This window comes from Corvus moneduloides, chromosome 23 (genome assembly GCF_009650955.1).
Source record: "Corvus moneduloides isolate bCorMon1 chromosome 23, bCorMon1.pri, whole genome shotgun sequence".
NCBI lineage: Eukaryota > Metazoa > Chordata > Aves > Passeriformes > Corvidae > Corvus > Corvus moneduloides.
In genome coordinates, this window is record NC_045498.1 from 7106941 (window position 1) to 7243452 (window position 136512).

At 51.7% G+C, this 136512-nt stretch overlaps 7 protein-coding genes, 1 long non-coding RNA gene and 1 other non-coding gene across 29 annotated transcripts in view; 6 read left to right on the plus strand and 3 right to left on the minus strand.

Moving 5' to 3' along the window:
• The window catches only part of FGR (FGR proto-oncogene, Src family tyrosine kinase), a 10435-nt gene extending 7346 nt beyond the window's left edge, over positions 1 to 3089 (minus strand). For 3 of the 8 annotated variants that reach the window (XM_032132454.1, XM_032132452.1, XM_032132449.1), the window contains exon 1: positions 2099 to 2291. The gene's annotated coding sequence lies outside the window, so the exon portion shown is untranslated. Of the gene's footprint in view, positions 1 to 592; positions 749 to 2098; positions 2292 to 3065 lie in introns of those variants that run through there. The other 5 variants (XM_032132455.1, XM_032132450.1, XM_032132456.1 and 2 more) reach the window with 4 other exon arrangements.
• A 126-nt stretch (positions 3090 to 3215) lies between these two features.
• On the plus strand, positions 3216 to 9018 carry LOC116455070 (digestive cysteine proteinase 1-like). The gene is made up of 11 exons (XM_032132457.1): positions 3216 to 3395; positions 4451 to 4510; positions 4756 to 4848; positions 4937 to 5109; positions 5828 to 6071; positions 6143 to 6335; positions 6434 to 6627; positions 7238 to 7329; positions 7414 to 7575; positions 8152 to 8341; positions 8651 to 9018. Exons 1-11 carry the CDS (start codon positions 3344 to 3346, stop codon positions 8836 to 8838), a joined length of 1641 nt encoding a protein of 546 aa, XP_031988348.1. The 5' UTR covers positions 3216 to 3343; the 3' UTR covers positions 8839 to 9018.
• Positions 9019 to 15945: 6927 nt separating this feature from the next.
• On the plus strand, positions 15946 to 30237 carry FAM76A (family with sequence similarity 76 member A). 2 transcript variants are annotated; one of them, XM_032132471.1, is made up of 10 exons: positions 15946 to 16063; positions 17181 to 17245; positions 18051 to 18105; positions 18672 to 18824; positions 19740 to 19897; positions 20299 to 20385; positions 21142 to 21273; positions 26326 to 26461; positions 26918 to 27019; positions 28353 to 30237. In XM_032132471.1, the coding sequence occupies exons 1-10, from the start codon at positions 15983 to 15985 to the stop codon at positions 28437 to 28439; spliced, it is 1056 nt and encodes a 351-aa protein (XP_031988362.1). In that variant the 5' UTR covers positions 15946 to 15982; the 3' UTR covers positions 28440 to 30237. The 2 variants fall into 2 exon arrangements, with proteins under 2 accessions (XP_031988362.1, XP_031988363.1); XM_032132472.1 differs by lacking the exon at positions 21142 to 21273.
• Positions 30238 to 34111: 3874 nt separating this feature from the next.
• Positions 34112 to 43101, plus strand: SESN2 (sestrin 2). Of its 2 annotated transcripts, none has more exons than XM_032132573.1 (10): positions 34112 to 34285; positions 37193 to 37258; positions 38056 to 38250; positions 38618 to 38800; positions 39078 to 39287; positions 40034 to 40184; positions 40354 to 40469; positions 41231 to 41421; positions 41837 to 41981; positions 42060 to 43101. In XM_032132573.1, the coding sequence occupies exons 1-10, from the start codon at positions 34208 to 34210 to the stop codon at positions 42144 to 42146; spliced, it is 1422 nt and encodes a 473-aa protein (XP_031988464.1). In that variant the 5' UTR covers positions 34112 to 34207; the 3' UTR covers positions 42147 to 43101. The 2 variants fall into 2 exon arrangements, with proteins under 2 accessions (XP_031988464.1, XP_031988465.1); XM_032132574.1 differs by lacking the exon at positions 34112 to 34285 and adding an exon at positions 35779 to 36593.
• A 3184-nt stretch (positions 43102 to 46285) lies between these two features.
• Positions 46286 to 111532, plus strand: PHACTR4 (phosphatase and actin regulator 4). Of its 8 annotated transcripts, none has more exons than XM_032131994.1 (14): positions 46286 to 46304; positions 69955 to 70001; positions 97400 to 97576; positions 97996 to 98076; positions 101015 to 101179; positions 101308 to 101667; positions 104826 to 105396; positions 106007 to 106230; positions 106646 to 106796; positions 107370 to 107425; positions 108335 to 108396; positions 109177 to 109314; positions 110226 to 110302; positions 110892 to 111532. In XM_032131994.1, the coding sequence occupies exons 2-14, from the start codon at positions 69986 to 69988 to the stop codon at positions 110905 to 110907; spliced, it is 2094 nt and encodes a 697-aa protein (XP_031987885.1). In that variant the 5' UTR covers positions 46286 to 46304; positions 69955 to 69985; the 3' UTR covers positions 110908 to 111532. The 8 variants fall into 8 exon arrangements, with proteins under 8 accessions (XP_031987885.1, XP_031987888.1, XP_031987887.1 ...); XM_032131997.1 differs by lacking the exon at positions 46286 to 46304 and adding an exon at positions 46547 to 46734; XM_032131996.1 differs by lacking the exon at positions 46286 to 46304 and adding an exon at positions 46918 to 46936.
• Positions 77137 to 83461, minus strand: LOC116454896. Its single transcript, XR_004244232.1, has 3 exons — positions 83451 to 83461; positions 78005 to 78010; positions 77137 to 77677 (listed from the first exon to the last, which is right to left on the minus strand). It is a non-coding gene; the product is annotated as an uncharacterized LOC116454896 (long non-coding RNA).
• Positions 111533 to 112527: 995 nt separating the features above from the next.
• RCC1 (regulator of chromosome condensation 1) lies at positions 112528 to 121235 on the plus strand. 5 transcript variants are annotated; one of them, XM_032132003.1, is made up of 12 exons: positions 112528 to 112775; positions 113181 to 113220; positions 113522 to 113580; positions 117008 to 117085; positions 117188 to 117375; positions 117927 to 118106; positions 118188 to 118284; positions 118865 to 118987; positions 119177 to 119332; positions 119580 to 119699; positions 120094 to 120246; positions 120803 to 121235. In XM_032132003.1, the coding sequence occupies exons 3-12, from the start codon at positions 113547 to 113549 to the stop codon at positions 120976 to 120978; spliced, it is 1305 nt and encodes a 434-aa protein (XP_031987894.1). In that variant the 5' UTR covers positions 112528 to 112775; positions 113181 to 113220; positions 113522 to 113546; the 3' UTR covers positions 120979 to 121235. The 5 variants fall into 5 exon arrangements, with proteins under 5 accessions (XP_031987894.1, XP_031987893.1, XP_031987896.1 ...); XM_032132002.1 differs by having other exon boundaries at positions 112528 to 113220; XM_032132005.1 differs by lacking the exons at positions 112528 to 112775; positions 113181 to 113220; positions 113522 to 113580 and adding an exon at positions 116371 to 116423.
• On the plus strand, positions 112873 to 113077 carry LOC116455190. The gene has a single exon (XR_004244327.1). It is a non-coding gene; the product is annotated as a small nucleolar RNA SNORA73 family (small nucleolar RNA).
• A 4681-nt stretch (positions 121236 to 125916) lies between the features above and the next one.
• Positions 125917 to 136512, minus strand: part of OPRD1 (opioid receptor delta 1) — a 12770-nt gene continuing 2174 nt past the window's right edge. Inside the window, exons 2-3 of the mRNA XM_032132006.1 lie at positions 130771 to 131120; positions 125917 to 130051 (exon numbers count right to left, since the gene is read on the minus strand). Of these exons, the coding sequence (XP_031987897.1) occupies positions 129519 to 130051; positions 130771 to 131120 (883 nt within the window). The 3' untranslated portion in view covers positions 125917 to 129518. The remainder of the gene's footprint in view (positions 130052 to 130770; positions 131121 to 136512) is intronic.

Sequence of the window (136512 nt, forward strand, 5' to 3'; positions counted from 1 at the left end):
TGGGCACGGAGCAGCCACATCCCTGACTGCCCATCCATCTGCTCCCCAGACCCCTGGGACACGGGGCAGTTCAGCCTCAGCCCCGTCCCCAGCTCCTAGGCAGGGCACAATGTCCCCTGCACACACCATTGTCACCCCGCATGTCATCTACAGCGCTGAGGTACCCCTGGGGTCACCTCCATGCCCTGCCTTCATTCCCCTCACGGGAACAATAGCAGTGGAGAACTCAGGCTCTGGGGGGATGCAGCCACACAGAGCAATATGGGGGTGCTGGGAATGTCACACCCTGTGCCGTGGAGACAAGCCACGGTGGCATTTGCCAGGCTGAGGGGGCCATGACCCCCTGGGCAGGAGGCAGCTACCAGAGGAACTCACATGGCACCTACGCAGTGGGAAGAGGAAACAGCAGGAGCACGGTGCGGGGCAAGAGGGGGAGGAAGAGGATGGTGCTGTGGCCACCAAGGGGCGACAGGACTGACAGGACCTCAAGCCCTGGGGATAGTGGCAGCTGGGAAGGTCAGGCAGGGATCACAGCAGGGCTGCAGCCCCCTGGCCATTCTGAATCCCCCCATGCCTTGTCCCACACCCTCACCCTGCACTCCCCCGTGGTGATCTGGCTCCCACTCCCTCGGAAGAGGAACTGAGAGGGCTGCACAGCACAGCCCAGCCTGGTGCCGCCGAGGTTCCTCTGTCACCCTGTGGCTCTGGAGCTCCCTGGTCCCAGCAGGAAAACCGAGGCATGAGGCAGCTGCAGCGCAGAAGGGGAAGGTGGCTCGCTAGGGGACAGGACCTGGAGCTTGTGTCCCCATCCCATGCCCAGGACCCCACAGACCTGGGGAGGGGATAAGAGGCCACATCTGTCTCCCCTGTCTGCTCCTTGTTCCAGCACGGTGGCAGATGGTGGCATGTACCTGCCCCTTCCCCACTGCCGCCAGCCCCAAGCCCACCCAGAGGATACCTGGAGATGGAGCCCTGCTCGAGCTCCAGTCCTCCCAGCTCACCCAGGGCCTGGTGAGTCCCCTGTGGCTCCCAGTGGGAGCAGGTTCCTTGAGAACAAGGGGTGCAAGGAGGGATGACACCCATACCCTGCATGCCCACAAGCAGGGCTATTCCCTGGGGTGAAAAATGAAGAACCTGACACCCCCAAAAGTGATCTTCTCCACAAGCCCACTGGTCAGCCACCAGGCCCATGACAGGGGGGTCCCCTCGCCCCCATCCCTGGCAGGAGATGCTCAGGAGAGAGGAAGCCCCCCTTCCCCAGCTTTCCAGCCCCATCGCTGGTTGGGAAAGCAGGATTTCCGCTGGAAGAAGAGCAATTCCCGGATCCAAGGGGCTGCAGGGGCGGAGGGAGGGAGCCAGCCAGGGCTCCAAATACAATGTCCCGGGAGGAGCGGGGTGGGGAGGGAATTGTGCAGGGCAGGAAGCAGCGAGTTCCTGTCCCTCCTTGGGACACACCAAGGATCAGGGACGAAGCAGAGCTGCAGGGAGTGGGGGGAGCATCTGCTCCGGCCAGGGCCTGAGCCCCCCACAGCTCCCCCCAGCCCCAGCCACGGAGAGCTGAGCCTCCAACATTGCCCCGGAGCGCTGGCTGGGCTGGCACCCCATGGGCACCTGCAGGGACGGAGGGCACAGGTGTGTGTGTGTCCCCCAGGGTGCCGTGGCCTGTCCCCTCCCCAGCGTGTGGGTCCGGCACGGGTGAGGGCACCGCATGCTCCGCAGGGTCCCCGACATGGTGTCACCCCGATCAGTGCCGGGATGGTGAGCTGCGGCCGGTGGGTGCCCCCAGATCTTCACACACACGGCAGCCCCCCGCTAACCTGCTGCCCCCAGGATGGCGAGGACGGGGGTCTGCTCCCACCCCCAGGCATTTCCCAGGGAAGCAGTGAGGGTGCAGTGAGGGCAGGCCCCCCAACAGACCCCACCAGTGTCACGGGACCCTCTGTCCCCACAGCTCAGTGCCCATCCCATCTGAGACCCAGAGCCACCCCAGACATGGAGGGGGCATCTCTCGGCAGACCACGGCAAAGGGATTAAGAGACCCCCTCGCTATTACAGGGGTGAGTCCCCCACCACCCTACACCACACACCGCACACGTACCTCCTACCGTCACCCTCCTGCTCCGGCTGGCATGGACCCCCCGCTCCACGGGGCTCCCGGCGGGACCACCGGCTGGGCAGCCACGGCAGCCCCCGCTTCGCCCAGCGCCGGGGGTGTCGGGGCGGGAGCCGTGGGAGAGCGGGAGCGCCCGGCCGTGAGCTTCCCCTGTCTCTTCGGCGGCTCTGGCAGCCGAGCAAGAGCTTCCCCTCCCCTCGCCCCCCCTTCCTCCCCGCGCTCGCAGCAACGCTTCATTGTACCAGCCAGCCCAGCCGGGGTGGCTGCTGGATCACCCTCCGGACCAGCCTCGGATCACCTCGGCACGCTCGCTGGGGACCACAGCCTGCCCGTGGAGGTGGTACAGAGGGGAACAGGCATCAGGGGGCCTCTGGTCCCCAGTAACACAAGGGGACACTGGCGTGGATTCCCAGGCTCTGCCCGCTGGGATTTACGGGGCGTGTGCGGATCCAGCCTGTGCCACGGTGGGGGCTGCCTGCACCCGTCCCCAAAGCCTGACAGTGCCTCCCTGAGCTCCCCGAGGGAGAGTCCCGGGCAGGGGACAGCAAAGGGACATCAAATTGGGCACAGAGCGCTGTGGTCCTGTAAGGGACAGGAGCAAGTTGCCCATCTGGTGGCAGGACACACACAGCCGTCCCCCCGTGCCCCAGGGCTGGCTCAGACCCCCAGCAAAGAGTTCCCAGTGCTCCCAGTCTCAGGATCTGGCTCGATAATGCCACCCTGTAGACCCTCTGCTGCCTCCTGCCCATCACCCCGGCATCGGGGCTGCTTGAAAAGACCTCAAGGAGCTCTGCCCTCCCACCCCAGGAGGAGAGACACAGCCCCGAACGCCCCACTGCCCATTTCTCCCTTCCAGGTGCAGACCAGGTGTGACAACCCATCCTTAAAGGGAAGGAAGTCTGGCTGACCCCAGCTTGGGGGGGTCCCCCACAGATCCATCTGGTGCACCCACCCAAATGCTGCTTGAGGCGTTTTGGGGCTCATCCTGCACCTCCCATCCCCCGCAGCACCCGGCATTGCTCCATCTCCCTGCACGGGGGCCCTGCCGAGACTCGCTCTCCCAGCCGAGCACCCCGGGGTGCCCGTTCCCCCGCCAGGCACCACATGATGCCGGTTCTTTCCCTCCTCCAGGGAGGGCCCGAACTTCTGCATTGGCTCCGCCGGGTTTCGCCGCCGCTGGCTCCGGCTTAAAGTTGAGCAGCCGGTGCCGGGCTAGCCGGGGCGGCCGGGATGGGTGTTCTCCGCTGGCTCGTGGCCTCTGCACTCTGCATCGCCGTCCGGGGTGAGTCTGACCCCCACCCTTGCACTGTCCCTGCTGGGGACACCCCGGGCATGGGAGAGAGATGGCGGCACCCCACCAGATCTCCTCCCGCTGCACTGCAGGGCAGGTTGGAGACTGGGGAAGTGGTTTTATTGCTTGTCGGGTCCCAAAATTTACAGTTCCTCCACGACACAGCTGGGGTGGGTGGGCAGGGGGGATGTGCCTTGAGGGCTTGGTGGGGCTGGGGACGTGAAAATAAGACTAAATTGAGGCTTTAACTCAAGGGGTTTAACCCAAGCAGGCAGGGCAGCCAAGCGGGAGGGGACAGGGGTGGCAGGGCGACCATGCCCCCGTGGGACCCCCTTTCTGGGCGCTCATAAAACCGAGCAGGGTTGGGAGGTGGCTGGACCCGTTGCTGGACCCTGACACCGTCTGAGGGTGCCCAGAGACGGCGTGTGATGGGTACCCCTGGCACAGCCTGGGGTGCAGGGGGGGTCTGCTCGTCCCTGCCTCCCCGAGGGTTGGGGGGCAGGTCTGCTCCCGGCTGTCCCGGGCTGGGCAGGTGCTGTCTGGGGCCGGGCACGTGCTGCCAGTCGTTCCGGGCAAGGAGGAAGATGCTGAGAGAGGGAAGGGCTCGTTCTCAGCAGTTGTGTTGGCGTGAGGTTGCATAAGCTGGGAGCCCGGAGGGAGGTTGGGGAGGTCACTGAAAGAAGCCAGGCGGAACCAGTCAGGTCCCTGGCACCCCTCAACCGTGGCCTGTGTGTTGGGGACAGCTTGGCTGAGTCCCACGTTGGAAATACCATCCAAGGCCAGTGCTTGGGGTGACACTGGACCATTACCCCAACAGTCACCCGGGAACTGAGGCTCCCTGGGGGTGCAACAGTGCTGACCCTGGGAGGGTGTCAGTGCCTCGGTGTCCCTTGGATGTGCCTTTGGATGAGCTCAGGAAGATCTTTTGGCCAAGCAGGGAAGCCCCCAGCTGCAAGGAAGGGGAGCACTGGCCCAGCAGCCTCCCATCCCCATCTCAGCTGGGGGGACACACAGCCCCCCTCACCCTGCCCCTCTCTGCCTTTCAGGACAGGACTATGGGCTCTCCCGCCCACCCCCTCAGTTCGGCTCCATCTACCACGTCCGAGGTAATGGGATCCCGCAGCCCCCTGTGCTGGGGGAGAGGAGAGGATGCTCAGCACCGGGCAGGACCAGGCTGTCCCAGTGCCAAGTTGGGGCAAGTTCCAACAGCCGAGTGCCTCTTCCTGACCCTTCACCCATGGGGGCAATGGCTTGCTTGGCTGTGGGTCCGCAAACTCTGGGGGGCTCAGGAAGGGATGTTGGGGTGCTGAGGTTTTGGGGCTGACCTGTGTCCTGTGCCGGGGGCTCACAGGGGTCATTAAGCTGCCCTACGCCGAGATCGAGGAGCCCTTTGAAGCCTGGTACAACCTGACAGGGAACAAGAGCCGGATCCAGTACTACGGAGGTAGGAGGTGGGCACCCAGCTGCTTCAGCTGCGTCCATCCCTGCACCAGCAGGACTCCTGTGCCTCAGTTTCCCTTTCCCTGGCACAGGGCAGGTGATAACCTTCCAGCTGGCAGCAGTGAAGCCCTATGGGATGAGGTACAAGATCACACCAGAGACGACCGAGAAGGAGGTGAACACCAGGAAGTGCTTCCAGCTGCCTGGCTCCAAGGAGGATGTGGTCATGGCTCAGAGCGTCTTCCCCAGCATGAGGGGCTTTAAGGTGGGAAGCATCAGAGCCTGGAAGTGACTTGCCCCCCGAAGCATCTCCAGGCTGTGGGACAGGGTGCTGGGAGATGCTCCTCTCTGTCCGAGGGCTGCAGGGTGCTGGGACAGGCCAGGACACGTGCCCACACCCCAGGGCGCAGGGAGGGTCACTTCCCCACCCGGCTTGGGGCCAGACTCCTGGCTCCTTTCCCAACCCCAGCAGCCGTGTTGGGACGTGTCACATCCCACACAAACGCTGGCGTTTCGGCATGGATTGGGCAAGTCCCTGCATGGCGGCTCAGCTCCCGCCGGCCCCAGCCTGCGTCAGGGCTGGGCACAGCACGTGAGCAGTGGGGACAGCAGGTTGTCACTGAGCTGGACACATGCCTGCATGGCAAGAGCTTGGAAACACGCAGGAAAAACCTGGAATCGTTTGAGGTTTTTGGAGAAAATTAGTGCAGCCAGAACCCCTGCTATGGGTGCACAGAGTGCTGTGCACAGTGGAGTGTCCCCAGGGCACTGCTGAGCCAGACAGGGGGGTCTGCCCTGTGTTGCACCCCAAATCCTTGCCCCCGTTTCCATCCCATGCATGGCTGTGTGCTAATGGCCATGGAGCCCCTGGATGCAGCCAGAGAGCCTGGTGTGTGCACTGGGCTGTGCAAAGGGGCTGGATGGGCAGCAGGGTGCCTGGGGGAGGTTGGGGTCCCCTCCCTGAGGCCCTGTCCCCCCCCCAGTTCCTGCGGGAGGAGTACTACGAGGGCCGGTACTGCGCTGTGTGGCAGAATGTCACCCGCTGGGCACAGAAGAAGAATGTCTACACCCTGTGGGTGACCAACTCCAGCTGTGGGGTGGCCCCCGTGCACTATGAAATGCGGGGGTACAACAGCTTGCTGGGCTCCCACTACGACAAATACGAAATTGCCTACACTGACTTCGACAACAGCTACCCCCCCTCCGTCTTCGACCTCCCCATCAATGGTGAGCCGGGGAGGGTCCCCCCGTCCTGCCCGCGGGGCTTGGGCTGACGGTGTCCTCTCTTCGGTCCCCAGAGACCAAGTGTGGGGTGCTGCCAGGGAACGTGGCAGAGCATCGTGTGCTGGCAAACCCCATGGAGGACCTGGTGGGACAGCACCAGCCCTGGGCACACCAGGTTTTCCATGACTACCGCCGGCAGATGGGGCGGCGCTACAGCTCCGTGCGGGAGCTGGAGCACAGGCAGAGCATCTTCGTGCACAACATGAGGTACAGGCAGGCGGGGGGATGACGACCCTCTGGGGGTGCTGCTCACACCGAGGAGGTGGTGGCAGTGCCAGCTGGGGCTGTCCCCACTGTGGTGGCAGGTTTGTGCACTCGCGGAACCGCGCCGCACTCTCCTACACGCTGTCCCTGAACCACCTGGCCGACCGCACGCCCCAGGAGCTGGCAGCCCTGCGGGGCCGCCGTCACAGCGGGATCCCCAACAATGGGCTGCCCTTCCCCACGGAGCTCTACACTGGCATCATCCTGCCCGAGAGCCTCGACTGGCGCATGTACGGTACGTGCGGGGTCAGAGGGACACCGGGGGGCTTTGGGAGTGAGTGCTCCTCACCAGGGCCAGCGCTGAGTCCCACAGAGCTCCCCTGCTCTCCATCACTACACGGAGGAGCCTGTGGGGCTGTGCTGTCCCTGCACATCTATGAGGTTGGTGAGACATTGGAACAGGCTGTATGGAGAATCTGGGGCTGTCCAAGGCCAGGATGGATGGGGCTTGGAGCAACCTGGTCTAGTGGAAGGTGTCACCTGCCCATGGCAGGGGGTGGAATGAGAAGGTATTGGAGCTCCCTTCCAACCCAAACCATTCTGCGTTTCTATGATTAAAGGCAGCTGAGTCAGCACTTGGCCCTGAATTCACTCTGGTGCCCCAGGGACAGATGTGATATCTGAAGCAACATCTGGCTTCCCCCATGTCTCCATCAGCTGGGAGTGAAACCCCCAGAGCTTGCCCCTAGCCAAGGGCAGGGGTCCCAGGTTTGCTGGTGCATTCCCCCACTTCAAGACCTGGCTGTGCTGCCTCTGGAACTCAACTCCTGCCTCAGTTTCCCTTCCACCTGCCACCATCCCTCGGTGTCAACCCGGTTTCTCATCCCCTGCCCCATTGTCCTCAGGTGCTGTCACCCCCGTGAAGGATCAGGCCGTCTGCGGGTCGTGCTGGAGCTTCGCTACAACAGGAGCCATGGAAGGTGCCCTCTTCCTCAAGGTGGGAGCAGGGCTGTGCCCCACGGCATGGATGGGGCGTCTGGAGGGTGCCCATTCCCATCCCTTCACCATGTCCCCCCTGCAGACCGGCGTGCTGACCCCCCTGTCCCAACAAGTCCTCATTGACTGCTCCTGGGGCTTTGGGAACTACGCCTGCGACGGGGGCGAGGAGTGGAGAGCGTACGAGTGGATCAAAAAGCACGGGGGCATCGCCAGCACTGAGTCCTATGGCACCTACAAGGGACAGGTGAGGGTGGCCCCTTGTCCCTGATGGCCTTCCCAACATCTTGTGGCTTTAAGACATAGTGAGACCCACCTGGATGTGTCAGAGGCACAAAGAGGCTCTGGAGATGAGGATGTCACCTCGTCCCCAAGGCACCAGGCTTCCGTGGTTCAAAGTACCATCAAAGTCAAGCCCCAGGGCTCGGCCAGGTGGTTTTGTCACCGCGTCCCTCAGTTTCTCTTCTTGCAAAACAGGGACAAGACTCCTCCACCCATGCGTGGTGCCATGGGTCACTCCATACCCCGGGCTACCCAGGGATGGAGCAAAGCCGCCTGGGGACAGGGATGTGACAGCAAGATGCAGGCAACAGCCCTCCAGGGCTTTGGGTGCAGAGCCAGCTCTCCGCATTGTGTCCTTGAGCAACTGGGAAAACATGCCCACCACCCCGGGCTTGGGAGGACAGCGGGGTCAGAGCCAGGATGCTCTCACAGCCCAAATTCCAGATCACTCCCTGCATCCACAGGGTCAGGCAGAGTGGGCGGGGTCCCAGCGAGGGATCCTAGGGGTCCTGGTGACAGTGTGTGTCCCCTGGCTCTGTAGAATGGCTTGTGCCACTACAACCAGTCTGAGATGCTGGCCAAGATCACGGGCTACGTCAATGTCACCTCGGGCAACATCACAGCGGTCAAAGCTGCCATCTACAAGCACGGCCCCGTGGCCGTCAGCATCGACGCCTCGCACAAGACCTTCTCCTTCTACTCCAACGGCATCTACTACGAGCCCAAATGCGGTGAGACAAGCAGCACGCGGGGCACGGGAGGACCTGGGTGCCCAAGGAAATGTCAGAGCACCCAGGTCCCATCCTTGTGGTCAAGGGAGGGGTGGAGGGGATGAGCCCTGAAGTCCTCTGCAGCACTGAGAGTAGCCCTGGGAACAGGGATGCTGTCCAGACTGGGATGTTCTCTGGACAGGGATCTTCTCCAGACAGGGGTGGTCTCCAGAAAGGAATGGTCTCTGGACAAGGATGCTCACCAGACAGGGATAGTCTCCAGACAGGGATGGTCTTCAAGTGAACCCTCTCCCATGTCATTCCCTGCAGACAACACGCCGGGATCGCTGGACCACGCAGTGCTGGCTGTGGGCTACGGAGTCCTGCAGGGAGAGACCTATTGGCTCATCAAGAACTCCTGGTCCACGTATTGGGGCAATGATGGCTACATCCTCATGGCCATGAAGGACAACAATTGTGGTGTGGCCACTGAGGCCACCTACCCCATCCTGGCCTGAGCCACCCTGTCTCTGCAGGGAAGGCTCTGGGCGACACTCTCGGTACTCAGCCCTGGATCAGCCCCTTCAGTGGAACTGTCAGGAAGCCAGGGACACAATGGGACAGGCCCATTCAGTGCTGGACATGGGGCAGGACAGGGACACAGCACTGGGCTTGCCAATAAAGACGTTGGAAAAATACTGGATGGCTTCTACAGGAGGGATTCAATTGCTGCCCACACAGCTGTGCCCCTGTGCCCCAGTGACACATCCTGTACAGGTCCCTGCTCCCAGGCTGGTTTTCTTGGTCCCGTGGGATCCTAGTCTGCCAGTCCCAGACACTCGGGGCGAGGGGAGCAGCTTTTCCAGCTCTGAGGTGGAGCACAAACAACCCCAGGGATTTCTGCTGAGATGAGAAATTCCTGACGTGGAGTGTTGGGGAGGGGGAAGGCCTCCACCCTCTGCCCCACAGCCAAAGTGCCTGTTGTGGCTGCAGGTGGGGACGTCATCATCAGGGTGTTTGCCAGTGCCACCAGCCAGGCACCTTCACTCTCTGGGGGTGCTCCCCTTTCACACCGTGGCCGTGGCTCAGCTGTGTGCTCTTAGTTTGGGCTCAAGCCATCCTGGAGAGCAGGATCAGTGCATGAGGATACTAAAACAGGGTGGGAAGGGAAACCTAGAAGAGGGGAAAAGTCATCCCTGACTTGTAGCTGCATCTGCACAGGCTCTACCTTCCCCCAAAATGGGGTTTTGATAGTTGAGAAGTGACATTCCCCATGACTACACCCCAATTTTGTACACCAGACCACTGGCAGCACTTAGGGAGCTGCACTTCCCTCCAGGTGACACAACTGCTCTCATCAGTGGTGGCAGGTCATCATATTCCCTTGTTTTCTTTCTCTTGTTCACCTGCTTATTTGACAATTTGCTGATTGCTGAAGGGGTCTTTAATCATTCCCGGCAGGGAGGCTGGCTGGAATTCACGTCTGGGAGAGGAATGATCACCGCACAGGAATAATGTGGTTTATTCCGTGGGAGTCCAGGTCTCTTTGATTCTCTTGACTGCAGTCAATAAAACATGCTTTGACTTTCAGGGAACCGTGACTTTCAGGCTCCCTTTGGATAGGTGATGTCCTGAATTTGCTGCTGAACACGAAGGTGGCTTTGAGAGTTGGAGGTTTTGCATCCCCAGGAAGCATTTACTGAAATTTTGCATTCATGGCATTAGGGATATTGCGGTCCTGAGTGTGGGTAGTTTGGATGGCTGGGAACTTAAAAAAAAATATCTGTTTATTATATTTGAAAGAGGAAAAAATAAGAAAGGACATACCTGAAGGGAGGTTTGCTGTTTGCAGAGCCAGATGTAGGCTCTGGCTCCCAGCCCGGCTGAGCTGTGACCTCCAGACTTCCCTGGACACCCATACCTCAGAGTGGCTCCAAGTTTTGCAGAGCACAGCAAAGCACAGCCACTCTGAACCCTGCTATTTATTGGAAGCAAAGCTGGCCTGAAGCTCTGCATTTAAGGTTTCCTTTGGAAGAGACACCTTGCAGAAAATCCCCCCAAATTTGATACCTTGGTGGTGAAACATCAGCTGAGGTTGGTGTTTAAGGAAATGAGCACTGTTCAGGGTGGAAGCTGAGAGGATTTGGGACCCACCTTCCATATCCCACCTTGAGAACCCCATCTCCCTCTTAGTCTATGGGGTGGACTGGTGGTAGCCCTCAGTGGTCAGCTTCCAGTCCTGCCCCCATCCTCTGTTAGGTGTTTGTCATGGTCTCCTCTCCTTCAGGGCCTCCTCCTTGTTCAGCTGCCCCTTTTTGGCATCTGCCAACCAAGAGCTTGGTGCTCGGGCACTTAGGCTGGGCATAGGTGATGTCTGCCTGCACACTGACCCCTTTCGAGGCTGTCCAAGCCAGTGGTGGCTCATGCTGGAGGTGGGAGCCTGCTTGGCCACCTCCCAGGATTTCCTGAGCCTCCAAACAGCTTGTTAGTCCAGCCTGATGCTCTCCTGATGCTTCTTTAGGAATTGATCCATGAAGATGCTCACCAAATGGTTGTCAGTCATCACCACCCAGGTGAGTGACTGGAATTGTGGCTTCTACCTCAACAATATCCCGGTTTATGACGAGATGGAGGTGCTGATGCTCCTCATGACCCAAGTTAAAGGTAAGGACACTGCTCTCCATCAGGGTTGTGGAGGCTGTAGGACAGGGCTGTGACGTCTCATTCTTCATTGAAAGGGTGGTCAGGCATTGGAAGAGGCTGTCCAGGGATGTGGTGGAGACCCCATCCCTGGAGGAGTCCAAGGAATGACTGGACATGGCACTGGTCTGTGTGACAAGGTGGGGATCAGTCAAAGGGTGGACTCAATGATCTCAGAGGTCTTTTCCAACCTCAGTGATTCTGAGATTCTGTGACTGGAGCCCCTCAGCACAGCGATGCCAGCAAGTACCCTGAGTTTGGGAGCTGCCGAGATAAGCTGGCACAGGGATGACCCTTCCTCCTCCTGCCCTGCATCAACTCAACCCCGGGATAGGGATGGCAACCTTGGGGCAATCTTAGGTCCATGCTGGGCTCCAACCCACCCACCCAAGGCCAGGCAGGACATGGGGAGTGAGATGAAGCTCACCACCACAAACAGCTCCTGGGAGGAATTCTGTTTCCAGTGAAACAGCTCCTCTGTGGGTGAGAGCATCCAGATCTGTGGGATCAATCTGTCCACACATCCAGAAACCCAGGGTGGGCTGAGTTTGCCAAGCTAAATTATTCTCCGAGGAAGGGCGGCTGGGATTTCATCTGGGTTTGGGTTTTCGCCCTGCCCTCGGCTGTCCTGGATACAGCATTTCCCTCCGGAGGCAGCTGCGCTCCGGCACAGACCTCTGTGCAGCAATGCCAGGTGGCCAGAAAATGTGCTCCAGCCCAAAATCTGGCTGCCTTTCCCTGCTGGATGAATTATCTGTGAAAACCTCTCATGGCTCACACAAAACAAGGTAATTATTCAGCGAGCAGGGGACACGCAGAGCCAGAATATGAAATTATTATCTGTTAGTGATTTACAGAGAACCACAGACGGTGTCAAGGAACAGCAGCTGAATCAAACTTGCTTTGGCAACCTCGTGGCTCCCAAATGCTCCAGGCGACCCAGAGGGGCTGATGGAGAGCTCACAGTAGTACTCCTATGCCAGGGGGAAGGGGCTCCTGGGGGTCTCGGTCTCCCCAGGACAGAGCCAGGTGGTCCATGAAGGGGAAGGACATGCTTTACATAAAACCCTGAGATTTTAGGATGATGAAGACCATGATCCAGGGGAGGCTTTTGCTGTCTTACACAGTAACCAGAGGTTTTTGCGGCACAAAAAGATGTCCCTGCCCATGGCAGGGCATTAGGGCGAGACAACCTTTACGATTCCTTCCAACCCAAACCATTCCATAGTGAAAGGGTGCATCTGATATAGCTGAACAGCCTTCTAAACTCTGAAGGCTTGAAACTGCTTTGCTGCCAATGCGTCTCTGCTGGAAAATCACCGAGGCAGTGGCTTTCCAAGCGTTTCTTCTCACACTTCCTTCAGTAGCAGCTTTACAAATGCTCTTCCTCAGCCAAATGTTTCTCCCTTGGCGCCCGTGACTGCTCTGGCAGGTTTGTTGCTCATGTTCTCAAACGGAACCATTCCTTTTCCTTCAGCCCCAGGTATTTGCCACTCCGTACGCCCCACACCCTGACTTGTAGATTTTAATTGATAGGATAAAGGGGAATGGATTCAAACTAAAAGAGGGCAGGGTTAGATTTTATGTTAGGAAGAAATTCTTCCCTGTGAGGGTGGTTATGCCCTGGCACAGGGTGCCCAGAGAAGCTGTGGCTGCCCCATCCCTGCAAGTGTCCAAGGCCAGCTTGGACGGGGCTTGGAGCAACCTGGTCTAGCGGAAGGTGTCCCTGCCCATGGCAGGAGGTGGGACAAGAGGAGCTTTAAGGTCCCTTCCAACTCAAACCATTTCAGGATTCCATGATTTACTGTAACAGATTGCAGGCAGCGTTTCCCTTCTCCAGGTGCGCTGTCAAGCCCCAAAATCTGAGCATCCCCAGTCTTCCACCTCCTCATCCCGCAAAACCCTCCCCTGGAGCACTGCAGCCCCTGAACGGCGAGGAGGGGTTTGTTCCCAGCCATCCGCCGCCTCTGCCAAGCTCTGCCTCCTGCTTCCCACCGACGGACATTTCCCAATCACAACCCAGCATCCAGCACAATGCAACTAATGTCATGAAATTAAGTATTTCTCCTACACACAGCACATTTGCCCGGTGATTAGAACGAGTCCCCGAGGTAGCCAAGCACAGCAGAATTCCGGTTCATTATGCACACCCACGCAGCCAAGCTAAAAACCCAAGACACTCCCCCGGTCCTTCTTGGGAAAGCCTGAGCAGCTCAGATTTCAGCTTCACCACTTGCACCAGCCAGGAGTGGGAATACTCTGTCATCTGGTGTAGCAAAAAAGGTAAGGATAGAAGTTTCCCAAAGATTTCAAGGTATCCCTTAAGGTCTGAGAAAGAGGGAAGGGTGCAGGAGCACGGGAATGTCAAGCAAACGGAGCAGATCACACAACTGTGAGCAGTTACTGCCTTTTGCTCATTCCATCTTGGATTTACAGTGAACTTTTAACACCAAAATGCCTTAATTTCCCCCATTTCTCAAAGCACCTGTTCTGTGTCACGTTGTACAAAATGACAACTAATTGATGAAAAAAGGAGCAATTAGTGCACGTGTACAGTGTATGATCTGTCCCTGCTGCAGCAACTTGAGTCCAACCTCATTCCCAAAATGAAACGGGGCCAAATCTTTCCTGTGTTCCCACCTGGAGCTGCTCCCAGGCTGCAGTGTAAGCACAGGGAGCTGCAGTTTGCTCTGACCCTGCTCCCCATTAGAGGTCGATCCACCCGTGAAACCAGCCATGGCTGTGTCTGGGACTTGTGGATGAGCAGCTGCTGGAGTCAGAGCAAAGGGGAAGCAGGTTCACGTGAAGGTTTTCCTTTCCCTGCAGACACAACCTCCTGCCTCATTTTCCCTTCCTCTTCCTCCTATTCTCTTTCTCTCAAGCCTCCAGCCACAATACTCCCACTGCCCCTGCCCTGCTGGTGTCTCCAGCCCTCCCCAGAGCAGGTGGCTCTGTTCCTCCTCACCTCCATTCTCAAGGCGGACACACCTCCTCCTCCTCCCCACACTCCTCTGCTCTCTTCCTTCCTTTCCCCAGTCCTGACCCTCCTTCACCCACCTCCGCAGAGACCTTCCCTCCCTGCAGCAGCTCATCTCCCCAGCCCAGCCCTAATCCAGCCTCCCATCCTCCTCCTCCCCAGCCCTAATCCAACTCCCCTCCCCTAACATAGGCCAGCCATGGATCTCCTGTTCACCTTGTCCTGGTTCAGCCCTGCCACCACCCCCTTCAACCTCCCCTCAGCTCTTTCCTCGACCCAGCTCAGCCTCCTTCCGGCCCTGTCCTGTCCTGTCCTGCCCTGTCCGTTCCCCCAGTCCTGTCCTGTCCGTTCCCCGGCCCTGTCCTGTCCTGTCCGGCCCTGCCCAGTCCTGCCCTGTCCTGTCCGTTCCCCCGGCCCTGTCCTGTCCTGTCCGGCCCTGTCCTGTCCTGTCCGTTCCCCCGGCCCTGTCCTGTCCTGTCCGGCCCTGTCCGGCCCGGCCCTGTCCTGTCCGGTCCTGTCCTGTCCGGCCCTGTCCTGTCCTGTCCGGTCCTGTCCGGCCCTGTCCTGTCCTGTCCGGCCCTGTCCTGTCCGGTCCTGTCCTGTCCGGCCCTGTCCTGTCCGGCCCTGTCCTGTCCTGTCCGGTCCTGTCCTGTCCGGTCCTGTCCGGCCCTGTCCTGTCCTGTCCGTTCCCCTGGCCCTGTCCTGTCCTGTCCGGCCCTGTCCGGCCCGGCCCTGTCCTGTCCGGTCCTGTCCTGTCCGGCCCTGTCCTGTCCTGTCCGGTCCTGTCCGGCCCTGTCCTGTCCTGTCCTGTCCGGCCCTGTCCTGTCCGGCCCTGTCCTGTCCGGTCCTGTCCTGTCCGGTCCTGTCCTGTCCTGTCCTGCCCTGTCCTGTCCTGCCCTGTCCGTTCCCCCAGTCCTGTCCTGTCCGGTCCGGTCCGGCCCTGTCCTGTCCTGTCCGTTCCCCCGGCCCTGTCCTGTCCTGTCCTGTCCGGCCCTGTCCTGTCCGGCCCTGTCCTGTCCGGCCCTGTCCTGTCCTGTCCTGTCCTGCCCTGTCCGTTCCCCCAGTCCTGTCCTGTCCGGTCCGGTCCGGCCCTGTCCTGTCCTGTCCGTTCCCCCGGCCCTGTCCTGTCCTGTCCTGTCCGGCCCTGTCCTGTCCGGCCCGGTGCGGTCCGGTCCGGTCCGGCCCTGTCCTGTCCTGTCCGGCCCTGCCCTGTCCTGTCCTGTCCAGTCCTGTCCGGCCCTGTCCAGTCCTGTCCTGTCTGTTCCCCCGGCCCTGTCCTGTCCAGTCCCGTCCGGCCCTGTCCAGTCCTGTCCTGTCTGTTCCCCCGGCCCTGTCCTGTCCAGTCCCGTCCGGCTCTGTCCAGTCCTGCCCTGTCCAGTCCTGTCCTGTCTGTTCCCCCGGCCCTGTCCTGTCCAGTCCCGTCCGGCCCTGTCCAGTCCTGTCCTGTCTGTTCCCCCGGCCCTGCCCAGTCCTGCCCTGTCCAGTCCCGTCCGGCCCTGTCCAGTCCTGTCCTGTCTGTTCCCCCGGCCCTGTCCTGTCCAGTCCCGTCCGGCCCTGTCCAGTCCTGTCCTGTCTGTTCCCCCGGCCCTGCCCAGTCCTGCCCTGTCCAGTCCCGTCCGGCCCTGTCCAGTCCTGCCCTGTCTGTTCCCCCGGCCCTGCCCAGTCCTGCCCTGTCCAGTCCAGCCCCGCCCCTTTTCCCAGTCCCCGCCCCCTCCCCCCCACCGTCTCCACGCGCGATCTCGCGCGACCTCCCCCGCGCGCCGCGTCACGCGGGGCCGAGCGGCTGCGTCACCGCGGCCCTCCCGTGACGTTCACGCTTCCCCGGCGCGCCCCGCCCCGCCGCTGTGAGTGACGGCCCGCTCGCCAATAAGAAGCGGCCGAGGCGTGACTGATGCGGCGCGCCGCCAATGGACGGCGGGAGGGGGCGGGGCCGCGCGGGCCGGGCGGGCGGGCCGGCGGGCCGCGCCTGTCAGCGGGGCGGCGGGATGGCGGCGCTGTACGCCTGCACCAAGTGCCACCAGCGCTTCCCCTTCGAGGCGCTCAGCCAGGGCCAGCAGCTCTGCAAGGTCCAGGAGAGGGGCTGGGAGCGGGTTGTGAGGGGGCGAGGAGGGAAGGTCTGTGAAGGATCTTATGGGGGGCAGTTTGGGAGGAGACTGATGGGAGAGGAGTCTGAGGGGGGCTGTGAGGGAAATGGGGGGTGATCTATGAGGAGATTTGAGGGCGTGGGCTGTGAGGGGATTTGGGGGGTGTCTGAGGGGTAAAGGGCCTCCTGGAGCATTGTTTGTGAGGGAGGGCAAGCAAGGGACTGTTTTAGGGGCTCTGGGGGCTCCTAGGACTGAAGATAATTGAGGGGCTGTTTGTGGGGAGATCCTGGGAGTATTTATGAAGACTGGGGCCTTGAGGTGTCTATTTGGGGTCTGTGGGTGGGCAGTGGGAGGGTGTGGATGAGGGCCTGGGAGCTTTGGGGGGGTTTTGAGAGGCTGAGGCACGGGGATAAAGCCTGGGGGCTGTTAGGGGAGTGTGTTGAAGGGCTTCTCAGGGAAGCTGTTTGTCAGGAGTACCTGAGGCACTGGAGGCAGTTTGGAGGTGCTGGGGGTGTTTGGAGGGTGTTGGAGTGGAAGTCATGGGGTTGTTGTGGGGAATGGAGGGGAGGTGGGAGCTGTTCCTGAGCAAAGGCCTGGGAGGATCTGGGCATATTTATGGGAGGTCTGATGGTATCTTGAAGGAGTAAGGTGGGTTTTGGGGACAGGCTGAGGGGACGGGGAAGAACAAGATCAGGGATGAAATAAGAAACAAGGGGCAGGAACTGGAGTAGCCTGGGATCACTGAAGCTGGGACAAAGCAGGTGAATGTTGGCAAAGCTGGGATGGGAGTGCGACGAGAGGTACAGGAAACTGGTGAATACCTGAGGCAAAGCTGTGTGTTCCTGCCCCGGGAGCTGGGGCCACCCCTTGACCCTGCTCTGTGGGTGTGAAGCACAAATGAGCCCTGGTGATGGATCTCAGTTCATGCCTGGCTCACCTGTGACACATGCCATCCCCATCACCCTTCCTCTTCTCTCAGCATGACTGTACAGGGAGGAAGTGTTTGCATGTATGTGGATGTGGTGGGAGTGGAGGACAACAGGAGATCTGGGATTTGGGGAGCAGCACTGCACCTCATGGAACACTTCTGTTGTTGCAGGAGTGCCGGATTGCTCATCCCATTGTTAAATGCACTTACTGCAGGACTGAATTCCAACAGGAAAGGTAAATGCTTGCTGAAATGGGGAGATCCATGTTTCGTGTAGAACAGTCACACCTGGGGAACCATAATGCTTCCACACCATCAGTGACTGAGCCTTAACCTGTAGATTGTTGCTGTGGAAGACTTGGGGGGACCTTTGGCCGCCTCCAAAGGTCTGCTGGGCGAGTTGGAGTATCTGCAGTGCACTTGGATTACACCTTTTGCTTGGGGTTTTTTTTCAGTCAGAGCTCAGATTCATCTTCCAGGGAAGGATCTGGGTTCATCTTCCCATGAGTTTTCCTCTTACCCGGTGTCTGGTATCCAACATTTATTTCCTGCTGTGTGTCCTTTAGCTGGGCTCTTGTCTTTTTGCATTTTGACAAGTTGTGTAACTGTCAGAGGGAGGATTGCTAATCCCAGAGCTGTATGTGGCCGTTGTGTGGGGTGTTCCTTCCTGTGTTTGTTGGACAAATATACTTCTGTCCTCTCCTGCCTTGACCTCCAGAATGGAGCCTGCCCTGATGCTGAATCACTCGTGCTGCCAGTTAGTCAGTGATCAAATCCTGTGTATGTACGGACAAAAAACTGGTGTCATCTGGGCATGCTGTTTTTTGGCCATTTATTCTCAGTCAGATGGGGATAGGAAAAGCACTTTGGTATCTGAGTCCCTAGGGAGGTTGAATCCAGCCTCATCACCAGAGACAGAGCCGAGGGGAGGCTGGGATCCTAACCAGGGATCCTGGGATCTGAACCAGGCATCCTAAACAAAGGTTTCATTTGTTTCATCTGTTGAAATGCGTTAATAAAATGATGTGTCCTTCTTAACAGCAAAACCAACACGATATGCAAGAAGTGTGCTCAGAATGTGAAGCTCTATGGCACAGTAAGTGAGCGGGGCTCAGCCTCTCCACCCTCTTTTCCTTTCATCTCTCTTGTCTTTATCCTGCTGAAATCCAAGAGCAGTTTATGGACTGGCTTGGCTGTAAGAGCATGACTGGTCAATAATATGGGTCACTCAAGCGTGAAGCTTTGACTTTCTCTCCTTCTTTTAGCACAAAATAGAGCTTTGCATCGTTTGAGGCCAGGAAATGATCTGTTCGATACCCAGTAGACACAAGAGTGTGCTTACACAGACTGAGATTGCTGCAGGAAGCAGTGATAAATCTTTATTTCCTGCTTGCCTGAAATCTGAAATAGAGATTTTGATTGGTTCTATTTTGGTATTAGACATTTTTCTAAAGATTTCACAGCACCTGATAAATGGTCTGAGTGCCATGGCTAAATACAGTTAGCTGGAGACCAGGGATCCAAATGGAGTTTTGTGTCCTGGATCAGCATTATACTCTGCTTAGAATAAGGAAATAGAAGTTTGAAATTATGGGGAGAATGGGAAGGAGCGGTGTACTATTGTAGTTAGAAGGCTGTAGCAGTTGTTCTTGTTTTTTATAGCCAAAACCCTGCCAGTACTGCAACATCATAGCAGCATTTATTGGAAACAAGTGCCAGCGTTGCACCAACTCAGAGAAGAAGTATGGCCCTCCTCACTCGTGTGAGCAGTGCAAGCAGCAGTGTGCATTTGACCGGAAGGATGACAGGAAGAAGGTCAGTATTTGTGTAAAAGAAGGCTGAAAAGTTAAAAGGGCTGGTCACTGTGATCCTCTGTTCATCTTCTTTACATCTTCTGCAGCATTTCTGATAGGACAAGGGGGAATGGCTTCCTGCTGCCAGATGGCAAGGGTTAGATGGGATATTGGGAAGAAATTCTTCCCTGTGAGGGTGGTGAGGCCCTGGCACAGGGTGCCCAGAGAAGCTGTGGCTGCCTTATCCCTGCAAGTGTTCAGGGCCAGGCTGGAAGGGGCTTGGAGCATCCTGGGATAGTGGAAGGTGTCCCTGCCCATGGCAGGGGGTGGGACTAAGTGAGCTTTAAGGTCCTTTTCAACCCAAACCATTCCATGATCCATGTCTCTTGGTTATGAAGTGTTTTTCTAGAGTTGAGCTTTGCCCTGGTTTAGAGCTGTTTGGTCTTTGAACCCCTGTGTGCCTCTGCCAGACCTTCTGAGAAAGATCTCTTGACTTTGGCCCAAGAGCTGGCAGAGGAGCAGAGACCTCTGAATGAAGTGTGAGGTGCTATTTGGGGAGAGGGATGGGGAGTGATATTTGTTCCATAGCCTGAGGAGCTACAAGTGTCATACCTCCACCAGGAAACACCTTCTGTGGCTTCTGTACACCCTTTGCTTAAACACCCTGAGTGCTCTGTAGGAGGTGTGTCTTTCCCAGGCAAAGTGTAAAGATCTGTTGTTCGGGATGCTACACTGATAATCCCTGCCCTGCTGAGCCTCCTGGAGCAGACACCCTTGCTGTTTTGGTCTCCAGTGGCTGCCTGTCCATTCAGAAGATTCTTTTTGAGTCCCTGCTTGTTCATATGTGACCCTAACCTTGAAACTGCTTCTTGTCTTTTCTGTATTTGCTTTGTGGGCAGGAAGAAAGACCAAAACTTCTTTCTGTCTCCCCTTCCAGGTGGATGGAAAGCTGCTGTGCTGGTTGTGCACGTTGTCCTATAAACGGGTCCTGCAGAAGACCAAAGAACAGTGCAAACACCTGAGCAGTTCTTCCCGAGCCAGCCTGCAGGAGAAGGAGCAGTTCAGTAGGCTCAGCAGTGGCAGCCACTATAACAGGTAACCTTGGGGAGGGCTTTGGACAGGGTCTGAGTTCAGGAGGATCTGGCTAAGTCACGCTTTGCTTGTTTGCAAACCTCACTGTGCTTGGTGCAGCCTTGCGCTTCTTAGTGATCCAACTTACTGAACTTGTACACAATGAAAGCAGAGTTGCATTTGTAAAATTTAATGATTAAAATGCAGATTTTAAGCAGGAGTTCTTCACCTACGTGCTGCTCTGACTCATTGTTTTCTGTTTATTTTTAGTCTCCAGCTACTCTTCAAGGAATGATTTTTTTATCATTTTAGCCCTGGGAAATACTGTTTTAATAGGATCAAAGTGGGTGGGAATATTTATCTGCCTCTCTGTCTTAGACTGAAAGTCATTCAGGTTCTGACATACAATTTCCTCATTTTTCTAGCCAGAAAACCTTATCCACGTCTTCCATTCAGAACGAAATCCCAAAGAAGAAAGCCAAGTTTGATGCCATATCTGCCAATGGTGACAGGTGAGCCTGTTACATGGGGAAATTGTGGGCGGGTGGCTTTGTTTGCTGAGTTTATATAAGACAGAGTTGTGTGTGAATACCTTATGCTAGAGCAGGGGCCTTGGGCTTTGAGACCTCAAGGGGCTGCCCTAGAACCTGACAGCCCAGTGCTACCTGGAATCTAGACATAGGTTTGAAGAGGAAAAGAGTACTGAGCACCTGTACCTGCTCAAATGGAAACTGATGTTTGGCTGAACTCCCCAACAGTCAGGAGAACTGCAGCCAGACCAATTTTATCCTCTCTCTGCAGTCACAGGGAGAGAGGGGCTGGTGAGGTCTGCAGGTTTTGTGCTTTGAGGTCTGTCAGACTGATCTGCAGGGAGAGGGAGAACCTCAGAGGACAGGAGAAGAGAGACAAGCAATCAAACAGCTTTGCTTGAAAGGCTGTGGACTCCCCATCCTGGAGGTGTCCAAGGCCAGGTTGGATGGGGCATGGAGCAACTTGGTTTAGTGGAAGGTGTCCCCTCCCATGGCAGGGGGATGGAACAAGATGGTCTTTAAGATTCGTTCCAGCCCAAACCGTTCCACGATTCTCTGATTTTAGGAAAGCATCCGACCCCATTCTGCTGTCACACTTGATGCTGAATCATGTTGATGCCAGCCGCCTGTGCAGCAGAATGGGAGTCACTAGCAGAAACAGGAGATAGAGATGGATTTGTATTTTTATGGTCTTGTACATGCATATTTTCATTCCTGCCTTTCCTCTCTGATTCTCAGCGTTCCTTCCTCTCCCGAGATGCTTTGCCCCCTTATCCAGAGGGCCCCGTCCACGTTGGCGCAGTGGGCTGCTTCCCAACAGACTCTCGGGGCCCACCATTGTCCTGTTGCTCAAGGCATTGACATCCTGAAGTGAGATCACCTGTTGTTTTCTCCCCTCCCTCCCTGGGAACTGCCTCATACACGGGCACTCTCCCTCTCAATGGATCTCTTTCTAGACAGCAGGGATTTGGGAGCATGGACCAGAGCATAGTTAGTGCCAAAGGGTTCATTAAAGCCACTGGTAATTAATTATTCACTACCTGCCTTGAATGTCTCTGAGATCACAGATCTCTCCTACAGATACTGTTGACACCTTGTCACTGTGAAGTGCTCCCATGGGAAATGCCCCATCCCTGGAAGTGTTCTTGGCCAGGTTGGATGGGGCTGGGGGCAGCCTGGTCTAGTGGAAGGTGACCCTGCCCATGGCAGGGGGCGGAACAACATGAGCTTTAAGGTCCCTTCCAACCCAAACCACTCTGGGATTCTATGATTCTATGAAATAGAACTTTAATAATTTTATAGGGCAGTGGCTCCCACAGAGTGGTCTGAAAGACCTTTTATCATCTGAACAGCATTTTCAATTAAAAGCTGGAAAAATTTAAGGACTAATTGTGACTTAGGAGCTGTGGCTGAGTGCAGAGGGGTTAGAATTCAGCTGCCTTGAGTGCTGGTGGATCCGGAGGAGAGGATGGAAACAGGGCCCTGGTAGAACTGGTGCAGCCCATCAGTACCTGGTGCAGCTTTCCCTCTAGAGAAGCGGCTGCTCTGGGCTGTAGGACAGTACCAGGTGTTTTTATCTCCTCAGTAAATCCTGGGCTGAGATCGCACACCTCATTGTAACAGCCCTGCTGGCTTGAAAATACCCAAAAAGCAAAATGTCCTGTTCTCTGGGTTGGTCAGCCATTTGTTTGGAAAACAGGAGCATGTAGTGAAGGAATCAAGGGCTTTCCTTTTGCTCTCATGTCAGATGTTGCCAGTCTGGCTCCTGACAAGGCTGTAGGCCTTGCCACAGGCTTTTTTTGATGAGTTCCGTAACAAACCAAGTGTAAATTTAGCAACTAAAGAGCTTCAGCAACGTGCAGCAGAAAAGGCAAGCTCCAGCTGCCTTAAACAGACGCATGACTGCGTGTCTTGAGTGGAATAATAATGGGGGTTCCTTAAGTGTGGGTTTGGAGTTGCTGAGGGTTCTTTTATGAGGGTGAACCCCCCAAACCCTCCCCTTTTGTACAACTACCAGATTGTCCCTCCCAGAGTCACCTTGGTGTCTGGGGCACAGCCTGAGCGTGGAGTTAAGGTCTGCTGCAGCACAAGGGTGTTTGCAGCAGCAGCAGAGTCTGGAGTAAAAGTGACGCAACCAGCACCTCCTCTCTGCTGAGATCAACCCCAACTTCCTGTACTCTGTCTCCTGGCTTCAGCCAAAACCTCTGGTGTAGCCCTCAGCTGGGCAAAATTTGGGCATGTCTGAGCTCAGTTACTTCGGCAACACCTTCAGTCAGGGTCCAGCTTATCTGAAATGATTGCTTCTTCTTGGATATGGTAGAAATTCCTTTACTGTGTCGTACTGAATTCCCTCTGTGTGTTTTTGTTTATGTATTTCAGAGTGGTTGTTGCTCACAATGGCTATGATATGTGGACAGGATGATTTCCAACAGTCATTTAAAGGGTGGTGTTGAATGGTTTGTTCTGGATGAGTTCTGGGAGGAGGAAACAGCTCTGGTGCTGCTGCACTGGGAGTCGTTTTCCCTCCCAGTGACTCGCAGCACATCTTGCAGCAGACCTGGCCTTATTAATCCTGCTGTGCTGCCAGTGCCCCTCGGTCCTGTGCTGCCCAGCATGCTGGCTTCACCTCCAGTCCCTGGAGCTGGGCTGGTCCTGATTTGGGCAGTCTTGGTGTCCCCATCCTCTTGTGCCAATGCTGGCGAAGTGTTCTGACTCTGCAGACAAGCGCACTGCGGTCCCTTCTCCTGTCACTGCAGACAAGGTGCTAAATTGTGCTTGTAACACCAGGCAGCGACAGCACTGCTGGCAGGGGGAGAGCAGCGGTGCCTCAGGATGCTCAGCAGCAAAGTTCATTTGTAAAAAGATTCTCATTTGCATAGGAAAGTCTTGGCACAATTTAAAGCTCTGTGACTTGGGCTGTACTGCACTGTGTGGAGGATGTTTTTCATAGAATTTCAGAATGGTTTGGATTGGAAGGGACCTTAAAGCTCATCACATTCCACCCCCTCCAATAGGCAGGGACACCTTCCACTATCCCAGGTTGCTCCAAGCCCTGTCTGACCTGGCCTTGAACAATTCCAGGGATGGGGCAGCTACAGCTGCTCTGGGCACCCTGTGCCAGAGCCTCACCACCCTCACAGGAAAGAATTTCTTCCCAGTATCCCATCTAACCCTGCCCTCTGGCAGTGGGAAGCCACCCCACCTTGTCCTGGCACTTCAGGCCCTTGTTACAGGTCCGTCTCCAGCTCTCTTGGAGCCCCTTTAGGCACTGGAACAGGCTCTACGGTTTCCCCAGAGCCTTCTCTTCTCCAGGCTGAACATTCTCAGCTCTCCCAGCCTGGCTTCAGAGCAGAGGGGTTCCAGCTCTTCGGAGCATCTCTGTGGCCTCCTCTGGGGTCGCTCCAGCAGCTCCGTATCCTTCTGACGTTGGTGGCCCAGAGCTGGAGGCAGCTCTGCAGGTGGTTTTTGTCTAAGGTAAAATGTGGATGGTCATTCAGTGCCTGGTCTGTGCCTCTTCACACCAGCCTGACTTGAACAGCAGAATCTTTAAGCTTGGCATTTGCTTTGCCTAATTTCAGCCATTTAACAGGTGTGGAGTTTAAGGCAGTCCATTTGGTTTCTGTTCCAGTCAATAGAGAGAGGCAGGTGCCTTGGGAGCAGCTCCATTTTTGTCCTCTGTCTCTGCTGAAAACAACGGGAGCTCATAATTTCCTTTAATTAGCGGTGTGCATTTCAGGCTGTTCAAACATGGAGAGCTCATGTCCCCCTGACCTATCCCAAGGGGCTGGATCTTGAGTTTATTTGTAGAGGAAATGGCTTTTTTTTTTTTTTTTGGTTGGTTGTTTAATTCTTGATCTGTTTGTTAAAGGAAAGCAATGACTTCCATTTGGCAGTTTTCCTTCGAATTTTGGAGTCTTAGGCTGCTTCTGTAACATGGGGTTAAAGACAGAGGAACCTTTCATTGCTGATTTGTCAGTCTTTTTAAAAATACAAAAGAAGAAAAAAAAAATCTGCTTCTTTAATGCACCTTAATACATTTGAGGGGGCATTTTGCAGCAACTGAACAGGAAAATACCTGCCTGGTATTTTATACCCCCAGGAGGAGATCTCAAGCCGGCTGTTCCCCGCTGGCAGATGCAGAACCCTCGGAGCCCTGCGGACGGGTGCTCTGTGCAAGGCTGGTGACCATCCTGTCCCTTCCTTCTCCCCACTGGGTGGCAGGGCTGGCTCTCACCTTCCTGGCTTTGCAATGTGCTGGGCAGCAGGAGCTGCCAGGCAGGGAATTTTTCCTGCTGGAGCTGCTCTGGGAAATGGGGACATCTCCTGGCACTCTTTATCACCCCAGGGCATGGCAGGAGGGAAGCGTGCCTGGGCAAAGGAATGGTGTGTCAAGGGATTGTTTTCAGCCAGAGGGAATCAGTGAGGAAGCCTTTTTTTCTCTGTGGAGGCTGTTGGCTGTTTGTTTTTTTTTTTTTAATTTCTTTCTCTCCTCCCCGGCATATTTGCACTGAGTGGGAAATTAAAGCTGCTGTTAGTAATGTGCTTGCACACAGGAAGGTGCTGGAGCACCCACCATCATCTTGCACAGCCTCCACTTGGGAAAACTATTTGGGAAAGTTTTAAAATGGAGTTGTTCTGTGCTTGTGTGTGGGTATGAACCTCTCTGCCTAGCACAGAGCTGGATCCAGTGTGCCCAGAGAGCTGCCACATCTTACTGTGGGCTCTGCTGTCAGCATGTTTTAGCCATGCAGGGCTCTCCTGCTGCGGTCTCCTGCAGACCCTCAGTTCTGAGTTTTCCTTTGCCGGGTTTTCTCTCCCAGTGCCTCAGGGCCATCCTCTGACTCTCAGATCTGGGAAGCTGCCTCTGCTTAGTTTCCCTCTGTAGATCCCCAGCACAGTGGGGGAAAGAGCCTTTTCTCCTGCCACATCCTTACTAATGAGTCCCCTCAAAGCAGACTGTGGTGCTTTTAATTAGAAAATGGATCATTTCCAGGTGCTAGAGGAGACCCCATGTGAAGTGAGCAGCAAGTACTTTCTGCCTTAGGGTACAGGTGGGGGACTCGGAAGTTCAGAGGTAGAAACATCCTCGAGAGAAGCAGAATTTTGGGTTCAGACTTCTTCTAGGTGAAGCTTTGTTGTCTTATTACTGTTCGGTTTTTATACAGCAGTTGCAGGTGTGTGTGGCTGGGAGGTGCTGCCCACTTAGCATGAGGAGATAAAAATCAGTTTTAGGGATGGAACAGAAGGCAGGGAAAAATCGGGTGGGCTCCCTGGGCCTGTAGCTTGTTGTATCTTATGATCTGGCATATTCCTGTAGCGCAGGACTGCACGTGCCTGCCTGGGTCACTGGGTGTCTCGTAGGGAGGTTTGTGATTTACCAGTGCAGCAGTGACTCATGCACAGGTAACTCTGCAGATGTTTGCTTAGATTTAGAATACCTGGTGGTGTACAGGTGATGTGCTCAGCTATTTCTCTGTTTTCCTGGAGAGTTTTTCCTACTCTGAAATAATGAAGCTTCTACCTAAATTGCTTTATCGTGGCAGAATCAAATTATTACAAGGTCCAGTATGTTTTTTACCCCTTTTCCCTGCTCAGGACAATTTATCTGGTTTTTGCTCTGTTTGTTGAACTTGGAAGTTATTTGTTTCTCTTTCATGTCCCCTCCTTGCCAGAATGCTTGTTTACATTCAGTGGGAAGTTTTGCAGTGCATCCAAGGACTGCTTGTGAGCAAAGAGATTTCCAAAGGGATGCGTAAAGTTTAATTATCTCTCTGATTGCTGTCTTCAGCTCTTTGGTTTGAAAAAGGATCATGAATGATCATGAAATGATTCCCATTCTCCTTTGAGTGCATCCGTGGGAGTTTCCCTGCCTCAGTGAAGAGGAGGGTTTTGTTGAGAGCCTCTCCCTGTTCTTTGCTGCAGTTTTTCTCCAGACCTCGCCCTGGACTCCCCTGGCACTGACCACTTTGTCATCATTGCCCAGCTGAAGGAGGAAGTGGCTACTTTAAAAAAGATGCTTCACCAGAAGGATCAGATGATTTTGGAGAAGGAGAAGAAGGTACAGTCCTTGGCTTGCTTCCCCCCAGCAGGCTGACATGTTCTCACAGATCACACTCTGACACAGCCTGGCTTTTCATCTTGGAGTTAACATGTCTGGGTGTTTCCAGGCTGCCTCCTTTCCAAAGCCAAAGAGGTTCTCTGGACCCACCCAGGAGATCTCATTTCATAAGGGGTCATTTCCTGACCACTCTCTTGGAGACCTCTGTGTGTGGGGAAGACTGGGAATAAACATGCTGTTGCTTGGAGAAAATACAGTGCTGGCCCTTCCTGTTGCTCTGTGCTCTCAGTGACACAGTTCTGGTCTCGTTGCGGTCCCCCAGCACCCCCAGCATGTCTGTGACCTCAGCCAGCGGTCACAACCTTCTTTAGAGGCATTTTCCATGGCAGGGGGGTCTGTGGTGAGGGAAGTCATTTCCTCTTCAAGCTCACTTGCTCCTTCCTGGTTTCTGCACAGATCACAGAGCTGAAAGCCGACCTGCAGTACCAGGAATCACAGATGAGGGCAAAGATGAACCAAATGGAGAAGACACACAAGGAGGTCATGGAACAGTTACAGGTGACAGCATTTTTGGTTTAATTTGCTGAGCTGTGCTGTATCCAGGAGTGACCAAGGACATTCCTGAGCTGTGTCCAGGAGGGACTGAGGACACGCCTGATCACAACACCCCGTGAGCTCCTGCACACAGAGCCCTGCTAATGCTTCTCAGCCCTGTCCTACAGCCTCTGTGCTGCCAGGAAAGCACCTCCTCAGCTCTGCACTGCATCCCAACCACTGTTTACACCTACCTTGCTGCTCTCTACTCAGGCTCACACTTACTCTGTTGTAAAGTGCTATGTTGTATCCCTTATGGACTAGATGGGAACCATCAAACTCATTTTACTTACTGTTGAAATCAGGTTTGAACCTGTTTCTCTAGTCTGCAGAACCTTTGTCAGCTCTCTGCACCTCTAAATCACCTCCTTGTGATTTGTGTGAGCAGTAACCAGAGAGAACAAAGGAACAATTGGCAGTTCTTTTAGCCCTGTATCTCTAGTCCAAATAAAGAAGTCCCTGAGCTGATAGAAGCAGGGAGAGCAGGATTCTTGTCATGGCTGTGGAAACACAGTAGACTATCAGCATTAATAGCTCGAGCCACCGAAGGGATCAGGTCAAAGGGGAAGAAATCAGACACAGAAATGAACTTTGCACCCTTTAATTACTCTGGGTATATAAAGATCTAAAGCCCCAGCAATGAGAGGCGGGAGGGGATGAGACAAAAGGCTTCTGTTGCCCCTGAGGAAACAGCCCCTCCTCCATCCACACACACTCTAGGGAAGTATCCCGGTGGAGGGCAGGTTTGGAGCCTCCAGCTGCTGTCAGAGTGTCGGTGAGAATCCCTTCACAATGCACATCCTTCTGAAGGCTGGAATGTCGGTATGTGGTGAGGAGAGGGCTGGATGTGCTGTTTCTGAAGGGAAAGGAGCATCAGATCCAGGAGCAGGTGTGCCCCAGCCACCTCCCTCTCTTGCAGCTTTCCATGTCTGTGCTCAGCTCAGGCTGGGACTGCCCTGAACTCTCTGGTGTCCAGACATTTTATTTCTGCTGGTATTGGTTGAGTCTTTGGAAACCTTCAGTGATTGCAAAATCAAAGTTCAGATCTCTCAGTGTATTGTAGGTGCCTTGAACTGTTCATATGATTAATTTTTTGAGCGGGCTTATGGGTTTTATTATTTTGTCTTTGTCTTTTCCTGTGGGGCTGGGATGGGAGAGCCCTCTGTAGGTGGTTTGAGGTGAGCTCAGCATCTGCCCCCCTTTCCACCTGCGCGCGGGATGTCAGCAGCTCCTACACAGGGATCCCAAGAGCTAATGATGATCCATGCCGTTAAATACCCATTTTCCCCATTTCCAGGCCAAGAACAGAGAACTCCTGAAGCAAGCAGCTGCCCTGTCAAAAGGCAAAAAGCCTGAGAAGTCAGGAGCAATAACCTCCCCTTAAAGCCAAACCCCCAACCTGGGAGCTTTCCTCAGCATTAGCCAAGGAGTCTGGGAGGCCTGCTGGATCGCTGGAAGCCAAACCCTCTGTGTTGTCGCTAGCCCCGTGCTGTGGACTCCACGGGAATTCCTGATGGGTGTTACTTCCGACAGCATGCTTGAGCGTGGCCGGTTTCGATCCATGGGGAGAGGTCCCAGCCTTCCTAAATCCCCCCTGAAGTACTGTTTTCTGGAAGAAATCTTTTCCTAACCAGTTGCTACCACTGCCAGCCCTTTCCATGAGCAAACAGGAACCTGCTGCTTAGTGGCTCCTTGCTGGTTCCCAACCTGCTGCTGTGTGGCAATTGCTGTGGCCAGTTGTTCTGCAGATAAAATGGGAGCTGCGTGTGGTGGGAGCTGGATTTTTTTTCCTTGAACTGTTTCCTCTTCAAAAGAGAGCTGCGAACTCACCAGCCCAACAGATGTTCCTGGAAGGTTGTGCCACTGCTGACAATGGTTGATCCAGCTTTTTGGAGATGCTTCCAAAATGGGGGCCATGTATTTATCTTGGAAAATTTTTATGTTTTGTTTTTTCTTCTTTTCTCTGTCAACTTGGCAAACCAAATTGCCTGGTTTTGTGTTTCCTTGTTTTTCTGATGAGAGCTTTTGGGTTGGGAGCCAGAGTGGAATGATACAGCCCCCAACCCACCCAGAATTCCACCCCCAGTGCCCTGGTTACGTGGTGACATCTGGGATTTCGATGATTTCTGCAGCTTGGTGTGATCAAGTGTTTCTTACTCCATTTCTTTACGCAAAGAGTTCAAGGCTCGGATATTCCCTCTCTTCCCCCTTTCCCTGCCCCTTCCAGATGCAGGGGCCAGGTTGGCTCCAGGAAAGCACTTACTCAGGCAGCGACCCGAGCCAGGGAGTGTTTTTTGGGGCACTCCAGGGATTTTTCTCACTGCTGATTCCAAACCAGCAGGATCAAAGGGCTATGAGCATTCCCTGTACCAGGGGTGTGCTGCCCTGAAACAGCATGGCCACCACTGACCCTTACAGCCAGGCCAGCTGGGGTAGGTCCCCCCAAACACCTCTTTTGAGGTGGTGGTGATGGATAAAAGCACTTGGAGGGGGAGCACCACACAACTCCAGGCTGGCAGGAGCTCCTCGACATCCCGAACTCTGGTCAGGGAGTGGAGAAACATCTCAGGGCTTGGAGACCCCCAAGCAGGGGCTGAAGGTAGGTAAGAGAACTCATGCTTTTGCTGCAGGATGGCTGCTCCATCAGGGCTTTGATGAAGCTTTTAACTAGAGCTTGTGATTATTTTTTTCATCCTTTTGTTTCTTATTTGTTTCTAAAGTTGATTTTACTCAAAGGCACTTTCGTGGGATGATGTTGGCTTCTGGCACGGAAGGAGCATGTTTCATTTGACACTGCCATGCATTTCTTTTTGGCTTTTCTAAGGGACTTTTGATGTGAAAACAAGCAAAATCAGAAATTGTTACACTTTGCCTGAGTGTGGCAGCAGGAAAAACTCACCCAATTTTATACTTTTAGAAAATGAAGTGCATTGGTGGGAGTTTTTTTAACTGTGGGCTTTTGCTTTTTTTGCTTCCCTCAACATACAGAAATAAAAAGAGGGAGAAAGGCCCTGTAAATACTGTTCAGTTGGGTTTTTAATCGTGATAAATTGCTCCTGCCGTCGCGTAGCTGATTTGTAGCACCAACATCGTTTCTTTGTATGTTTGTAATAATGAGATTTTCAAGGGATGCTTTGATTTGTACAAATGACACCTGTAAAAGTGGTTTTAAAAATGCCTCATCTGTGGCTGATACTTTGTTTGCTTTGAAAAGGGTAAAAACGAAAACAACCAAAGCACCTTTCCCTGCCTGGAGCTGATTTATCTCCTGCTCTGGGGTTGGGAGTTATGGGAAGGAGATGGTATTTTCCCATTGTTTGCTTTGTTCCTACTTTTCTTTCTATCTTTAAATCCTCCCATCAAGCCTGTTGCTAGGATCTTGGTTACTTAGTTACATCCAGCTTCCCAGGACCCATCCGGCTGTATCCGACAAGATTTATTCCTGATCTCGGCAAGGGGAGAGAGAGACCTGCTCTTTTGGCATGGAGGTTTTCCCTTTTCCCATGAGATTTCCATGAAGAAAGCTCAGCTGCCCCTTGTCTTTTTCCAAAGAAATCTCCGGAGGTCCGGGAGTCCAAAGGGGTTTTAGCTGTGACCCTTACTCATCTCCAGTTCCTGCTCCTGGAGCACATGGGGATAGCAGCTCCCTCCTGCTGCTACTCCCAGAGCAATGAGGACCACTGACCAGTACAAACCAGTACAAACCATAGTTTGTAATGTTTATGTTGCTGAAGCCACATCCATCTGCCTGCAGGGCAGAAATCCTGATGGAGCGCTGGCAGCTCCTGTGGGCCAGGATCACCTTGGGAGTCACCTTCCCTCCACGCCTCTGAAACAGTTCAGCTGCAGAGGAAATGAGAGGAAACAGCCTCAAGGTGTGCCAGGGAAGGTTTAGATTGGACATCAGGGAAAATTCTTCCATGGAAAGGACTGTCCAGCCCTGGCACAGGCTGCCCAGGGAAGTTGTAGAGTCCCCGTCCCTGGAGGAATTTTAAAGCCATGTGGATGTGACATTTGGGGACGAGGGTTAGGTGGTAGCCCCCAGCGCTGGGGGAACAGTTGGACTCGATGCTCTTAAAGATCTTTTCCAACCTAAATGATTCCATAATTCTAATTCCCTTCTCCACCCCACAAATGCTCTGGGCTTCCTTCTTCCAGCCCACAAAGCCCTAATGCCAGTGGGTTTTCCCACTGGAATCTGTAATGGGGTGACCAGCCACAGTGACAGTCCAGCTCCTGATCTTCTAGCAGAGCATGTAAGGAAAGGAAACACTGAAACAATATTCCATGTCTTACCTGCCCCAGGTGTTCCCTCAGAGTGTCCCTGTATGGTCTGTGCTGCTTCCCTTGGTCCTCAGAATCTGGGCTGCCCAAAACCACCAGCTAGTGAAAGAGGCAGGAGTTGTCCACAGCCGACCTTCCTCTGAGGTAACACACCTTGAGCAATTTGACTTCCCTTGCTGTTTAGCTTTCCTGGAGCACCAGACTTGTCCAGTCAGCAGGATGGTAACCAGGACACTGTCAATTCCAAAATAATTGCCTACTGTTGCGGTTTTTTAAATCCCTGGAGAGAGTTAAAAGCCATGTGGATGTGGCACACTTGGGGACATGGGTTAGTGGTGGCCTTGGCAGTGCTGGGCTAATAGTTAGACTTGATGATCTTAGAGGGCTTTTCTGAACTGAGCAATTCCATGATTCTATGGAATGCTGAAGCTGTTTTGCACTGCCCAGCATCGCCAGCTCCTGGCTCCCATCATGGGAGGGTCTGAGCCCCTGGCAGCTCAGCTGTGGTGGCTGGACACTCCCTGTACCAGGCTGCTGTGAGAGGAGGGAGGTGCTGCTGACAGCCCGAGCAGGCTGCTACGTGAGCAGGAGCATCAGGAGCCAGCCAGGAAAGTGCTGGGACTGCAGGTTACCTGGCACTTGCCAGGTGGGCTGACGAGGGGTGAGGAGCAGATGGGGGATCCCGTGCTGCTCCGAAACCTGGAGCTCTCTGCCCAGCTAGCCGTGATTGGCCCTTTCTGTCCCTGCTCAACATGCAGGAGTCATCTGTGGGACAAATGTCCTCCTGGCACAGCTCTTTGTGTCTTCTGATGGGATATTTTTGTATTAAATATTTGGCAGCATCGCCAGCCCATCTCTCCAGCTGGATCATTGCCTGATGCACACCCACAGCCCTGTCCCTCTAATATCCAGTGCTTTTTGAGGGGGGCAGAAAGGGAAGAACAGAGACAGCCTTCCCCCCTCCCTCTGCCCCCCGCCCTCTGCTTGCTCTGTGTTGCCTCCACTGATGCAAAGGAAGAGATGGATTTTCCCCTCCAGGCTGACGTGTTCAGCCAGAGCCAACACAGAGCTCATGGCCTCAGGGTGGAATTGTAGAATCATCATGGAATGGTTTGGGTTGGAAGAAACCTTAAAGCTCATCTCGTTCCACCCCCTGCCATGGGCAGGGTTGCCTTCCACTATCCCAGGTTGCTCCAAGCCCCATCCAACCTGGCCTTGGACACTTGCAGGGATGGGGCAGCCACAACTTCTCTGGGCACCCCAGGGCTGGCTGGTGACCAGCAGCACCTCTGCTCGTGCCCCGTGTTCAGCAGCTCTGTGGGCTGTGACAGTGCCAAAGGAGCAGGTGATGGAGCTGGACTGGGGTGACAGACTAAACAGCACCTCTGACCCCACGGCAGGGCGGGGCCACGTTCCCTTGGATCAGATGAAATTAAACGCCCGAACTGTGCCTCTGAAATGACAGAAATGGAAATACAGAAGCAGAAACCTTGAGGTGGCCAGAGCCACCCAGACCCCACAGCCTCAGCACAGGGCCATGTTTGCAAAACACTCTAAAAATAGCCCCAGGAAGGGGACAAGGAGCAATGACCAGGCACGTTTGAAACTGGCTGTGTCCTCCCTCCCTGCAGAGGCTGGGGCTGTGCTGATCGTGGCCGTTCCAGCCGTGGGCTGTGAGGCCTTGCAGTGGTAAGGAGCACTGACGTTCCCTTCGCTGGCAGGAGCTCAGCCCGGAGCCAGAGGAGGCTGTTGCCAGGCAAATCCTGAGTTGTTTGTGCAGCGACTCCTGTTTGTTGGACTTTGCCATGTCGGGCTGTCAGGCAGCACCAGATTGGCACCAGCTCTGTGTCTGGGACAGCCCATGGTTGTGGGGGTGGGGTTTTTTCCCTTCTTTTCACCTTTTTTTCTTTTTCTTTATTATTTTTCTTCTTTTCAACCTTTTTTTTTTTCTCCTGTCCCTTTGGAGAAACACCAAACCCAGCAAAAGAATCAGAATCCCAGACCGTTTTGGTTGGAAGGAATCTTAAAGCTCATGTCATTCTGCCCCCCTTCAATGGGCAGGGACACCTTCCACTATCCCAGGTTGTTCCAAGCCCCATCCAACCTGGCCTAGGACACCTCCAGGGACGGGGCAGCCACAGCTTCTCTGGGCACCCTGTGCCAGGGCCTCCCCACCCTCACAGGAAAGAATTCCTTCCCAATATCTCATCTAACCCTGCTCTCTGGCAGTGGGAAGCCATGCCCCCTTGACCTGGCACTTCAGGACCTTGTCCCAGGTCCCTCTCCAGCTCTCTTGGAACCCCTTTGGACACTGGAAGGGGCTCTGAGGTTTCCCCAGAGCCTTCTCCAGGCTGAACACCCTCAGCTCTCCCAGCCTGGCTTCAGAGCAGAGGGGTTCTAGCCCTCTTCGGAGTATCTCTGCAGCCTCCTCTGGGGTCGCTCCAGCAGCTCCGTATCCTTTTGATATTGGTGGCCCAAAGCTGGCCCCGCACGGCAGGCGGGGCCTCACCTGAGCGGAACAGAGAGGGTTTCCCTCAGCTTTCTTTTCCCTTTAGCCCGGGGACACATTTCCAGTACTCCCAGTGTTCAATGGTCGGTGAAGTGCGGCTGGCGCTGGGTAGACCTGATGTCTGCGTGTTGACCACGCCCCCCCGCACTGCCATTGGTCGGATTGTTGCGTGGTGGTCACGCCCGCGAGCTCCCATTGGCCGGGGCGGGCGGGGGCGTGTCCCACCGCCCCGCGCTATGTAAGCGTGGCGGGCGCGGGCCCGGGGCTGCTGCGGAGCGCGGGGGTGTCCGGGGGTGTCCGGGGGTGTCCGGGGCCTCCGGCGGTACCCGGGGCTATCCCCACCGCCCAGCCCCGCCGTGATGCTGGTGGCCGGCTCGCCGTGCAGCCCCGCGGGGCCGGAGGAGCACCGGGCCTGCGGGGCCCGGCGGGGCGGCCAGGTAAGGGCTCCCGGGCTGCATCGCCCCATCCCCGGGGCACGCGGGGTGCAGCCCCCACGGGAGTCCCTCGGGGAAGCGCTGGGGGTGTGCCCTTGACCCGCGGCCGCTGTCTCCCCTCTGCCCGGGATCACCCGGCCCCGGCTGGCTGCAGGGAGGGGAGAAGCCGGGACATGTCCAGAAACCGGCCGGGGTGCAGGAACAATCCTTTGGCTCATCCACTTTGCAGCGAGGCTAAAACCAGGGGTGTTGAGGAGCAGGCTGGGTGCTGGGAGCTCCTGCAGTGTCCTGGGCATGGGGCGGCCCTGGGCAGGCAGGGGGAACTTTGGGCGCCTGGAAGGGGAGACCTTGGGGTCCCCGAAGCTTCCAGGAGCTGGGCTGTATGTGGGAGCCGGGCAGAGCTTACAGGAATGGCCGGGCACAAAGGGAAGTGAGGCACGGGTGTGATGGGATGTGCCTGTCGGGGTAGGTGAGGGGCTGACAGGAGGTTGGGTGCTTCAGGGTCTCTGTCCTGTTGTTTGGCTCGTGCTGCTGTTCCCAGGCTGGGAATGGGATCTCGGATGTCCCCGTTAACCAAGACATCTGGAAAACATCTGGTGTCGCCCAGGGCTTATGCATTGTGTGGATAAGTCCAGTGTGGGAAAACTGGGGTCCTGGGGTGTCCATGGAGTTTTGCAGGATCTCCTTGACCTTCCCAAGCAACCAGATCAGTCTACAACATCAGTCCACCAACATCCTGAGTATCCTGAAAAGCTGGGAGTTGCCTCTACTGGCAAGACCTCTTTTCCCCCCTCAAAAAAAAAAAAAAAAAGCTTTTTTTTCTCTTGCTCCTGCATTCCCCTTCCACCAGATTTCCTTAGTGACAGCGGGATTGCTTTGCAGCTTGGGGCTTTGCTTGGAGGGAGTTGTCACAGCAGGATGGTTACTCCAGAGGAGGGCTGGAAGCTAGAAATGCTGGGACAGTGGATGGAACAGACCCCAGGCAGCAGAGAACAGCAGGGAACTCACTCTGGCACCTGTTCTGACGTGAGCCGAAGCCTGAAATCAGTGCTTTGGAGCAGGCTGGGGTGAAACTGGTGGTGGCCCTGATGCTGCTATTGTCCCCAGGAACAGTTTTTGGCAGGAACACGGTAAGGAGGCACAATCCACTCTGCTGGGTGGCTCTGATGGTGTTTATTTAACCTCACCTTATCTGGGATGGTTTCCCCACACCTGACTAAGCACTGGCACCAGTGGGATTAGTACTCAGCACACCCATCTTCCTGCTCCCGGGGAATTATCTCGTTCCCCTGGTACCTCTGTCGAGACCCTCAGCCTGCTTTGTGCCAGCTGGAGCTGGGAGCAGGTTGTGTGTCTGGTGCCAGTCACAGCATCTCAGTGCCTCAGTTTCCCCTCAGTTTGATAGGACAAGAGGAAACAGCCTCAAGTTGCACCAGGGAAGGTTGAGGTTGGATATTAAAGTTCTTCACTGAAAGGGTTGTCTAGTCCTGGCACAGGCTGCGCAGAGAAGTTGTGGAGTCCACATCCCTGGAGGGATTTAAAAGACATGTGGATGTGGCATTTGGGGATGAGGGTTAGTGGTGGCTTTGCCAGTGCTGGGGTAACAGCTGGACTTTACGGTCTCAGAGGGCTTTTCCAACCTGAACTATTCCATGGTTCTGATTCCCCATTGGTGGAAGCAGGAGGGGATATCTTATCCGGTGGTGGCACAGCAAGGGTTAAGCACAGCACCCCAAGGATTCCTTAATTCAGCAAAACACTAGGAGCCTCTTGCAGGAATGATTAAAAGCACCTTCCAAGGTCACCCTGAGATGCCACTGTAAAGCAGTGGCTGGGCTGGGGGGTTGGAATTCCAGCCGGCTGGAAGTCCTGCTGTCTGTCCCATGGATTTGCCTTGCCAGGGTCTGCTGCTGTCCCCCTGCCAGGGAGTCTCTTGGGCCTTCAGACAGCTCTTTCTCCTCAAACCCTGAGTCAGCACGGAACAAAGGAGCCAACTCAGCAGCAGGAGCCTGATCTCGCTGTCACCCCAGTGCTTCCATGGTGACTCAAGGCAGGAGCATCCCATGGGAGCCATGGGATGAGGGCACTCCTGGCTTTGCCCTGGCTCTGTCTCGGTGCTGTGTCCCGCTGCCCGGCGCATGGGGAATGCGTGGCTGCACTGACAGCTGCTCTGGTCACTTCGTGCCATCCTACACCCCTTTCCTGCTTAGGAGAGGGTGCCAGGCTGCACCTTCCGCCTCCACAGGGGTTTGAATTATGCCATTATGTCCCTCTTTATGGGTCTGTGGGAGCAGCTCATCCAGTTCACCCAGTAACTAACTGGGTGCTGTGGGAGCACAGCTGCCCACTTCCAGCCCTGAGGAGTGTGGGGCAGAAAGGACCTGAACCCCGTGCTTGGAGCAGGGGGAGCCCCTGTAAGTAAGGGCTCATTTCTGGATTAACTGTGTTAATTAATTTGGAGAGGGGTGGGGGGAAATGATGACGTTTAGTAGCATTTTGTGCCCAGGGACAGGTTAGTGGGACCCCCGGGCGCCGTGTCTTTGCTGGTGATCGTAACCTGTTCCTGTGGAGGAACAGTACTGTGGCTTTGCTACTCCTTATCCCCACTGCCCGGGACCCCCGCATCCCGTTTCTCCCTGTTTTCCCACGGAGGTGGTAAACCACGGCTCGGAAGTGGTGTCACGGCTCCTGGCCCGTGGGGCCGCTGTCCCGCTGTGTCACACCCGCCCGGGAGCGGAGCAACATCCCGGCGCGGTTTCATCAGCGCTGCCGGCCTGACGCGAGGGGTGTGGGGGCGATGGCCCCGTGGCCCGTGCCGGGTGTCTCTGCCTGAGTCACCCCTTCCGGTGACGCTGACGGGGACATTCCGTGGCTCCGGTGACTCCCGGCTGCTCCTTCCTTCCTTCCTAGGAAAGAGGAATCAAGGCTCCCCGGGAACAGGCAACGGGCCCCAGCACCTTCATTCCCCTGGGAGAGGTAAAGCGATGGGGATGGACGTGGGTGGGGGTCTTCTCCCTGCTGGGGGTCTCCTTCACCCTTCCCTGCTGCGGGTGGGGGGACAGGAAGGATTCCCAATCCCCCCAGTTCTTAGTGGCTGGTGGGGGTGGGATGCTGGGGGAGGAGGAAGAGGTGGAGAGGGGTCACCAGCCCGGGCAGATCCTTGTGGCATTGTGGGGGAGTCGTTCTGGAGGTTGGGGGAACAGCTGTGTTTCACCCTGGTGTTTGCCTACCCTGCCTGTGCCTCAGTTTCCCCACTCATCCAAACACATCTGTGTTTCTCCTGCGATGCAAAGACCTCCACCCTTGCCTCAAGGCCCCCCTCAAAATTCTACCTTGAAATCCCCAGGGCACCTGAGCCCTATCTGAGCACCCACGTTCACTCTCCCAGATGTTCCTCCTCCGGCAGAGATAGCGCCGTGGTTTCGTCACCGCGCTGGGGGGGCTGACCCCCATCTCCTCCCCTGCGCTCCAGAGCCCAGACAAACAACCCAACCCATGGGCTGAGCTGGACGGGCTGTGTGGGATCTGTCATGGAGACCCCCAAACACCCCCTGCCCCCTGGGGCTGGGGACAGGGAGACGGGCAGCAGGGGCCGCCGACGGTGTCCGTTCCGGAGGCGGGGCACTTCCAATGGGGTGAGGATCTGATCTTGGTGCTCTTGGGTGCCTGGATCCTGCTTGTTGGGGGGTCTCCATTTAGGTTAGGGGGATGTTGGCAAGAGCAGGGGCCTACAGCTCACGGCCCTTCACTTCCCTCCTCTCCTCATTCCACAGATCCCGCAGGAAGGTGGGGAGAACAGCCTTCACCAACTCCTCGAGGCCTTCGTCTCGGCAGGCAGGGTGGACCACGTCGCCATGGTCATGGGGCTGCACCCCCAGTACCTCAGCAGCTTCTGGAAGACCCAGTACCTCCTGCTGCGCATGGACGGGCCCCTGCCCTACCACAAGCGCCACTACATTGCCATCATGGTGAGCAGTGGGGCCCTTGGGGTGTGGGGACACAGGGGGCTATGTGGGGTCCCAGCACTGCTGCTTGGGAGGCACTTGGGACTCCACAGATGGGCCCCTCTCTGATCTGACATCCCAAAAGCTTGGAAGCCCCTTTGGGGTTGGTGCCCACCTAGGGTACCCCAACACCCTCCCTCCAGGACCCCTGGGGACTGGCATTGATAGTGAGGGGGGAAATCCCTCCTGTCTGGAACTTGTATCCCCAGGGAAAATCCTCCAGGAGCAATGTGGGAGGAGTGGGCTCCCTGCCTTGGCTTTTTCAAGGGCTTGGAGCAGGGTGGGGGTCCCCCGGCCAGTGCCAGGGGCTGACTGCTGGCTCTCCCCGCAGGCAGCAGCCCGGCACCGGTGCTCCTACCTGGTGGGGTTGCACATGGGGGAGTTCCTGCAGGTAGGGGGCAACCCTGTGTGGCTGCAAGGGCTGCACTGTGCCCCCCAAAAACTCCGGAACCTCAATGAGATCAACAAGCTGCTGGCGCACCGGCCCTGGCTCATCACCAAGGAGCACATCGAGGTGAGAGCTGATGCTGCCAGCACAGATCCTCCCCCCAAAACACACTGTTTAACCCCAGGCCACATTCCTGCTTGCACAGCTCCCAGGGTTTAACCCTTTCAGGGCTGAGGGAGTCAGTGGGATGGGAAGGGGCGACTTGCCCCCAACAGGTCTGTGGGTGAGGCACTTCCCAAACATGCTCCTATATCCCTGCCCTTGGCTTGCCTCGGCACTGGGCTGTGGTGAGGGTACAGCTGAGGGCTGGGGGGGTCTCTCCAATTCCTGCTGTGTGTCACAGGCTCTGCTGAAGCCAGGGGAGGACAGCTGGTCGCTGGCGGAGCTGGTGCAGGCGCTGGTGCTCCTCACCCACTACCACTCGCTCGCATCCTTTGTCTTCGGCTGCGGCATCAAACCCGAGGAGGACCAGGATGTGGGGAACAGCTGCTGGCCCCCCTCGCCCCACAGCGACAGCAGTCCTGCCTCTGATGACAGCATGGGGGGCTCTGGGGTAAGAGGGGCTTTGCCTTGCAGGGGTACGAGTGCACCGTGAGGTGCTGCATGCTTTATGGAGCTTCCCCTGGGAATCAGAATGGTTTGGATTGGAAGGGACCTTAGAGCCTATCTTGTTCTACCCCCTGCAATGGGCAGGGACACCTTCCACTATCCCAGGTTGCTCCAAGCCCCATCCAGCCTGGCCCTGAACACTTGCAGGGATGGGACAGCCACAGCTGCTCAGGGCACCCTGTGCCAGGGCCTGCCCACCCTCACAGGGAAGAATTCCTTCCCGGTATCCCATCTATCCCTGCCCTCTGGCAGTGGGAAGCCATTTCCCCTCATCCTGGCCCTCCAGGCTCTTGCCTAAGTCCCTCTCCAGCTCTCCTGGAGCCCCTTTGGGCACTGGAAGGGGCTCTAAGGTTTCCCCAGAGCCTTCTCTTCTCCAGGCTGAACACCCCCCTCTCTCCCAGCCTGGCTTCAGAGCAGAGGGGCCCAGCTCTTGGAGCAGCTCTGTGGCCTTTGCTGGGAACAGCAGATGCTTTAGAGCCATGCAGTACCTTCCATGTCCTACACAGGACTTCCCCCTCCTCCCAGGCCCGGGGATGGGTCATAGGAGCTGCTGGAATCTTGGCAGGACAAACACAGAGGGAGATGCTCGTTTGAGCAGCCATACAGGTCCCCCAAGTGCCCGCAGATCTGGGCTTGGGGGCCCCTCTGGTCGACCAGGGGCACGGTTGACCCTGCCCTGTGCTTCCCCAGGGCACGGACACCATGCAGGAGGTGGAGGTGCTGATGGAGAGGATGAAGCTGCTGCAGGAAAACCAGTGGGAGGAGGAAGGAGTCACACAGGAGGAGATGGCAACGCGCTTCGAGCTGGAGAAGACAGAGAGTTTGCTGGTCCCTTCCTCAGGTGAGGAGGTGCAGGGGGCAACTGTCTGGGGGCAGGAGGTCCCCATGGGCCAGGGGAGCCTGGGGAGGGGGGAAGGAACCAGAACCTGCCTGAGGGAGAGCAGGATCCGCTCTCCAGTGCAGCGCTGGCTCCCGTCTGGGCTCACGGCCACTGCGGTGGTGCCTTGTAGATATTTTGGATCCCTCCCTGCAGTCCAACATCCGCTGCTTCCTGGAGGACCCTGAATTTGGATACAAGGACTTCACACGGAGGGGGGAGCAGGCCCCCCCCACCTTCCGTGCACAGGTGGGTGCTCAGCCGTGGCTCAGGTCTGGGGGGTAGCTCCTGCTTATCTCAGGGTTGTTCCCAGGATTGTGGAGAGTGGGTGAAGGGCTGGAGCTGAGCAACCAGGTGCTGAGAATTGGGGGGAGGTGTCAACTTAGGGGGGGACCCCCACTTATGTCCCTGGCTTTGGGGGGTGTCGTGGTTTAAGCCCAGCTGGAGATGAAACACGACACAGCTGCTCACTCAGCCCCCACTTTCTTCCCCCCAACCCAGGGAGGAGAATCAAAATAAAACTTGTATGCTGAGGTAAGAACAGTTTAATTATTGAAAATAAAGTAAAATACAATAATAATGGTAAATGATAATAATGACAATGAAAACGGAAAAAACAAGTGATGCACAATGCAATTGCTCAGTGTCTGCTGACCGATGCCAGAGCCGTCTTCCCAAACCCAGACTGGCCCCTTCCAGGTAACTCCCCCCAGTTTATATACTGGGCATGACGTTCTCTGGTGTGGAATATCTTTGTGGTCAGTTTGGGTCACGTGTCCTGGCTATGCTTCCTGAGCCTGAAACAAGACGAATAAAGTCCTTGACCCAGGATAAACCCAACTTAGCAAAAAACCCAAACCATCAGTGTGTTACCAACACCCTTCTCATTCCAAATCCAAAACCCAGCATTGGAACAGCTGCTGAGAAGAAATTGACTCTGCCTGAAACCAGGACAGAGGGACCCCACTTTTCCCCATCAAACCCCTACCCCAGCATCCTTTCTCCATCAGGATTACACCTGGGAGGACCACGGCTACTCGCTGATCAACCGCCTGTACCCGGATGTGGGGCAGCTCCTGGATGAGAAGTTCCAGGTGGTTTACAACCTGACCTACAACACCATCGCCATGCACTGCGGCGTGGACACCTCCATGCTGCGCCGGGCCATCTGGAACTACGTCCACTGCGTCTTTGGCATCCGGTACACCCCCAAAACGTGGCTGGAGTTTCTTTGCCTTGGCAAGAGCCCAGGAGGAGGTCCAGTGATTTGGTCTTGGTTAGAGTGTTGCTGCTGCTTCCCCAAGGCAAAGTGATGCTCTTGGTGGGCTTGGCTGAGGTTCAGAACAGCCCTGGGAAAGGAGAATTTAGTAAGAAAATATAAAGGTGGTGAGGCTCTGGCAGAGTTTGCCCAGAGAGGTGGTGGAATCCTCATCCCTGGAAGTGTCCAAGGCCAGGTTTGATGGGGCTTGGAACATCCTGGGATAGTGGAAGGTGTCCCTGCCCATGGCAGGGGGTGGCACTGGATGGGCTTTAAGCTCCCTTCCAACACAAACCATTCCATGGTTCTATGAGTGCACGAGGCTTGTGGCTGGAATAACACATCCTCTTCTCTCCAGCTATGACGACTACGACTACGGGGAGGTGAACCAGCTGCTGGAGCGCAACTTGAAGATCTACATCAAGACAGTGGCTTGCTACCCGGAGAAGACGACCAAGCAGATCTACACACAGTTCTGGAGGCACTTCAAACACTCGGAGAAGGTGCTGCCCTGTCCCTTCCCCTCCTGGCACGGTGTTTGGGGGTGCGGACCCCGTGCCCTTACCCTGCTCTCGCCATAGGTGCACATCAACCTGCTGCTATTGGAGGCACGGATGCAGGCGGCTCTGCTCTACGCCCTCAGGGCCGTCACCCGCTACATGACCTGAGCTGCCTCTGCTCTCTCCTCCTCCTCCTCCTGCCCTGGCTGTGTGGGAAAGGCCAGGGGGCAGCTGGTACCCTGAGAATTCGTCTGGAGTATTGTCTCCCTGCTTAATGGGCTTAGAGCTGTGGAAGGAAAGTGGGAGCTTCCCTGCACTTTCTTCCAGGAAAGGGGAGCCCCCCAGAAGCTCTCAGTGCTGGGAAGACCCTAAAGTGCTGCCCTGGGCTTGGCAGAGCTGCGCGTGCTCCACTGCTCCGTGCCTTTTTGGGGTTAGCCCAAATGAAGCCAAACTGGGATGTCTGTGGGTGTAGTGCTGGTGTTGCAGCCCTCTGACATGTTCTGGCACCAAGGCTGCCACTGCAGAGGACTGTCCCCCTGCCAGAGATGGCCAGAGGATATAATGGGCTTCATCCCTGCTTTTTGGGTCCTGCCGTGCTGGGAGACAGCTGCTGGTGGGGGTGCTGCCCAGGCACACCCTCCCCACCTTTCTGCCTCATCCCCTGCGATTTGGGATGTGAAGTGCCTTTAACCTAAGTGCCAGGGCAGGAGCAGGGAAAGGGTAGAAATACCTGAGTGTGTTTTACACCTTTTTGCATTGTTTTCCAACCACTGGCACATCTCCACTGCCTCAGCTTTAGGGGCTGAGGTGGGGAGCTGTGCTGGGGCATGAGGCTCCCTCAGCCCCTCTCCTGCTCTGAGGGTGGCAGGGTGGGATGGGGTGACCAAGGCTTTATCTGGATATGCAAGAGCATTCCCAGCAGCGCAGGTTGCCAGGGAGGTGTTTGTTGGGGAGCAGGATCCAGGGCCAGCAGCATCACCACCCTTGGTTTGGCTGTTGAATCATAGCTCCAGTTAAGTTATTTCTATATTTTTTGGGTATATTAACTCCTGGCTAGGCATGGAAATGCCTCTGTAACTTTGCTATGAATCTTGTTTGAAAAAATAAAATAGTTCTTTTTTTATTCTTTCTCTTCTTCCTTTTTCACTTTCCCCTTGGTCAGCCCAGGGGCTGATCCTGTATGGCATGTATAGAGGGCAGGAGTCTTGCTGCTCCAGGAGTGCCTGGGAGCATCCCTGAGTTGTCCAAGGGGGGATGTGGGAGGCCTGAGTACTCCCCATTTGCCTGAGGGGGATGGGTTTGGCTTCAGTAAACCCTCCCCGTGGTGCTTGTTTCCAGTCTTTCCTGGCTGTAACATCTTCCTCGAAAGCCAGGATTTGGACATGACACTCATTCCACTGTGGTGCTGGGTGGGTGAAGCAGCACTGCGGACACCCCAACCCCATGATGTGGAGCCCAGCGCTTATCAGGGTGTGGGCAGGAGCCCCTGGAAGCTGCTGATAAGATCCCTGAGGAGGGGCCAGCTCTGCACGGGAGGTGCTTCCCTGCGTGCCTTAGGAGCAGGATCCTGGCTCTGGGGCTGCTTGGAACCCTCTGGCCCCTGCGGCCATGGAGGACCTGCCGTGCTGCCCCTCTGAGCAAGCATGTGGAGGGCAGTGGGGCTAGAAGGGAGGCATGGTGAGGGTTTGCTGGGGATGTATAGGGCAGAGTCTCTATTTTGGGAGAAAGAGGTTTGGGGGCAGCTTTTTCTGGGAAACTGATGCAGGAGGACAGGGCTCCCTGGGCTTTGCTGGTTGTGCCAAAGTTCCTGGTGGACATAACAGCTGTACTTTTAGGGTGTCACTCTGTAGCACCAGAGAACACTGTGTGGGGGCCTGGGGGGCTTGGGGAGCTGAGCCAGTCCTGGGGTCTCCTTTAGCTCATAGCCTGGGTCATCGCATCAGTTTAACCCCCTTTGTTTTTTCAGTTGGTCACAATTATAAACCAATAAATTCCTCATCTGGGGCATAACCAAAGCCTGCAATTTGTGTACATATGTATAATTTCTCAGCAGCTTTCACTGTTATCTTGCAGGGCCGGTGTGCTAATAATCTCCCTACCTGTCACTGATAGTTGTGATCCCAACAGATGCTATTTGTTTTTCACTCCACTTGCCCTCAATTTAAAAACATAATGTGTTAGTGGTGTTTAAAACACATCAAAGCAACAGGAAATAATAATAATAGTAGTAATAATAATAATAATAATAATAATCTGTGCTGAAGGAGCACTTAAAGACTGATGGGGCCCAATGTGCTTTGCAAAATTGGCATTACTGGGGCTGAGCTGCCCTTGCTGTGCAGGGGTTCATGTGGGGCTGGAGACGAGGAGAAATATCTGTGCCCTGAGTGTGGACAGCTCATTCCCTACAGATGCAAGCAGATACCTGGATCCACTGCATGGGCTGGAGATGGATAATCATAGAGCCATGGAATGGTTTGGGTTGGGGAGGAACCTTAAAGATCATCTTGTTCCAAGCCCCTGTCATGGGAGGGGATAAGCTGAGGCTTAAGACAAAGCAGCTGCACAAGAACTGGGGGGATGTTTGGCTAAAGTGAGTGGTGGGTGGGCACAGGTCTCTGTCCCAGCTCTGCCCGGTGTCCATGTCTGCTGTGGGCAATCAATGCCCTGTGTTTCCGTGGGATCACATACTTCCCAGTGGAGAGCAGCTACCTCAGCAAAGCCTCTGTTGTGGTCACCTCGGACTGCGATAGAGTTGAGCACCAGAGCTCCCAGTTCTGTCACTGCCTTAGCTCATAGGAGCAGAAAGTATCTGGCCCATGGAGCCCAAAATATGCCCTGGCACCCTCTGTGCCCAGTGCCAGCCCTGGCATAACCTACCTGTTGGTGGGCACCTTGGGGTCCTTGGAGTGCCAGCGGTGGCTGGGAATCGGGGTCCCTCCACAAGCCCCTCCAAAACGAGCTCCGTCCTTGCAGACACAGCAGAAGAGCTTGGCAGGGTGAGGGTCCACAAGCTCCCAGCCCTTTGCAAGTAAAAAGCTGATTGCTTTGGATTTAAGGTGATAATGGGGCTGTCATGATGTAGCCAACAACCTGTCCTCGCTGGGGATAAATTTGGCTTATCCCGGGGAATGTGCGGGTTTCTGGGCACCTCAGATGGCTGCTGGAGCATTTAAGTCCTTGGAAGCATCCACGCAGCAGGGATGGTGCGGCCAGGGCTGGGACCAGCTGTAATTCAGGATGTGTCCCCGAGTTGCTGTCAGCGCCCGGGATCGGGGTGCCCAACCCGCACCCCCAGCTCTGAGACAGCCGGGGGATGAGCACCGCGGTGGGTGCAAGGGCGTCCCCAACACTTGCTGAGACAATCGAGGGCACAGACGGGCTCCACAGCCCGGAGCTGCCCGGATTTACAGCCCAAACCACTCCGAAAACGGGCAGGCGGGACCGGCCCGGGGCTGGGCTCGGGACCCGTCGGTGTCCCCGGCCCCGCCAGCGCCTCCTCCCCGCCGCTCCACGGCTTTCCCGGCTCGGCAGCGCCGCTCGCTGGGAGTCGGCGGGAGCTGCGAACCGGCCGCTGGAATCAGCCCCGCCACGATCCTGCCCCGCATGCCCGCTCTGAACCTTGGAATCCCGGAATCCCAGGATGGTTTGGGTTGGAAGGGACCTGAAAGCTCATCTCGTTCCACCTCTGCCCTGGGCAGAGACACCTTCCCCTGGACTAGGCTGTGGGGGGGTGTGTGTGTGTGTGTGTTCGTGCCAGCCGCTCCCTCCGGAGCCCTGAGATCTTCAGGGTGAGGTTTTCCTTGCCCGGAGTGTTAAGAGGCTAAATCCACCTCCGACGTAACGCAGGGAATCATCTCAGGCTTCTGCGGGCAAACCCCGAACCCAAAACTTCATCCCAGCCCTCCCAACACCCCATCACCCCCCATGCCAGTTCTCCATGACCCCTGTCACGCTCTGACCCCAAAGCCCCACTTTACACCCCCATCACCCCCTAGAGCAAGCCCCCACAGCCCCCCATCTCCAAACCCAAAGCCTCACTCCCACACTCCCAGCAACCTCACCCCAACCCCCCCCGACCAGTCATTCCTTGGCCTCAGAGTCTCCCTCCAACCTCGCCCAGCACCCCATCATCCCCCTCCCCAAATCCCCTCTCGTCCCTTGACCCCAAAGCCCCAAACCCCCCGCGTCCACTCTTCCCTTTTCCGGGGGGTGTGTCCTCCCGCCCGGGGCGTGTCCCCCCGGCCGCACTACATCTCCCGGCATGTCCCACGCGCGCCTTCCGGCGGGGCGGCCCGGGAGCGGCGGCGGCGGCGGCGGCGGCAGGTGAGGCCGGGCGGGGGCTGCGAGCGCCGGCACGGCCGGGGAGCCCCGCCGGGGGAAGGACGGGGCTGGAGACCCCCGGCTGGGCCCTGCCGAGCCCCCCGCCCAGGGGCAGCGCTTTGGGACGGGGGCGGGAGGGGGTGGTCACTAGGGGGGACCCGGGGGCACCTCGGGGGACCCGGGGATGCCGCGGAAGGGCTGGGGCTGTGCGGGCGCTGCGGGCGGACCGCGCCGGGGGCGTCCCGGGGGACGCTCCACGGGAACCGGCTCGCGGCTCGAACGCACCGCGCACGCCGGTTCTGAACGCAACAAGCGGAGTTCCCGTCCCTGTTCGCTGCTGTCCTCCGAAGGACAATTCGGAAACTCTGAACGGCTTGGTCTGGGACTACAGTAAACCCGGTTTTCTGTCCCTGCTGCCCTCCTGTGCCTTGCTGTGAGTGTTTCCAGCTTCCCCAAAGTTCTCTCTGAGGCAGCCCGTTGGTATTTCTTTGTTTGCTCTCTCCTGCCTTAATGTTGACTGAAATTTGAAACGTCCCCGCTGTGCTTTCTGGCTTAATTGTTCTTTCCCTCTGTTTGCATGCAGATGAATTATTTACCTCTGTGCCTTGCATTGGCTTGTGTTTGTCCAGGTGGAGGTAGGTGAGGGCTTGGTGCCCTTCTCTGGGGCTGGAATGCTGCAACAAAAGTGAATGATGTGAGAAGGTGCTCAGCTGAGGATGAAATGAACTATAAAGCTTCTTAAGCTTTAGAATATTGAAGTGCTGCGTCTACAAGCCTAGAAAGAGAAATGGGAGTCAAAGAATCCCAGAATGGCTTGGGTTGGAAGGGACTTTAAAGCTCCTCTTGTACCACCCCCTGCCATGGGCAGGGACACCTTCCACTATCTCCCAGGATGCTCCAAGCCCCATCCAGCCTGGCCTTGGACATTTCCAGCGATGGGGCAGCTACAGCTTCTCTGGGCACCCTGTGCCAGGGCCTCCCCACCCTCACAAGAAAGAATTTCTTCCCCATAGCCATCCAAATTTCCTTGCTTAGTTTAAAACTGTTCCCCTCGTCCTATCGCTTTCTGCCTGCGTAAAAAGTCACTCTCCTTTTTATAATCTTCTTTCAAGTATTGGAAGGCTGTAGTGAGATCTCCCAGGAGCCTTTTCTTCTCCTTGTAATTGCTTCTTTATTGCTTAAAGAAACCTGGAATTGTGCAGGAGTGAGTGTTAAACTTGAAGTTTTCCAATGTTCCCGTTTTTCAAAAGCAAGTCCTGGGCAGAATCAGGTAAGGGGATTGATGACGTTTCCATAGTCCACTCTTGGGGTGGGTAAAGGATGTTCAGCTGAGTTAGTTTCATGTGCTATAGAAGTGGCAAGGGGGTGTAATTAGATTCCTCTCGCTGCTGCGATTTCCTCAGGAATGCCTGATGCTCTTCAAACAGACCTTTTAAATGAATCCAAATTGCTTTTAAGAGTAAACAACACCTAAATCATAAACTTAGATGGTTTAAATTCCTATTTGTGAAGACTGCAAAAAAGGGCAAAATGGAGCCAGAGTGAGGCCGATTGTGAGGGACAAGGCTGGCACAGTTACAACAACTGAAGCTGAGTATCTGGACAGTGATGGCAACAAAACCCCTCTCTCATTCAGAGTAGGTTTAAACCTGCTCTTGCAAACAGTGCTGGAAATGACTGTGCTGTCCTGTGCCAAGTCAAGGTGGTTTCAAATGTGTCAGTGTGTCCTTTCACAGGTGATGCTCTTATCTGATAATGTATCAGAGTGTTTTTGCAAGGACCGTTTTCTTTCTGGATTACCAAGAAGTGAGCTGTGTCTGAGGCACGGAGCATACTCAGGTCCTGGGAGATGGAGCAGGAGTCCTGTTGGGAGCACAGGGCAGTGCCACAAACAAGGGGAATGTGATTGCATCCTTGTTTCCATGCTGCTGGGTCAGTGATCTGTGATTATACAGCCTTCTACTTCATTCAATCACTGGTTAATTTGATTTCCAGTTTAATTTGATGACAGTTTTGAGAGCCAAATCATTTGTATTTAAACAAATGGCTTCTATTTTGATCAAATTTCATTGTGTTTGGCATGTATTGGAGCATTATATGTATTAAAAATCGCTGAGACTGTGGTTCCTGCAGGTTTATTAGCTGGTGATGAATATTCAGTTACAAGCTGTACAAAACCTGTGTCTGGCAGGGGGTGGGGGTACTTAAAGCACAACTGGGTTTTTCTGGCTGGTCTCAGTGATGCAATGAGTGAAGAAAGCTGCCAATATCCTTGGGATCACTTGGATTACCTCAAAACGTCATTTTTCAGGCAAAACTGGAACTCTGGGCTGCAGGGAAGCTGGTAGGGCTGTTGGGGGCAAAGACGTCATGTTGCTCCAGCATCCATTAAGGTGGGAGTGGAGATGCCCCGGGTAATTCATAATCAGTTCCCTACTTCTCTTTAACAGTGATTTTTGGCATACAAGTGCCACGTGGGTTTATTTTTCTGAGTGTGAGAATGCTTTTATTTTTTGCTGGCAAGTTTGGAGCCCGTGGAAGACTAATGGATGTGCAACTGCGGCAGCGTTGGGCCTCAGCTTTGTGTCGAGGGGAAAAAAGCCGTTTCAGAGATCTATTTTTATCAGTTAATTAGTCGCTCTTGCTGACGTGTCAGTGCTGTGGTGATAACTAGTCCCAGTTCTTCCCTGCGCAGTGGGGTCATGGTTGGGCAAGGAATGCAGCAGCCAGCATGGCTGCTCATCCCCATGGCTGGAAGGTTAACTCCTTCCAAACTGTGCCCCTGAATTCAAGGGCAGATTCCATGTGAGGAGTTGGCAGACAGACATACAGAATTTTGTCAGTCTTCAGCAGAGGTGCTTTCCCAATGGTGACTGCCCTTAATTTTTTTTCTCTCCCTGGAGGACTTGCTGTGCCTCAGTAAGAGCTGAGGTGTGGAGGTTGCTGTGATTTGCCAGTAGCTGGGTGACAGGCCTGGAATCAGAGGTAAAGGGCTGCAGATTTCCCAATTCTTGCTCTTATCTGCTGGTTTTGAATGACTCAGGACGATCCGTCAGGGTTGGAAGGTGACCAGGCAGAACATCTAGCAGTGACACATTGGTATTTTGCTCCTTGTAGATGAGGAATTGCTGTTTTCCTGATTTCAAAATGACAAAGCCCTTAACCTGAAAATTCTTGTGTTGTTCATTCTATTGCTTGTGGTGTCACTTGTTTTTGATTCTCAGCTGTGCTGAGATAGGGAGGTGAGAGGCAGCTTTGGTCCCAGCTATACCCTGGTTGTCGCTGCCTGAATTTCTTTGTTTATTGGTGACTCTCTGCTCTTTCTGCTGAGGATGGGATGGGGGAGGGAGGACTAATTATCTCCAGAGAGAGGCTTTAAATGCTATTAGCCAAAAGAACAGGCCTCATCTCCTAACTTGAATGAGTTGAGAGAACTAACACGAAGCGCTGGTGGCAAAGATATGAAAATTGAGAGCAGTCCGAATGGTTTCTCTCTGCTGACCCCTGAAAATAGATTTATTATTTCTTTTCCCCCAGCCTTTGGCTGGCAGCAGCTTTGGAGGAGTGGGGGAAGGGGTAAACAGATTGTTAACTTTATTCTTTTGTGTTTGTGCTTTTGGCATACTGATTCCAAAGCACAGTTAGGAATTGCTCACCTACCAGCTGCATGGGGAAGTTCGGCAGGCGTGATGGGAAATTCATTATCAAGGACTAATTAGCCACAGCTGCTGAGTGTCATGGGGCAAAACAAGGTGCATACTGATGAGGTCGGTTTGTGCAAGCCTGGCACTTCTGTGCTAAACAGACAGTCTGTCTTTTTGAAACACTTTTGGGAAAGATCATTGGACTTCGGTAAAGTTTAAGTGCTGTTAGACCTGAGGGTTTGAACCTTTTCACTTTTCTAGAGCTTTTAGCTCCAGAAAGCTGCTGCTAAAAGCAGGAATCTCTTGGCTGCCAGTACCTAAAGGTTTTCCTTTAGTTAACCAATCCCCAAGAATTAACCCCTTAATTAGAGCTGCGTTGCCACAGACTTAGTTGTCCAAAATCCATCAAGATTAATCCCCACCATTGATTTAAACCAGAGGCTTCCCCATATGGGCTTCCTTCATCACCTCACACTTGTCTGTGGGAACGGTGAACCTCTCTTAATGTGCTTTTCTCTCCTCAGTTCTCTCCCTTAGCTTTTATGGGTGCAAACAAAGAAAATTTGGCCCTAATCGTACAGAAAAGCCTTGATCTGTAAACTCTGATCCAAGTTTGGGAGGCACTGACTTGGCTGGTGTCTGCACAGTGTTTAGTGGTGGGCCATGTTCAGACCTCTCAGTGCATGAACACTGTGTTGCAGAGGGTGACTTAGCAAAAAAAGAGGTTATTGCTGGATGTGGCCTTGGGGCTGGGATCACAAGCTGTGTCTCAGGCTGTGCTCATGGAGGCGAAGCTTCCAGAGGTGTTTATGGATGGGGGATAAAGCCAAAGGTTGTTGCCTTTGGAGTATTTGAGCTTTAAACAGAGCATGTCACTGTGCCTGTTTTCAGGGGACTTTGGCTGTACTCACATGCCTTTGAAGGCTGTGTTCTTTTGACTAATCCTTCTCTCCTACTCAAAATCAAATCAGGGATGTCTGTCACCAACTGAACTCACTGCTGTAGGTCGGTGGGATTGGCTGTTCTCACTGTGCCTCCTGGAAGGGGGATTTGGTCAATGTTATTTCTGTGTTGGCAAGAGCTCCCCTGCAGATGCACAAAAGTGCTGCTGGTGGTGTGTTATTGATTCCTCTCCTCTCCAGAGCTGTCTAAAAGTTTCTGCTGGTTTGCTGCAGTGCCAAGATCCGCAGGAAGCAGGTTTGCAGGTACAGCTGACACCTGCCAGCCTTCGGATCCCAGTGCAGGGGAGACTGCGTTTGTGCAGAGATAGAAGCAAGGTCAGGAGGGTTTGAGCTGGTCTTTGTTGGCTGCCTCAGGTTCTGTGGGAATGCATTTTTAAAGCTGCTCTGCTGCAATGTTGACAGTGGAAATCAGGATGGATCCACAGAATATTTGCTCCGTGTTCCTGGATGGATGACCTTGTGCTGATGAGGTTATCTTTATCAGCTGAGACTGAGAAGGAGGATAATTACTGAAATGGTGACAAGCTGTCAGATTTGTGCTAGCAAATTTTGGCTTTTATTTTTGGCAATATTAAGTTTAGTGTCTGTTGCAAACCAGGTGTAATTTACTGCTATGTGGGAAACAGGAGAAGCAGGAAAAGAGCTGTTACAGAATCACAGAATATGCTGAGTTGGAAGGGACCCATCAGGGTCATGGAGTCCAACTCCCACTAGATTTGTTCCCTTGTAAAGGGTGTTCGTGTGATGCCAGAGGAGAACAAATAATTAGAAGCAAAGTCTTCTTCACTTACATTTTTTGATTAGCAGCAGGTGAGAAGTGGCATGTTCCCTGTAGGGCCACGGAAGCTTCATTTACCTTGTGCTAAGAGTTAAATTAGTGCTTATATCCTGCTCCTCACTTGCTTTGTATCCTGTTCTTCCTGCCTGTGGATCAGGGCCAGAGGGGGGCAAGGTCATAGAATTTTTCATCTTGTACTTCCAAATCAGTTTTTAACAGACCCACAATTATGGACAGAAGCCCTGTGATTGCAGATGTCTGTAAATGGGATTTCTCCTGGCTCAACTGCACCTTCCTAAAGCAGTGTCTACTTCTGGGTGAAATTGTCAGATGAGTGTGTCCAGTTCTCTTGGCTCATACTGTTTTCCAGCAGTTTTGGAGTTAGTAATGGCTTCAGGCCACTTGGCTTTTCTGTACCTGTTCAGATCGAGGTAAAGGCAGTTAATAGAGGGCCAGCAGTGCCAGAGCAGCAAGGGAAACTTGAGAAAAAGTCTTACCTGGGACCTAACATTATAAAAAGTGGGGTTTTGCTATTATTATTCTATTTCACTTGTCTTTTATAAATACAGGATTTTTTTCCTGACTATGAGGATAAACAGTTTGCAGGGAAGAACTTTCCTGGACTGGAAAACTTCGTTCATGCAGGGACTGCTCAGTTGCTGATACCTAAGGTCAGGCTGGATTCTTCTGTCCATCAGCCAGCAAGGCTGTTATTTGGCATTGTTAAGTATCCAGTTTCTCTGGGGGTGTTGGTGGGCTTACACAAAATGCATCTGGAGGAAAGAAAGGGGGGAATTTTCAGGTTGAATTTATTAAGCTGGCTGTGTGAGGTATCCTGAATGTGCTGCAGTCTGGTCACCTGCCAAAACCTGTGTGAGTGCATCAGGCTGGGGAAGTGGGATGGATTGTTGTGAGGCTGCTGGATCCCCAAAATCAACGTGACACTAGTGATTACACTAATCAGTATTATTCCACATCTGCTTCTAGCCTCCAAATGAAGCCTTCAATCTGTGTTTTAATGACTGTGTTCTCTCTCCTTACCAACTGTGAGTCCAGGGAAAATAAGGATGCTTAGGTGGACAGGAGGCCTGCTTTAGCTCCCAGCGATGTTGCTGCTGTGGTGTTTGATGTCAGGCAAGTCACTTTTTCCTTGTTTCATCCTTCTGTCTATCCTCTCCAAAATTACCTGTGCTTAGTGAGGGTGTAGTCATCCTCCTGTTTATAGCTAGAGGGACAAATTAATTAATCTCAGCCTTAAGGGCCATAATTAGCAGCCAGGTTCTACTGGTCTAGTCCCATCCTGCTCCGTGTCGCATGGTGTGTAGGTGGGCCCTTTAGTAAATGGAATATGAATAACAGGAGGAAGTGTTTGAATAGCAGGTATGTTGGGTAAGTCCAGCATCAACTGCGTTCAAGGAGTTGTTTCTTGATTTTCACCTTGTCCTGTATTTTGTGAATGTGTAATTTTAAGTTTTAACTCTGCAGTTTTTTAATTTAAATGCTTATTCAGGTTTCGCACTGGGCTTTTCTGCCTGTGGATCTTGCTTTTTGTATTAAGTTCTTTTGCAAGGGGGGATTTTTAAGAGCTTTTTTCAGTGAAATAGAAAAAAATTTGCCTTGATACTGCAGTAAATTTCTGCTGCTCTTGGGAAGTGGGATTTATAATGCTGCTGTGCTACATTTCGGCATGGAAAGGGAGGTGGGGGAGAAACTATCAGAAATCCATTTCTCCTTTAATATGGAATTGTATAGGTGATACTCTTGCATGGAGAGCAGCCGTCCTTGCATAAATACTGGGTACACTAACATTTCTAACTAGTAAATTTATGGATAATCTCTTCTTTTGGAGGATTTATTTAGATTTGAGAGCATTAGCCTCTGGGAAAATTAAACCTCTTTTAAATCCACTTTGTTCAGAGACTAGACTGAGGAACTGCTGGTAAGCCCTGCCATCTTCCTACTGCTTTTCTGTGGGCTTGATTGGAGTTGCAGTGCAGGGACGCAGCTGGTCCAGAGGCATCAGGGCTTTGGTTTTAGGTGCTTTATCCAGTTGTGGCAAAATGGATTTGGAGCCTGTTTGCTGTTCCTGTAAGGGGCATGTGCAGCTTTAAGCACTGCCAAAACCAAGAGAGCCCCTAAAACAACCAACCCCGAAGGTAAGAAAGATGAAATATTTGTGGGAGCTGAAATGTCTGGGTAAAGCTGTTTTTCTGCATAATGCCACAGTTTTGGGGGGCTGGTGGCAGCTGAAATATCGGTGTGCTGGGTGCTGCTGTGCCTGCCGAGGTGTACCTTTGTTTCATGTGGCTGATTCATGGCTCTGTGTATTTAATCATAGTTTCTATAGCAGTGAAATCTTTAATGAGCAGGTGGAGTTTGCTCTTAGTCCATTGCAGGTTCGCATGAATGTTGTGGCCGATTCATTCCTGTGTTCTGCTGAGCAGAGTTGTTTCATAGGGGATAATATTGAAGGCTATTCTGCGTTTCTGGTGCGTGTAATGAGTACTGAAACAGCTCTTTCATTTTAATAGTATTACTATTTTTAATATTATGAGCACGAGCATTGCTTTGTCCTGTGATGTGTGGCTGCGCTGCTGAGTAAATGCAGGGTAGGATTCCTTATGTCGATGCTCCTTATCTTACTACCTTTTGATTATCATTTAAGATAATTGAACCTGTGATTGTAGACTTGAGTCTTCCTGTGTTCTCCACAAACCCTTCCCTCAGGGTTTGATATTATCTGTTGCCTCTAAGTTACTGGGACACTCTTTACCACTGTGGTTTAGTCCTGTTGGACTGAAAGCTCAAATTCTTTGGTATTTCCAAGGTGACTTTGCTGCAGGAAGCAGCTTTCATTCTTAATGCCAGCATCAAGGGGTTTGATAATGTGGTGGGTAGTGGTTTTGTGTGGATTTAGAGCCACATGTCACCTTGCTCTGGTGTCCTATAAAATATGTTGAGTTCTTGAACTTGGAACAGAGCACCGATCTGGAGAAGGGCACTAGCTGTTGGGTCCCTCAGTGGGATGAGAGTCCTTTGGGATGGCTGACAGTGCTGCTGCTGAGTTTGGCTTCAATAAAACCTCATCTGAAGCTGGTGTTACGGTTGCTTTTGGGGAAGAGTGACAGTTTAATGCTTGCCTGCATTGATCATACCCTCTTCATCCTTCCCCTCTTTTGAGCGTGAGCACTTTAAAAGCAAATAAAGCTTCCTCGTCCAAAATTCTGGTTCTGATGTGGCATGTGACTTGCTTGTGACAACTAGGGGAGTTGAAACAGGAATCTGTTGGGAATGGATTTGTATCTCCACTAAACAGGAGGGGAACGTGTCCATTGCCGAGAGTCTGTTGGAGATGTTGGCTGAAAATTGTTGTGTTTAACTTCCTGTGCGTGGGGCTCAGCAGCAGCAGAAGGCTGACTTTTGCCCATGTCCCTGAGGTGAATCATGTATGGGGTTAACCTGCTGTTCAAAATGCAGCATTAAAGCATTTGGCAATGTAGTGCATGGGGAACTGGGCTTGGTGGATGCCAGCACTGCTCAGCTCTGCGGGTGCTATTCCTGTCTCCTCCTCCATAGTAAGTAGCTCCCGCTTTATTGTGGGTGTCCCTTGGTGTTGGAGATCAGAGAAGCTTTGCATATTAGGCACACTGTGTGCAGGTAAAGTGGAAGTCCTGGTTTATTTGTCATTTCTTTTAGTGTTGAAGGCAGGAACACTTTGTTCCCTGCTTTTGATTGTAGCAGTTTGGAGTGCGAGATCTTCCAAGCTTGATTTTGTGAAGCTTTCTCACAGTTGCAGGCTTGATCCTGGAATTCAGTGTCCCTACAAGCTCTGTCTTCAAAAAGAATTCTTTCTTGGGAGGCTGTGTTTGTGCTGGCTGATAGGATTCTAGCTGAGCTGCCTGTAATCACCGTCTGGGTTTGAAGTAGCCATGGTGGGGTGAAATGTTTGCTGCCTTTCAGTGGAGTGCTTGTCAAATAGTCTCATTTAGTGCACCCAGATTTTTAGCAGATGGGACAGATTTCTGTGAGCCTGGGCAAGCACCACAATTGTTTCGCAAGGTGAGACAGTTCTCTTTTGATGGGCAGGAGAATTAATAATGCTGTGTGATTCATACCAGTGATGAATCTGGATCAGATTTGGATTTTTTTTCAAGGATATTAGCATTTGTCTTCAAAGAAAGCCAAGTTGAAAGCCAAAAGTTGACAGAAGCAGTTCCTGAGCTGTTCTGATGGGATGAATGGATCTTGTGGATAGAGATCCCCATACACTTGAGGAGAATTGGTCTTGGGCAACATGATCACTGTGCTCAGAAACTCTTCCCCTTGTGCTTGGGGTTGCACCAGGGCAGTGCTGTGTGGATAGGAGGGCTGAGCCAGCCCACAGCTCCTGCAGGGGCAAGGAGCTGTGGGACACCAGATCTGCATTAGGTGTGCTGGGGCAACGATTAACCACGGCAGGAATCCATCCTGTGGGTAGCCAGCTCCTAATGGAAGCGTTCTGCAGATGGCCAGACTTGCCAAACAGCACAGGAACCACAAGGAGGGGAGAGCAGGGAAGGAGATGTTGGTGTCTGGTGCTCGTGGAGCTCAGTGTGCGCTGCAGGAGCAGCCTCTTGCACTGCTTTTGTCTTGGCAAAGGCAGCAGTATCTGAGTGAGTATTCAGCAGTCTCTGGTGGCCAGGCCTCCGTTTGCCTAGAACAGTCCTGTTCCTGCTGCGAATCTAAGGCCACCTTAAATGCCACCACACTTGAGGGATTACAGGGCAGGTCTGGCAGGAGTGAGCAAGGCAGAATTCAGGCTCCATTTTAGTGTTTTATTGCCTGCTCTCAGGGCTATCACTTCCTTTGCAAAGGGGTTATTTCCTCCCTGCAGCATCGCCCTGGATGGGAGCAGGGTGTGCAAGAAAGTGAAAATCTCTGGTGATGACTGAGCCATTGCATGTTAAATTTAGTCATCTGGGGACATGTGGGGCAAGTGATGCATTAATCAGATCTCAGGATGTGATCTGCCAGTGGACATGGTCCCCAAAAGCCAGAGTGTACTTGTGTGTTTTAGCAGATTGCAATTTAATTGGGCTCGGAGTGAGTCTGAGCTGTTTTTGTGGCTGGAGGATTGCTGATTTATGTCGTGATCCTTTAACAAAACAGCTCTGGTGGAGGCAGCCTCTGCCATCGGGCTTTGTGTCTCAGCAGCACAAAGGCTGTGCTGGAAGCCAAGCGGGTGTCTGTGTGCCTGGTGTGTCCATCTGGGCTGGCTGAGAGAGAGCTGGAATTTGGAAATGCCTTTAACTGTGTGGGGGGAGCAGGTGGCTTTTCATTGCCGTGATTTGTTTATTCCGGTATAGATAGGGGCAGGGTTTTGTTGCTGTCTGTTGTTCCAATACAGTAGGAGGAATGAGAGGTAGAAAGTGTGGAACTGGTTAAACTGGAATTCCTGGGTAGTGCCTGCCCTTGGGTTATGATCAGCAAGGTCCTGCTTTTTTCAAAACCTAGGGCTGACAAATCCTGGTGCTTTGGGATCAGTTGGTGCTTTTTTGCTTCTAGGTGTATTGGAGGAGTTTAAGGATAGTTTTGTAGCAGAGAACTCAATCTTGTAAATATGAGTAAACAATCTTGGTTTGTCACAGATACTCTGAGATTATGTAGGATAGGTACTCATGGCCTGGTGATCAACCTGGCTCAACCAGCATGGAGAGATAAGGGTGGCACCTTCCCTGTGGTGTTTGCAATGGGAGAAGGAATAGAGGAGGCAAGAACTATGATTCATGTCAGATTTTTCAAGCCTGTTGGGTGCTGGGAAGCCTGACTCTGCCTCCCAAGCCCAGTCCTAGCCCTTGGCTGTGAGAACAGACACTGGAGCTGTGTGTGGGGCTGCAGCTGTGTAAACATCCAAAAGTGCTGTAGCTGCCTAGCAGGTCCTGTGTATTCACTGCCTTCCCTTATTCTCCACCGACTGGTTGTGGCCCATGTGACAAACAAATTGAGGAACTGAGCTGGATCCAAACCAGCTGCTTCTGCACCAGGCTGGTTTTGGCTGGGGTCAGCTGCTCCGTGAGATCTCTGGTGCCAGTGGAGAGGAGGGAGGGCAGAGCCCATGGAACCACAGCTTTCATTGCCTTCTGCACAGGGGTATTTTGGGGTTCCAGTGCAGGTGCTGCTGTGCCTGCCATCCCCTCACCTGGTGCCTGCCCGGAATTGCTCCCTTGAGGAAATTTTCAGGATGAGCTGTTTCTCCAGTTTAGTTTTCATGTCAGACTAACCTGAAAGAGCTGTGACGTTGCAGTTGTGGAAGGGCTGTGCTGAGCTCGATGAGATCGGGGGCGCTTGTTACTGGGGGCTTTCAGGCCTGTTAATTTTTGTGGGAAGACTATTTTTTTTCCATTGGCTCACATAGGTCATAGAATGATGGAACGGCCTGGAATAGAAGGAACCTTAAAGACCATCTAGTTTCAATCTGCCTGCTGGACACCTGCAGGGGGACGCCTTCCATTAGACCAGGTTGCTTTTTCCTAATTAAAAGCTGACTTTTATCCCAAATACACGACAAAGTTATATTTTTGCAAGACATCGGGGAAAGTTGGGGTGCTTTGCTTCTTTGTAGTGGGCTCTCTTTGCTGGAAATAAAGCAATTGGAGACATTAGTTACTTCTGTGGTAAAAGCTACTCAAAGCTGACTCTGCAGCAGGATAGTTAATAGCAGACCTAACCCAAAGCCGAAAGGAAGCTGTAGTGATGGAGAGGGCAGCTGAAACCAGTCTTGGTGGTGGTTGCAAATGAAATTGTTTATCAAGTCATAATTACAGGGGCATGACCACAGACCCTTTGGCTGCTGAAACTGGGATGGCAGTAGGACTGTGTTACAGCTGAGTGGTCTGAGTTCATGGGCTGCCTTTCCCTGGAGCTCCCTGACCCATCCAGAAGAGCAGGAGAGGCTGCAGAGAGGTGCAGGTACAGGTTCCAGCAAATAAATTTGCAATGAATTAAATTCCTGAGAGTTGGCAGAGCTCCTGCAGCCTTCTGTGTGTCGCTCCTGGCTGTTGGGATGGGAGGGTGCAAACCTGTGGGCTGAAGTCCCTCTGAAAGCTGCTGTAGTTTGTGTTCGGTGTGTGGGTGTTTCACAGTTCCTGTGCTCTGGGGTAGAGGTTGTGTATCTAAACCCTGTGTTTTGTGGGCACCTCTTTGTGAATTGAAGTATTCCTCAGATTAAGTCAGTAAATCTCCATTTATAGGCAAACCCCAAGGCTGGCTGATAAATACACTCTGTGGCCTTCAAATGAATGATATCATCCATCCAACTTGGAGTTATGTCAGAGGGGAAGGTCACCTCTCAATCCTTCAGATTGCTGCAAGCATCATTATTTACTGGGTGAAGCTGGGTCAGGTTGGATCAAGCTTCAGTTCCTTTTTACAACAAAACAACTATTCCTCAATACCATTTTTACTGCAGACCCGAGTTTCCCTTTAGTAGACCTGTCACTGCTGACTGATTTTCCATTTAAAATGAGCAAGTTTTCCAGTGTATTCCAGTGTATTTTTACATTTTTCCAGTGTATTTCCTGATTCCAGTGTATTTTTACATTTCCAGAAATGCTGTCGGGTTATACCAATGCTTGCCTGGTACCTGTGCAGCTTTCCAACTCCTGGGCTCACTCACACCTACCTTTGAAGTCTTAAAAACCTTGCAAAGTACTTTTTGTTTTGTTTATATGGCTCAGTATGAATTTAGGTCCTGCTAGTTTTAATGTTTTTCCTTAATATGCCTTTTCCATACTACGTTTTGTGATTACATTCTCCTTCAATTTGACTATTTTTCATCTGTTTTACTGCTCTGATACAATTAATTCCTTTTCCAGAAACCTTGTTTAGAATTTACCTGGAATGCTGATGTAGGTGGAGGGAGTGGGGGGGGGGGTACATTTTTAACTGTTCTTGGTTCTGGCACCTATCAAAAGGTCCTGTTTGCTGAGCAAACTAGCAGTTCCTGGCTGGTTAGTAACTGTGCTGGGGAATGGGGTCACAAAACAAACCTGCTGTGATGTCCAAGGGCACAGCAGCTGAATGCAACAGACAGGCTGAGTCTGGTATACAAGAGAAGTCACCAGAAGGTGTCAGCTTACAGTTCAAGCTGCTTATTTTTTAAGGATTTTTTTTTTTGTCATTGGATTTTAATTCTCTTCGGAAGCTCCTCGCAGGCTCTGTCATAGTGGATTCCTATTATATAACTTTGGGAGGTGTTTGTAATTCTCAATAGCTCTTAGGTGGATTGATTCAAGGTGATCAAACCACTCGGGTGTGCTGGTTCCTGTACAGGGAAGGGCTGGGAGCTACTGGATGTACCTGGAGTGCTCCTGTCTAAGGTATGTCTTGTGGAGGATCCACTGCTTGTGAACCAGGGGCTCCTCATGCCAGGTATGCAGAGCCAGCTCCAGCAACCTTCCTGTTAAATACAGCCCATCCCAAGGCATTTCCTCAGCTCCTGTGCCTTGAGAATGTTTGAGACATTGATGTTTTCTGTAATTTTAAAGTCCTCTCTGCTCCTTGGTGTTACAAAGGTTTCCCTGGTTTAATTTGCGCAGTTGGAGAAGAGCAGTTTTCCCTGGTTGCCTTCCTGGCCCAGGTCAGCTCGCCTGCCTGCAGGGCATGAGGAGCCATTTGTCGCTTCAGTTGGGTGTTTTTTTTAACCATTGTTACTGTGGAAGGTCCTTTTGTGGCTGGAAAGAAGCCCTGATAGTTTTGTTGAGCTCTTAATGCTCAAATGTGTTGGCTGGAAAATGTCACTTCTAATGGAAAGTTAGAGTGGCGATAAGAGAACAGAGCTGAAACATTCCTGTTCTTGGGGAAGTTCCAGGAGATTACTGTCTTTAAGATTATCCCACTTAAGATTTAATTTAAGATCATTTGGAGGAATCTATCAGACCAAAACCTAAAAGATGAGTGGTCATGTGCTGAGCAACCTGGTCTAGTGGAAGGTGTGCCTGCCTGTGGCAGGAAGGTTGGAGTTAGATGATCTTTAAAGGCCCTTCTGACAGAAACCATTCCATGATTCTGTGTCCCGATCTGAAAACATTTGGAAGAGCACTAGGAAAGGCACAACTTCCCCCTGAGATTAAAATCAACTTGGGGCCCAGTAGGTCAGATGGCTGCACTAAGCACCATCCCCAGGCAATCAGTGTTGCTGCTTCATAAACTTTGTGCATTACCATGAGAACTATAAAATATTGTCTTTTCCTTAAAAAAAAAAAAAAAAAAAAAAAAAGTTCTCATTCAGAAACTTTATGGGCTTATTTTCACAATGGGATGTCTTGCTGCCTGCGCTTATGCTAAAAAGACTTTGCCAGATCAGTAATGGGAATTAATTTCTCTGTTGTCCTAGTTAAAGCCTGGGCACCTTTTTATTAACGCTGGAGCTTTTTGAGAAAATTGCCTGGGGAAGGCTTCTTTGAGGAAATTTGATATCTTAATCAGAAATAATTAGCAATTATGCTAGTGAGTCTGTGAAAGAAAAAAATAAGGCTACAACTGAATTTCAAACCACCTGAACTGCTTGGCAAAATCTGCCTCAAAAGGTGAAATTTAATGCTCCTATAGACTCAGTGATGTAATTCTGGGGTGTCCATTCAGAAAGAGCTTTAATTTCAAATAGCTGAGCTGTTCCCAGTTAAAAAGTGTTGACTCTGTAAGTTGATAATGACACCTACACAGCACAGGTTTCCTGCATCTCACATTTTTTCAAGTGGGAGCTTTGCGTTGCCTTTGAGTGTGGAATTTGGTTAGAGGTGCCTGGTTTGTGCTGGAACGTGCAGCAGGGAAGGCATGGAGTTTTATCTGATTGCACAAACCCTGTGGGCTGTTTATCCCAGGAAGCAGTTGGGCATTCAGAGTGCTTTGGGAAAGACCCATATGGCAGGATTGCAAATTCAGCTCTGCTGCTGCAGAATTTTTGGGAGTTCAGGTGAGCTTTCTAACAAATTCATTTTAGTGCTTTGATGGTGGTTAAGCTCATTCCTCTCGCTTCTTAAGTAGAGGTGAAAAGAGAGACTTTTCAAACTGGCTCTGCAGTGGCTGAGACTAAAAGTGGCCTCATTTGGGGGAGGAAATGGTGGTTGCAAATGAGATTGTCTATCGAATCATAATTACAGGGGCATGACCACAGCACTGAATGAGTACTTACTCAGCTGCTTAGTTTTTATTCAAAGTTTGATGAAAATGAAAACCACAAAATGAAGGCAGAGATGGTTTGAATTTTACCCCAGAAGCCAGAGGTAAATAAGTAACCCTGTTATTTTGTGCTTTTTGGGGGTGTGTTACAGAACTGACACAGACTGTTATAGCCCAGATGGTATATGCAACCCACAGTCCTCAGCTGTTCCCCGTAACAGTGGTTCCAGGATGAGAGGTTTGCTTGGATATATCCAAACAAGCTCATTTGGATCCTTCATGGCAGACAGGCACAAGCAGAGGACTGAGCTTGTGTTTGCTTAGCATTCATCAGGTATAAACCATAGAATTCTGGGATGGTTTGGGTTGGAAGGAATCTTAAAACTCATCCTGTTCCACCCCCTGCCATGGGCAGGGACACCTTCCACTACCTCAGGTTGCTCCAAGCCTTGTCCAACCTGGCCTTGGATACTTCCAGGGATGGGACAGCCACATGAATTGAAATTGCCTGTGATGTGTGGTACAAGAGTGCACTGTTGCGTGAGCAGATATTTGCAGACCACAAAGGAATTTTAATTTCTGACAAGCCCTATTGTCCTGAAATCAGTTGTGCAGAAAGACATGAGGGAAATGTGCCAGTTCCAGAGCTGAAACCAGTGTGGTGCTGTTGGGGCTAGGATTTCACAGGGCTGCAAGCTGATCTCAGTTGCTTTTGGAAAGGGAACCTTCTACAGCTCTGTGTCTAACATGGTTTTTTTTTTTTTCTCTTTTAAAAAAACCCTGGTATTCATTTCTTTGTGGCAATATGAGAAGCTGGAAAGGATCTGGATGAGAAACCCTTCTACTGGTGACCAGCATTTTGGGTCGGTTAAGGCATTCAAGCTTATTTTTGGGTTTGAATATTAGATGCTCAATGTTTAACAAGTTGTGCACTGTTTTATAACCTTTACAGGAAAAAAAGGCATCTCCAAACTTCCTGTTCTTAACATTCATAGGTCTGAGAAATACGGACCACACTCCTGGTTGTTTTCCCTTTACACTTATATAACCTTCTCTGAAAGGTGGATTGTACTGGAGGCATTTCGCCATCTCCCCTGTGCTTTCAATTACTGCACTAATTAATTTATATAGGCCTTGTGATTGGGCTGTGGCCTGGGTTTGCAGAGGCCCAGCTGGTGTTTTTGTAACTAACTGGGGATGCCCCAGTGGCTTCAGCAGCAATAAAGTTTATCCTAATACGGATTTGTGTAGTCAAGAATTCAGTTTGTCATCTTCTGCGTTTTGGAAAGAGGGAGAAACAGAAAGTACAGCTTAGATTTGGGCAATTTAGCTCTGAACTTCAAATATTCATTGTTTTTTGCTTTGCTGAAGCAGATGCTGGTGGAGCTGGTTCCTTTTCTTAAGCCCCATTGTGCAAAAATGCGTCGGGTCCTGGATAACTGGGATGCTCTATAGAAACTACTTTCTACAGTTCCCTTCCTTTTCCCCTTCATTTGCCGTGCCCAAACTTTTCTGGGTAACAGCGAGCTATAGGAATTGCATTCTTCAGTACAAGAATCTGTTAATGTGTTTTGAGCATTCGTATGTATCAATAGATCAAGTGGGGTGTGTTGGTTTTATGGGTGTCCAGAACTACTTTAATCTCCTGGGTTTCATTATATCGAGCAGTTGATCAAGGAATAGCCATGCCTTGCTCCCTCCCTTTGGATCCTCCTACTCCTATGTCAGCTTCCACAGTAATAAGAGCATCTGTCCCCTGCATGAATGGACCATTCTGCTTTAATTCTACCCTCTGCTTTTATCAGGAAGATAATTTTGGTCCCAGACAAGCCCTTCAGCCGCTTCAAGGACAGTGAAGAGAGAAGCTGGTTTGCTCTGTTCATACTGCAATTTTTGCCCTGCGTGTATCTGCACCTCCAGAGTGGTGGATCAGCTGTCAACAGGTCTGGAGGCGAATTAGAGGTGTTTCCCATACTGAGAGCTAAATAGAAATAGCATTTGTCACTGGGGGCTGGCGCAGATGTCGTGCTGTGTTTGTATGTGCTACACTTTCCTGTAGGCTGCTGGCTTTTTGTTCAAGGTTTGGTAAATACGGCTCCTTCAGTGAACTGAAACACCTGGGAGAGGCTAGAGTGGCTTTTTCAGACTTCGTATGGTCTGTTTCAAATAGAAGTATGGAAGAACTTACTGTGTTTGGTTTGTGAGATGAATAAAGTGTCCAGGTGCTACTGTGGAGGCCTACATAAGGTGAAAGTTTATAGGAAATGGAGTATCGCAAGTTGTAATTTGGGTTTGAATTGCTTTACCAAAGAAGGGGGAAACTGAGGTGTAGATAAACAAAGGGCCTTGTCTGTTGCACAAGTACTGCGTTACTTGTCCAGTGTTCATCATCCCTGCAGGTGCTCAAGGAACAGCTGGACGTGGCACTCAGTGCTCTGATCTGGTTGACAAGGTGGTGATTGGTCACAGGTTGGACTCAGTGATCCTGGAGATCTTTTCCAACTGCAGAGATTCTTTGCTGGTCAGTAGCAGAGCAGTAATGGTGTGGGGTCTGGAGTCCGACTCCAGTGTTCTGCACAGCATGTCCGTGAGTGTTTTTAAGGTTTACTTTTGCCCAAATGTTGGAAAAAGCCGCTCACCTTCCCCGTGGCGCAGCCCCGGAAGATGCAGCTCCTTTCCCTTTCCAGTTCCTCTCCGGTAATGTTATATTACTGTGCCACCCACAGGCAGCTACTGAGCTGCTGGAAAACATTTGCTGTGTGCATGGGGAGCCACTTATCAAATGTTAAATCTGTGACAAAAAGCCACTGGTTTCATATCAACTGTATTGAGGTTTTCAATCCTGGTTATTCCAGTTTCTATTTAAATTGCACGTAGAGTTATACTGTTGTCTGATTTTTCCACTTCTTCCACAAAACCCATTCCTCGTGCCAGCCAGCTGCTGTGTTCCTGCTCAAAGTCATTGCTTCCCAACCAGTGCAAAAATGCCTGAAGTGTTGGGATCCTTGGAAAGAGAGGGAAACTGCCTAGCTGTTAATTAGTGGTGCACCCCGTTAATTGACACGTTGCCAGATTGGGCTGCAGAACAACTGGGTTTAATCTGTGTGGTTTTATTGAGGGGGAATATTCTGATTTCCCTCCAAGTGACCTCTCCACTGCTCAGTGTGTGATTAATGCAGAACAAACTGGGTCAGCTGAGGCTGCTCAGAGGATTTTGAAACCAGCATTTGTAGTTCCAGCAATTTGTAGAAACCAGCAAATGATGTTCAAACCATATGACTGAAGGAGATGAGCAAACCAAGATTTTTAGGTGGAACTGGTTTGTTTTTAAACAAAGTCAGAAAAATAAATGAGCTTTTTGGCATCCACTGACTTGAAAAGGGGCTTGTGCATCTCTTCCCCTTTGTACCACTCTGTCCAACAAGAGGTTAATTATACCTTTACACCTTGTCTTGTAATCTGTACTAGGGCATTTGGCACAGTTGATCTGTTTAGGCTTTTTAAGAATTTCCCTTGTAATATTTAAACTCCAGTTGTGCACCGGTGCTGTAATCTGTCCCTTGGGAGAACAGTTTGGTGCTGTGGAGGTATTCTGCTTTGTAGAACAGAATTCTAATACTGTTTACCATGCTCTTAATCTCACCACTGGCAGATAAAATGAGTTTCTTTAGCCCTTCCCCACAGGACCTGATGGGGCTTCATGGCCAACAGACCCATGGCATTAGGTGGAGTTATCTGAGCTTTGCAAAAATCCGCTCATCTGTCTTCCTGGAAGGAGTAATTGATTGGTGAGAGAATAAAATGTTGATTTTATTTTTGAAACTGCATTTATAAAAAGGAAAGGGCAGCCAGATCCCTGGGGCAGTTGGGGAGCATTTGTGAGTCTGGCCCTTGAGAAACATTTGCAGCTGGGGAGAGTCGGATGGCTTGGATCAACTATTAGAGCGGTGTTTGGCAAATCAGGAAGGAAGACTCAGGATGTTCCCTGTGTGATGAAGAGTAGGCTGCTCTGTGCCTGGCCTACATCTCTCAGCTGGCCTTATTCCTGGTGTCTGCTTTTTCTTGTTATGATGGTGAGCTGTTGTGGGCAGCATCAACCCTTTGCATGCCTCTTGTCATCTGCCCCAGCGGGACCCTTCTGGGTGCTGCTGTAGTAATGTAATTTTTTAAGTGGTGTAAAGCAAAGGGCTGAAGTGGCATAATAATATTTGTTTATTGGCTGTTACTAGCACCATATGAGGTCAAAATGAATAATCATCTGGGAGTTGTCAGGTGAGCTTGTTTAATTTCATGGGTCATGGTCTGTATTAATGGAGGACCATGTTCCTCAAGCTATGGGTGTGTGTTAACCCTTCCCTTTTCCTCCAGCTGATGGCTGTAGTTCCAAACTGTTACAAGAGCATCCTTTCTCTCTCCCACATGCTTTTTTTTTCCAAGACAGCCTTGGGTTTTTTGTCTCGTTATAGTAAAAGCCCTGTAGTAGCTGCCCAGCTGCTGTCGTGTCCCTATGGAATGGTGATTTAGAGCTGAGCCAGCATGGAAACTGCCTTTCCATGCCTAAGGCATGCCTGTTGGTAGCCACTGTGGCGAAGTAATGTGCCACTTCTGCTTGGAAGAGTTGTCATTTTTCTAGTTCAGTTGGGGAAAAACAACCAACATTGGCTTAGGCGTTAGCTGGACTTTTGGAAGCATGTTGTAGTTTTTTGAAGGAAGTTGTTCATGTTACTGGAGGAGATGAGCAGTGAGGACAGAGGGGTCCAGCTAATGAGCTTCATTCTGAAGGAAGCTGAATGCTTAATGTTGCAGAGGTCCGGGGAAGGATTGCTGAAAATGAGACCGTGAGGAAAGGGGGAAGCTGTAAAGGGATAATCAGTAAAGCTCATGGATTGCCCATGCAAGGCTGGAACAAACAGCGGCACCTTGGTGTGCCAGCTTCGTGGTAGTTTGAACTGGGGCTGTCGAGGTCCTGTCCTTCCCAGCCCACTCCTCTGGCCGTGTGTGGTCTGCATCTGGGTCAGCTTTGACTGTTCCCAGAGCAGCTGGATCGGTGCTGGTGCAGGGAATGGGTGGGAGGCATGGGAGGAGGTCCAAAGGCTGGAATTGGGCTGGTTTGTGTTGCAGTGGGAGGATGTGACAGAGCTGAGCACATGGGCAGACCTGGGAAAGACAAAATTCCCTGTGCAGCAGGGAGTGTGTTAAGACTGAAGAAATAGGGTGGAAAACTGTGGAAAATACTCCAGCATGGCTGCAGAGCAGTCGTTTTCTATTGTGTGTGGATTAGCTGCCTAGCTGGAAAAAAGCCATCACCTTGCTGCCGGGAGTTCAGAGCCGGGTCAATGGAACAGGAATATATTCTTAGAGTGGTACAAAGAGCTGGGGGAAAAGCTGTGAAGTGTTTGAAGTCTCGAGGCAGACAAAGACCGTGGTTCTGCTGCTGTGGATGGCCAGAGTAGCGAGGGGCGGGGGAGTGTCCTGGGCGCTGAAAGTTCCTCAGCTGTGCCGGGAACAGGGCTCTCAGAAACACAGGGATTTCACACAGCTCTCGGGCCCAGGGAATGTGGGAACACTCAGAGGACATGAATATTCAGAGGAACTGTGGCATGTCATGCTAGAGGAAATGAAAAATCCAGGTCTTCTCAGGATTAGGTATCTGGGAAACCTGTGGTAGCAGGGGATAAAAGCAGATTTCTGTTCTGTGGGGTAGGTTATCTCAAACCACCAATTCCAGAATACAGCTTTCCAATTATCCAGTCCTAGTTAATGCTGGCAGCAGGATCTGCACTGCTTAATCCATTTCTTTGGTGAGAAGAGCCCGTTCCTTCGTGCAGGCAGAGCCGTGCGCTCCTGCTTTGGCAGCCTGTGGCAATGCTGCGGGAGTGTGTGGACTTTGCTCCTTCTTCCTCCACCCTAGCATCGCTTTTTTTTTTCCCCAGTGTGCCTTATATGCTTGTTCTGTTAATAACCAGATATTGTGGATTTAGTGTTCTGCTCAGAAAGATCCTCCCAGCACGGATTGAGGTGCTTCCAGCTGTGCTGTCAGGCAGTGACAGATGTCTCTAGTGTGCGCAGTGAGCGTCCAGCAGTGACAGGCTGCCAGGATTAGTATTCCAGGCACAAATGTGCCCCTTGTAGTATGCAAAGCTCAGCACAGCCTGTGCAGGAATGCCCTTGAAAGATAAATGAAACCCAACTCCCTGGTGGCTCTGGGGGAGTGGGAGCATTGCTGTCATCTGTGCTGAGGTTCAAGTAGGCTTTGAGTTGGCTGTTTCTGTTTCCCTTCTGCTTTCCTTTCCCAGAAGGGCTTGCTGAAACGGCAGGCAGGGAGGGTGGCTCTTCTGCCTTCAGTGGGGGAGCATTCCCTGACGGGAGTTTGGAGCCAGATGAGAGTCAGGCTCTGTTCCCAGGGAGTAAGGGACTGGACAAGAGGAAACAACCTCAAGTTGTGCCAGGGGAGGTTCAGGTTGGACGTCAGGGAAAATTTCTTCACCAAAAGGGTTGTCAAGCCGTGGCACAGGCTGCTTAGTCACCGTTCTGGAAGCCACCATTCCTGGAAGCGAAGCGTTCAAAAACATGTGGATGTGGCACTTGGGGACATGGGTTAGTGGTTGCCTTGGCGGTGCTGGTTAATGGTTGGACTCAGTCATCTTAGGGGGCTTTTCTAGCCTAAGTGGTTCTGCAGTTCATTCATTCAAGTTCTCACAAACCGTGTCCTTGATGCAGCACGTGGATGCACCAAACCATGCATCCAAATGCGTGTGAAAGCTGTGTTTTAACAGTGTTAATGGATCAGGCTGTAGGGATTCTGAGGGTGTTTCATAAGCAACTTGTGGCTGTCTACCTCTGAAATCAAAACCTTCTGATCTTGATCCACTCACTTGCTGCACAGAAGCCTGTACAGATACTTGTTACCTTTTCTGAGCCGTTTGAACCTGTGATCACCAATTATGCTTTGAGGGTTTAGTGGCTCTGTTGAGGTGTCCCCCCCCCGCCCATTCCAAGAACATCACTGCGATGGAATTCGAGCTACAGCAGAGAGAAGTAGCCTGGAGCGTGGTTGTCTGATCCAAAGAAGCATTTTCCCCACACAGCTGAGCAAAGCAAAGCTGAAAAGCCCCCCTGGCCAGAGCTTCCATGGATGGTGTGTTGTGGTTGTCTCCGCTGACACTGCAGCCCTGGGATGCTCCAGTGCTCTTGAACATGAGCACATGCTGCACAGTCAGCAAGTTGTCACATGAAGATGATCAGCTGATCTGACGTTAAATTAAAGCCACCAAACTGTGCTTTGCTGCTGAGGGCAAAGGTGATGAGTTTGCCTGGGCTTCATGGGGAAAAGGCTAGGCTGAAGTGGGCTATGGATAAAGGCTGGCTTTGACTCCTTGGCACTGGAACAACCTTATTTTAGTTCTTCCCCAGTCACCCCATCCTGTTCCTGCTGACATGTCCAGTTGTGGTTGTCTAAGTTTGACCTGCAAGATTTTGAGGACAGAACCTCCCGTTTTCTAAAAGATGGAGCCTGTTTTTACTGTGCTACGGAATCTGTCAAAATCAGGACACATAATGATTTCGCCAAACTTCGTTCCTCTGGCACTTCATTTCGGAACTTTCTCCAGAGAAAAACTGGCTTTTCTATTAAAATCCTGGTTCCTCCTCCCCTCTCCCCCCCCCCCCCCCCCCCCAATATGTTCAAAAGTTTTCAGCATTTTCAGATGCTGTGTGGCATCTGAAATACTTCCTGTGCACGTGCTGTGCTGCCTTTGCTAGATAAGCAGTAGGCTGTTCCCTTTTACAGCAGGCACATCCCTTCCTGAAGAGGCAGATGTGGAATGTTTTCCCTGGGAACAAATATTGCTGCTTTGTGATTATGACACCTTAATTTTGTTTCTCTTTTCTTTCCATCACAGCATGTGTGTGATTAGAAGCTTCTGATATCTTCAAAGAGGGGTGACAATGTCTCACTCTTCCTAGTTTGGGGCAGGAGTTCTGCTCTAGGTTCCCTCCATGCTGGTTTTGTGTAGGCTGAGCAGAGCTGATAGAGAAATGAAACTAAATCTGAGCTTTGTTCACACTTGGAATTTTAATTTGTGTGTTGACTTTGTTTCCTGTTTTTGTAGGAATTACTGCAGACACTGGTGTGCAAGAGGAATGGAAGAGAACGCTGGTGAGTACGGCCTTGGATATCTTGCCACAGATTATGGACCTGACCTGTCCTCCTTGGTCATTAAGCATCATAAAAAACCTGATTACTTTAAACTTGGTGTCTTCATTTCAAGTGTAGAAGGTGCTAAGAAAATAATGTAGTTTTGCAGATGCATCAGCTGCACTTGTACCGTGGTGTGGACCAGATCTAATTGAAGCTCTGTTCATATGGAAGATCGTTTTTGGAATCTCCCATCTGTGAAACCTGTAATACAGGTCTCTTGGCTATCCCAAGTTCTTAAAAATGAGTAACATCCCCTTTCTTAATAGGGAAGAGGCCAGAAGCCATGCGCTGGTTTGAACAAGGCACATGGCAAGGCATAAAGGAGGATCAGCTCCTGGTTGTTCCTGTGGTTCTGTGTTTATTCCTTTAGGCTGCTCTGTCCTGCAGAAGATAGAGGATTTTTTTTTAATTAAATTTTTTTAAATTAAAATTTAAATCTCTTGCTTTAGGCAGTGTGTAGTGCTTGCCCTGAGGCAAGCAAATTCATCACTGGTAGGCTTAACTGATGCAAGGATATGGTTGTAACTAAAATGCACAGATTTTTGGCTTAGTGATTGCCTTGAAGAGCTCTTCTATCTGTTTGCCTAAAATGGCTCCAAGAAAGGAGTTAAATGCCCATTTTTTTCCCTGCTATTGACATGAGATTTGCATGAAAGCTCTTACCTGCACTGTGGGAAACCATTATCCATGCAGCATATTGACCTCACATCTTCTGGACTGTGATACTGCAGTTGGTGACTTCTAACTCATAAATGATATTTCTAGGTTATTGTATGCAGTCAGGTGATGCCATGCTGAAAACTCTGGGAATGGATGTACTTGTCCGCAGGGCAGTGTGCTTGGTAAGGCAGATTAAGGCCAGTTTTTGGCTTCATACAGAGCTGGTGTGTTGGAGCCCAGTGACCTGGCATCTGCGAGCCAAGAGTTCCTGCATAGAAACATAATGTGCTTGTAGTCCTGGTGGCAAGAACTGCTGTTGCCCTCTCTTTGTCAGGCTGTAAAGGTGCACATTTAATCTGTGGTGCTTGCTTTCCCTTCTGATTTGCTCATGGCAAATTAATTCCAAATGATGACTTGTGGAGGAGGTGGAAGGTGAAGTGAGTGTGGCACTGGCAGCTGAGGCTGGAGGAGTGGCTGTGGAGATGGCAGCTCCTACTCAGCCCTGGGGCAGAGCACAGTGGAGCCAGGGCCATTTTTCGGTCTCTAGAGCTTGAATTACTGAGATGGCTTTGAGCAACATCAAGGCCAAGTTGGATGAGGCTCTGAGCAGCCTGGTCTAGTGGAATGTGTCCCTGCCCACAGCAGGGAATGGAACAAGATGTTCAAGGTCCCTCCCCATCCCAAACCATTCTGTGATCAGTTAGCTCTGCTTACTCACCAGGACTCAGCCTGTACTGGGACTGCCACCAGCCACCTCTGTTCACATCACAAAGCTTTGTGTCCCTTCTCATGTGCAGTTGAACCCCATTTTTTGGCTAGATCAGTGAGACACAGGGCTGGAGCCTGTTGAGGGTTTGAGAGCCCCTGATTTGAGGAATGCTGGTGGCCTGGGATGTCAAAAGCTGTATGTTCTGTTTGCATTTTGCCAACTTAAGTAAAGTTACCTCCCCTTTCCCTCTGAACAACTTGAGCAGTGCCAGTTTAGGATGGAATATCTGTACTGGGTCTTTGCATGCACAGACACCCCCCGTGGCTGGTTGTGAAGCTTTACGTGTTACCTCCTTCGTGCTGGAAGCCAAGAGCCCCATAGTAAAGACAGAATAAACCGATTAATCTTTTATTGTAATTTCCTTAAAATTCCTTTGCTTTTAAGGATATTCATTCTCCAAGTGCTGCTAAGCTCAGGACTCCTGGGTTGATCCCAGAGATGAGGTAAGATGGAGCTGAAGTCCAAGTCCGTGTCCTTTGTTCCCTTCAAGCCTGGTGCTTTGGATGCGTTGCTGTCCTCCCGTGGTTGGATATTGACTGCACTCACGATGCTGCATGGCTGGCACTTGTTTGAGCTGGTGTGCTTGGAATGGCCACTGGGAATGCAAAGGGAAGCATAAATCCTTTTGAGCTGTCAGGCTTCACCAGCCATGGGTGGGTGGGGGAGCCTTCCTTGGCTGACTGCCCTGGCTAATTAAAAATGAAATTTGCTGTTGTCTTCAGATTTTAATTCATGCTCATCCCTGAGGACAAGTGGAAGCCAGGTCTCCAGGCAGCTGCAGTGAAGTTTCAGAGCTGTCCATACATGGTATTCTAGAACAGGTATGCAGCTTAAAATTTGCTCATGACCCTGCCTTGAGTTAAGTATAGAGAAGAATCCACAGAAACTTCCAGCAAACCTTGGGATGTGGCCCTGAGCAAGTGACTGTAGGTTAAGTTGCCACATGTGGCCTTAAACTGAAGGAGGATGGGTTTGGATTGGATATTAGGAAGAAATTCTTCCCTGTGAGGGTGGTGAGGGACTGGAATGCATTTCCCAGAGAAGCTGTGGCTACCCCACTCCTGGAAGTGTTCCAGGCCGATTTGGATGGTGCTTGGAGCAACCTGGTCTGGTGGAAGGTGTCCCTGCCTGTTGGAGGGGAGTGGAATTGAATGAGTGAGCTTTAAGGTCCCTTCCAACCCAAACCATTCTGGGATTCTACAATTTTAGATCAGCTCTCTGCAGTAAATTTGGGGTGTGTGTGTTGTTGCCAGGGCAGCCTCACATGTCCTTGTTTGTCACTAATGCTGGACTTAAAATGGAATTCCTTCGCTGTAGGCTGTGCCTGTGTCACTGGCATTTGCTTTAGGAATGTACAGACTGCTCAGGTTGCAGTGACATGGAGATGGAGGAGGTTCTGAAGTGGGGGAACCTGCACTGTTCTGAGGAGATGAGAGGTGTTGCGCCAGCCCCGCGTGGTCCCTGCTGGAGGGACAGCACTGCCCCGGAGGAGCTGGTGGGGCAGGTGCCGGTGGGAGGATGGAGATTAGGGAGGGGAATAAATGAAATCTAAATATACACATGCTGCCAGGCCAAGCTTCCTCAAGGTCCCACCTACACAAGTGATCTGTTGAAGGGAAATGTCTCTGGAATACTTTTCCCTTCTTCAGATCCTCCCTGTGGCGCAGGTGAACTCACTCTATTTTCGGAGCCTGTTTCTGCTGTTCATCTACTGCCTGTGCTGACATTGCCCAGGCCCCTCCCAAAGACCACTCACCTTACCATGATCTGAGCTAGGTCTGGACTTTTTTCTTTGTCAGGGGATTGTGTTCTATCTAGTATTTCATCTGTCTGTAAGTCTGTGAGATCTAAAAAGCAAAATATTGAAGTGGAAGCTTTGTGCTTGGCAGGGCAAGTCTCGCCTTATGCCCATGGTTCCTTGAAAGCTCTGCTGCCATGTTAGATCGACCTAAGGTGGGAGCAGAGCTGCAGTTCGCTTGCCCAGTAACGAGCAATCATTAATGAACACGTTCAGAGGGAGCATGGAATGCCTTTTCGTGGAAAGTGTTTGCTGTTGGGTCCTTTGACCTCCTGTACTTTGCACTCTGTTGACAGTTTCTGCCTATGCTTACACACTTCCTCTGCAGGTATTCACATATGAACCTTTAAGTCCCTTAAAGGTCTAAATGTCTGTGGGATAACTGTGAAACATTTGGGGAAATTAGTGAAGTAGCCTTTGCACACAGAGGCTGTTACCCAAAGCTGCTTTTTTAGAAAGCTCCTGAAATACTAAGTTTATGGATGCTTTAAGAATCTTCTGCAGCTACCGCTTTATTCCATGCAGACTTTCATCCCCTTTATCTCCTGCTGTGCTACTTCTTTCCCAATTCTTTTCCTCCTAAAAATAGGAAATACTCTTCAAGTCCTTCACCTTTGTGCAAACGCAGAAGTAATTTGTTTTAGCATCTAAGCTGACTCTTGGGTTACATGCCTCAGAAAGAAACCACTGTGATATGAATCTGCTGCTTCTGGAGGCTTGGACTCCAAATATAGTCTGAGTAGAGCAAAGGGCTGAAAACATGAATACTTGGTTCTTATCCCACCTGCTCTGCTGCTTTTTCCCAGCAGGATGCATGGCTGGCTGCTTGGCTCCCATCTTTATCCCCAAAAAATCAGAGCTATACCTTCAGATGCTCAGAGATTCAAAACCATTATGGGAACCATTATAGAATCATGGAATGGTTTGAGTTGGGAGGGACTGTAAAGCTCATCCCGTTCCACCCCCTGCCATGGGCAGGGACACCTTTCACTATCCCAGGTTGCTCCAAGCCCTGTCCAAGCTGGCCTTGGACACTTGCACGGATGGGGCAGCTACAGCTGCTCTGGGCACCCCAGGGCTTCACCACCCTCACAGGAAAGAATTCCTTCCCCATATCCCATCTAACCCTGCCCTCTGTCAATGGGAAGCCATTCCCCCTTGTTCTGTCACTCCAGGCTCTTGTCCCAAGTCCCTCTCCAGCTCTCTTGGAGCCCCTTTAGGCACTGGAAGGGGCTCTAAGGTCTCAATTTAAGCCAGGCTGCTGAAGCTGGCAGTCAGTGCCAGCAATGTGCGCTGGGTTTGATGTGCAGAGCACTGCGGGGTTGGGAGCTTTGCTGTCACCAGCTCAGGTCTGCTGGAGAAGAACAGTTGCTGCTAAGTAGCCAATGGAAATATCTTCATAATGTCTGTTCCAGAACAAAAGAACGGGTTTTTCTTCCGGGAAGACACAGAAGCTGTGATTCCCCTCAGATGCTGCATGTTGTGTGTGCAACACTAACACTGCTCTGTGTGATACAGCAGAAGAACTGACGTGGCCAAAGTGCCTGTGATCAAATCCTTAATTACAGTTGATGGGCACTAATTTGCAAGCAGGTAGAAAGGCAAATTCCTACTATTCCTTAGGCAGGTTACCAGAGGTTGGAACTGATCTCAGCAGAGACCATTCGACTTTTAAACAAGGTGCAGCATAGAGCATTTCCTTACCTACCTGAGAGCATTACTGTAAAGAAGTCGAGTGCACTTGACAGGTTAGCAAAATACTTTGGGTCATTATCCTGACAGCCTTTTGTTCTTAAATTTGTTCTAGTTCTTAGTGTAATTAATGTACTGAGTGCTGTCAGGGTGCTTGGGGCACTCGATGGCATGTCGGTACTGTTTTTCTGCCTGCTGTATTTGCAAGTGGTTCAGCTCAGCCATCCATCTAGTTAGCGTGGCATTTCTGAAAATTAATACCCGATAATTCCTCCCTGAACAACTTGAGGCAGTGTCTGAACTCTTGCTGCCTTTCCCTCTTGAGCTACAAGCCAAGTGTTTTACAGAGATTATTTGCTGACCTGCCAGATACCTCATAATTCTGTGACACCCCATTTTGAGTGACTTTTGAAGCTGTTGTGGTAAGTGGTCTTGTAGTTTGTACCCATATCCCTGACTGGGGGAAAGCAGAGGTTAATTCTGCTGGTTTTGTGGTTTCCTGGCTCAGCTGTGGATGTGTTGGGATGGAGATGCTTTGGCCTCCAGGCTGGTTGGAGCAAGATAGTGGCAAAGGTTGATGTTGAGTGAGAAGTGTCATTTGCTGAAGTGCTTCATGACAGAATTGAACAATCATTTCTTGTGCGAAGAGATAAGACCTTATAGGAGACATGCAATCAATCCTCTGGGTAATTCAGGGTGACTTGCTGTGAAACAGTGAGTGTGGAGTTCCTGTGGCTCAGTAAGTAGGGCGTAGAGCAGGGCAGTAGGTTTCCAGAGTTTCTAGTTTTCTTTTTTAACTTGTTGGACCTTAAATTCACCTTGCTCCTGGAATGTTGCCTGTAAATTCTGTCCAGGGATTTTAGTAGCTGATTTTATTGGGGTTGGGAGTAGAAGAGGAGCCTGCCTGGAACCAGAGATGAGCAGGTTTAGTATTAATGTGATTTTTGTTATTACTGTTTCTTCATACAGCAGCAATGTGTCCAGGCTGAGTGGCAAACCCGGCCTTTTAAAAACAAAATACTGAATGTTCTCATTATCTTGCTGCCTTTGTGAGCTGTAAATAATGTTAGCTGAGCTGTTGGCTGGACAAAGCTACTCCCAGGCCCTCAGGCTGGTCCTGAGGTGCAGTCCCAGTGTGAACACTTGGATGTTGTCACTGCTGACATCACCACTTTATCTGCTTGGTCTTGGAAAGGAGCCCTGGCTCTGATTGCTGAAGGTGTCTTTTGTCTCCTGAAACAAACAGGAAACCAGAGATTCGAGGTGGCTTTTTTACAGGTTGGGCCCATCCAGCTGTGATGGGATGAGTGGATAACCATGACTTGCTTAGAGAGAATATGGCTCTTCAACCCAGCCTGGGTTTGTCTCATTTTGTGAAGCAGAGATTTTAAGATCTCAAAAGGATTTACTGTCCGGGTTATGAAAAATTTGTATTCCCTGGCACATGAACAACATTTGTAGGAATTGCTAAATTCCATGTATAGATCTGTTCAGAGCCTGCGGGTGCTCAGGCTCTGCAGGTGCTGAGCTGATTTTTGCAGATTCTAGTCTTAAGGCTCTGTAAGGTAGAGCTTTGTGCACTGGTGTAACTCAGCTGTGCAATTTTGTTACCATAGAATCACAAAATCCTTCAGTTTGGAAAAGCCCGCCAAGATCCTCAAGTCCAGCCATTCCCTCAGCGCTGCCAAGGCCACTGCTGACCCTTGTCCTCAAGTGCCACATCCACACGGCTTTTAAATCCCTGCAGGGATGGGGACGCTACCACTGCCCTGGGCAGCCTGTGCCAGGGACCGACAACCCTTTGATGAAGAATTTTCCCCAGTATCCAGTCTAAACCTTCCCTGGCACAATTTGACGCTGTTTCCTCCTGTTCTGTTCCTTGTTCTATGGGGGCAGAGCCCGACCCCCCCCTGGCCTGCGCCCTCCTGCCAGGAAGTTGGAGAGAGCAAGAAGATCCCCCCCGAGCCTCCTTTTCTCCAGGCCCCCTCAGCCGCTTCTGGTATTGCAGAGCCCTCCTCAGGTCCGTTTCCCGTCTCTGGACACACTGCAGCCCCTCCATGTCCGAGGTTCGGCCTCGACCGCCCCGGAGCCCCCGGCATGTCCGGGGAGCGCGAGGGGCCGCAGAGCTGCGCGTGGCCGCCAGAGGGCGCGCGGGCCCGGCCCGAGGGGGGCCCGGCTCAAAGGGGCTCCCGGAGGAGCTGCGGAGGGACGGGGGACAAGGCCCGGAGGGACAGGACACCGGGAATGGCTCCCAGTGCCGGAGGGCAGCGATGGATGGGATATTGGGAAGGAATTCTCAGAGAGCGGGGGGCCAGGGTCAAAGGGGCTCCCGGAGGAGCTGCGGAGGGACGGGGGACAAGGCCCGGAGGGACAGGACACCGGGAATGGCTCCCAGTGCCGGAGGGCAGCGATGGATGGGATATTGGGAAGGAATTCTCAGAGAGCGGGGGGCCAGGGTCAAAGGGGCTCCCGGAGGAGCTGCGGAGGGACGGGGGACAAGGCCCGGAGGGACAGGACACCGGGAATGGCTCCCAGTGCCGGAGGGCAGCGATGGATGGGATATTGGGAAGGAATTCTCAGAGAGCGGGGGGCCCGGCTCAAAGGGGCTCCCGGAGGAGCTGCGGAGGGACGGGGGACAAGGCCCGGAGGGACAGGACACCGGGAATGGCTCCCAGTGCCGGAGGGCAGCGATGGATGGGATATTGGGAAGGAATTCTCAGAGAGCGGTGGCTGCCCCTGGATCCCTGGAAGTTTTCAAGGCCAGGTTGGACAGGGCTTGGAGCGACCTGGGATAGTGGACTGTGGCAGGGGGTGGAATGAGATGAGTTTGAAGGTCCCTTTCAACTCAAACCATTCTAGAATTTTGTGAATTGCTTTTCTGTACGAGATTTTCCCCCCTCCCCTCTCTCCCCTTTTTTGGGGGGGGTAAAAGAGACAACCCATGACGGTGCAGCCGAGCAGGGGCTGTGGACATTGACTTCCACAGGCAGTGCAGTGGGGTCTGATTTGGCACCATGTCGGGCTTAGTGCCAGCATAACAACACTGGCCTAATTGGTGTAGCACAGCCTCCTGCTGCACTTGAAAGGTAGAATTTAACAGTGTTCTGCACTCCATAAAAAAATTCCCTATAGAAACACGTCCTGGTTCCTGAGTGTGTTCCCCCGAGGGGTCGGAAGCAGCTCTGGGTACTGTTTGCTTTGTATGCTTTCCCTTTCCTTCCCAGCCCTGCTGCACTGAGGGACTCGTTTCCAAGGTGAGGTGAGCAGCAAGTCATGGCTTGGCAGGGAAAATCACTCCTGGAGGCTCCATGGTGATCCCGGCTGGCCATAGCTCTGCTCTTAGAGAGCAGATCAACCTCTTCTCCCCAGGAATAGAGAGTTAGGCAGGGATCTGGGGCTGAACCTTGATCTTTGAGAGAGCTATAACCAACCTCTGCCATGATTTTAGTTGAAATTCAACCAAAATGATGAAAAGCCTGCCCTCCCCCCCTCCAGCTCTTCGGTCTTAACATTAAATCTTGGAAACTGAAGTGGTGATTAGGAAAGTAAACAGGGTCCCTTCCTGCAGGGAAGGCAAGAGTTTGTTCTGCCTGAGCACTGTACGTTGCAGGGGTTAAGTCAAATTTTGCTTTGGGAGAGGAAAGGAAAATCTCTCCAAGTAATTAACTTAAGATGCTGACGCTAATGAAGGGGCTTTCAAGGCTGGAACTGGTGGGGGATGATGGGAATCCCCTGCTGAATCAATGATTTTACAGCTGTAGGAGTGATTCCACAATTATTAGGCTGAAATGATGTTGAACATGAAGTTAATCCTGTTATCTCTCAGATACTGAGCAAACTGAGTGCTCTGGATAACTCTAATGGGATTATGTGAGTCAGTCTGGCACCCTTGCCCTGTTCAGGGCTCTTTCTTACTTTTCAGGATAAAGTATTGATCAAGCTTCCTAGAGTTAATGTTGGGAGGTGGTGTCTGGGACAGTTTGTTGCAGCACTGATGGGTTATTTTTTTAAATGAGTTTGATAATGAACACCCTGTGGCCTTCTGAAGCCATTCACTTCTCCACAGCAAGAATCCCTTAAGCCCATCCGTAAATAGATGTTTAGGAAAAGAACTGAAGAACAAGGACAAGTTTATGAGGAGACTTCTCTGTGTCACACATTCCTGGCATCAACGATCTGCCATTGAGTGAGTTTCTGTGATGGTGACTGTTCTGGGCCATCATATTTGCAGAGAATAATTAGTTCTGGCTTGAAAGTCTCATTTTGCATCTGTGATAGCCTGTGGTGATTGTTCTAAATGCAAGTAGCTGGTGGGGTGCTTAAAAGGGATTATCTCAAGCTTGGTTTTAAGGAGTTGGATAAATTGTAAGGTCCAGTGTCAGGAAAGCTCTGGAACCAAAATGATCCTGTAAGAAGGAGAGAAGAGCCATAGTGCATGTTCAGTCACTGGCTGTGGTCATTACAGGTGGGGTTGTTTTCCTGTTGGGCACAGACCTCCAGGTTGTACTGGCCTGACTTCCCTGCAGGGTTTGGATGAGCTGGAACAGTGGCGTTGTCACTGCCAGGTCAAGCTCCAGCAGTGGTTGCAGCAGCACAAAGCACAGGGATTCAAGACGACCATGTACAGTGGAGAGGTGAAGTTCTGTATCCCAGTGAGAACTAGAATTTGTTGCAGGGCTTCAAAGTCATGGAAAATGTTTTTCTCTGCTCAATTACCACTGAATCAGGCCTCTTGGTTTCAGCATCACCAGAGTATGGAAGTGATTTTTATAACACCCACTGAATGAGCAGATGTTTTTGTGCCAAACCAGAAATTTCCATAAATACAGGAAATTTCTGTTATTAAAGGTTTTATTTTATTCTTTTCTGTTCCCTTGAGGAGGGTGAGAATTGTTCTGGAAGATCCAAGGAGCTCATTTACTGCAGAAATGAGCTTCAGGGTTGCTAATGACAAAGTGTTTGGGCTGTCTCAAAGAAGGCAGCCAGAGGATGTGGGGGCTGGTGTAGCCAAGGGGCCACCTGGGATTTTGGACCAGTTTAAGTGCCCAGAGGCCAGCCAGCCCTGCTGTTGATAAGGTGATGGATTTAGATGGCATCACACTAGCCTGTAATTCCAGGGACCTCAGGGGGTAATTCTTACAGCGAAGGAGTCAGCACTTTCCACAAGCTTTTTGAGATGGGAATTCAGCACAAGAAAAAATTCCTGATTTCAAACCTAAAGTGCACAGGAAAACAGTTTTAATATTTGTGTTTATACACCATAATTTTTGCACACCATACTCTTGCTCTAAGGTATCCTTGCTATAACTGCTCTTGAAGAGTACACTTACTGGAGCCACTTTTCATTCCTGGAACACAGGCTGATAGAGGAGGCACAGACCCTTGATAAATTAGTTAATCCAGATGTTTTCCACTGGTTTTCCCAGTGACTTCTCTTTGAACTTCTTGTAGATCTTGCTCATTCTTCCTGCAATCTGAAAACCCTTGAACCTGAGTTTTGGTGCTGCTCAGGCTGGTGTGTTCTGGATTATGAGGAGGGAGATTTTGGTGGATGCCACGGTGGGAAGTTTTTACTGATACTTACCTTTAAGATCTTTCTCCCTAATCAACAGTGTTCCCTCTTTGAGCACTGGGAAGTGTCTCACGGAGCCATGGGACGTAGAGTGGAGCTCTTTGGCTGCTTAATCTCTGCCATCACATCATTCTTTGATTGCAGCCTGTATCTCAAAGTGTTTAACTCAGGTGTGAGGCTCCCAAAGACTGCCCTGGGCAGGAAAGGGGTGAATCCTCCTCTGTCTATCCTGCTGGTGTGGGAGTTATCTGCATCTGAGTGAAGGTGGGACTGCAGCTGCCATTAGGCTGGCTGGAAGCTTGTTAGCTGACATACTTGAAACAGTCCTGTGCTATAATTCTTATGCTGCAGAATTTGTCTGGGAGGGTGAGTAAATATTTGAGGAGCTCATTCTTGCTGAGCTTGAGGCTGTTCAACGGGTGGGTTTGAGCTGCTGTTTCACAGCCCATCCTTGATGGTCTGTGGTGGCTGTGCTGAGCTGTGCTCACAGCTCTTGGTGCCCTGCTTTAATTCATTGTGTTTGGTTCTGGTCCTCACAGTGTGAGAAAGACAAGAAGCTACTGGAGAGGGTCCAGCGGAGGCCGCAGAGATAAGTGGTCTGGAGCATCCCTCTGATGAGCAGAGACTGCGGGAGCTGGGCCTGGTTAGTCTGGAGAAGAGAAGGCTGAGAGGGCATCTCATCAATGAGCAACCTGGGATAGTGGGAGGTGTCTCTGCCCAGGGCGGGGGGATTGGGACTAGATGATCTCTGAGGTCCATTCCAACCCCTTAACATTCTGAGTCTATGAAATATCTCCAAGGGGAACCAGAGGATGGTGCCAGACTCTGTTCAGTGGTGCCCAGGGAGAGAACAAGGAGCAATGGCCATAAACTAAAACACAAGTTCCACCCCAACATGAAGAAGAACTTCTTTCCATGAGAGTGGCAGAGCCCTGGAACAGCTGCCCAGGGAGGGCCAGGAGTCTCCCTCTCTGGAAACATTCCAAACCCACCTGTATGCATTCCTCTGTTACCTGCTTTGGGTGACCCTGCCTTGGCAGGGGGTTGGACTGGGTCCAGCCAGAGGTCCCTTCTAACCCCAACTCTTCTGTGATTCTGTGAATTGAACCCCATTTCCTGCTGGCAGCAGTGCCTGTGGCAGTGCTCCGACTGCAGCCCCACGTCCAGCCCTGCCACTGGGAGGAGAGGGGGGAGCATTATTTGAGAGTCTTGCAAATGGTTTTCAGCTGCTGTTTTGGTGTGGTGCTGTTTGCTCCTAAATAAGGCCACTGCAGGTTCTCTACAGACACAGGATGAAGGGAATGAGGTGAAATGAGGAATCTGGGAATCTGTGAAGGGTTGTGTCTGCAAGAGGGGGAGCAACTCGGGGAGAAACAGCTTCCTACAAGGTTAGGATTAGCTGTACCATCAGAACTGTTGGTGTTATCTCATCTCTTGACATTTCCTTTAATTATATGAAACGACCTTGACACTGTAAACAATTCCCATGGCATTGTCCCTGCACTCATGTGAGTCAGTGTGATGCGTAAACAGTGTTTGGTTTGGGGACCCAAGGTCGGTATGGTTTGGGACACAATCATCCTGTCTGATTTTTGTGCCTTGTTCCTGGGCAGCTCTTTGTGCCTGTGGCTGCCACCATCGTGTTTTCCCAAGTTCTCTTGGTACTGGCAGAAAACAGGAGCATCTGGGATTGGGATTTCAGGATGAGCCTAAGGAGGCTGGTGGAGTGCTCTTGTTTTGCTTTCAGCTGCTCTGGGCCTCCATAATTCTCTCCCCAGTTCCAAAGGGGAAGAAGGGGATGTTACACAGCACAACCCCAGCACTGCTTTATTCACATTAGCAATGCCTTACTCATCATGTTTCCATCTTCAGCCTTGCTGCTGCTCGGAGATACCTTGGTGGTTGAGCAAGAGTCAATATTTGGAGTTGAGGTTGAGGTTCACTCCCTGTCTTGCTGATGGCTCTTGTCTGGGTGTGACCTGAGGTCTGGCGGTGCCACTGTTTAGGGTGGCCCATGGTAGATCTATGAAACATAATTTGGCCAGATGCACTTCCTAAGCGTTATCTTGTTCCTTAAATAGAGAATAAAGCTTGTATCAACATGAATCACAGAGTTGATAAACTGGAATGGTTCCTCTTGGAGTTGTCTTCTTGTATTGGGCAAATATTTATCCACATTGTTTCCAAAGGCATATTTGTGCAACAGAAGGAGGTCAGACCTGTAATTACCTGTTAGATTTACTCTGGCAGAAATGGCTTGTAAAAACACAGTACAATTGAAAGGAAGCTTTTAAACCTTCTCTCTGTGTGTGGACCTAAAGCTGTGGTTTAAAATTTCAAATTTTATGAGAGTTTTCAGTTGCAAGGGCACAAAAAGTATTTTCCTTGCTGAATTTAAGTGCCCCAACTGAAACTGATCCACCCTTTGTTTTGATTCCTGAACTATGGCAGGGAATTTGGGTTTCTCTTCCAACTGTATCTGTGGGAGATGATCAGAAGCTGAGGTTGTGTGCCAGGCTTGCCTTGCATTTTAATCAGGAGCTCCTCGCCTAGTCAATAATTAAAGCAGAGCAGGTGCGGTGGGGAAATTGGGTGTTCCCCAAAAACTAAACCAAGGCGCTTTTGTAAGTCTCCCTGACCAGAGCCAGGCGAGTGAGGGGTGGTAGGATGCCCTGGCATTGCCTGGCTTGTGCAGTAATTTGGAAAAAACGTAACATCAGACTGGAGAGCTGGAGGTGTTGAAGGATAATTTGGATTATTGGTGTGGTGCGGCTGCTGCAAGCCCATTGGGTTGGCAGAACAAAGGTGGTCAGCTTTGGGTATGAAGAGCAAATGCGTTCACTAAGATTTTTGTGAAACGTTTGAAAGAGGAAACAACTTTTACAGAGAAGTCTTGCTGCCTTTCTTTTCAGTTACTGTGTGGGCAGAGAGGCTTGCAGCTGAAGTTTGGCATCTTGAAGGATTAGAGGTAGGAAGAGAAATTTGGGATCACGAGTGTGTGGACCTTGACCTATACACTGAAGACTGGCTTAGAGTCAAATATAGTTCTACCCCTTAAGGTTAACTGCAATTTAATCTGAATTTAGAGGTTTCACATTTACTGATATTCTTGCTGTTAGCTTGCAGTTTCCAGTGTTGTGCTTAACAAACTTTGTCCCATTGGTTTTATAAGTGGCATAGATGTACTTACTCTGCTGGAGGACTTGTTTATTTTGGATATTGTCTGCACAAAGCTGTAAAGTCTTATGAGTTAGGTTTGTCCTGTAAGGCTGTTTGTGGTGGATGTGACTGTGCAGCAGCCTCTTGCTTGGGAAGAGCACTGTGTGCTGTGCTGGGCCAGCCCTAAAAGCTTGTGCTGGGCAGTGCTTTGGAAGGAGGGGAATATATTTTGATTTTCTTCATCCTCATGTTTGGAAGCGGGGAGCCTCAGATGATGTCAGTTTATACATTTTTCTCTGAGTATCTTGCGTTTTTGCTGCAGGAGAGGGTTAAACAAGAGTTAAGCTAAATGTCATTCCTGATTCTTCTCTAAACAATGCAATAATTAATGTAATTTTCTTCTCCGTGTTTTTGCTTAACGTGTTCCTAATAATATAGCTGGAAGTGGCAGATGGGTATCCTGCCTCTGAATGCTTCCCTGTTGGGAATACGCTGATGCTTTGCTAATGCCTGATGCTTTGTTGGAATGTATCCTATATGTATGCTTCCTTTGGCTTCTGACCAGACTTTCTTTTAATGCTGCTTCAAGGTGCTCCAAAAAGTTGTTCAACAGCTTTGGAGTTTCCCTTGCTTGGAGATGGCAAAGCCATGAATCACCATAGTGATCAAGTTAGGGTTAGTCAAGTTAGCCAAGATGTGACTGAATCTTTAATTTTGTCAAGATTACATTCCCTCACTAGTAAACAAGAAAATACTTGGCCTGTGTTGTAATTGCAGGGAGTGGTGGGGAGGCATTGATGGTGAGACTTTTCCAGTACTGGCTAAAACCTGCTTCCAATTGAAGTTGTATTTCCACTGGAAAACAAGGCTGGGGGATATTTTTGCCCTAAGCTCCTATGGGCCCAAAGCCCAGTTTAATTTACAATTTTTTAAGCCCATTCCCTGTGACAATGGAGCAATTCCTTGTTCCTGCTACCTGCTGTGACTGCAGGCCTTTCCAGGAGCATGGCCTCACCTTCCCAAAGGTGGGGCTGGAAGCGCTGTCAGTCGGCTCCTTGGCAGAGCAATCTCTTCCTCCAGCTGTGCTCCATCGTGGTCAACATCTGGACTGCTGTGGGACATGGCACGCTCACCTTCCCTGACACCAGCACATTGATGGTGGTGCCAAGAGTCCCTGATGTGCTGGACCTGCTGCCCTTTGCTGTCTGAGGTGGAGCACCGTGCTGACTAACTGGCGGGGACACGGGGACTGGAATGCTCTGGGAAATAGGAGTTTCCCTCTTGGAAATGTCACAGGAAGCATGAAGGAAATCATGTGGTGCAGGAGCAGTTAGCTCACGTTTGTCTCATCTGAACCATCAAAGTCTGCAGGGCCCAAACAATGTGATGCCAGCTGCCTTATAAATAACCAATTTTCCACTTCCACACCGGCTTTTCGTTCCATGTGAGCAGAGAGGAAAAGCGTCACATTGTGTTCGTTTGTTCAGAGTGACTCCCTGGCCTCTGCTGCCTGTTCCCCCTGCTCTGCTGCCCTCGCTAATGGCTCCACATGCTCAGTGTTGGAGCACAGCTCAGAAAAGGGGCATCTCTGTAGGCAGCCAGAGCTGTTATGCATACATACAAGATTTTTTTCATTTTCTTGTTCTTCCAAAACTGAAAACAAAAACTGTGGTGAAACCAAGTTGATTAGAGGGCTGGAGTACCTCTCCTGTGAGGAAAGGCTGAGGGAGCTGGGGTTGTTCAGCCTGGAGGAGAGACGCTTCAGGGTGACCTAGTTGTGGCCTTTCAGTACCTGAAGGGAGCCTGCAGGAAAGGTGGAGAGAGACTATTTACAAGGGCCTGGGGTGACAGGACAAGGGGGAATGGCTTCAAACTGACAGAGAGTAGGGTTAGATCGGATATTGGGGAGAAGCTCTTCCCTGTGAGAGTGGTGAGGGAATGGAATGCATTTCCCAGAGAAGCTGTGGCTGCCTCTCCCTGGAAGTGTGTTCCTGGCCAGGTTGGACAGGGCTTGGAGCAACCTGGGATAGTGAAAGGTGTCCCTGCCCATGGCAGGGGGTGGAATGAGATAGACTTTAAACCACCATTCCATGATTGGAATGAAACACCTCCAGAATTGTGATGCTGCCACTTTTTCTCCTCCCTGCCAGCCCTCCTGGTGAGGTGGTCCCCGCGTGAGGATTTTAGTGGGTGCATCTCCTGCAGTGAAAGAGCCTTAAAGGCCCTGTAGCTCCTGCTGACTTTTTGGTGATGAACTCTGAAGGAAAACGCCCAGTATCACTGGTTTTAAATAGCTCCGTCGTCGGCAGGGATGGGATAATGCTGGAGTCCTTTTTAATGTTCCTGTGGCTGAATCATGGAACACAAATGTCTGAGTCACCACGGGTGAATGTAGCATTTCATGTCGGTGTGAACTGAAATGTGAACAACACTGGCTTTATTAGAGGAGCTAATATTGGGCTCATTGTGGCTTTCATTAGATTTTAAAGTGAAACAATCCAGAAGAGTTCCTTTTACAATGTATATAAACAGATTATTAACATGGAAATGCCAGGGGTTTAATGGGATGCTGGGCTGGATGGAGAGGAAATGAAACTTCAGAGGAAGGCCATGTACCCCATGTTTGAGTGTTTGCTGCCTGTCTTTTTTTATTTCAGCCATCTGCCTCTCCTGAAATCGTGTAAAATTTTCATGAAACTGGGGTTTCTTGGTTACTATATTTTAAAAGAAGGGACAATCAGCTGTTTCCCATTTTGCTCTCCTTTAGAAAGCTCTTTGCTATTCCAAGTTTTTAATCTTAGAAAGGTCTTCACCTGTCCCTGAGGAGTAAAACAGTTGCTCTGGTTTCTTCTGGTTGCTGTACGGCAAAGTCAGATGGCCTTTCTCATTATTATGGGAATTTTTGACATTTATTACTCTTCCTTTCTTGAAATGTGGGTTTTCCTTTGTCCTGGATGTCCTGTGGGACAAGGGCGGGTTCCTTTGTCCTGTATTTTTCCCCAGTGGTGAAACAAAGCCCTCTGAAAGCAGAGGGTTTCTTAGGAGCTGTTCTCATGCTCTGACCTCAGGCTGCAGTTGAGGCAGAGACATTCTTTGGAGTTCTGTTTCCTGGGACAGAATTTGCACCTTTCCTTCTAGAGGTGGAGCTGAAGAACGGACTGAGAGGTTTTCCTGGCCAGGAGTACCCTTGGAAACAATGATGCTGGTGTTACTTCTGGGTTTCTGCTCTTTTGTGCACGTTGTCAGCTGTTTTCTGGTGGGGTTTTGCTTTCTCCCCCAAAAGAGAGAGTTGTGGCTGGTACTCCTGAATGATGCCTAAGTCCACAGCTAGTTGCAATTTGAAGCACAGATTTGTATCTCTTTGCTCCTTGGGTACCACAGCCCTGCCTTTCAGGAGGAAATATTAACACTTCTGGTACAACCATTGCCAAATCTTGTTAGTGTCTCTGTGCTGGTGTTTGAGGCCTGATGAAGGATACAGAAATGTAAAGGACTTTATTTCACAGCCTCATGGGTTCCTTGTGCAGGACCAGTGCCTGAGTAACTGTCACGCGTCTCTCGGGCTGCAGCTGCTGTGAATTTAAATCCATTTATTTAAATATCTTTTATTGAAATTTAGGCTAATGTTTCATGTTTTACTAATGTAGAAATAAAGGGTCAGGATATGATTGTGCTGCTGTGCTTTAACAATTTACTACATGTCATCTGTTCTGCAACAGAGCTTTTGTGCACTCTGAATTCACAGCAAATGCCTTAGAAAAGGCAGTGACTTTAATTCCTTAGAAGCCAGGCAGGTCTAGAGGCAGCATTCTGTAGCATTCCCAAATGCAGGGATGTTTTTTCCAGACCTCCTTCCAAGCTGGGCAGTTGATTTACAGACATGGGGAAATCTTCCTGCCTTTATCTCTGACCTTTATGGGTCTCTACCAGATGGCAGTGAATATAAATGGCTTTAAAAACGGCTTTTTCCTTGCTTCAAAGCAAAAGTCTTCAGTGAGGAGGAGCATTCCTGGCAATCGGGATGTTCATTGCCTACAGTGAGAGCCTGAGCATGGAGATGTCCATGGTGGGAGTTGGGGAGGAGCAACACTTCCAGGAATGTCCATGTGCCCTGCGTGAGGGAGGACAGTGGTATTTGCTGTCCTCCTCCACAGCTCTGCTGATCTCCAGCTCCTCCACCTGCTCTGGCTGTCTGTGGGATGAGGGTCACCTGCCTGGCACCAGGAACTGAGGGCAAGCACAGTGCAGGTGGAGAAGGTGCACAAGTGTTCTCCTTCCTCCTGTGTTTTTACGGCTCTGCTTTGAATGAGGAGTGGATTTGCAAGTTGCCCAGTGGTACATTTAGTAGGTTAGTGGGGGAACCCAGAGCACCAAGGTCCTCGTGGTGTGTTTGTGGCTCAGGTGAGGTGTTACAGAACTTCAGAACTACCCCTTGCCCTGTTTTTGGGATATGTTTTTGTAGTGCTGCATCCCCCATCCATGGGGCTGGGAACTGCAATCCCATGGCATTTGCTGTGGGCAATGTGCAGCATTGATTGTTCCCATCTGCACCAGCCCAAATCGACAATCTTGGATCTGGTTGTTTCCCAGAATAGAAGATTTTCCTATTGGGGTTGCTGCCTGGGTAGTACTCAGTCATTGAAGTCCTCCTGTTGTTGGCCCGACAAGGACAGGGACACCAAGTGCTGCAGCAAATCCTGTTGTTTAAAACTTCTCCTACACTGGGGAAAAACCAACCTAGATGTGTCATGTGGGGTCAGGTTCCTGATTTTAATCCCTTTTATGCTGCAGGAAATTCCTGTATATTTTTGAAAATCGATTTTCCTTTTTCCCTGAACTAAGATTAAGCTTCTGGATGCTTAAAGATTTTCCTGCTCCTCTCTTGTAGGGTGTACAGAGAAAACAAGCTGCAGGTTCACAGAAGTCCTAACCCAAATTTTAATGATAAATTAAGGAATCCAAGTGGACATATTTAAACTTTGGAGATCTTTTATTGTGAGGCAGATGATTGAGGGGAATGTTTGTTACCTTAACCATCAAGCTGTGACACATGAATAGAAATTAAACTTTTACTTTCCTTGTTAAATTTAAATTAAGCGAGAAGACATGCTTCCTGGTAACTTTAGCAGAGAGGGGAATTGCTATGAAATTGTATTTTTATTATATATTTGGCTAGATGCATATCAGCTCAGGCTCTCTTTGAAGGGGTAGTGCAGCTCCCACAGCACTTAGAGAACGGCTGTCTCATCCCTGACTGCCTTGGTTTGTTTAGCTGGCACAGGTAGGCTGTAAATTCCTTAATCCCATTTTGGGAGGTGAAATCCCTTGGTGTGTTGCCGTGCATGGATTCTCCAAGCCCATCCCTGAGAATAACACTGCTCTCCTTGTCCTCGCTCCCAGCTTTTCTCTCTTCTTGCTAAACTGGATGTGAGGAAGGAGCGAGGGGTGTTGATAATTTGGATTGTGCAGCTAAGTGGCTGGATCGTGGCTGGCTGTCTCCTCCCCTTCCTGAGCTTCGGCCCTAGCCAGCTCGGCTCTGGAATGACAGGCATTCCTGCGTGAAGGGAGCTGGCACGGACACCTATTTATGAGAATCAAGTGCCCAGCCATGGGGGACAGGGAGAGCAGGACCTGTGCTGGACCATCAGACACCGGAGCCGTGGCATGAGAGTTGGGAGCTGCCTCACTCGCCAGGCTCTTTCCTCATCCGAAGTGTGGCTTTATTGTTTTAAAGGATTGAAGTGTTCTCAGCGTAGACTTTTCCTCTCTCCCCCTCCCGCCTCTTCCCGGAGAGCTGCTCTGAACAGAATCTCATGGGGCAGCCGCACTTCTCGAGGCCGGTAAATCCGGGTGCTTTTGGTGAGTAATGGAGGGCAGGGGAGACGAACGAGGGAACTTCGGGGCTGTGGCAGGGCAGCATTGCAGGTGAAACGGAGGAGTTGGGAGGAGTGGAATGTGGGACTTGTGTAACCTGTGCCCAGCTGGGGAGAGAAACCAGAGAAATAACTCCATTTCCTTCCTTTCTCTTACTTATTTTCCATGCAATCGCTGTGCAATGTGTTCTCTGATCTTCAGACAGGCTCCAAGCTGCTGTTTTAAGGGACAGCCTCTGACTGGCATGGATGCAGGGATACTACCTTAGCAAAGCACTTGGATAGTGGGAAAGTTCACCTGCATGGGGCAGGAGTCAGCCCTGAGAGTGAGCCTGGACCAAAGCCACCAAGAATTGCCTCCTTGTGTGTGATGTCACCCAGCTTTTGGGGCAGCTATAGCAGTTTTGGGGGAAGAAGGGCTTGGCAATCATCTCCCTGTTTGTTTTCCCTCTCCACTGTGAGGTATCTCAGTAACAGGCTGGAGACAGCACAACTGTGTTAAGCTCTAGGTGCAGCCCCACTTCCCGAGCACTCTGTGTGTGTCAGTGTCATTCCAGGTCTGTCATGGGTGCTGTTCCCAGCACTGGAACTGGGGAGGCACTGGCTAGGAGGAGACTTCCCACATCCCGCTGTTGCCTTTCTCTCATTCCCACTTGCTGTCAGCTGGCTGGGCTCAGTTGCTCACCCTCATCTGTAAAATGGAATTACCTGATTTTTAGAGAAGAAATTGACATTGGCACACAGAGTACCCTCAAGATACAGTCTATTATTTTCATTATTTTTCACTTCTGTATCTTTGAGCCTATCAAGCATTTCCAAGGGCTCAGATGAAACCAGAAATTCTCTTCCTCACCACCAGTTCACTCCAGCTAGTCTTGTTCAAGAGTTGCTAAAAGTAAAGTGATGGAGAGAGTGGAAGGGAGAAGTAAAACTTCAGTTGTCTTCATACAGTGGAGATTAAAAGTTCTTCTGCTTGGATTTATTCACTGTTAGAAGGTGGCCTGGTCAATCTTGGGCTCTTTCATCAAACACCAAGAACAGTGGTAATTTCCAGGGAAGTGGGCTTGGTGTAATGATGTGCTTTCTGGAGACTGGGGCCAGCAGACCTGGTGCTTCCTCAACTGCTCATTTGCTCTCTGAAGTCTTTTTTCATGGCACCGCTCTCACAGTTCCTACTGATTAAATCTGGAACTTGAAGAGATGGTTCTTGCGTTAACTGTGGCAGGATGCTGTTAAGGAGAGTCCTGTGAAGATTATGGTGATTAGAAACATAAAAAACAGAGGGAAGCCAAGGGCTGGGACTATTTGAGGCTTTTGTGACCACAACTTTTTATTCCTTTAAGATCAGGATTCACGTCTTCCCTGGATGATTCAGGAAAACACACACCAAGTTTTTAAAGCTGTTTTAGGGAAGCTTAGAAACATTTACCTAAAGTGCTTTTTGGATACTTTTAACAGCATTTCCCTCAAAAGAGTGTTTGCTTTTTGAGTTGTTACCATTTGGAAGTTTCTGGGATTCTTGACTGCCCTGCTGGACACAGCAGGGTGGGAAAGGAGGGAGTTGCGTTGCTCTCCAGCCTGTGCATCCACACTGTGGTGGCAACGAGCAGGTTTGTGGCAGTGCCTCGGTGCTAGCTCAGGGCTGCCATGGTCCCGCTGGAGCCACAGGTACTGATGTATTCCAGGTACCTGAGGTGTGTAATGAGCAGCCACATTCCCAGCAGAACTTCCCGATGCACCTTGTGGGCTTGTTCGATGGCAGAACTTCAGGGAGGTGCGTTCCCTAGGGAAATAAGGGTGATTAAGCAGAGTTGCTGCTGTGGCACTGAAGTACTTCATTTGCCCAAAGACAGAAATGCCCAGCAAGCTCCTTATGAACAGAAACTCCTGGGATTTGTGGAAATCCCGTAGTAACTCCTACAAGAAGAGATGGATCGGGTGAACTCTGGTTTGTGGAAGGAATCTGGCCCAAGCTCACAATTTACACACTGTGCAAGTCTGTTTACACATCAAAATAGGGATGTTTCCTCATGAAGAGGTCTCTTCATGAAGGTGTACCAGAATTTACCATCTCAGAAAAGGACTGGGGCAAAGAGCCCACTGTAGTGCGAGGAGGGTGATACCTGGCTTCTCTTAAGAGTTAGACTGCACCACCAGCCTTTGGATGTCTGCAGAAGTGGTTGGGGCAGAAAAGCAGCTCCGTTCTACAGTCCTGTCCTGGGGCTCACTGACCCTACATCCTTAAAGGATTGTGCCATTTTCCTCATGGACATTGAAAATCAGTAGTGTTTCTCCTAGGTATATTCAAGATGATATGAACTGTCATTATCTGAGATGCAATCCTTTGATTTCTTCACAGCCTTCAGCCTTGCTTTGTTGTGGTCTCAGACTTGGATCTGAAGTGATTTTTAGCTTAAAAACAACATTTCTCCATAGCCAGGGTGACTTTTGAGGATGTGTGGCCTGAGTTAAAACAGTTTAAAAACTCACCAGGATTAATTCTGGAATGCCCTGCACTAGATCCAGGTTGGGTTTGATTCTTTAATGCTGTGCATCAGAGGTGCCACTATTCCATGTAACCGTTGCAGGTATCTTCCACATGAGAAATGATCCTTAACGGAAGAAATGCTTTTTAGTTATTCCTGTTGGTCCCTGACGTCCCTGCTGTGCCTGTTTCCAGGCTGGCAGTGCTTGGCTCTACAAAAGGGTGTTTTGGGGCTTGATCCCAGAAGATGGGGTTAACTCTCCTTGCTCACATGGTGGCTTTCTCTCTCTGGCCCATGGTGTGACCATTAAACTGTGACATTTATAGGTGGGGCTCCTAAGGGCCAGCTGGGAGCTGCCTGCTGGGGTGTCGTGTGTGCGTGGCCATGGTGTGACTACGTGTGGGGTTTTTAATTGACCCCATGGATCCTGGTTGTGCCAGTTTGACCCACTGAGAGCAGTGGTGGAAGTGAAAGCTTCACCCTGTTTAATGGGAATGGCAGCCTCAAGCCTGACAGGACCTTTGGGAAAAGGTGACACATCACCACAGCCACTTGCTGAGGGTGTGAGAGACCAATTGTGGGTTCTCTGTTTTGGAAAAAAAAAAGACTGGGGTCGTGCAACTCCACAAGACGCAGTGGGAAAAGAGCTTTTTTCTGCATGATATTTAACTGCAAGGCATGAGCAAAAACATGTCTGCAGGGGAGGGTTGGAAGGACCAGCTGGCCAGGCAAACCGATAGAGAATTGCATCCCAAGCTGCTTGGCACTGCTGGAGCTTTCTTGCCTTCTTGTGTGTTCAGGCTGTGCCAATTTTGTGACGTTTCCCTAGATTATTTCAGTCTAAACATTTTGGGTTAACACAAATCTGCTGTTTTAAACAGCTCAAATTCACCTGCTTGTTTGGATAAAATGAGATCAGAACAGCTTAAGTGTTTGGGAGAGCGGATCTGAAATGGCAGGAGGCTCTGGCTGGGAAGCAGCTGGGGCATCACGCTGTCCCTGGACCAGCTGGATTCTGAGCTCCAAGTGTTCCAGGCCATCTCCCCCGGGAGCATCAGGCAACGTGCTGAAGTGGCAGCAGATATTTTATTCCTGATTTTTCCTCAGCTGGGGCTCTGTTGGAACATTAAGCCACAGCATCCAGCTGTCAGGGTGGGTTCTGTGGGGCTCTCCCACCTCCAGGGTCACTTTTCCAAAGCGTGGACTACACTTCCAGAAGGGTTAAACAAGGCCCTGCTTTGGCATGGGGTCACTTTAGGGACCTGCCAGCTGGGAATCTCTTTACCTTCTCATGAGGACTCTGCTGGCTTCACCCAGGGCTGTGTAACCTCATTTAACCTTTTCCATGTATTTAAAATGGGTTTTCCAGCCTGGCACCATGGTGAGGGTGAGGCTGGTCTCTTGCTGCTGCTGAGAAAGGGACAGGTCGGGTGAAGGCATCAGATTCCTGATGCTTCCCTCCCTTCCCTCAAAGTTTGGTTCCTCTTTTCTTTGCCCCGTTTCGTTCCCTGGGCACTGTGCTGTGGTTCTTTCCCGGTTTCCCAGTGCATGACTCGGATAAGGAAGGGTTTCCCCCTTGCATTGCAAAGCAGCTTAAGGACCCTCCTGTGCCTTGTAGAGCAGAGCAGGAGGAGGCACAGCCTCAGCAAGGTGAATTCTCTGCCTTCCTAAGGAAGAAATGTCCTCTGTAGCATTTTGTGGAGATTTGAGCTAGAAATGGGCTGTGAATGGAAGGGAAGGTTCATTTTGGAGGGAGTGTGAGCACTATCTAACTTGAACAATCACTGAACAATAAGGTTATTTGAATGCAGATCTGTAAATCTCACCTCCAGCTGCTGATCCACCTGCTCATTAGTCCTCAGTTTCATAATTGCTTCACAGCAGACTGCTTTAAATGTCTATGTCCCTGTGATAATTAGGGATGGGAAAAGGAAGAGTGCTGTGGAAAGGTAGGACAGGCTCTCCTGTCATCTGCACAACAGGACAGAACGAATCCCAGTGGGGATCAGGGAAGGAATTGCTTCCCTGGCATCAGTGTGACCAGTGGGCTGGAATGGTCTCAGAATGTATAGTAACATGTCAAGTTTTATTCTACACAGAGCAAAAAGGTGGTGGAAAGGATTTGGACAGATTTGTGTTCTAGTGTGCCTGTCTCCCCCTCTTGCCTGGCTGTTTTTGGGCACGGAACTGATCACACTGATTATAAACCAACAAAACCAAATGTTTCTGTGTTGGACAACACCTGACTCTTGGCAGGATCCTACGAGCAGTTGTAACACGGCCGAGGGAGCAGTGAGGCGAAGAAGCAGGACTGAGTGATTTGCTCTTGATGTGAAGGTCTTGTGAAACCTCCTATGTTCACCTGCATGGTTGCTGTTCTGGCAGTGAGACTCCACCCTGGGATGGTATTTGCTTTGACAGCTGGACCTGGGCTGCAGGAGCTGCTGGAGGAGGTTCTGCCAGGAGTAAAGTCACATGTGGGCTCTCCCCACCCTCTCTGCTGTTAGCTGCTCCTCCTTTGGAGGTATCCTGTGTCTCCTGCAGTTGCGGCTCATCTGTTCATGTCCTCTGCTCCTCCCTGGCTGCTCGGAGGGGACTGTGGCAGGGGAATGCTTGTTGTTCTCCCTCTAACTGGAAATGGAGACATCTCAGCGTGCTAAGGGCTCTTCATTAATCCCTGGACCTGATGGTTTTCTCTTAATAACTTACTTTGCTTAGTGCAGCACTCTGACATCTTGGGTGGTAGGCAGCATGTAAGTGACATTCCTCAGAGCAGCTCGGGGAAAGGGTAGATATAAGGCAAGCTTGGTACTGCTACGTTCAGCACTGTTCTCCTTGGAAAGGTGAGGGAAATGCCTTTGATGACACTTGGGATTCAAATTCAGTCTACAGCCTGCACTTGGCAAGTGCTTGTGCCTGCCTGGTGAGGTTTGGGAATGCTCTGTTGAGCACAGTGAATACTGCTTGTTAAAATTGCATATACAACTCCAGGGCTAATGCTCTGGTCTCTGAAGAAAGTGCCTCTAAACATGCAGACAATTCCTCTTGGGTTTCTGGGAGCTTGAAATGCCTTCCACATCTCCCCTTCTCTGCCCCACTTCCATCCATCCCTCCCTCCATCCCTGCAGAAAATCACAGATCAGTGCTGACATGGTATATGTTACTTTCCACCCAATTTATCTCCTGTTATGAAGTCAGGGTTGTTGTTTTTTTTTTATTTAAAAGCATCTCAGATGCTGAATTGATCTTGCTTTTTCAAATAAATGTTGGCTGACATCAGGTTTTGACTGGTAGAAAGTGAGGGACTTACTGTTATGGGGCTGATTTAAACAAAAGTACATCCAACAACCAAACAGTGGCTCAAACGCTCTCTGGTTTCTTCTGTTGTTCTTTTCTTCCCTATGTTTCAGTGATCTTCCATTCCATTTGTGCTCAGACTGAAAACCTGGGGTCTGTCTGACCTGCAGTGACACAGTGGTAGTCTGTCCCCAGCCCCATGGCCTGAGGCTGCTCAGGAGCCCATGGCTGTGGCTACCTGTGCTTCATGCTTCCTGGGATCTGAAATCTCATGCTGGGAAGCACTACAGGGTTGCAGGTGAAGCTGCATCAAACAATGCATTTTTTTGTGTTTTTTCGTCTGTGTCCTGAACATGCTCTTCCCTATGCTGACAGGAATCTACTTTTTCACATCAGGGCCTGTATCCTCAGTGGAGGTTTGTAGGATACAGAAGATACATTATTTGCTCTTTGTCCTATGTGTGAAGCAGCTTTCCCCTAAAATTCTTTTCCCAATCTCTTTGTCTCAGGAGATGGGATTCTTGGCTGAGCTTTCCTGTTACCTATGGGGCCTTGCCTGTTCTGCAGGCACATCACACAGGCTTGTCTGAGATTGACTGAAAGGTCTGTTGTGCTCCCAAGCTCCACAATGTCTGATTAGGGGGCTCCAAAAGAAGACACTTGAGTGCCGTTTGTATCAGGACACTCCAGCCTGCTGGACGTGGTGGGGGCTGAGGGATGTCTCTCTTCTCCATAGGATTTTTCCGTGGAGCTCTGCAGTGCTTCTGTTTCTAGTCCTGAAGCTGAGGGATTCTGGCTCTGGAAATTCTGCAATGGAGTGGGCACCAGCTGGCTTCACTTAGCTCATGCACACCGATTTATTTTTTTGCAGGCAGTGCTAGATTATGCTCATTGTAAGTGCTCCTCTGTGTTCCATCAAATACCCCAAAACAGCAACATCAGGCAAGGCAGGATCAACAGACCCTGGATTCATGTTTTGTGCTCTGGTTCTGCTTCAAAAGTGGTTTCTTTGACTTGGGGGTGGGGCTTTTTGCTTTGGTTTGGTTTTTGTGCATGTCCCTTCCCGCCTCCGTGTCCTTCTTGTGTTGTTCTCCAGAGACTCCGGTGCAGTAGGTGGAGCACAGGCCTGTATTGTGTCGCTTTCCTGTGGAGCTGTTGCTCTTGGCCAGCTTTGCTGCCCTTATTTATAGATGGAAAATCAGAGAGGGGAAAATCTGGCACTTCCAGCTGCTGGAATGGGTCTGGTGATTTCGGGGTGCAGGCAGTCGTGAACATCAGCTCAGTGGGCTGGAAGGTGTTTGTTTCATGTAATGACTTGTGTCCAGCACCAGTTGCTTCTAAATGAAGATGAGAAAACTTAGGGAAGTGTTTTGTGTTCATGGGTGAAGCTGTGACACTGCAAAATTAAATTAATATGTGTCTGAGGGAGCAGGGGGGACTCCGCCTGGCGAGGAGGCGGCTCAGGGGGACCTTCTCACTCTCCCCAACTCCCTGACAGGCAGGTGCAGCCAGGTGTGGGTCAGGCTCTGCCCCCAGAGCACAAGGAACAGAACAGGAGGAAACAGCGTCAAGTCATGCCAGGGAAGGTTCAGGTTGGACATCAGGAGGAATTTCTTCATGGAAAGAGTTGTCAGTCCCTGGCACAGGCTGTCCAGGGCAGTGGTGGAGTCCTCCATCCCTGGAGGCGTCCAAGGAACGACTGGACGTGGCACTCAGTGCTCTGGGCTGGTGACAAGGTGGGGATTGGTCACAGATTGGATTCAATCATCTTGGAGGTCTTTTCCAGCCTTAACGATTCTGGGATTCTGTAACCTTTGTCTCATCAGGAAGGCCCTTATCAGTTTCCCTTTGCCCTGTTTATATTGGGAACCCCACTTGTGTCTCCCCAAGCTGATGTGAGGGCTCAGTGGAGCCACAGACAGAATCTTGTTCCCTTCTTTGCATGAACATGTGCCACCATTTCCCAGTGTGGGGTGGGTTGGTGGGAGATGAGAGCTGTTACTTGCAGCGCAGAAGTAATTCTTTATTCTTTTCCTTCTTTTCTTTGCAGCTGAAGAGGTGGATCACGCTCCAGGTGATGCCAGCATGGGGGTAGATGTTTTGGAATCAGGTGACACCACACCTCCAACAAAGAGGAAAAGCAAGTTCTCAAGCTTTGGCAAGATTTTCAAACCCTGGAAGTGGAGGAAAAAGAAAAGCAGTGACAAATTTAAGGAGACTTCAGAAGGTAAAGTAACAGGGGCTGTGTGGGTATCCCTTCCTCCATCCATCTGAGAAGGGCTTGCTGTCACAAGCCTGAGTCCTGCTGTGTTAAGAACCAAAATGAGACTTTGGTGATGGGTTGGCACCTGCAATCTCTCCAGAAATATCTTTCCATGGAGCTGTAGTTTCAGACAGATTAATTCCTTTCTTTCAAGGAAGCTCCCCAAGCAGCTGTGAGGAGGGAGGATTTGCTCCATGATCAGCAGTGCAGTGTGAAATGCAGGTCTGAACATGCAGTTCCTCCTCTCTCTTAATCCATGTAAAACCAGTGAAATTTGAAGCCCTTTTATTTCCTCAAGAGAATCTCTTTAAAAGAAAAAAAAAAAATCTTCTTGAACTTCAAGCTTCCCTTTTTCTGAGTGATTTTTTTCAATTTAATGTCAGTTTTAGAACGAAAGATTTCTATGCGAAAGCCAAGAGAGGAGCTGGTGAAAAGAGGGGTTCTGTTGGAAGAGCCTGAGCAGGGTGAGTCTGCAAACGAACTTCTCCTGTGTCTGTGTAGCTGATCCTTCCTCTGGCCTCCTCTGGCCAAACCTCACTCTTGGGAGACAAATTTAAGGGCTTTCCGCTAAAATGGTTCCTGTCTGGCTTACCCTTTTCAGTGCTCTCTCTTGTCTGTTTTCCCACCTGGGAGGAAGGCAGCCTGCTCAGGGAGGAAGTGCAGTGCCTATCTGGGACACCTTCCTGCAGGGAGGGAGGCTCTGCTGTGGTCACTTCCCATCCTGTCCCTCTCTGTGTTCTGCTCCAGATCCCTTGTGCTGTCCTGCCAGCCTCTGCTGTCACACTGTCACTCATCATCTCCTGCTGTTCCAAATTGGAGAGGTGCTGCCCCTGGGGCTCAGTTTGGGAGAAGAATCAGAAATGGATGAATTCTGAGCTGCTTGGGTAGGGGCATTTCTTCCAAGAGATGCTTCCTGGTATGGTGTCATAGTCACCACTAGGCTTATTAAAGTTTGTGGTGCTGTCTAAGAAGTCTTATCCCCTTTTCTTTCATCTTTGATGTCTCCAAGTTGGGATCATGCTGCCAAAATAAGTTGTCAGATCACCATCCAGTCACCTGGCTGGGATTTGTGTGATGTGGTCCAAGGGAGGGGGCAGGAAGGTGTGGGGAGATAGCAGCCCCCCCATCTCCCATGGGCGGGAGTGTGGCCCTTGGCTTAGAGCAACGTGTAGCTGCACCTCAGGACACACACTGCAGAGACAGTCTTGGCCTAGCACAAGTTTGATTCTAAGTGGAAAACTGGAGGTGAAAAAGTGGCCTTCAGACCAAACCACTGAAGGCAAAACTGAGAGAAAGTCTTAACACAGCTGTGCTGGAGCGATGCCATCGGCACCTGCCTGAGGGTGTCAGTGCCTCACTACAGAGCTCACCAGGTACAGAAGGGTGGGAGGTCACAGGGGTGAAACTGGAAGAGAGATCAAAGACTTTGGGTACCAAACTTCCAACTAGAAAGGGCAGAGGAGGCAGAGATCTTCCATGCTGTACAGGTGTAACAGAAGCCTGGCTAAGAAGTGGAATTTTCTTCTTTGAGACACCTGCTCTGGTTTTAGAAACGGAAGATGGGTATAATCTGGACAAAGTGCAAACCCCTGGCATGAGTGAGCAGTCAGTGTTGGCAGGAGGGGTAGATTAGAGGCGCATTATCTAAATCCCTCCGGGAGTTTAAGATACTTGGGCAGTCATAAGATGCAAGGGTGGGTTATTGTATTTGTTTGCAGTTTTAAAACCTGCTTGTACAAGGTCAGTTAATTTTCTTAGGTGAGTTCTTAGGGGGAAAGATGCTGGAAACCCTTTGAGATGAGGAAGAGAGGAGTAGAGGTGAAAGAGGTGTAAGTGGAGGAGAAGCAGGGAGAGGAGGCTTTGCTGTTCTTGGGGGGGGCAGGTTCAGCAGGCTGTGGGCTCCAGGATGTGGGTACTGGGCTCAGAGTAAGGAAAGAAGGTGGCTTTGGATTCTCTTGACCTTGAAGAAGGTCACTGGAGCTGAAGTTGAGAATAATGAGGTGGTGTGAGAGGCCATCAGGAGCTGCAGCTCCCTGCCAGAGAAGTGCAGGCAAGGTTGAGTGGTAATGAAAGCTGGATCATACTGTTCCTGTCTCCCTTGCTGAAAACTCTGGATAACCAGAGGCAGTTGCTGCCATAAAAATCTCTGGCTTGTCCCTTGAGTTTCAGCCCTGGCTGGGGAGGAAACTCCCTCTTGTTGCTGTTGGTGCCTCCTGCATTTCAGGGAAGGGCAGTGAGTGAGTGAGGCAGCACCGTCTACCAGCTGCTCACAGGAGCCAAGGCTGTTTCTTGTGGAAAAGAAATCCTGGGAAGCTTCTGAATAACAGCAGGTTAGGGAAGGGGGGGTTAATACTTAGGAGAGGAAAGGTGAGGAGGGCAATGGAATAAATTATCAAAAATCAGAGCAGCAGAGTGTGCTGGGGTCTAGCACCTAGAGGGCCTGGGGTGCCACACACTTCAATTCCTTCAGAGACAGCAGACTGAACCGAAAAGGATTTTTAATCAAATGGGTGATATATTTATTTGAGTTTTCTTGAGTTGAGAATCAGTCAAAATGGGCAATTTCCCTTTATAGGTATATGCCAAGTCTTTTTTTGAGAGTAATACTATCAAAAATTTGTCCTGTCAGGGCAATTACAGAGAATGGTGGAGTATTTCCTCATGGGGATTAGGAGTTTAAGGACCCTCAAAAGCATGGGTTGGATTGGATGGGTTTTTTCCAAAAAGAGATCTTGCTTCTAACACTGGGAAACTCCATGCTAGAATTTGTAAAACAGAAATAGTCAAAGTGAGCTACATCAAATTCTAGAGCTGTGTCATTACATCTGATTAAAACAAAGGTAAAGTGAGGAAATCTGCCTTACTGATGTTTTGGGTCGAGCAGTGGTTTTTATGCCAAATTCAGGGTAGAAACAAGGAAAACAGAGGTGCTTCCACTAATCTGAAGACTTTATGAAAGTCTATTATTGCATGTGCAGTAGATGACTTGGCTCATGTTGGAATCTGCATTGCAACAGGGAGTTGGTGACTGCTCCGTGATGGAGGGTGGATACAAAAGCTGCTGGAGGTTTATGACTTCAGTTACAACTTCCCTGTGCTGCAGCACAGCACTGGGCACACTAATGTGAAACACAGGAGGAAGGGCAGGACAGGGAGAAGAAAAGCCCTTGATGGCATACAGTGCTGTGTGATTTACTCATTGATAATGACATCAAGGGCTCTGAGCTCCAGCTGTTTGGGTTGCTGTGCTGTCGTGTGCAGAAGGTGACTGAAGACCAGCTGTTTCAGAGGCCAGAGAGAAGTTGGTGTGGCTCCATGGTGGTTCAGTCAGCTCAGCCACCTCTCCTCTCTCCTGCCTTCTGAGTGTTTTCTCTTTGCTTCTCTCCTCCCGTCCCCTTGCAGACGGTGAAGAGCCAGAGAAGCTGAACCCACCTGCACTGAAGAACGGCCACACCATCCCCATTGGGGGCCCTGGGGTCTGTGACGTGCCCAGCCAGGAGGAAGAGGCCACAAAGCCATCCAGCCTTAGGAAGCCTGTTCCAGTGGAGGAACCAAAGAAGAGGCAAGGTAAGAAACCAGATGTGCGCAAAATCAGGGCTTCACGTTCTCCTGGAATCAGTTTTGAATTCTCATCTGATCCTTCCCATCTTCACTAGGCCCTCCGGTGCCTTAAACTGAGCTGCCTCCCTTTGCAGGCTCCTCCAGCAGCCACCCTGGGCCCGAACTGGAACCACCTCAGGAGCCACATGTTCCCAGACAACCTCTGCTTCCTCCAAAAAGACCTCCCTCCACTTCCCAGGAGGCGAACGAAGCACAGGCAAAGGATACAACGCCTGCCAGCAGCACTGCAAGAACTGCCCCCTTCAGCACAGCCCCCACAGCAGCAAAGACAGTCAATTCTGTAGCTGCCCCTTCCCCAGCCCCCAGGACTCTGCTCCCTGCTCCTGCCAGTGCCAACACTACTGTTCCCACCAGTACAACCAGCACAGCTCCTGCCAAACAGCCTCCCGTCCCTCCTCCCAAACCCGTCAACAGAAATAGCAACTCACTAATAGGTAAGTGACCCCATAAGCTGGTTTTTTGTACCCTGAGATGTTCTGGAGCCACTGCTCCAAGACACTCTTCCCTTCATAAGGGAAGATTTTTAGTTGCGTCATGAATGTCTGACCATCTTTCCTGAAAACAGTCCAGTTTGGACTCAGATCTGCCAGTGTTTAGTGAGGACACACGTATTCTGGGAACATAGTAATTGCTGGAGTCTTCTGCCATGAGCTGTCCAATCTGTTCCCAACAGCTACCTGCAGGAAGGAATCCCTGCCTGCCTGTTCTCTGTCAAATCTAAGACAGTGTCTGAATGTTGATGCCTCACTGGGGGCTGGGATTCAGCTGGGATTGGAGAATGATGGATGAGGTTTTGCTTTGTGAGACTGTGGTTAGTGATGATTCCTTCTTTCAGCTGCTCTTGGAAAAAAAGAACGAAACCAACAAACAAACCCAAAAAATCCACATCACACCAAACAATGTCTGTCGTGGCTGTCACTGCCAGGCCATGTGGTTTCCACTTACAGCAGAGACCAGGAGCTGGCAGGGATAATTCAGACTTCCGTGGTTATACTCAGGCACCTCCTCTAAGATCTGTGGCTGGGCTATTGACATACCAGTCTTGTCCCATGGATAAATCAGCTCAACTGTAATTTGAACTGAATCCTGCAATTTAGAGAATTCAATGTTTTTATCTCTGTAACTTTTCTAAGCAGAAGATTTGGTGAGAGTTTCTTAAAGCTCATTTAGTCTCTGTTCTCTGTGGGAGTTCTGGGGATCTTAAAGATGCAACATTGGGAGTTGGGATGACTTCCATGCAGTGATGGCCTGTTGGCGTTTCAGGCAATTCTTGCACAGACACCTCCTACTCGTTGGACAGGGTTAGCAGAGGTTAGCATAGATCAGGAGGGAGGCTCCTGGGAAGCTCAGTCTGACAGGTCTGCACTGTTATCACAGAAACTGGAGGTGTTACCCAGGTGTGGTTTGAGAGGCAGTGCTGGATGTGCAAGTGCTGGATCTGAAGTAGCCTGGGCCACTGCTTTCAGTGTGGATGGATGGCTCTGCTCTGCTTGGGGCTCACCTTGTTCTGGCAGGTTTTGCAAGTGACCTTGGTATGGTGTTAACAATCCCCGTGTGTCAGACCAGCTTGATTAGCCTGACCATGCTTGAGCACTCCATAAAATACCTTTTTGTTTTCTTTAAGCTGCTTGCACACACTGCAGGTGGCATTTGAAATGCCCCAGCGCTAATTGCAGGAGGTACTTGTGGAACAAAAAAACGTGGCTGGAAACAGCAGTGTATCCAACATCTGTTCGGAGCCATCCTGCCTCTTCCCAACAGCATGGGCTGGGCTCAGAGCACCTGTGGAGTGTGCGGGGGAGGAGAGAACAGGCAGTTCTCTTTTGTCTCCTGGATAAGAAGGCAGATTTAGAGGAGGCTCCACAGGCCTCTGGTCCAGTAGGATGGAGCTGGAGCTGTGGTGTTGCTGTGTGAGCCTTGTGTTGTCACTGTGGATGAGTGACAGGAGTGGAATTGGCTTTGTGAGCTCTCCACCCGTCTTTGATGCCTGCTCTGACTGCAGGGGTGTCCTTTTGTGCTGCTGTTACAGCCTGAGGCTGGGGAGGGTATTACTGTGCAGGTCACCCCTTTCTCTATCCCCTCAAGCAACAGTTGAAAATAAATCTCAGGAAATATTTGGGGAGTGGGAATTTAATCGGCATCAACTTGAACGAGCAAGGAGGGAACAGCGTGCTGTCTGCTTTCCCAAAGCTTGGTGGCACCCTCGGGGCTTGGTGCTTCCAGCAGGTTTCAGGAGCCACAGGCAACACAGCATGTGTGGGAGCACCAGGTCTACCCATGCTCGTATGTCACAAGGGCTGTGCCAGCCTGGAAATTGGGTCTGTTGCATTGGAGGGCAGCGGGCTGGCTCGGGAGGGTGCTTCAAGCACCACCCAGGCCCTTTCTTTCTTCCTTCTGCCAGCTGCTCACTCCCTTTCAAATTCTGCTCTTATCCAGAGGTGCCTCAAGCCTGGTCCTGCCAGGCTTGGAGCACTGCTCAGGAGACACTGGAGTCCCTTGCCCGGGAGCTGAGGGCACTCTGTGTTTTGCACAATCTGGCCCTTAATCTACAAGGGGAAAGTCTAAAAATGCTAAACATCTCAAAAATGTGCCCACCTCTCTCCAGTTACGTGGCCTTATCTCTGAAAACTCTCCCACTTGCAGCACCCTCTTGTGGCGTCTGCGCCGTGGATTCCTCCAGCTCTATTCTGGAGACACCCATGTGTCACCATCACCCGCTCTAGGGAAATGTGCAGCAAAGCCTCTACCAGCCCCAGAAGCCATGGATACATGGATGTTAAAAGCTGAAAACTCCTAAAGCAAGAGCAGTCTTTACTGGTGCAATTTCCCTAGGAACAGAGGGGTTTGAAGATCCTGTGACTGCCCACTGCAGGCATTTTTCATGTCTCCATTTCTTTCTCTTTCCTCCATCAAACAACAAATATTTAGACTAAATGGTTTTAGGTATTTTTGGAAGTTTTTCTAGTTACTTTGTAGTGGCAGATGAGTTTGTATGGGGCTTAAGGAACAGAGTTCAGAGGGAGTAAAGCAGAACCTCATCCTGAGGAGTTGCTGGCAGTGGGGTGTTCTTAGATTGGGTCTGATGGGGGAATAGTAGTGGGGGGAGCACACTGCTGCCTGCAGCTCTAAGCAAAAAAAAAGACTTTAAGACTTTCTGAGAATTCCCAAGAAGTTCTTTAATGTGCAGGGGAGCCGTTAACACAACTGGAATCTGGGGTGTCCTGGATGTCTTGGATTCCTTTCATGCTGTAAATACAGCCATAAAGTGCCCATATAACTGCATTCCTAGGCAGGCTCCTGTGCTGTCATTCAAGGGCCGGTGCCATTCCTCTTTCTCTGAAGCAGCAGGATGCACAAACCTGTCTTAGCCTGCTTGTTTTTGGCTGCTCCCCCAAGTCTTACCTTTGCTGCAGGAAGGGCAAACTAGAGCCTTGCAACCTGGGTATTTCTGGTATGACATTCCAGTAAAAAACAGCAGAGACTGCTTAGTCCAAGGCTCTTGAGTGCATTGCTGTACTTTTTCCACACTGGTGAAGGATATCTGGAAAAATACCCTGTTAAACATTGTGGCTTTTGTGGTTTTTATTTTCAGCTGAACTTTCCCAAGTAATGACCAGTGGTACAGCCTTATCCAAGCCTTCCCCTCCTCTCCCCCCTAAGAGAGGCCTCCTGCCTAACAACGTGTCAGAGGCTGTCACATCCAAGCCCCCAAATGACAGGACAGTGACAGTGAATCGCCCCGCACCGCTTCCACTGCACGTGACCTCAGCTTATCCACCACCCTCGCCGCCGCTGCCCACCCATGTACCCCCTGAACCTCCACGTGTGGCCCTGCCCACCTCCACCCCTATCCTAGACCCCCCGTGCTCTCTGGACCTGCCCAAGGAGACTCCTCCTCCTCCTGAAGACTTCAGGTCCGTGGAAGTGTCGAAGAGGACAGCAGAGCAAGGGTTTGGCGAATCCCACGTGCTGCCTCGCCTGCCCCAAATCCCACTGCACATTCGTATCCAGCAGGCTCTGGCCAGCCCTCTGCCTGTCACCCCACCTCCTGAGGGGTCCCACAGGGCTCACTCGCTGCTCTTTGAGAATGATGGCTTCGGAGAAGACAACAGCACCCTGGGCAGGACGAGGTCCCTGCCTGTCACCATTGAGATGCTCAAAGTGTGAGTATGTGTGTTGGCTCTCCCAACTCCTGCAGTGCTGTGGTGGTGGGGATGGCTCTGAGCAGGGCTTAGGTCTCTGCTGAAACCATTTTCCCTATTGGCCAAATCTGTGTTTCAGCCTCTTGAGAGCCAGAGCATCTTCCCCATGAAATTACCCCTGGGTTTGGGATTTTATTGCTCACAAAGGGAAATGAGTTCCAGATTATAAGCACAGGCTGATGCCAGGAATCCAGGCCTTGACTGTCTGTAACTGCACCAAGACCAAACAAGGTCCCAGATTCCATCCATCTGTGGCCTTCCTTAGCCTTTCATTTTGCTAAACATAAGTGGGAAAAGGACTGTCTTGTGTTATAGCAGAGCTGAATCTCCATGTCACGAAGTAGTGGGGTCAGAGGGCTGTTTGGTTCTGCAGAACCTGCCTCTGTCATTTCCTCGGCCAGAGCTCCCTGTGCTTTGAAAAGAGGGGACAGTGCAGAATCCTGTGGTGGCTCTTGCACCTCTGGTTTCTGCACTTCCCTGAAGAGAGATAAGGAGGTATTGATTTTAGGGATATTCCCCAGCCCCTGTGCCATGTGTTCATTCAGAGGTGTAATAGTGTGCTTCTTGTTAGTCCAGACGATGAGGAAGAGGAAGAAGATGACCAGGAAGAGGAGCAGAATTCAGGTCCTCGTGTGTATATTGGAGATGTGCCATCTGTCACAGTCATCCCCAAACTGGTACCCCAGGTCCTTCCGGAGGAGCAGGAAGGAGACGAAGGGATGAGCGACTCTGACTCGGAGGGGCCCATCCTGTATAAAGATGATGAGGATGAGGAAGAAGATGAAAGCCATAACAGTAAGGCTTTGACATTACAGCTGGCTTTTTTTATTGCTCTGCTGAACTCATGCCTGGCAGCACTGAGATCTGGATCAAAGCACTGGTTCTTGGTTGCATGATGTAGCACATGTCCTCTGCCTCGCTTTTTCCAAGGCTCTGCAGCCAAACCTGCTGAGTGCACCCCTTCAGTTGCAGATGGCTTCTGTGCCAGCCTGTGCTGTCCCAGCCCTTCAGGTAGGACAGCATTAGGTGAGCATGTGGTGTTACACAAGAGTGCTGGCTGCTGCTGCTGTGCAGTGCAGAGCTTGGGAAGAGCAAGGAGAGAGGACAGCTCTCCCTCAGGGAGATCACAACTGCCAGGGGCACAGGGCTGGGACTGCTGTGGCAGGCTCAGCAGCCTTGAGCTGCATCCCGTTGCTCTCCCTCCCCACAGGCACGCTGGCCAACAAAGTGAAGAGGAAAGATACGCTCGCTATAAAGCTGGGGAACACAGCTGCGCCACAGGAGGAGAAGATCGTCTTCCCTCGGAAGAGCAAGGAGGAGTGGAACGAAATCCGTCACCAGATTGGGACAACGCTGATCAGGTACAGATAATGATGATGTTCAGCTGAGCTGCCGGCATAAGTGTCTGCGGGGTGGGACTGGGCAAAGTTGGTCCCTTGTCCAAGCAGCTTGTGCTGGAATAGGGTGGGTGGTTGGGCACAGCAGCTGGGAGCAGGGCTGGGAGGTTGAGTGTTGCTGTTCCTCCTCTGTTGGAAAGGTTGGGAGTTCCTCCTGGAGCTGGAACTATATCCCAAACCTGGGAGGGGAAGATCTCAAGGATTACAGACATGTAAAACACAGATGGTGTAGAAAGGTGTGGATGGATGCAGGGTGGGTGCTGGTGGTGGATGAAGCTGGGGCTGGTGACAGTCCAGGCTCTGCTGAGCTCCCTGCAAAGCTGCTTCTGAGCTGGAGAGCCCTTCCCAAAGCTTGCCAGTGGCCAAGCAGCTGTTTGAGAAAAGCAGAGTGTAAAACAGGGTAGCAGTGGTCCTCAGTGGTGAGTGAGGAGTGTGGAGGAGGCTGTCTAATGCACTGAAACCAGGCAGTTTTATCCTTCATCTGCTACTGATGAGTGACCAGATACAACATTCTGCACTTGTCACACTTTTCTTCAGGCGACTGAGTCAGAGACCGACTGCAGAAGAACTGGAACAGAGGAACATTCTTCAGCGTGAGTAGCCTTTAACATCTTGCCTTTAACATCTTACTTTATCAGGTGGGGATGGTTTTAAATTGAAAGAGATTTAGATTAGATGTTAGGAAGAAATCCTTCCCTGTAAGGGTGGTGAGGTCCTTGGGACAGGTTTCCCAGAGAAGCTGTAGCTGCCCCATCCCTGCAAGTGTCCAAGGCCAGGTTGGATGGGGTTTGGAGCAACCTGGGATAGTGGTAGGTGTCCCTGCCCATGGCAGGGGGTGGAACAGGGTGATCATTGAGGTCTCTTCCAACCAAACCCATTCTGGGATCATATGATAATGGACAGAATAGCAGTCCCATGCCTGCCAGGGAAGAGTGTGTGGGCTGGTTCAGACTCTGCTGTTACACAGCAAGAACTGTTAAAGGTGTTTTTGTTTGGGCTGGACTTCCATTTGTGTTCCAGACATTACAGCCTTGCCTTGCATGATCTCAAAAGCAGCAGTGCATCACAAAGTCAGGACTGTTTCTCTTGGCCATATCTTGTTCTGGAAAAGTTTTAAATAAACATCTCGAGGAAATGGGAATGTCAGTTCAGGAAGCTTCCATTTAAAATATTTATCCGTGCTGTTATTTTCTTTTAAACTGTAATAGCCTTGGGAAGAAGTGAGCTGCACAGTGGCTTGGATGTATTTTGGCGATATGGCCATTAATCTTGGACATGAGAATGACTCACTGGTGCTGTGTAAGGGGCATATTTGCCCCTGCCAGTTCAGGAGGTGACACAGGATATTGAGTTGTATTGCACTCTCTGCCTGTCCTAAGCCTTTAGATCTGTAGATAATCTGATCCAGCTCAATACTCTCCTTTGTTCAAGCCTAGAAAGCACTTTTCAAAGCCTGATGCTTACATGAAAAATGGGTTGTTTTTTTTTTTTCCCCTTGGCAGCAAAAAATGAAGCTGACCGTCAAGCTGAGAAGCGCGAGATCAAGCGCCGGCTCACCAGAAAGGTACTGCTGGCTCCCACGGTGACGGCCACCTGGCAGGGCTGCTGGGCATGGTGGCAATGACCACGCTGTAGGTACTGTGCTGTGGGGGAGGTCACAGGGCTCTTGTGTAAGTGTCCCCAGTGCCCTCGGAGTGCAGTGACTTTGGAATGTGGACTGTCACCCACGGTGAGCCGTTGGCACGAGGGCCATGTTTGTTAGTGACAGATCTGAGCTGGCAGAAAGTGTAACAAGCGAGATGAGAACTAAATTTGGCACCTGACACTTGAAAGGTTTGCTGGCCTGGCTGCTTTAACACAGCTCTTCAGCAGCCACGACTTCACACCAGGCTCCCTAAAATCCATTTCTAAAGTAACAGCAGTGTGGGAGCTGAGCAGAGTAACAGCTGCTTGTCACTGTTACGACCAAGTTGCTTGTGATTGTTACTCATGGCTGGGAAAAGCTTCCCCGGGGCCTGTGGGTGTGAAGCGTGAGTATTGCCCTTGCTGAAGCTGTGTTTAGGGGTGTCACGCAGGGTTCACCCTTGTAGTGGCTGTTCCCGAACCCCTCACTGTCCTTCTCTATGGCAGTGTGGCCCAGATTGCGCCCTAGCCTGGCTTTGTGATCCAAATGGGAGTATCCAGTCTGTAAGAGGTTTACCTATTCCTTTGCAGGCTGCGAGCAGGATCTGGTAGTGTCTGTGGTTAAGGCCCAGTGAGGGAACTGGTTTCAGTTTTGCTTAGTCCTGGATCTGTTTTGTGGACAATGCTCAGGCTAACCTCCTTTGTTTTTGCTGGTGTTTAGCTTAGCCAAAGGCCTACAGTGGCAGAGCTGCAGGCCAGGAAGATCCTGAGGTTTAATGAATATGTGGAAGTAACAGATGCTCAAGACTATGACCGACGAGCAGATAAGCCGTGGACAAAGCTGACACCAGCTGACAAGGTAACTGAGAGTGTCCTGTCCCCAGATGGCAAGGAGAGCCAGACCAGGGTGTCCCATGCAAAAAGGTGTGAGCCAAGGAGATTTGCTCTGTTCCTCTGGCTTCACCTCTTCATCTTTCCCTCTGCCACCCCACCAGTGTCCCTTCACCTGCATGCGCTGTCCCAGCTCTGCTTCCTGCTGCCTCATGGCAAGGTGGAGCCCAGGTGGACACAGTCTGAAGGCCAGCATGCCTTCTGTCTCAGCTTCTGAGTGATGTAAGAATCATAAAATCATGGAATTAAGGTTAAGGTTCGAAAAGCCCTTGAAGATCATGGAGTCCAACTGTTTACCCAGCACCACCATGATCACCACTAAGCCATGTCCCCACGTGCCCCATCTGCGCATTTTTGAACGCTTCCAGGGATGGTGATTCTACCACAGCCCTTTCCATGAAGAAATTTTTCCTAAAAAGGGCAAACTAGAGCCATCTAAACTTCTGTGGCTCAACTTGAGGCTGTTTCCCCTTGTCCTGTCACTTGTTACCTGGGAGAAGCAACTGACCCCCACCTGTCTTGACCTTCCTGTCAGGGAGTTGTAGAGAGCAGGAAGGTCCTCTGGAGCCTCCTTTTCTCCAGGCTGAGCCCCCCCAGCTCAGCCACTCCTGCTACTCCAGCCCCTTCCCCAGCCGCATTCCCTTTTCTGGACACACCAAGGATACTGGGTGTTGGTCATAGCAATGCAGTTCCGTTCCAGCTCTAGAAGCTGGCAGGGAGCCATCTGTCCTTGTCCTCCCCAGCCCCCTCTGGGGACTGCCCAGCCCTTATCGTGGAGGGGCAGATTAAATTCAGCTTGGTGTTAATGGACTCGGAAAGCTGGAGTGGCTGCTGCAATATGAGCCCTTCCTTTACAAAAAAATCTCCCTCTTTGTGTAGGCGGCCATCAGGAAAGAGCTGAATGAGTTTAAGAGCTGTGAAATGGAAGTGCATGAGGAGAGCAAGCAGTTCACCAGGTGAGAATGTGCTACTTAAGAGTTTCAGTCTTGTTGGAGCTGTCAGAGCTGTGCTGCAAGGACAGTGCTCAGGGGCAAAACACTAAAACCTTAGAAGAATTATTTGTGCGGCAGTTGGAGATTGAATGCCCCTTTTTGTCTCGGTCCTGGGGGGTGACTGAAGCAGTAGCTTCACAACAACAAAGCGGGTTGTTTTTCCTTCAACTGGGGCTTCCATCCACTGGTCAGAGTGACCAGTGGCAGGTTTGAGGTGTGTCTGAAACCAGTGTGAAGCTGCAGCTGGAGTGAGCTTTTCTGGGGCTAGAGAGCTGCAGCCACAGCCGTGAAACACCTTGCTAATGAGTTACCTTGGATGTTATCTGTGTAGTCACCTCTGGATCATGGCCCAAGTGATTCTTTTTCTTCCAGCTCTATGTGGCAAAGTTGAGTGCAGAGCACAGGAGGTGAAATTGTTTGATGTTAACAGCTTCCCTGAGGGCTGAGAGTTCTGAGACAATTCAATTTACTCTCTTTGGCCATCTGTAGTGCCCAAGTAACCATTTAACCTGAGTTCCAAGGATAACACTCAGATTTTTCACTTGGCTTTCAGGTACCATCGACCTTAATATTCCAAGGAGGGAGCAAGAAACCGGGAGGCCTGGAAGTTCTCTGCATTCCTGTCCTAGGCAGTACAGTGAGGGTGGAACCTCGGCTCTTCCAAGATTTGCCTTCCAAACATATCTGGAAAAGGGCTTTCGGCCGGGGAAGGGGAATCCTGTCTGAATGTAGCATTTCACTGGAACAAACACATCTCTCATGCCATCAGGCTGGAACTGACACTATACCTCGTGTGGCTCAGCAATATGACTCTGCCAGGAGACTGTGCCCAGGGGAACGACCCCTTCCTTCCCCAGTTGTACAGACTTGTCTTGGGAGTGCAATTCCTCATTTCCTTCTCCTTTCCATGAGGAAGGGAGAAAAAAAAAAAAGGCAGCTCTAGTGTTGGGAAGCTGAGGAGAGCGTGTGCTCGGAAGCACGTGTGTGTATATTAGCTATGTACAGAGAACCCTGGCAGACAACTGACATGGGACTCGTTATTTTGGGGGGAGGGTTTGCTTGTTTCTGTCATGTCCTTAATGCCCTGAATCACTACTGACCAACAGTTTGTTGTCCTGGAAGGGAATTGTATAGATATTAACATATGCTGCATCTTTTTGTAAAAAAAAAAAAAAAAAAAAAAGAAAAACAATAGATGTATAAAACATTTGCTCTGCACTCTCTCACACTTGCTGTGATCTTAATAACAGATCTTGAGATATCTAGGCTTGTTTAACAAATTACAGAACCAGGAAAAATGACTGTTGCCTTTAAAAAACTTTTTAATTTGAGAAAACTGTGTGAGAGTAGTCAGTCCTTTTTATTGTGGCTTTCTCTCAGATCTTTTTTACTCTCCCAAATCAGGGTTGAAGCTTGCCTTTTTCTCATTTTTACAGCTAAACCTACTGGAAACTTGAAAATTTCACTGTGTGGGTTGAAAGGAGGGGAAGAATAGGTTTAAGAAGTGACCTTAAAAAGATGGTATTTCTCTTCTGAGAGAAAAATTCGTCCTAAATGTGGGTTTTAAAAAAAAAATCTGGTATGGGCCACTGCTGTATTATACACCAAACCGAAACCATGTGAGCATGCCACTGGGGTGGGAGAGGGGGGAAGGGAGAGAAGAACTTTGCCTTGTTCATAGCCCAGTGTGGCAACATGCGGGCCCTGGCCCGGCGCCCCCTGGGGGCTCTTCCCTCACAGCATCCCCTGTGCAGCCGCCATTACATTGTATATCAGTCTCCTCAGCAACAGATTTTAATTATTAAATAAAAGTATTTTAGATCTTTTTTTTTTTTTTTAAACCCTGTGTGGTCGTGTCCTATCAACTGATCTCAGTAGGGCCGGGACCAGCGGCTCCTGAGGGGGCGGATCAGCCATGGCGCCACCCCCCCTGAGGCCGCGGCTTTTCGCGCCTTTCCCACTGCGCGTGCGCCAACCGCCCTTCCATCCAGTGCGCAGGCGCTGCTGGCCCCGCCCCTTTCGCCGCGCGTTGGCCCCGGCGCGCATGCCCATAGAAGGTTTGGCCCCGCCCCTTACCCGGCAGCGCGCGCGCACTTTAGCACCGCCCCGCGCTCTATAAATACCGCCGCGCGGAGCAGCCGGGCCTCTTTCTCTCTGAGGAGCGCTGGAGGTGGTAAGTGTAGCTCACTCGACTTGAACCCTTTTTACCCCTTAGCTTGCTGCGGCGTGAGGTTCTAGTGGCCGCGCAGCGCGGCGCTGTCGGAGGATGCCCGCTGCATCCCCCTTTTAACGCAAAAAATATGCTGCGGGTTACACGTGGCTGTGGCCTTTGCGGGGTCACCCCACGCCACCTCAGCCGCCCCCACAGCCGTTCGCTTTTCCTGCAGGTTCCACCAAAGCCTGTTTGTTTGCCTTGGTTCGCCCAGCTCGCTCCACCGTGAGTATCCGTTGTGTGGCCACGCCGTATGGTCGGCGGAGCGGGGGCGCATGAGGGCTTGGCGGTCGAGGTGGTTATAAACTATTTTAAACAAGGTCCGACGTGGATATCCGGAGAAGTCGCTCTCTCTCGGCTCTGTCCGTGTGGCGCACGGGAGCGCAGGCCCTCGGGCCCATGACGTACAGTCCCCTTCCACGACGTTGGAGAACAAGCCGGGCCCCGAGCCTGCAGCCTGCATATTCCTACTGCTTCTCTGAGCCCTTGGGCCGTGACAGAGGAGACAAACCATGCAGGAAACACTGACGCGCGGGGTGGGACGGGGGACACGTGCGGAGCGGGGAGGGAGACTGAAAAGGAGAAGCTCCTGAGCAAATCCTTAAAGTACCTTTTTTTTTATATTTCCAGTCCCAAAATTGAAAATTTGAGCGGAGCAGGATTTTTGAAGGTAATAACTGCGTTTAAAATGTAATATTGTGTGTAGTTTCACTCTTTTCTTTAAAACTAAACACTTCAAATAAGTTAAATCTGCAATTCGAAGATGCTTATAAAAAAGTTGAATCGGCTTTCAGTGATACTACTCCAGATAATATAGGTGATCTTTAAAGAGGAAAAAAAACTGGTCATGAATCTTAGCACAAAGAAAAAAAAACTTGCTGGAGATAGGGCTTTAAGTTGAATAAAATTATTCATTTGTTTAATGTAGGATGTGAAAAAATAATTTAAAAAAAAAATCTTTCTTTTCTAAGATACTGCAGAAACTGCTGGGACAAAATGACAAAGAAAAATGCGCCTTTAGTGGGAGAGGGTGAGTATATTAAAGAGTCTGCCCAAATGAGGTGGCTGCCTAAGTCCTGTTCGTGCGCTGTGTGTAATCAAAATGTAGTCACAGGGATCAAAACGGGATGGAACCAGGGGTTACGTGAATGTAGTGGCCTTTCAAAGGTTGTGTTGGGAACACGAGAAACTGCTATGTGTGTCCGTGCTCCCTTGGTGGGATGTGCACTCCTGGATTTTTTGGAGCAGGGCCTGGAGTTGATTACGTTGTTGGTAAGCTGCACGGGAAGGAAAGCCAATCCATGGGATGTGGGATTGGTTGAAAGGCACCTAGAAAGTCAAGGGCAGACTTGGGGTTGGCTGGCCCAGCAAGAACTAGCTGCTTTTGGGGTGCTTTAAACTGGGGATGCATGGGAAGGGGGATGAAGGCATGTGTTCTCCTGTGGACTAACTTGACAACCTTCCCATCTGTTCGACCTCGTGGGGCCAGGATGTTACAGGGGAGGTGATACTGAAAGTGGATGGGTTATAGGACGTGGGTGGGAGCAGCAGTTCGTATTCAAGCCCTGAAATACAGCCGTACTCTTCTGTTGGTATCTAAATCCGTATCTGGCTACAGTAGACAACTCAATAAACTGAATTTGCTTTGGCTTGGTGTGTGTTTTTGGTGAGTGATTGGAATATTACGAAAAACTTCATGCTCCTGGTGGTGCCTCTTCCTTGTGTAGCAGTGTGATTCTTGTGTGCCGCTGACCCATCTCAAAGAAATGAAGGGTGTAGAAATGCACTGTGACGCTCTGGGCTGTACTGGGAGCAGAACATACCTTCAGGTTTGGATTATGTCATGGCACAAAACCCTTCATGTTCTTTAAAGTGAGAAGGGTTAATGAAGTCTGCTGGGGTGTACCTTGGGTGTGGCTTGGGGAGGAAGCAGGGTGAGTGATCACACATCCCTTGTTGGCACCCTTTTGTAAGGGGAGTGATGCTGATGGGTGGGTTTGTGGGAGGTTCTGGTGTGAATTGGGTGAAATGGGTACTGGCAGTTGGCAGGATGTCCTGTCCTTGACCGTAAAATTCCCCAGGGACAGGATCAGTGGATGCATGTGTATCTGCTCATCAAAAAAGTCCCAACACAAACCTGGGATAAACACACTGTGGTTGTGCCTCTCCTGGAAGGTTTTCCAATCACCTGGGATGTGGGTGACCCCTTGGGATCAGGGTCTGTAAATAAGCAGATGAGGCTGGTGTATCAACCAAAATACAAAGAGGAGCTTGATTTTATGAGTAAATTAGGGCCATTATGGCCAAATGCAATCCTCTGGTCTGGACTGTCCTGGGGGCTGGATTTACATGTTAGCTGGAGCAGAATTAATCAGTGGAATAAGGGCGATTCATCCCGTGTGATGAAGGGGAAACTCGGAAGTTAACTGACCTCCAGTTAATCCAAGAAGTTTAGTCTGGTTCCTGTTTCAAGAGGAAATGGATTTTCCACATTAAGCAGCAGCAGATTTCTGGAAAAGGTGGGAGCTCAGACTTGCTGGATTGCAGTAGTCTGTTATCATCATTCTGTGAGTTAAATTGCCATTTTTTTGCAGCAGCTCTGTTCCATCACAGCTGGCTGCGGCCTTACAGGCTGGAGGCACCTCTGGATGTTAAAAGCAGCAGGGCAAGTTACTGACACGGATTTATTGCCCGGGGGCCAGCGTTCTGGCCAAGGGTGGCACCTGTCAGCCCTGCCCTGTGTTGCCTGTCCTGTCTTTCTGTCCCGTTGTTCTGCATTAGCTGTCCTGTGTCCCTGTTCCATCCTGCCTCGCCTGTTCTGTCCCGCCCTGTCCTCCTGTCCCGCCCTGTCCTCCTGTCCCTCCTGTCCCTCCTGTCCCGCCCTGTCCTCCTGTCCCGCCTGTCCTCCTGTCCCGCCTGTCCTCCTGTCCTCCTGTCCCGCCCTGTCCTCCTGTCCCTCCTGTCCCTCCTGTCCCTCCTGTCCCTCCTGTCCCGCCCTGTCCCGCCCTGTCCCTCCTGTCCCTCCTGTCCCTCCTGTCCCTCCTGTCCCTCCTGTCCCTCCTGTCCCGCCCTGTCCTCCTGTCCCTCCTGTTCCTCCTGTCCCTCCTGTCCCGCCTGTCCTCCTGTCCTCCTGTCCCGCCCTGTCCTCCTGTCCCTCCTGTCCCTCCTGTCCCTCCTGTCCCGCCCTGTCCTCCTGTCCCTCCTGTCCCTCCTGTCCCTCCTGTCCCTCCTGTCCCGCCTGTCCTCCTGTCCCGCCTGTCCTCCTGTCCCGCCTGTCCTCCTGTCCCGCCTGTCCTCCTGTCCCGCCCTGTCCTCCTGTCCCTCCTGTCCCGCCCTGTCCTCCTGTCCCTCCTGTCCCTCCTGTCCCTCCTGTCCCGCCTGTCCTCCTGTCCCGCCCTGTCCCTCCTGTCCCTCCTGTCCCTCCTGTCCCTCCTGTCCCTCCTGTCCCTCCTGTCCCGCCCTGTCCCGCCCTGTCCCGCCCTGTCCCGCCCTGTCCCTCCTGTCCCGCCCTGTCCCGCCTGTCCCGCCCTGTCCCTCCTGTCCCTCCTGTCCCTCCTGTCCCTCCTGTCCCTCCTGTCCCTCCTGTCCCGCCCTGTCCCTCCTGTCCCGCCCTGTCCCTCCTGTCCCTCCTGTCCCGCCCTGTCCCTCCTGTCCCGCCCTGTCCCTCCTGTCCCTCCTGTCCCGCCTGTCCTCCTGTCCCGCCCTGTCCCTCCTGTCCCGCCCTGTCCTCCTGTCCCTCCTGTCCCGCCCTACCTGCGGGGAGGAGTGACCTGGCCGGGGGGCCGCCGGCCGGCAGGGGGCGCTGCGCCACGCGGAGCCCTTGCGCGCGGCCCCGCGCATGCGCAGAGCGGAGCGCGGCGGCGCTGGCGGGCGGTGAGGGAGCGCGGCGGGGTCGGCTCGGGAAAGCGGCGGGAGGGATTGGCCGGACTGGGGGGAGGGCGATGAGGACACGGACGCGGACACGGGCGCGGCGGTCCCGGCGAGCCCCGGGCCGCCCTCGGCGCAGCCGAGCGGCCCGCAGAGACAGCTGCAGGCGGCGGGAGAAGCGGCCGGTCGGAGCCGCGGCCTGTGCGGCCCCACGTGAGGCGGCGCCGCGGGGAATTCGAACGGCGGGAAGGGGCGGGGGGCGGTGCTCGGGCCATGTGGAACGGGGAGTGCGGACGCGGCTCGGCTCGGATTCTTCCCTTTCCTTTCCCCCTTTTCCCTCTTCTCCTTTCTTTTTCCCTTCCCTCTCGCTTGCCTGGACCTGAAATCTGGAGGGGTTCACGTCCGCATGAGGTAGGGAGCATGGATGAAACAAGGGAAAACTTTCCATTTTCCCAGAGTAGGAGCAGGGATCGATGTTTAAATACCAACTCAGTCACCACTCCGTCAGGTGGTTTTTTAACGTGCGAGGCGACACCCCAAACAGTGACAGCCCAGTGGGTGACTCCTGACAGGCTCTTTTTGGTGTTTAGATTCCAAGATGCCGGGGAAACGCAGTGCAAAAAACCCGGTGCCAGAAGAAGAGTCTCCTGAGAGGAAGAAGGTTAAAGGTAGGAAAAAGCCTTGGGAATTTTCCTTCCACTTTCCCAGGGGTGATCTTTACCAGGAATCTTGTACCCCCACATGTTCTTTCTCCCCCTCCCACCCCACAGTCAGCCACCCATCACACCGCTCACAGCCTGGGCTGGTGCTGACACTGGGCCAGGGTAATGTCGGCCAGCTGGGCCTGGGTGAGGACATCATGGAGAGGAAGAAGCCAGCTCTGGTCACGCTGCCGGAGATGGTGGTGCAGGTGGAAGCTGGAGGGATGCACACGGTGTGCCTCAGCCAGACAGGAAAGGTGAGTGCAGGGAGTTCTGGGGTGTGTTCTGGAGCAGGGGGTCGGAATCACTGCTCTGCCTACATCTTGTTCCAGCTCTGGGAGTGAGCATAGTCTCACATGGATCACAAAATTTTAGGGGGTCAAAAGGAGGACCTGAAGGGAACCTGCAAGAGAATTGGAGAGGGACTTTGGACAAGAGCATGGAGTGACAGGACAAGGGGGAATGGCTTTACACTGACAGAGAATAGATGGGCGACACTGCCATTTTAGGTGCAATGTTGGGAAGAAATTCTTCCTTGTGAGGGTTGTGAGGCCCTGGCACAGAGAAGCTGTGGCTGCCCTATCCCTGGAAGCGTACCAGGCCGGGTTGGATGGTGTTTCAAGCAACCTGGTCTAGTGGAAGGTATACCTGGCAGGGGATGGACTGAGATGAGCTTTAAGGTCCCTTCCAACCCAAACCATTCCATGATTCTGTGATAATTTAGTCTGGTGAGTCTCTGTCCCCTTACTTCATACTCAGCCTGTTGCCCCTCTGGGCCCCATCCTGACCACTTGCACCCTATCTGCAGATCTACACCTTTGGCTGCAACGATGAAGGTGCCCTGGGACGTGACACCTCGGCTGAAGGGTCTGAGACCTCTCCAGGGCCAGTGGAGCTGCAGGAGAAGGTGGTGCAGGTGTCAGCAGGGGACAGCCACACGGCCGCGCTGACTGAGGATGGCAGGGTCTTTGTCTGGGGCTCCTTCCGGGTACGCTGATTCCTCAGATGCTGGAAGCTCCACTGGTGGCTGCTGCTCCTGTGGCTCATCCCTGTGTCTCTCTCCCCTCAGGATAACAATGGAGTGATTGGCTTGCTGGAGCCCATGAAGACAAGCTCCATTCCTCTGTTGCTCCAGCTCGAGGCACCTGTTGTAAAAATAGTTTCAGGTGAGCAAGGCCCTGGGGTGTGCAGGGTCAGGCAGGTACACAAGGCTGTTGCAACCCTTGAGGAAGGGCCAGAAGATCCATGACCTTTTCCTCCCCCTTGACTTGCTCAGAGCCCAGTACAAGGATGTACTTGCTCATCTCTGACTCTCCAGAGAACAGACCTTTTAGTCCAAACAGATGTTTTAGCCCTACCGGATTCACATACTGAGTTAATATTTGACCAGTCTGATGTGGATGGAATGCCTTCCAAGAGTGGCCTGAACTGTGACCCCGTGGGGCCAGAGCACTTGCCCTCTAATGAGGCCTGGGGAGGCTGAGCACAGCAGCCAGGGAGCTTGTCCAGGGCCCAGGGGAAGTTGGGGCACACCTGTGTCCTTACACCTTCCCAGAAAAACTGCTTTGAATTCCTGGGAATTGGGAAGAGGGAGATCCTGGAGTTTTAGGTGGTGGCACAATTGGTGTCAGGGTATCCGGTGCAGTAAACCCCGCAAGCTGGGACAACTGGGCTTTACCTGTGGGATCTCAGCCCCCAGGGCTTGCTGAAGACTTCTCCCTCATTTCCCTTTCCTTCGTCTCCCAGGGAATGACCACTTGGTGATGCTGACAGTGGACGGCGACCTGTTCACGTGCGGCTGTGGGGAACAGGGCCAGCTGGGCAGAGTGCCAGCATTCTTTGCCAACCGAGGAGGACGAAAAGGGCTGCGTGAGTTAGATTTGGTTCTCTGAGGTGCATCCTTTGGCTCTAGTTCTGCCCTTTGCAGAGGAACGAAGGGACCCAGTCCCTGATGCTCATGTGTAATCAGTGATGTAAACGCAGTGAGCCAGATCCTTAGACGCAGGGAGAGGGTGTAAATCCTTAGTCCTTGTATAACACCTTGTCTTCTGCTCCCAGAGCGGCTGCTGGTACCCCAGCTTGTCCCTGTCAGAGGCAAAGGGAGAAGAGGCAAAATGCGCTTCCAGGACGCTTTCTGTGGGGCATATTTCACCTTCGCCGTCACGCGTGAGGGACACATCTATGGATTTGGCCTCTCCAACTACCACCAGCTGGGTGAGCTTCACCTGTGTCCCTTCAGATTTCCTGCCAGTCTAGTGCTGCCCTGGTCTGGTGGGGAAAGCTGCTGGGGTGCCCCAAATTCTAAACACTGGACACACTGGAGCTGGAAATGGGGCTGGAGGGACTATATTGGTCTCTGGCAGGGTGACCCCCAGGGTGGATGGCTCAGTGCCGAAGCTTGGCCTGGGCTGTCCGTGCCCGTGGACCTGATCCGCCCGGGTTTGTGCGTCCCACCCTGCAGGGACCCAGGACACCGAGCCCTGCTTCTCCCCGCAGAACCTCACGTGCTTCAAGAACTCCACCAAGTCTTGGGTTGGGTTCTCTGGCGGGCAGCACCACACAGTCTGCGTAGACTCCGAGGGTGAGTAACAGTGTGACAGGTGGGCTGGGAGTCACACAGAGCAGGATGGGGAGATCCCATGGCTCTCATCCTGGCCAAGGAGCTGTTGGGATTAGGGTGATGTGCTGGAGCCCTCCAAGCCTTCAGTGTTCAAGGCAACAAGGCAGCAAAGGGAAGCTGACAACAGGAACCTCGACTCAGTTGTGAACTCTGCTCTTGCACCTATCCACGTTATTGATTTTGGGGAGCTCAAGGGTCTCTATCCCACCCTCCCCCTTCTGGTTGGGTCTCAGGGTGTGGTATGGAGGAGTGATACTCCTTCAGGACTCGGGCCTGGGAAGAGGGTCCAGCTGTGGCCCTGCTGCAGCTTCTGCCCCCCTCAAGTCACCTCTCCCATGTATCCACTGTGCTCCAGGTAAAGCCTACAGCCTGGGCAGGGCGGAGTATGGCCGGCTGGGCCTTGGGACAGGGGCAGAGGAGAAGAGTACACCCACCGTTATCCCGGAGCTCCCCAGCATCACCTCGGTGGCCTGCGGAGCGTCAGTCGGTTATGCTGTCAGCACTGATGGTGAGTGCCCGGGTTTGGGAATACTGACTTCTGTACCTTCCTCACCCCTCATCCCTCCATCCAGCCCTGCAAACCGTCACCACACACTGCCAGCGGGGTTGGGACTGGAGCCAGGTCCTGGTGCTGATCACCTGGGGGCAGCTGGGCAGTGGCTGCTCAGATGTGTTTGTGGGCCTGTGGCAACAGCGTTGGTCATGTGGTGTTAACCAGGAGGGGGTTGGTGGCCTGACAGTGTCTTCTCTGACTCTGCTGATGGCAGACCTCTGTGCTCTGGGGCTGCATTTGCCTGTGTGCATTGTCTGCAGGAAGGAAGGTTTGGAGTGGGCTGTGGGTTTAGTTCTCTCCCCAAAAAGGATAAAAGTGCCTTGGCTCTGTGATGGAACATCTGTTGGAGTTGCAAGTCCTCCTCCTCTTCCTCTTGCTTGTGTTTCTGACACACAGAAACTCACTGCCTGGGTGCGAGGTCCCCTTGGGTGCTGGCTCCCCTTCCCATTCCCACAATGCTTCCCATTGTGCATCCACTTGGAACTCAAAACTTGTTTCACCTCTGTTGCAGGACGAGCGTTTGCCTGGGGAATGGGCACTAACTACCAGCTGGGCACTGGGGAGGAGGATGATGTCTGGAGCCCCGTGGAGATGACGGGGAAGCAGCTGGAGAACCGGCGGGTACTGGCTGTGTCCAGCGGTGGGCAGCACACCGTGCTGCTGGTCAGTGACAAGGAGCAGAGCTGATGAAGCCACGCCGCAGCCAAGCCCAGCAGGATCACAGCGCCCCCAGACCCCCCACAACTTCTGCCTGGCTTGGGGAGCCGATTTCCTGGGGAGGGCAGGAGGCTCATGGAGCTGGGCCCAGCAGCACATGCGTGGCTGGAACAGGGGTGCCCATGGGTTCTCCCTGCAAGCGTTTGTCTGTTTTCCCGTGGTTCTGGGTGCTCTGTCGGCTCCCCGGGTCAGCTTGGTCCTAAACTGATCCCAGTTCTGTGCCTGGATGGATTTCCACTTCTTGTCTGGTTTTTTAACATTTCCCGGCTCAGCAAAGCCAAGGGTCTTGTTCTTCACTCTGCAATCAGGTTTGGGTATCAGTCTCCCTGAGGTCCCACTGTTCCCCGGATGTGGATGCTCCTCCACCCCCTTGACCTAAGTATCTTACACCTCTCTGGCCTGGATTTGTCTGCTGCCGCCCCCCCAAACCCCTCTGAGCCCATTCCAAGGGCATCTCAGTCCAACGGGAATGTTCCCAGGGAGCTCTATCTAATCCAGAACTTGTGGCTGCTGCGGGGATATTCTGCCTGATGAGGAAGAATGCTGCTGGTTGATGCCTAGCACACTGTGACTGCTGGAAAAGGGAAGGGAGGCTCCTGCCTCCCATCCATCAAGTATCTTAGCTGACCCCCCTCCCCCCAGGCAGTGAGGCCAGGAGCAGGTTCCTCACTCCCCATGGCCTGGAGCAGCCATCTCCAGCACTGCTTTTTGCAGTCCTGGACAATCCTTCTTTCCCATTGCCTTTGGAAACCCAACCAAATCCATCCCACGGGTGGGAACACTGTTACTTTAATTTTTTTCTCTTTCGCTTGCTGAGGAAGGAGCTTCATTTGCTGTTAGGGCCTTGCTGAGCAGACACAAAGACCTCAGCTATGCATGGAGTCGCTGGAAACAACAGGACGACTCCTCCCCGTCGCCTCCCTGATCCAACTGGTCTTGCTTCCTGCGCCCAGCCTGCCCCATCCTCTCCTTACAGGAGGTGCCTTCCAGGTGCCTGGAGTGAGGAGGGGTCTGCGAAGAGCTAAATTATAGCAATAGGAGGTGGGGGTTGTGGCTGCGGAGGGGGGTGTCTGGGATTGTACAATGGTTCAGAAGGGGTTGGATTTTTTAAAAAAGAAAATGTATTTTGGTTGATAAATCAAGGCAGAAAGGACAGAAAACTCATCTTTTAACATTTGGAATAAACTGAGTTTTGATAAACCCAGGCTTTTCCTGTGCTTTGGATGGACAGTTCTCCCGTGGGACCTGCTGTGGCCCTTCGGGACAGTCGGGATGGGTGGCTGCGTTTAGGGGTGCTGTCGGTCCCAGCTGTGTCTGGGTGTTCTGTGCAGGGGGGGACATGGCCACGGGATGGCAGCAGGAGAATGCTCTGGCAGCTGTTGGGCCACGGGGCTGGGATGAACCGGGACAGGGAGAGGGGATGGTCCCTGTCGTCTCTGTCACCCTCTCTTTGGTTCCCTGCCTGTCTGCTGGGGCACCGCGGTGTCTTTGGGTCTCCAGGGACACAACCAAGCCGTGGCACAGCTGGAAGGATCCTGGCGTGTCTCTGCTGGGTGCTCCCAGCTGGAGCTGAGCCAGACGTGTGTGGAGACTGGAACCCATGGGGCAAATTTCCATATCCTGGTGTGACTGGAGCCCAGGTCCTGTTTACACTTAATTCATTGGGCAGGAGCAGGTTCCTTAATGAGCCTCTGGGCAGAGATGGGCTTTGGGCACTGGGAGTGCCTCAGGCTGTTGGCAGCTCTGCTGCTCCCGTGTGGGACAAGCTTGGATTTACAATCAGGGATGGCTCAGCGGGTCCAGCACTAGCTGGGGGGCACCCACCTCCCATCAGGTGGGTTTGTGTTGGTGGTTGCCGTCCTGGGCTTGCAAAGGACTCTAAGCGTGAAGTTGGGATGTGGGCCCACGGAGAACGTTGTATTGCCAGGGATCGAGCCCGTGTTTTGCCATCACTGAGCCAAGGGCAAGTGCTCCCTGATCCCATGGCTACTTCTGCTCCCTGGGGACCACTACCATCTGATGCTCTTCCGTGAAATGTGACCTGCTGGAGACCGATGGAGAAACTGCTCCCTGTCTTGGGCTTGATTCCCAGCAACAACATTTATCCAAAAACAGCCTCAGCTGCTGGGGAGCTGGGAGCCAAGACCCCACATCTCGGTGCTTCCAGTTCCTCCCTAGCCCCAACACTGGCAGGTTTTTACACCTATATCTCCCACATTTGGGCAATTCCTTGCAACAGGAACAGGATCAGTGGTGGCACCACTGTGTGGTCACCACAGGGTTAGATCCTGCCAGGAGCCAATGCAATTCCCTGCTCCAGCTCCTGCAGGTGCAGAGAAAACCCAGATCACTCCCAAATGAGATGGGATTGTACCCATCCTTGTGGGGCTGGTCCTGTTCCTGGAAAGGGGAAAACATGTCTTTGTGAATGGGGAGCTGGTTGGTATTTTCAAGAAATAGGGGGAAAAGGGCTGGGGGAGAACAGTAAGATTTAAAATATTCAGAACTGATGAATCAACCGTTGTCTTGGGAGCCAGAGTGACGCTTCAGTGGGAAACTGCTGGAAACTGGGGGAAGGATGAGCCCCCACACAGGGGAGAGAGGGTGGGCGAAGGAAAACAGCTTAATTGAGGAAAGGGAAATGTCTCATTAACGAGTTTTTGTGCTCACAGAGTGAATTGGGGGCGTTTTGAGGATGAGGAAGGAGGAATTTGGGTCCTGTAGAGCCGATGGACTCCTGGCTATGTCAGGATCCAGCCTCAGTCCACGGTGGAGGTTTTCCAGTGCTGACGCCTCCAGACCCTCCCTCATCCCCAGTTGGCAGCTCCAATCCCACACTGTGGTCTCCATCATTGCTATTGGAAGTGCATAAAAGGCTTTTGATTTACAGACAAAAGCTGGGAAAGTGGAATTTGAGGGCTTTAGCATCCATGGAGGATGAAGCCTGGTGGTGTGAGGCTCTTTTGAGACCAGAATAAAAGCACTTTGAGTGTTGTTTGCGGGGTTTGTGTGTTTGTGAGGGATTTTTTTTTCATGTTTTTTAACATGTTGCTGTTTTAGATACAAAAATTCTGCCTATGCAGTGGTGCTGCAAGATCTGCAGGGAGGGGATTGCATCTTTCAGGAGGGTTTGGAAGGTACTGAGATTGTTTTCTTGTTCTTCCTTTCCTGCCTGTAAGAGGAAATGAGCCTTAATTATGGCCAAGCTGCCTGCGACGGGGTTTAATGATGGGTCTGCAAGTGACAGAGTTTGGTCATTCCACTGTGCTGTCTCTCCCTGAATCCCATCATTAAGGCTGGTACCTGGCCAGTATATCCCAGGATAACTGGCGTGTGCAGTGCTCTGGTAGAAGAGTGTCTTGGGTCTCTTTGGGATGAGAATTGGGCTGAAATAGTGATGTGGAGGTGTCTCTGCCCCCTCCCCAAACTGCTGAAGTCTTGGTTCCTCTCTCATTACAACAGGCCAAAAGTAAGGAAAGTCTCACATGGCTCACACGACTCCTGGGAGCTGGGGAAGGGGATCCTGGCTCTATCCCTGCCTGGATGAGCCCCAGCGCTCACACAGGGTCCCAGCCAGCCCCCATCCCCTCCCTGCATGTCTCTCCCGGTCGCATTTGCTCAGAGAATAAAACAGTATAAATTAAGTAGAATTTGTAACCCTGAAAGAAGAAAACAAATCCTCTAGGAATAATTCATAGTGATTTCTTTTTTCCCTGTTAAATGATGAATTGCAAGACAAGAATCTCTGTAGGGCTGAGAGCCTGGATCCACCCCAGGCTGCTCTGGGGTGAGGAAGGTGGGAGATATCACTCCTGTCCTCCCCAGGAAAGCCAGATCCATTCATTTCCATCCACATATTAATGCAATTCCAAAGTCAGCCTAAACCTGCAGACAAAGAAACCGGCATCATCATAATTAATCACACGTGTAATAATAAAGCCCAACACATCAGGGTTCATTATTTGGTGGATTAAAAAAAAAAAATGGGGAAAAGCATGTTTCCTTCAGTAACACGGGTTTTTGGGCTGCAAAGGTCCCTGGAAATAGCTGGTAGGTGTGTGGCAGCTCCCATGTGCCAGCACAGGTTGCTGCATAATTAATCTGGCCTGGCTGCTGGTTTAACTGGGCTGTGAAATCACTGGAGTCAGTGCCTGGCTCAGTTTTCCCAGGGTGCTGGGTGATGGAGAGGGGTCCTCAAGTGGTGCTGGAGCAGTGATGCCCTGGCTAAACAACACCCCCAGGCTGGAAATCTGGTTTCCACATCCACTCTGTGCTCTTTTATGGTTTCCTCTTCTTTGGGAACTCAGAAACCTACACAGCAGAAGTGATAAATACCTTAAAATCCAAAGTCTCATTAAGCCAGAGCAAAGTTACAGGCTCCAACACCTGTTTCTGTTGCTTTTTGCTAAATCCACATTTACATTTAAATTACAAATGCAATTTGGGCCAGAATTTGAGCTGCTAGACTTTTAAAATAAAAATCTATCTTGATGACCAGTGGCAGAAGAGGTTTTTGGTGACTAGGGCTTGCAAACAATCTCAGCTAAAAGGCTTTGGGGGTTCACGAAGGTGTTTTTCCAAGTCCAGGTGAGTTTCTAGAACTTGAATTTAGAATCATGGAATGGCCTGGGTTGGAAGGGACCATAAAGCTCATCCAGTCCCACCCCCTGCCATGGGCAGGGACACCTTCCACTAGACCGGGTTGCTCCAAGCCCCGTCCAAGCTGGCCTTGGACACTTCCAGGGATGGGGCAGCCACAGCTGCTCTGGGCACCCTGTGCCAGGGCCTCACCACCCTCACAGGGAAGAGTGAAGAGTAAATTTAGAGGTAGTTCCATCAGTCCTCAGACCACCCTGAGCCAGACCCTGCCCATTTTCAATGCCTGGGAATCACAAGACAGCTGGAAACTGCTTCCTAACTCCGATTTTATTTTACTTTATTATTTTAAGTTTTAGAAAGCAGGGTTCCTGTACAGAAATGCCATTCTAAGGCCAAAATCCCGAGGGCTGGAGCTGGAAATAGTGGCTGAAGTACTTTGTGAGGTGCTGTGGATCCGGCATATTCAGCTCCATCGCGCATGGAGCAGCTGCTACAGTGGGAGGCATGATGGGAGGCCTTGGGGTCACCTTAATTTCATACAGCTATAGACAGACATACATATATATTTATAAAAGTACACAGAGAGTTCCCTCTGAGCATCCTGCCTACAGCATGGCTCAGTCTGGGCAGGCAGCATCTCCCAGTGCTGTTTCCCTGGACTAGGATTTGTCCCCAGTTTCCCAGCCCACATGAGGGGCTGGAGGAGCTGGTTTTTAGGTGGAAAGAAGCTGGATCATCCCCCAGATCCCTGCTGGGATGCTGTTGGAGTGGGATGATCAAGGTCCATGTCACCCCATATGCTCTGGCATGCTGCTTGCCACCTATTTTTCCCAGCAATATTCTATCTTTCTTTAAGTCAGCAAACCTGAAGCTCAGGAAAGCTACACTCTTTGCTGTGCCCTGGGCTCCAAGCTCTGCCCAAGCATGGTGGCATTTTAAAAACTAATGACTTGAAGCCTTCTAACCCACTTTAAGGCCATGGCAGTCACGCTTTCCAGCAGGCTGGGAATTCAGCAGATGAAAACAAAGGCCCTGTGGAGATGGGAAAAGCAGGGGCTGAGCTTTGTGGGGTGGCCAAGTTGCTCATGAAGCCCCAAGTCAACCTGTAGCTCCCAGCACTCATGGTGGGGGGGGGATTCTTGCCCCCCCAATGTCACGTCCTCGATGGGACTCTGCCAGGGCAAGGATGCTCCATCCCTGATGCTGGGGTTCACTTCCCCTGTGTCCCCCATTCCTCCCTGTGCTGCTGTGGGAAACACTGCTCTCCGTTGTTCCATTCCCAGCCTTGAACATGGGGTTGGTTTTTACGGGACACTGAGGCACTGGCTAAGACAGCTTGAAGACATCACTGGTATGGGGTCATCACATGTTTTAGGGCTACTCCACAGCTTGAGACATCAAGCTGGAATTCAGCTTCATGCTGGAGCTTGGAGTGAACTCCAAAAAGTCCTGCTTCACAGCATGGGACATCCCACCCCTGGAGGAGCACCCAGCCTGCTGGGACACCCTGAAATGTGTGACTATGGCCAGGTCTCTGTCATCAACCAGCTCCAAACCCACCACATGCTGCTGAGGGTTCTGCCCCAGGGTGGGTAGAGGTGGAGAGCTGAAGGATGGTCTCCAACTCCTTCTGGATACCTTAGTCCCTCTTCTCACAGAGCTGAAGCTCAGCTTTATGTAACCCTAGGGATTTCCCCCAGTTCCTGCCCTGGAACTGATCGTGCTTTCCCTTATCTGATGCTCCATGAGCAGCTGGGCTTGTGGTAGCAGGGGGTGAGGAGCCCAAGCACGGCCATGCCAGTAGTCCAGGACTCCATTCATGCCTACAAAGGGATTCTGAAGAGCCCCGGTCATGAGCTGGAGATGTCCAGGGGGATGCAGCACTGAGCAAGAGGCTTTTGCTTGTGGCACATTGACACGGTGCAGGCAGATGGGGAGGATCATTCACGTGCATCGGCGCAATTGATTTGAGACCCTAATGGGCAATTTCGCCCTATTTGATTCCTTTGAAAGAGAAATTGGTTTTGACTGCCTTGCAGGCTCTGTCTTTCTAACGAGGAGGGCTGCAATTTCCACAGTTCTGGAGAAAGGTGGGGCTGGTGAGGAGAGGTAATGGCTTTTATTAGCTTAAATTGATACAACTGGAGAAACCAGACACAAGCCAAGCTCTGCATCCAGCCCGTTAGCCCCAGGTGCATCTGGGTACTTGCCTGCTTCCTCCAGCTGTATCAATTTGTTCTCTCAATGCTATTACTGCTTCCTCCAAGCATGCTTCTCCTTGGGCTGTCTGAGTGCCTGGGAATGACAGCAGGAAGATGAGGGAAAGGAAAAGTGGTGGCTCATTAATGTGGTGCAGGGCTGGAGGGGAGATTCAGGGAGTGGGAGAACCCCCCAGTCATTGTTCAGCTGCAGATAATGTGGTCAAGAGGTCCCTGGACAGTGATTCCTGCAGGATGCATTGGGAGTCGGAGTTCAGCCATCCCTTTGGAGGGACGCTGTTCCATCCAGATGAGAGTTGAAATACCCAAATCTCTGCCTCTTGTGGGTGCTTTCTTGGTGCCTGCACAACCTCTGTCTCTGCTTGGGGAATTGTGAAAGGGAGGTGAAATCTTTGTCATCTTCTAAAAAAACCCCCGCAACCCCATCCTATCCTTTTTGTCTCTGCTATGGAAAGCTGGGCAGTGCTGTCCTTCATCCTTCCCCTGGTGGGCAGGGGAGGGAAAGTCCTTGGTGCAGCCTGTTATTCCATTCTAATTACTTTAGCACTGCAAGAAACAACTCCAGTTCCTACAAATTACTCCCCTAATGAGGTTCTTCTTGGGCTTAATGACTTCATCAGTTCCCTGTCACCCTGATGGATGCTGGGCATAGGGAATTTGGTATTGGCACACGGATATGGGGTCAGCTTCAGATGTGGCCTGCTCCATACCCTGCCCATATCCATATTCATCACATCCATGTCCAGGGCAGCCTTAGCTGCACTCAGAGGTCTCTAAATAACACAGTAATGACATTAACAGTAGACAGTTTTCTCCGGGAGCAGTCCCAGTTTGAAGGACTCCGGGAGAATTTTTACAATGGATCTGGAGCTTTTTGAAAACAGTATCTCTGAAGTGGCATAAGTTTCTCTTCCCATCTCTGGTCGTCTTTTGGACACAGCTCAGAGTGGGATGGAATAAGGTCCCATGATGCGGTAGAGGAAATGGCCTCAAGTCATTCCAGGGGAGGATTAGGTTGGATATTAGGGAACATTTCTTCACTGAAAGGGTTGTCCAGCCCTGGCACAGCTGTCCAGGGCAGTGGTGGAGTAACCATCACTGGAGGGATTTAACCATCACTGTGTGCATGTGGCACTCGGGGACGTGGGCTAGTGGTGGCCTTGGTAGTTGTGGGAGAGCGGTTGAACTTGATGATCTATCTCGAAGGGCTTTTCCAACCTGAATGATTCTGTGATCCAGTGATCACTTCCTGGCACAGTTCCCTTCTGCCGTGGGAGTGTTTCCACTCTCGCCATGGGCTGTGGTGTCATCCTGGCCCATTCAGGAGGAGAAGCATGTGGACATTGCAGTCCTGGTGCCCTGGGCTCTGCCAAGAGCCACGTGTCGGAGGGTGACAGCCCTTGCTGGGTTTTGTTGGTTGAGGTGGTAGCAGCAGTGGAGCATCTTTGCCCAAGTTGCCTCTTTTTCTGGTCCTCTCCCTGCATCATTCGGTGAGTCCCAATTCTCCCACTCTTCTTTCCCAGGACGAAAAAAGTTTTTGCAGTCAGTCTGTATGCAAACCCAGCAGTGTTACCGAGCAGCGGCCAGGCCACCATTCTGCTAGAACTCTGTGGTGGTGACCTGGGTGACTTCTGAGCGCAGCTCGTCTCCTCCGTGTCCCCGGCAGCCCCGCTGGGGGCTGCCCACTTCTAGTCATGCTGGCTTGTTGCGGGCTTCAGAAGGGGTGCAGGTGGAGACATGCTCCCGCGTGGTGTTCCTGGCACGGGAGAAGCTGTTCTGGTCCACACGGGCTCGGAAAGGCAGGCAGAACTCTCGGAAGCACCTCTTGAAGTTTTCATCCAGGAAGGCATAGAGGACAGGGTTGAGGCTGCTGTTGGTGTAGCCCAGGGCGATGCAGAAGTGCAGGCTGGCCACTACGTAGGGGTTCTTCTTGTCTATGTCCACCAGCGTCCAGATGATGACAAAGATGTGGATGGGTGTCCAGCAGATGATGAAGGCTGCCACCACCACCAGCACCATGCGCGTGATGCGCCGTAGGTTGCGGTCCTTCTCCTTAGAGCCTGAGAGGAGCCGGACGCTCTTCAGGCGAAGAATCATCAGCCCGTAGCAGATGGTGATGACCAAAATGGGGACCAGGAAGGCAAAGATGAAGACACAGATCTTGGTTACGGTGTCCCAGTATATGGGAGGATCAGGAAACTGGAGAGTACACAGGACCATCCCATCTGTAGGAGAGAGGAGGGTCAAAGAGGGAGCTGGTGGAGTGTCTGCTGAGAATATTCTGCCTTCTGCTCAGTCATGACTTGTTAAAACCCCAGGGAGATGCATTCTTACCTGCCTGCTCTTGGCAGAGGTTCCCCAGGAGCTCTGTGCCATCAGACCCCTGCCCACAAGACGCTGAGGGGATGCAGTGGATGCAGTGACCCTGGAACCTTTTCCCTGCAGAGCCTCCTGGGCCATTCAAGGCCAATCCTGCCTTCTCTCAGCCCCCATGGTGGACACATCCCCATGTCACCCTCCACTGAAATCTGTCTGCTTCCTCAAGATGCCCAGAGCTTTCCCTAGCAGCCAAGGGCCAGCATCCCCACACAGGAGCTGCAGATCTTAGTGTGGGCCACTTGGAAACTTTGCAGCATCCCTGGGGGTGTTTATAGGCAGATGATTTACACTCCAGGAGCTAGGGAGAGGCACTGGTTGGACTGGAGATGGGGAAAGTTTTGGCATCCCTGCCCTTAAGGGGAGGGGAGGACAATTTCTGGGACAGTTTCCAAGACAGGAAACAGCACCACAATGCTTTTTCCAAGACAGGGAACATTTATGGTGTCATGGAGAGGTGCCCACCACTGACCACAAATCTGCTACAGGACCAGAGGTCAAGTTTGCCAGGTCACCCCTGGGATGGACCAATGGGAGAGGAGGGGAATGTGTCCCCAGAGCCACTTGCCTTTTGACTTGGTGACTGCCATGACCATGATGGGCACCCCAACGAGGGAGGAAAGCACCCAGATGCAGACATTGATGATCTTGGCTTTGGCTGGCGTGCGGAAGTCCAGGGCCTTGACTGGGTGGCACACAGCGATGTAGCGGTCCACGCTCATCATGGTGAGGGTGAAGATGCTGGTGAACATGTTGTAGTAGTCAATGGAGAGCACAACCTTGCAGAGCAGCTCCCCAAAGGGCCAGGTCTCCATGAGGTACTTGGCGCTCTGGAAGGGCAGTGTGCTGGTGGCCAGTGCATCGGCCAGCGCCAGGTTGAAGATGTAGATGTTGGTGGCTGTCTTCATCTTGGTGTACCTGGGGGTGGCCGAGAAGGGAGATGTTACAGGTGGTCAGGACACTTGACGTGATGAGGAGGGGGCACAGCCTGGCTGCTCACAAAGTGACACCAGCCTTGGTAGGCAAAAGTACGTGTTGTGACACGCCTTTCTGCAGCACCAATGTGCTCAGCAACTTTCCAGGTGCACCAGGGAGCACATTGAGGAAGGACATGGAGCTGTTGGAGCAAGTCCAGGGGAGGCCACCAAGATGGCTAGAGGGATGAAACACCTCTGCTATGAGGAAAGGCTGAGAGAATTGGGATTGTTCAGCCTGGGGAAGAGAAGCTTCGAGGTGGCCCAATTGTGGCCTTCCAGCCCCTGAAGGACCTCACCAGAAACATGGGGAGAGACTCTTTACAAGAGCCTGGAGTGACAGGATATTAGATGGGATATTGGGAAGAAATCCTTCCCTGTGAGGGTGGTGAGGCCCTGGCACAGGGTGCCCAGAGAAGCTGTGGCTGCCCCATCCATGCAAGTGTCCAAGGCCAGCTTGGACGGGGCTTGGAGCAACCCGGTCTAGTGGAAGGTGTCCCTGCCCATGGCAGGGGGTGGAACGAGATGAGCTTTAAGGTCCCTTTTAACCCAAGCCATTCTATGATTCTATACTTGTGTTCTTGTGTGTTGAATTCATAAAATCACAGAATCCCGAAGTGATTTGGGTTGGGAGGGACCTTAAAGCTCATCTCATTCCACTTGCCAGCCATGGGCAGGGAGCCACACACCACATCCTGGTATCTGAGCAGGGGATGACGTTCGTATGTGCTGTGCTGGGACCTGCAGAGCATGGCTTGCCCCCTGCCACAGTGGTTTTCCTTCGCCTGACCAGGGAGGTGACACTCATTCCACACCTGCTTTTGTTCAAAGGAGTAAAGAACTTTCCAGAGGAGTCAATTCTCCAATGAGTTTGATTTGCTCCATTTCTCTGAACCAGTTGCAAAATGTCCTTTATCCCCTCAACCCTCCTTCATCTGATTTTCTGCCCAGTAAATTGTGATTATCCAGCCTGCTTCCCTGTCAAGTTTGCTTGCAGAAATTGGATCGATTATCCCCGGAAACAGGCCATCTGGAAGCAGCCCAATTAGCCAGCCTGGAGCTCCAGAGCCTTTGGGGAAGCCTGGCTGTGTCCCCCAGGGCATTTGGGAAGGGCTGGCTCTGCTTCTGGTTCTTGTCACACCATGGCAAGAGAAACGCCTGGTCCCTCATGTCCAAACCTTTCCTGAAGGGATGAGGCAAAGTTACGGCGGATGCCAGAGCAGCAGGGATGTGTGGGTGGGTGGGTGTGGGTGTGTGTCCGTCCCAGGAGCATCCAGTCCTGCAAGTGTTGGTCAAAGGGATGCTTTGAATGGCGTGGTGGCTTTGAAATAGATACTGAGGGATCTGCTGGGCACCCCCAAAGGGCAACACGTGTGGGGTGGGAGCAGCTCTGTGGAAGACCCTGCTCTTTGCAGGGCTACACTATCAGCTCCAACTCTTCCTGGGCTCCCTTCCAGCGAATCTCCATTGCTCAGAGCATCCTCCCCAGCCCCAAGTTTCTTTAGATGCACCCTAATTAATTAATAACAGGGTCAGTTTGCACAGAACCATCTCTGTGCATGGCTAACCTGCCTGTAGCAGCACTGGGGTAGGGCACGGAGAAGGGAGATGACCCCTTTGTTGCTGGGATGAAAAGATTGTTTTCCTTGGAGTACTTATGAAATAGATAGAAAGTGACTTCTAATGTGTGTGATAGAGGTGAGACAGTTTTAAACTGACAGAGGGCAGGTTTCGATCAGATATGAGGGTGGTGAGGCCCTGGCACAGGCTGCCCAGAGAGGCTGTGGCTGCCCCATCCCTGCAAGTGTCCAAGGCGAGATGGGGCTTGGAGCAAGCTGGTCTAGTGGAAGGTGTCCCTGCCCATGGCAGGGGGTGGAATTAGACGGGCTTTAAGGTCCCTTCCAATCTAAACCATTCCAGGATTCTGTGATAATTGGCACAGCTCATTACATGTCAGGGTTACAGGGAGCAAATTGAAGTGGGGGGATTGAGTAGCTCCCATCTCAGGTGGGCCTGCCCTGGCTGGAGTCCAGGAATGCAGGCTGGTGTGGGAAAGAGGCTCCTGGGATTGCTGGTGGTACCCAATCTCTTCCCTTTATTCTTTCTCCATCTCAGCAGGGTCAGTAGAGTGTATTGGTGGGGACAGAGACCCACCAGATACCACTGTTGATAGAACTGGGAACTGGAGCTGAAAAACTAATTTTTCTCTGGGAGAAAATAGAAAATAGCAGTTTAACCCAGCTCCCAGCTCCAAGAGCATTCCCGTCTCCTTCACCATGGCTGCAAATGGCAGCCCGTTGCCCAAGGGCGGAAATATTCGAGCTGAGCTTTTTTTTTTTTTTAATTTAAATATGGCATTAGAAATGTCTTGTCCTTGAAAAGTCCTTTTCAGTTCTCTTTAGTGTTATTTTCCAAGTGCTTTTGCAGAAAAGTTTCCTTCCAGGTTAAACAAAAAGCTGAGAATTTGTGGTATTGTCAGGTTTTGCCTCTCCTATGTGAACAAACAGTCAGTTCAGGTAGATTCACATGTCTTTTGAGTAAAAAACCAGTTATTCCTTCCACAGTCTGCCAGATGTGCTTGACTGTGCTGGGTAAGCACTTCCCAACCCCCTGTGAGGGGTGGGGGAGTGGAGGGCTGGAGCTGTCACCCATCCCCAGGCAGGACGGGGCTGGTGAGGGCAAAGCAGTGACTGGGATAAAGGAGATGATTGGGATGATGATGGAAATGGCTGGAATGTTGGGTGAATGTCTGGGATGATGGGTTGACTCTGATGATGCATTTGACTGCAATGATGGGGATAACTGGGATGAAGATGGGGATAACTTGGATGATGAAGAACATAACTGGGATGATGGAGTTGACTGGGATAATGGGGATGACTTGGGATGGTGGTGGGGATGACTGGGATAATAAGGATGGCAATTTAGCCTCCAGCACTGGGGTTTTGGGCAAGATGCATCCCCCTCCAGGCTTGTTCTGAGGTTTCAACCCCCTGCACAGGGTGGGGCGTCCATCCTGATGACCCTCCTGAGCTGCAAATGAAGCTGCTGCTCCAGGAAAGAGGTTTATTGCCCACATTAGAGCAAACCATCCACTGCTGCTGATGGAGCTCCCCAGGCTGCCAAACGCATTGCAATTAAGTGAGTGCCTTGATTGGGAAGTTATGCACTTGAACGGAACAATGTGGGAGGTGTTGATGGAGAGAAGAGATGGGAGGAGATGGGGCAAGCACAGGGCAGCTCCGCATTCCAGTCTCGACTCCCAGGTAGGGACCCCCTCTCCAAACCTCTTGGAAAATAAATAAGTGAAAGAAAAGTGAATAATAAGTGAAAGAAAAACTCCCGGAGCTGCTAAAAGCTGCTGCCTGAAAGAGCCTGGCTTGACAAAGCCTGCGCCCAGGTGTCCTTGCAGCCTGTGCGGGAGGTGGTGGGGGGCTGATGGGCTTGGTGGGCATGAGGGCACTTGCAGCCCCGAGCTCAAAGCTGCAAATTGCTTCCATGGGTATTTTTAAAAGCATCCGAGAATGCAGTGGCAATGGCAGTGCTGGTCAGAGCTGAGGTGGGGTGGGTGCTGGATGTGCTGTGCGGGTGGGTTTGGCTCCTCTGGAGAGGGATTTATTTGCGGTTTGGCTGTGCTCGGCTCGCGGTGTGCCCATTCACAGAGCTACGTACCAGGGTCCTGTGTCTGCATTTGCCAGCTCCTGGCACTCATGGACTTTGTGGCAAACTCAGTGTAGTCCCTGAGGTCCCTGACCCCTAGGATGTGCTCCAGCTGTTCTTGCAGACTGCCTGGATCCCAAGGGCACTGGGAGGTGGCTCTGGGAGAAGACCACAAGGCAAACACCCAGAATCTCCCTGGCAGTGATGTCCAAATCCGAGCCAATCCCATCTCACAGTCCTTTCTTGCATGCACACAGGTCTCCCCTAGTCTTGGCCTAAACCCTGACGACATGGAGGAACTCTGACAAGGACCCCTGGGAAACTCCATGTGGCTCTGGCCATGGAAGGGGCGAAGGCACATGTCTCCGCAGCCCCTCCTGTTCCAGGAGCTTGGAGGATGATACTTGCTCATTTCATGGGAGATATTCCCCATCCCTGGAAGTGTTCAAGGCCAGCTTGGATAGGGCTTGGAGCCACCTGGTCTAGTGGAAAGCACCCCTGCCTATGGCAGGACAGTGGAACAAGATGGTCTATAAGGTCACTTCCAACCCAAATCACTCTGTGATTCTGTGCTTAATTCCATCATCAGCTGGAAAATGGGGGCCAGAAGCTGTGGTGATGGGATCTGTGGATCTGTCAGGCTTGCTAAAGCCTGGCTAACGTGTGGTTATGCAGGGAGTATAATAGGGAGGATGTTGTTTGCACATGAAATCACTCTCTTTAAAATGCCTTCCCCCTCCTCTCTGAGCAGAACCTCCTGGAGGGGGTCTAAGAACACTCATCCCTCACCCTGACATCACTCATGGCATCTGTCTCTGCTGCAATTACCTCCATTTGCTTTTTCAGACCAGGGCTCATTTTTAATGCCACTTTGAGTGGATGAAAAATCCCATTAGGGGTCAGGTCGGGTCCATGAGTGACTCCCCCATCCCCTTCCCCATTGCCCACCCTCTTGGATGGTTAAAAACACACAGCAGAGCCCTGCAGAGAATGGGGAGCAGGGACAGCAGAGCCTGATACCAGGGTGATGAGCACTCCGGGGTGGCTCATGGACACGTTTCAGGATGGTTTCCTTCCCTCCGGTGAGTCACCATAATTATTTGTGCACAGACAGTGCCGGGCTGTGCTGACCTCCTGTAACAATAGCTATGGACTGAAAGGCATGGGGAAAGGAGGGTGGAAATGGTTAAAAAAATGTGAATTCTGGGGGGTTTGTTTAAATCCAGCCACCAGCTCTGGTTTGGTTCCAGCGTTTTGGCCAAGCTGGGGTTACAGCACCACCTGAGGCAATGGGAATTGGGATTACCCCACAAGTTCTGGGCCACCACGATCAAGCCCCCTCCAGTGCAGAGGGGGTGGCTGCGAAGCCCAGGCACGCAGTGAGACCCTTCTGCTCCCTCTTGCCAGGCGGGAGGTGTAGGGGTCTGTGCCCTCACAGAGTGTGACTGCGAGTACAGCTCCATCCTTTGCTGCTGGCAGGGCTGTGGAGGGGCTCTGTCAGCCCTCACTGCTGGCACTGCTCCTGTGCTCTGCAAGATTTGACTTCATGGCCCTGATGCCATGAAGATTTTTTTGCCTTTTCTTGTATACCCCTGTTATATCTTTTTTACAACTTCTGTATTCTTAGTGCTTTTTGCCTCCATTCTTGGACTTGTTTGTCAAGCTGAGAGACTCAA

Coding starts and splice junctions, on each gene's coding strand:
- LOC116455070 (XM_032132457.1), top strand. CDS start 3,344: ATGGGTGTTCTCCGCTGGCTCGTGGCCTCTGCACTCTGCATCGCCGTC. Junction 4,511..4,755: donor CTCCATCTACCACGTCCGAG/GTAATGGGATCC, acceptor GGGGGCTCACAG/GGGTCATTAAGCTGCCCTAC. Junction 7,576..8,151: donor ATGGCACCTACAAGGGACAG/GTGAGGGTGGCC, acceptor CTGGCTCTGTAG/AATGGCTTGTGCCACTACAA.
- FAM76A (XM_032132471.1), top strand. CDS start 15,983: ATGGCGGCGCTGTACGCCTGCACCAAGTGCCACCAGCGCTTCCCCTTC. Junction 17,246..18,050: donor ACTGAATTCCAACAGGAAAG/GTAAATGCTTGC, acceptor CCTTCTTAACAG/CAAAACCAACACGATATGCA. Junction 26,462..26,917: donor TTTTGGAGAAGGAGAAGAAG/GTACAGTCCTTG, acceptor GTTTCTGCACAG/ATCACAGAGCTGAAAGCCGA.
- SESN2 (XM_032132574.1), top strand. CDS start 36,360: ATGAGGGCACTCCTGGCTTTGCCCTGGCTCTGTCTCGGTGCTGTGTCC. Junction 38,251..38,617: donor GCCACTACATTGCCATCATG/GTGAGCAGTGGG, acceptor CTCTCCCCGCAG/GCAGCAGCCCGGCACCGGTG. Junction 41,422..41,836: donor CACTGCGTCTTTGGCATCCG/GTACACCCCCAA, acceptor TCTTCTCTCCAG/CTATGACGACTACGACTACG.
- PHACTR4 (XM_032131993.1), top strand. CDS start 89,507: ATGGGGCAGCCGCACTTCTCGAGGCCGGTAAATCCGGGTGCTTTTG. Junction 106,231..106,645: donor AGAAGATGAAAGCCATAACA/GTAAGGCTTTGA, acceptor CCCTCCCCACAG/GCACGCTGGCCAACAAAGTG. Junction 109,315..110,225: donor AGCTGACACCAGCTGACAAG/GTAACTGAGAGT, acceptor CTCTTTGTGTAG/GCGGCCATCAGGAAAGAGCT.
- RCC1 (XM_032132001.1), top strand. CDS start 116,492: ATGAGGACACGGACGCGGACACGGGCGCGGCGGTCCCGGCGAGCCCCG. Junction 119,333..119,579: donor CTCCAACTACCACCAGCTGG/GTGAGCTTCACC, acceptor CCCACCCTGCAG/GGACCCAGGACACCGAGCCC. Junction 120,247..120,802: donor TTATGCTGTCAGCACTGATG/GTGAGTGCCCGG, acceptor CCTCTGTTGCAG/GACGAGCGTTTGCCTGGGGA.